This window comes from Tigriopus californicus, chromosome 5 (assembly GCF_007210705.1).
Source record: "Tigriopus californicus strain San Diego chromosome 5, Tcal_SD_v2.1, whole genome shotgun sequence".
NCBI lineage: Eukaryota > Metazoa > Arthropoda > Copepoda > Harpacticoida > Harpacticidae > Tigriopus > Tigriopus californicus.
Window position 1 is genome coordinate 1,666,287 of NC_081444.1, and position 142,617 is coordinate 1,808,903.

The 142,617-nt window shown below is 40.5% G+C and overlaps 13 protein-coding genes across 14 annotated transcripts in view; 8 read left to right on the forward strand and 5 right to left on the reverse strand.

Moving 5' to 3' along the window:
* The first annotated feature begins 6,231 nt into the window (after positions 1-6,231).
* On the forward strand, positions 6,232-21,112 carry LOC131881135 (uncharacterized). The gene is made up of 5 exons (XM_059227904.1): positions 6,232-6,368; positions 6,439-6,471; positions 14,744-14,852; positions 19,209-19,838; positions 20,699-21,112. Exons 4-5 carry the CDS (start codon positions 19,223-19,225, stop codon positions 20,968-20,970), a joined length of 888 nt encoding a protein of 295 aa, XP_059083887.1. The 5' UTR covers positions 6,232-6,368; positions 6,439-6,471; positions 14,744-14,852; positions 19,209-19,222; the 3' UTR covers positions 20,971-21,112.
* A 1,999-nt stretch (positions 21,113-23,111) lies between these two features.
* On the reverse strand, positions 23,112-48,799 carry LOC131881067 (G-protein coupled receptor daf-37-like). Its single transcript, XM_059227826.1, has 2 exons — positions 48,632-48,799; positions 23,112-25,242 (listed from the first exon to the last, which is right to left on the reverse strand). The coding sequence occupies exon 2, from the start codon at positions 25,062-25,064 to the stop codon at positions 23,277-23,279; it is 1,788 nt and encodes a 595-aa protein (XP_059083809.1). The 5' UTR covers positions 25,065-25,242; positions 48,632-48,799; the 3' UTR covers positions 23,112-23,276.
* Positions 48,800-60,374: 11,575 nt separating this feature from the next.
* LOC131880838 (GTP-binding protein Rit2-like) lies at positions 60,375-66,288 on the reverse strand. The gene is made up of 3 exons (XM_059227553.1): positions 65,403-66,288; positions 61,665-61,865; positions 60,375-60,971 (listed from the first exon to the last, which is right to left on the reverse strand). Exons 1-3 carry the CDS (start codon positions 65,727-65,729, stop codon positions 60,879-60,881), a joined length of 621 nt encoding a protein of 206 aa, XP_059083536.1. The 5' UTR covers positions 65,730-66,288; the 3' UTR covers positions 60,375-60,878.
* Positions 66,289-71,716: 5,428 nt separating this feature from the next.
* On the forward strand, positions 71,717-73,995 carry LOC131881035 (uncharacterized). The gene is made up of 6 exons (XM_059227789.1): positions 71,717-71,928; positions 72,006-72,225; positions 72,299-72,415; positions 72,920-73,060; positions 73,134-73,501; positions 73,571-73,995. Exons 2-6 carry the CDS (start codon positions 72,039-72,041, stop codon positions 73,865-73,867), a joined length of 1,110 nt encoding a protein of 369 aa, XP_059083772.1. The 5' UTR covers positions 71,717-71,928; positions 72,006-72,038; the 3' UTR covers positions 73,868-73,995.
* On the reverse strand, positions 73,909-82,292 carry LOC131881034 (CCAAT/enhancer-binding protein-like). The gene is made up of 2 exons (XM_059227788.1): positions 81,232-82,292; positions 73,909-74,571 (listed from the first exon to the last, which is right to left on the reverse strand). The coding sequence occupies exons 1-2, from the start codon at positions 81,883-81,885 to the stop codon at positions 74,041-74,043; spliced, it is 1,185 nt and encodes a 394-aa protein (XP_059083771.1). The 5' UTR covers positions 81,886-82,292; the 3' UTR covers positions 73,909-74,040.
* Positions 82,293-85,265: 2,973 nt separating this feature from the next.
* LOC131880959 (innexin inx2-like) lies at positions 85,266-96,484 on the forward strand. 2 transcript variants are annotated; one of them, XM_059227691.1, is made up of 8 exons: positions 85,266-85,555; positions 90,566-91,088; positions 91,702-91,902; positions 91,998-92,064; positions 92,153-92,304; positions 93,204-93,385; positions 95,781-95,966; positions 96,040-96,484. In XM_059227691.1, the coding sequence occupies exons 2-8, from the start codon at positions 90,921-90,923 to the stop codon at positions 96,401-96,403; spliced, it is 1,320 nt and encodes a 439-aa protein (XP_059083674.1). In that variant the 5' UTR covers positions 85,266-85,555; positions 90,566-90,920; the 3' UTR covers positions 96,404-96,484. The 2 variants fall into 2 exon arrangements, with proteins under 2 accessions (XP_059083674.1, XP_059083675.1); XM_059227692.1 differs by lacking the exons at positions 85,266-85,555; positions 90,566-91,088 and adding an exon at positions 91,532-91,639 and having other exon boundaries at positions 96,040-96,483.
* A 547-nt stretch (positions 96,485-97,031) lies between these two features.
* On the reverse strand, positions 97,032-97,700 carry LOC131880960 (signal recognition particle 19 kDa protein-like). Its single transcript, XM_059227693.1, has one exon. The coding sequence runs from the start codon at positions 97,605-97,607 to the stop codon at positions 97,095-97,097; it is 513 nt and encodes a 170-aa protein (XP_059083676.1). The 5' UTR covers positions 97,608-97,700; the 3' UTR covers positions 97,032-97,094.
* Positions 97,701-98,513: 813 nt separating this feature from the next.
* On the forward strand, positions 98,514-99,566 carry LOC131880019 (failed axon connections-like). The gene has a single exon (XM_059226516.1). The coding sequence runs from the start codon at positions 98,621-98,623 to the stop codon at positions 99,509-99,511; it is 891 nt and encodes a 296-aa protein (XP_059082499.1). The 5' UTR covers positions 98,514-98,620; the 3' UTR covers positions 99,512-99,566.
* Positions 99,567-100,735: 1,169 nt separating this feature from the next.
* On the reverse strand, positions 100,736-107,364 carry LOC131880017 (high affinity cationic amino acid transporter 1-like). Its single transcript, XM_059226514.1, has 7 exons — positions 107,018-107,364; positions 104,525-104,688; positions 103,909-104,139; positions 103,223-103,471; positions 102,659-102,915; positions 102,226-102,584; positions 100,736-101,450 (listed from the first exon to the last, which is right to left on the reverse strand). The coding sequence occupies exons 1-7, from the start codon at positions 107,032-107,034 to the stop codon at positions 100,811-100,813; spliced, it is 1,917 nt and encodes a 638-aa protein (XP_059082497.1). The 5' UTR covers positions 107,035-107,364; the 3' UTR covers positions 100,736-100,810.
* On the forward strand, positions 105,263-107,043 carry LOC131880018 (delta(24)-sterol reductase-like). Its single transcript, XM_059226515.1, has one exon. The coding sequence runs from the start codon at positions 105,382-105,384 to the stop codon at positions 106,993-106,995; it is 1,614 nt and encodes a 537-aa protein (XP_059082498.1). The 5' UTR covers positions 105,263-105,381; the 3' UTR covers positions 106,996-107,043.
* Positions 107,365-108,330: 966 nt separating the features above from the next.
* On the forward strand, positions 108,331-110,111 carry LOC131880020 (delta(24)-sterol reductase-like). The gene has a single exon (XM_059226517.1). It carries the CDS (start codon positions 108,450-108,452, stop codon positions 110,061-110,063), a length of 1,614 nt encoding a protein of 537 aa, XP_059082500.1. The 5' UTR covers positions 108,331-108,449; the 3' UTR covers positions 110,064-110,111.
* A 1,888-nt stretch (positions 110,112-111,999) lies between these two features.
* Positions 112,000-120,024, forward strand: LOC131880408 (trichohyalin-like). Its single transcript, XM_059227037.1, has one exon. The coding sequence runs from the start codon at positions 112,268-112,270 to the stop codon at positions 119,975-119,977; it is 7,710 nt and encodes a 2,569-aa protein (XP_059083020.1). The 5' UTR covers positions 112,000-112,267; the 3' UTR covers positions 119,978-120,024.
* Positions 120,025-140,550: 20,526 nt separating this feature from the next.
* LOC131880826 (uncharacterized) overlaps positions 140,551-142,617 on the forward strand; it is a 2,687-nt gene continuing 620 nt past the window's right edge. The window contains exons 1-3 of the mRNA XM_059227536.1: positions 140,551-140,806; positions 140,870-140,978; positions 141,685-142,617. The exon at positions 141,685-142,617 is cut by the window's right edge and continues 620 nt beyond it. Of these exons, the coding sequence (XP_059083519.1) occupies positions 140,694-140,806; positions 140,870-140,978; positions 141,685-142,323 (861 nt within the window). The 5' untranslated portion in view covers positions 140,551-140,693 and the 3' untranslated portion in view covers positions 142,324-142,617. The remainder of the gene's footprint in view (positions 140,807-140,869; positions 140,979-141,684) is intronic.

Here is a 142,617-nt window from a genome sequence, read left to right on the forward strand (position 1 = left end):
GCAGATCACCGTGCCAACCGGGTCACAAGGCGTGTGGGTAAAGGTCTTTGGCTGTTGCCTCTACGCTCCAATCCCCTCCACGGGGAGAGCCACACACCTTGCTCAATCCCCTCCAGGGGGAAAATCACACAGGAGGCCACATCCGGACTACCGACTGCGCCATGTTGTGTACGCTTCGTGACTGACTTTATTTCTGACTAGATCTGGTTTATATACATATTGACTAGAATGATAAGTGCGAGCATGAGCAATCACACCATTCACCAATTCAAAATATACCGATTTTAACCGACATGTATCTTTTCTTTGCTTTTTGATATCCTTTCAATATTCTATTGGCTTCACTAGCCACCTTCTGTTAAAATCTAATGATGCTACTGATTCAATTGCGTCTGAGGATTACTGGATAGACCAAAATTGTTGGGAAGATTTTATTGACATTCTTATCACATCAAACACCTTGGATTCCACAAAAGATTTCTGATAAGTGACATGACCTTTGTGGAGTGGTGTCCAAACACAAAATGCCATCGATTCTCATGTAAGGGCTGACACGACCTTGGCGATATCGACACAATTTCTGTAGGACCAGTTATCAGTCAACAAGCAACAAACAGTGTAACAACTTTGTCCGGAGCCTGGTTTCCAAATTTGCTGAAGTTCATTTACTTGTACCTCACTTCTTATAATATGTGGGGAACGATTGGCCGCAACCCTGTCACAATTAATTTGCCATTTATGGTTTCAAGCTTTGAAAAGACCTTGTAGGCCAAGTTTAGTTTGTGTATGGCCTTGTACGTGGATGCGGTGACCAAAGAAATCAAAAAGGTTTTCCCATTACCGATCAATACCGCTTAGAATGTTCGCTCTAAGAGGATCTTTTGAAGAAGAAACGGATTGGACCACGGGGGCAGATTAAAAGTAAAAACTTGAACTGTATTCATAACCTATTGTCTATGTACCGTTAATCAATACATTGAAAAGACGGTTTTAGGGGTTGGAGCTGTAGAATTTCTGCCGTAGTTTGTGCAAAAGGGCAGGTTGTTGGAAACTTGATAATCGTGGCCTACTTTAACTTCCAAGACATTAACAATTTGTTTTTATATAAAAGCAAGCAAAACCGTATTCTTAATCACTCATAAACACCATCTCTACTATGGACAATATGCTTTATTCGCTAGTAACATCCTTAATCAACATTAGAATTAGCGACATGACTTGTTCATGATGAACACTGGATCTTTTGAGTACACTAAATTTGTTTATACTTCCACTATGTTTGCAGTTTCGATTCCGGCTTGGAAAACTTGAGTATACTGAAGCATAGGTATGTACTGAGACTATGCTTTCAACGTTTTCACTCTTATTGCGTGAAACATCCCAGCTATATTCGAGGATTGGTCTAACGTAGGTTATGAATAACTTTGTTAGTATTGTTGGATCCTTCGTTTCAAAGTGTCGCTTTCGAAATTGCAAAACATGATTCGCCTTTACAGCTATTGATGCGCAATGCTTGCTGAACTTTAGTTCAGGATCCACTATCTCTCCGAGGTCCCTTTCGGATTCCACCCCGTCGAGAGAATGACCTTTAAGTTGATAAGATGAACCAGTATCACCACGCCCAAATCTGAGTCTTACTCTTTTTCATATTAGATTCCATCCCACTTACACCAGCCCAATCAGCGATGGAATCCAGTCCACACTGTAGTCTCCTATGGTCAAATGGGTCGGAAATTTCGCAAAAGATCTTCGTGCCGTCTGCAAATCTTATGGGGTGCACTGGATCTTCAACCTGAAGATCAAAAACAAAGATGAAGAACAGTGTTGGGCCGAGGACACTTCCTTGAGGGACGCCTGAAGAAACACTTTTCCACGCCGAGTAGGAACCATTTATTACGACTCTTTGCTTTCTATTGCTCAGCCAAGTAAGGATCTACTTGGCTAGATTTTCACCAACGCCGACCCGAGACAATTTTCGCAAGGAAAGTATGTGGGACCGTATCAAAGGCCTTGGCCAGGTCCAGATACACTGTGTCGACTGTTCCTCCCCTGTCATGCACTCTAGTCACGTAATCAATGTGTTGTATTAGTCCAGTGACACACGATCGTCTTGCTCGAAAGCCGTGTTGGTCTCTCAACAAGCCTTCTTCTTTCCCCACCTCTGTCATAATAGCGTCTGCAGGAGGCCCTCCATCACCTTGCATATGGATGAGGTTAGGGAGATTGGCCGATAGTTCGATCTGTTTAGTTTATCACCCCCTTTGAATATTGGGGTAACATTTCCCGAGAGCCAATCTTGAGGGGACTGTTCCTTCAAACATTGACTGATTGAAGATGATCGACATTGGCCATGCGACGGAAAGGCCCAGTTTTTAAGAATCGATGAGGGAATACCATCTGGCCCTGAGCTGGGGGTGTTGTTTAGCTGGTTAGCATGGTTGAGAACGTTTTCAAGGTCAATCTTGCCTTAATATCAATTTTCAGCTCTTCTCCTGTCTGTTCTTCCGCTGAGAAAACGGACGCAAAATAATCGTTGAGATGTGTGGCCACCTCAGTGGAGTCCGTGGTTTTGGACCCATCGGGACAAACAAGTAGAGCTGGATTCTTGGATACAGTCGTCTCCTCTCCTCTCGTCTCACCCGTCTCACCACGGCCACGGTGGTCAAAAAACCTTTTCAAGTATTGAGAGAAATGCGCAAATCCATCTTAACAGTCTTCTTCCTTGCAAAAACCATAAGAAGTAATTTTGACATGATTGATTTATTGAATTCTGGCTCAAATTTGGCGCTCATATGGCTAAAAGTTAACAAGATTTGTTGGGATATTTCTGTTGTACTCCAAAAAGGCTTTTGAACCACTGTGGCAGTCGTCTCAATGGTGAGACGAGAGGGGTAAGCTGATCAACGAAGAATCCAGGTTAGATCAATTGTTGGCAACTTGCATCTCCGTTGATTCACATACTTGTAAAGTGTTCGAGAATTTGCTTTTTCACTCAGGTATTTTTCATAGGACTTTTTGGCCGTTTTCAGGCTCGTTGAAAAGTCTAGCACTAGACTTGGGAACGCTCTTTTTGCCGCCCCGACGTAAGATTGCATTGTGCTACTCACATGATCGGTCACATAGGCTTGCTTCGGTAGAATGCCTGTTGTTAATTCGGACATTTTGCACCAATTGATCCACGCCCTAGGGGCGGGATTGGTTTCGAACACCAGTACCTGGTTCCCTACCGCATGCTCGACCCACCGAGCACTAGACAAAGCAATGCACACCGCTAAAATCGCCACAAATTATAAAGGAAAAATAATAATAATCATCTTTATTGCGACTCTTGGTCATGTCATGGCGTAAAAATAGCTATAAGATAAAATGTAATGTATATGCAATACACAGAGGTTTGTTGATGAAACAAGAAAAATGTCAAGAAGGTAAAGGCAATAAAATAGTTGACTAGAAAGTGATATCACAATGAGTATGACTAGAATTGGTTCAATGCAAATGAAAAAAGGGAAGAGGGGAATCACAGGCAGTACAAACACACTTAGGTAAAGGTAAATGATGAAATTCTTGGTTATTGCAGAGTTGAGGATGGGCCAGATTGAACAGATCTTTTGTTAGCTCCCTTCGTTGGTGGTATTTGGCCGGGAGCCGAACAAAGGTGCGTGACCGGCAATACTCCGAGGGGATGTCGGGCCAAGGACAATAAGGTGTTAGCAAGTCCTTGACCGGAAAGGACAACTTGTGTCCGGACATCACCTCCGGAAACGTCAGGTTCCCAACACTGTTGGACACTAACCTTGCCAGCCCGATGGTGAGGGGCTTGGTTTTGCATAGGAAATGCGTCCATGCATTGTTGGCATATTGGGGCACGCACAGGTATCGTTTGAGGAACTTGGTGAAGGTGGCATCGGCGGATTTGCGGGCGGATTGGGCGGAGTTTGGGAGCCAAAGGTGTAGGCCGTAGAGGAAAATTAGAGTGATATAGGTCCAGAAGAGTTGAAGAACTATTGGAAGGGGAAGATTCTTGATAGGAATTCTATTGCAAATGTATCCAACCCTGGCCCTGGTTTTGACTATTGATGATTTGAGATGATTGGTGAAGGGAGGGTGAGGCTGAAAAGATCTTGGAGGAGTGGCTGGGCTTGGGTCCGGAGAAGTGAAAGTTGGAAAGGAGAGACCCCAGATGCTGAGGGGGCTTTACTCTTCATCTTCTTGAAGGCCACGTCCATCTCGGGTTCCGTGAAGAGCTGCAAAAGGGAATGGTGTTCTTCTGGGCAGCCCTGGACCTCTTCCACTACTGTTTCCGATGTTGATGCAAACAGTTCTTGACAGTGGAGGAGGAATTTGAAAATTGAAAAATGAGACGGCAGGAGCACTTGTTTACCCTTCCAAGTTCACCGATTTTGGTTGACTTCTTTGAAACAATCAAGCTGAAATGACCCCTATCCAGTCTGAATTGATAAATTCATTACTATCAGGGCGTTAGGCGTTGCTCCATAAAAGGAACGAATTACAGTTACAATTACTTAGGTCAAAAATAGTAAATCGTTACACAACCGTTTCCCGAAAAAAATGTAATGGCGTTACTTGTTACAATTACTTTTACTCAAATTTTTGATTACCAATATTTTTGGTTTTTGCCTCATTAAGTCCATTCTTCTCTAAAGAAGTTATGTTTTTGACTCAAGGAGTCTGAAGAGAAGAAAAACCGAGGTTTAAAGTGTGTGTGTGCAATTGAGCCGAGAGTTTGCTCTCATGGCCAACCCGAACTAGTAGTGTTCCGTCCACCAGCCAACGGTGAAAGGTCCTGACTTATTCAATTCCCGTGGTGAACGGAAACATGGAACTCTTGCTTGACCCAAGCACCAGGGAAAAATACCTTGATAGCCCTCAAAGATGGAGTGCACCTAGTACGAGGGCTTCAATTTCTTAGACCTATCTTAAGGCCTCCGGTTATAACCCTAATCAGGGCATACAGTTATATACATACTAGTTTGAGCTTCCTTTATCAAGGCCTCAAACAATCGTCAATCAACTAAGGATACAAATCGCTAGCTACCTCTACTCCCCATGGATACAGATCACTCTTGGTTGTCTGGCATACACCTGGGCCAATCTTCAGGGCTAACTATCCTGCAAAATGCGGTCTCTTTCTTAGTCTAAATGCGTCAATCAAAGTCGACCTCTACTCTAGAGTCTAACTACTGATTTCTGCTACAAGAGTGATGAGCATTAGCTACAGTTGCATACAAATCACTTGCTACCTCTACTCCCTACGATGCCAGCACGATCTCTGTCGTCTGGGGAATCTAGGCTACTCTTCAAGGCAAACTGTACAGTTCAATCTACTTTATTCTATTATATACATGAAATGACACTACCAATCAGTTGTCTTGCTCGGGTAATGAATGAGGGGATAATTGCTTGGCCATGGAAGAAGGAAAACATACATGGATAGAGAATGGTCAAATCCTACTTTTGACGAGGGTGATTCTTTCATCCAATGGGGATCCACGGCAATGACATCGAATCGATCGGATTGAGGTCCAGGATCGAATTGACGGAGAATAACTCAGAAGTTGCACCTGTACTCAGCTCCAGACACTGTTATACAGGTCTATGCTGGCTCACTGATGTATCCAATGCACTTCCCCAGGTCCTCTTGACTTTGCACGGCTTCCTGGGTCCCGACTCCAAGCGTTGACTCTCACTGCTCTGATTTCAAACTAGGTCGACTCGACTTCCGGCACTTCTAGCAAAATTGTCCTTGATTCAACTACCAGCAAAAGAGCTTCAAGTTGGGAGTTGTTATCCCTTTCAATGTTCAATGGTGACTCCCCTTTTTTTGGACGATTTGTTTTTCGTCAATGGGCAGCTTGTCAAGCCAGCTTGTGCGTGTTGATTCGAGACAGCTTGGACACGCCGTTTCAAGATGGCGTGGGTCCGCCGACTCACCATAGCCTGGGCCCGCCAATCCAAGACAGCTTGGACACGCTGTTTCACGATAGCCTGGGCCCGCCCATTCAAGACAGCTTAGACATTGTTTCACGATAGCCTGGGCCCGCCAATTCACGACAGCTTGGGCACGCCATTTCAGCGTGGCTTGGGCACGCTGGTGATTGTTTATTACACAGGGTGTTAATTTTTCCCGGATGTTTCAATACACTGTTCCGTAACCAATTGTTCTTCCTGTACATCATTTATCCTTAACATATTAGGATGATGTACTCGATTATGCACGGAACAAGTAGCTCGTGCTCAGATATGAACCCGAGACGAGCAAGATGGACACAAAAGGAAAAAGCCCCGGCAACCAGTGAGTGAGTGAGATGAGATCCCGAACAAAACGCCCATGTGGAAGAGATCTGCTGGTTCGTGCATGGAAAAACCTTTTTTTAAAACTTATTTCATATTATTACCAAACCTAATTCTGTCTTTTAGAAAGAAATAAAGCAACAACGTCAATGAACACAAGTAAGTGATTGCGATCTTTGGTCGGAAAGCGGGTACAGAAAGCAGAGACGAGATTAGAAAGGGAAAACATCTGTAGAGACCAAGTTATAGGCACCCTGAGGCGACAGCTAAAAAGGACAATATGGAACACGTGTAATTAGTAGTACGAGAAATAAAGAAAGTATCGCTCTTACATTGGTGACCCCGACGCTGAACTCGCGTAGAACCAGAACAATGACTACCGTGGATCTCGCCGAGCTTGCCCGACAACTTCAGTCTTTGCAATCTCTTCCCTCCGTCCAAGCGGTCTCACTTAAGCTTCCCGAATTCTGGACGGGTGATCCGGAAATTTGATTTGAACGAGCCGAAGCGTTATTCAACACTAGATCAATCACGACCGAAGACACCAAGTATGACTATGTGTTGTCTACGTTGGACGACGCCACAGCCACTGAGATCAGGTCGTTGATTACGAACCCGCCAGCTGTTAACAAATACTCCGCTTTGAAAAAGGCGCTGATCGAAACTTACGGCAAATCGACTGCTCAGAAAGATGCCGAACCTTTGTCCCTGAACGGATTAGGTGATCGCAAACCTTCAGCCCTGCTCAGAAAAATAAACGCGCTCAATGATGATCCCGTAACATTAAAACGTGCCCTGCTCTTGGCTAACCTCCCAGGCGATGTCCGCAGTATTTTAGCCGGGCAAGAATTTGGCACTGTGGAGGATTTAGCCCGAGCTGCCGATCGCATAGTGGAGGCCCGTGCTTCAGTGCCGCAAGGAGAAATACATGCTGCCACCTTTAAAAATGATCTAGGGACCACTTGTGACTATGAGCAAATTAATGGACTATCACAGAATACGAATTCCGGTAGAGCTCGGTCCAACGGAGGTCCCCGGCCAAGGAAAGATCGTTGGCAGGCTTGGCACAACAAGAGTGCTTTTAATAACTCTGACAAATTCATTTGTCATTATCATGCCAGATATGGTCCACACGCCCGCCAATGTCAACCGGGTTGTTTGTTCAAAGATTTACCTCTCTCAAGAAAGATCTCTGATGCGGAAAACTTCCAGGCCGGCTGCTAAATGTACAAGCGGTCGGTTCCTTTCCCAATACCTTATGCTTCATGGATCGCCACTCAGGCTTATCTTTTTTGGTGGACACTGGTGCCGATGTTTCTGTTTTTCCTGCATCTGTTCGTGACAAAGGTGCCCACACTCACACTAGTGCCTTAACTGCAGCAAATGGTAGTACAATCCCAACATGGGGCAAGAAATCAATGCGTCTGGTTTTGGGCAATTTTCGTTCCTTTACTCACGAATTCTACTTGGCAGACGTCACACGTCCCATTCTTGGAGCCGATTTTTTCTATAAAAACAATCTGGCCATTGATCTACTAGGTCGCAGATTATGGAATTTGAACAAGGGATATTTCCTTCCCGCTTCTGACAGCCACCAAATACTTTCTAGCATCTCTGGTCTTTCAGTCATACCAACTGGGCCATTTCAAGCGTTACTCAAAGAATTTCCCAGACTCATGATTCCCTGTTTTGATTCGCCAATTAATGCATATGGAGTGGAACATCACATTATAACGTCAGGTCCCCCCGTTTATGCCAAAGCACGCCGTCTAAACCCTGAAAAGTTCAAGGCCATGAAAATCAATATCTTAAAAAATGAACGCATGGGTATAATGCGCCGTTTCGCCTTGGGCTTCGGCGGCTCACATGGTGTCCAAAAAGTCTGGAGAATGGCGAATTGTGGGAGATTACACAACTTTGAATGGCATTACAATGATAATCGTTACCCTTTACCCCATATTCAAGACTTCAACCGACGTTTGAGTGGGGCAACCATTTTCTCCAAGATTGATCTAACCCGTGGTTATCACCAGATTCCGATGGCTCCATCTTCAATCCCAAAAAACCGCTCTAATTACACCTATGGGACTTTACGAATACGTGCGAATGCCATTTGGTTTAAAAAATGGAGCCCAAGTATTTCAACGATTGATGGACAGAATATTTTGTGACATACCGTTCGCATTTGTATTTCTGGACGACATTTTGGTCGCGAGCAATACTTCAGCCCAACATTTCGATCATTTACGCCAAGTATTTCAAGTGCTACAGACAATGGCCTCGTTCTCAACAAATCAAAATGCGTTTTGGGGTATCTGAACTGGATTTTTTGGGCCATCACGTATCGCCCCAAGGAATTCAACCTCTCGCAGAAAGAGTCGCAACGATTGTCAAGTACCCCAACCCTGTGAACCGTACATCCTTGCAAAGATTTTTGGGCATGTTAAATTACTATAGAGGTTTTCTCCCGGAAATTTCGAGCACTTTGGCTCCCCTACATTCGCAAGCGGGTGGCAAATGGTTTCATCGACTGGTCTTTTGAATGCCAGGTGTCATTTGACAACGCCAAGAAGGCCTTATCGTCTGCAACCCTTTTACATCATCCGCGGCCCAATGCGCCAACAAGCATCACCACAGATGCCTCTAACTCCGCCATTGGAGCCCAATTGGAGCAACTGCACAGTGGCATTTGGGTGCCTTTGGCGTTCTTTTCGCGAAAACGTACTCAAACAGAAACAAAGTACCGCACTTTTGATCGGGAATTATTGGGTGCATACTGTGCTGTAAAACACTTCCGACATTTTGTTGAAGGATTGCCTTTCACCCTCTACACAGATCAAAAAGTCCTCCAATACGCACTGCAAAGTAATGCTAATCACTCTCCCCGTCAAATTCGACAACTCTCTTACTTGTCGGAATTTACTTCGGATATACGCCATGTAAAGGGTAAATTCAATGTCGTGGCAGACGCCCTATCCCGAATTTGTTCCACGAATTCCCAACATGATATCGATTATGACGCACTTGCCAAAGACCAACGCTCTTCTGGTGAAGTACAGGCCTGTCAAACAACGCTTTCTGGGTTGAAACTTCAATACGTACCTCATGGCTCAACAAGTATTCTTTGTGACATTTCTACGGGTAAACACAGGCCCATTTTACCCCAATCTTGGGCAAGAAAGATTTTTGACAAGATACATTCCCTATCCCATGGAGGTGTTCGGCCTACACAGCGGGCAATCGCATCCCGTTACGTTTGGCACGGTATGAAAAAGGATATTCGCCTTTGGTGTCAGACATGTCATCCCTGCCAAGCGTCAAAGATTAGTCGGCATGTACGTGCACCCTTACAAGAACGAGATCTTCCGACTGGTCGGTTTCGTAGCATTCATGTGGATTTGGTGGGACCCTTGCCAATAAGTGAACAGATGAGTTACATACTGACAATCGTGGATAGGTTCACCCGTTGGCCACAGGCTATTCCTTTGCCGGAGGCCACAGCAGAAGCATGTGCACGAGGTCTCTTGAGGCATTGGGTTGCCCTTTACGGAGTCCCAGATGATATCACCTCGGATCGTGATCGACAATTTGTGTCTCAGCTATGGTCAGAACTAGGCGACTTACTTGGAACTAAGATGCATTCTACAACATCTTACCATCCCCAATACAACGGGTTAGTAGAACGTTTGCATAGACAATTAAAAGCCGCCATCAAAGCCAAAACGACTACTGGGCGGTGGATGGACCAACTTCCGCTCGTAATGCTGGGAATTAGGACGTCTTGGCGTGTTAACCCGGGATGCTCCCCCGCCGAGTTGGTTTACGGAACTAATTTGGCCATACCCGGCGAATTTGTCCAACCTGGATATTCGGTGCTCCCATCAGCCGAGTTTCTACAATTCCTGAAAACAAAGATGCACGAAATTCTACCACCCCCTACAGGTTTGTCCCAATCCAAAACATCTCCCGTGCCTTTGAATCTTGGATCTACTGGATTTGTGTATATTCGCAGAGATTCGCATCGCACCCCCCTTCAACGTCCATATGACGGTCCTTTTCGTGTCCTCGGTCAATCAAACAAATATTATACAGTGGAACTGAATAGTGGACCATCCAAAGTCTCTATTGACCGTCTAAAAACGGCTTACGTTACAATCATCGAACAAGAACCAGTTCCATATAATTCTGTTACTACTACACAACCCAACAGTCATTCGTTGCCTGCTCCTGATTCATCTCCCTCCGACTGTATCAAATACTCTCGTTCAGGACGAAAGATCCGAAGGCCCTCACGTTATACAAGAACCGTGAGTGGATAACACTGGAGACTAACACTGTAGAGACCAAGATATAGACACACCCTGAGGCGACAGCTAAAAAGGACAATATGGAACACGTGTAATTAGTAGTAAGAGAAATAAAGAAAGTATCGCTCTTACACATCGAAAACATACAGTCCACGCGAACAGAGTCCTAATGCGCAACATTTGAAGATTTCGTGTCAACATTTTTAATTAATGAGCCTTGGCATCATCATGTTTTGAGGAGTCAAGACTGGAACACTGGATGGGATGATGATTGTTGAAGGTTTGAAACACTGTCGCAAAAGTCATGATGGAAAACCAGTATTAGACTGTGAATTATTGTGAAGTCGGTAAAGGTTCCTTGTCAGAGGTCTATGACTTAAGTCGTGGAAATGAGGCTTTAGAAAATTGATGTATTATGGTCATGAAGGCTAAGGAGAGATTCTCCGTCCTTGACAATTGCACAGAATCAACTCTTCTGTCCAACGGAATTTGATTGAGGAGATATAAAAACAATAAAGTAGCAAGTACAATTTCAGATTAGAAAAACAAGGACACCCTCAGAGTAGTTCAGAGCAAGCACAATTTTCAACTCAGACTTTCTTTGATCGTAATATGCTAGATGAAATTAGCAATAAATGGCAATTTTTATATTTAAGGTTCCTCTGCAGTACCGCTATTAACAAAAATTTAAAGGCCATTCTGGAAGCTGAAAAAGGAACGAGTAACGAGTAATTCTTTTGGCTTTTGGGTCGTTACAATTAAACAATTTTGAAATGTAATGGAATTACGATTCCTTTTTCGAAAAAGGAACGAATTGTTGTAATTTCGTTACTAATGCCCTGATTACTAAGGTGGTCTCATGCCTACTTTTTGTTCCAATTTTCCAATCATTGGTGAGATTGAATCTGAATAAAGCCACGCCGAGCAGTCCTATTTGCGACATACGAGACATACTCGTACTGATCTGTCTCTGTCTGGCTCCCGCGTTTTTTTCTCCGGTAGCACTGCTGATTTTCTAATCAAGTATCTGAATCAAATGCAAAAATGAAGGCCCACTGTGTTATACCCAAGAACACAGATCAAGTGGTTGAGGAAACATGAAGTTTTATTGCAGAAGAATGGGCGGCCTGGGAAGAACATGACTATTGTGTAAATGCGAAAAGCTTAAATAGCTAGTGAGGAAGGTACAGGAGCGAGTGTGGAGAGCATACAAACTATGGACATAAATGGCGGGAATAAAGAGGTTCATAATATCACAACACCTCCCTCAAATCGAATAAATACATATTTGATTAACGTAAGATCATATCATAATGAGGCAGCTTCGGAACATCTCGAGATAACAGCACGACACCTCGATTGCTACTATTAGGCACGCCTGATTTGGTTCTGTGATACCGAATGTCGTCTTCAATCGAAAAAGGGAAAGAAGGCGGAATCATCCCGAGTCCCAGCATCGCAGGACAGGATATCAACACAGCATCCACATCGGGGCTAACATAGGCAACAACAGAGATCTTGTGATGCAGCCACGTCATCTCTAGATTAGCCACTCCATTGCACAGAAGGTCGTGACCATTCGCAACCTTGATCACCAGCTTCTCGGAGGGGTCAACCACAACCCCATTCTTATGCATGAGGCCGGACGGAACAACGCAACATGTTGCTCCTGTGTCGGGAATAGCATCCACCCAAAATGGCTCACTCATCTTGGAGCCGATCATTATACACGCTCGAGGGTTATCAACCATAGAGCGAACCCTCATCACTCGTGCAGTGGACACTCTCACTGTCCAGACTATAGGCTCATCTTTTGTCTCGTCATCCTTTTTCCGGTCATCTGCCCGACACACAAATTGGAAATGTCCACGCCCGCCGCACTTGACGCAGTGTTTGCCAAGGGCAGGACATTTCGGGCCCAAATGCTCGGCAAATCCACAATGTTCGCATCTTGACCTATCATCCATCCAGTGAGGCACAACTCTAGGGCCACCTTTGCCCAATTTATACGACGAGATCCGATCCACATTCACCTGGGATTCGTCGTGGAGAGCTGCCAGATTGGAGCCACTAGACTCCCACGATTCACATTTGGCCTTGACCTGGGCAAGTGTTGGCGCATCCATGCACAACAGCTCGCGTTGTAACTCGCAATCAGTCACGGCCACGATCAATTGAGATGTGAGTAACTCGTCGTAAGAGATATTGGAAAGGTCAGCCAACTCTCCCACCAACTTCAATCTCACAAATAGGTCACAGAAGGACTCGCCTTGCCTCTGACTTAGACCATGAAAGTCATGCCGTCTCCGAACGATGTTGATGGATTTAGCCAGATGGATCTGCAGCTTTGCCAGGACATCCTTCACAGGTTCATCTTCCTGCACATCAAGGTACTGCGAGAGGGTCTGGATCATGGTCACATCCATGCAACCACGCAGTTGGGCCCGCTGTTCCTCCACTGGAAACTGGTCCATCCGATTTGACACATAGAAGTCCGTAAATTTTTGGCGCCATACTTGGAAGTTTGCCAAAGAAACGTCCACGGATAACGGAAAGGGCTTCAACGAGGTGTTGATCCTGAATGGAGTCGGGTCGGCCATGCTCTGTGTCCTCATGTCCCCACCTGGACTAGAGGCATCAAATTGACATCGCATGATGCGAGTTTCCTGCTCGACCAAGAGCACATAGTCTTGGAAATCACGCACGGTTCGGGAATCATCATCATCGGTGTCCCCATCATCATCATTAGAGTCCACACATAGGACGTTGACATGAGCCTCAGCATAGGCTTCCACACGACGATCTAATGCCTCGATTTCATCCTCGAGGCACGAAAATTGCCAAGCTTCCCAGCTGGCCGCATCCATCACCTTCAACGTAGCCACATTGGCTTTCACGGCCTGAACGGAGGCGCTGGCCTTGTAACGGAATTGGCCTCTTCTTCTCCTCAAACGAGAGAGGGTTTCCCCTTCAACCTTCGGTGCCATGTCGACATTGGCCATTCAATCCACGGGTAGGAACGATACCCAAGTGATGGGCTCTACCGACGCGCCATGTGTTATACCCAAGAACACAGATCAAGAGGTTGAGGAAACATGAAGTTTTATTGCAGAAGAATGGGCGGCCTGGGAAGAACATGACTATTGTGTAAATGCGAAAAGCTTAAATAGCTAGTGAGGAAGGTACAGGAGCGAGTGTGGAGAGCATACAAACTATGGACATAAATGGCGGGAATAAAGAGGTTCATAATATCACAACACCCACCTATCAAACGGAAGAGTAATAAATCAAATCAAGTTAATGTTGGGTGGCGTATTCTGTGTTTGTTTTCATTACTATTGGTGTGGGAATGTGATGAGACGTTGATGAAGTGAGGCGTGCAAAAAGTGCTCCTCAAGCACTTACGATTACAAATATTCCGCAAACTTATGAATACCTGTGTTGTGAATACATTGATTGTGCTTCGATATATCGATTGAACGCACTGACCCGGGGCACGATTCATTGCTTTTTGTCATCAAAATGATGAAAGGGGCTACCCTTCACACGAAGCCAACCTCAATGGCTTGTTAAGTGACCTATTGAGACATTGAAGCAGGAGAGGAAAACCCATCAAGATGACGTCACCTTCAAATTTTGAGAGCTCGCTCACACTATTGACGCTTTATAGTTCGTTGATAAAGGGTTGAATTATAATTTCAATTCTTTTAACCATTAAAGGAATGGTTCATGTAGCATTGCATTTTACTAAATTGTCCACGTTTCACTCGTAAATATCCATAAAACCTATTTTTTAGAAGAAAAAAAGGCTTTTTTTCGACTTATTTTTCGTATTTTAGAATTTCTTATTTTTGCAATGAACTTTTTTAAATCTTAACAAAGTTTTTTGTCCAATATTGCGGTTTATATCTTGGGTTTTTAGTACCCCAACTTTTTTGAGAAGTGCCCCAGTGACCTCCCAAAATTTGTGCTGACATCATCATGCAGTTGCTACTTCAATGTTCCAATAGCTGGATGTAAATCCTACGGACCTGGAAAGTCTTTCGTGTGTTCTTTAAAAGAGTTTCCAACTATTCAAAAAGAAGTAATAAGGGTTCTCTTCATAGCTTGTGACCTCTTTTCAGGCTTAGATGGTCTTTGCCACTGTATGTCTTAGGGCTAAATGCAAATCTGGCCACATCAAGGCCAACTGAAGAAAAATACCAAGGATCAAAGACTCTAGTGAAAGCACAGGTAAGCCCATTGTGGGGTGTGCCTCTACGTCAACAACAACTGTGTTGTGTCCTATTCATCCCATAGCAACAATGATGTGGAACTTATTGCATGTGACGTTAAATGCATACGCCTTACCTTTTAGTTGTCTTCTACCGACCCCTAGTATGCCCTACAAATAAATTTGAGGATATTTGGAGGCCTCCCAATCTAGAATTACCCTCTTGACACAGATTTCGTTTCGGCACTTTTTTCTAATATTTACAAGCACTTTAGGGTCAACAAAGAATACTTATTGTTAAGACGTGGAGGCTTAATAATGGTCAGTCCTCTTGCTATGTTCCCTAACAAGTTTTGGAGTTTTTCTATCTTCAAATTTGCGACGTCTTTTCAAGCTCTCTCTGGAGGTGCTCACTTGTGGATGAAGCCAGGGCATTGAAAAATGTCAAATAAATTTTTACCACGCACCATTGCAATTGATTTGCTTTGGGGTGCTCCCAGTCTATTACCCTTCCTCTTAAATAACAAAAAATGAGCCTCTTTACCCTTAAGGAAATTTTACATAAGTTCTGCACTTCACAGGGCGCTTTGTATCATATTAATTAATTAATTAATTAATTAAATATACTAATTAATCAAAATATTTTTTGATTTAGAATTAATGACCCGGGTCACATAATGTCCGAAAAAAATCGCATTCAAACCAAGTCACTTGTAGTTTATTTAGCGATCTACCGTGCCTCTTCCCGTTTTCTTTGGGCTGCGTGACCTTGCATGTAAGGGTGCTTATTAAAAGCCAGCCAATGTCACTTGACGTGGAGAAGGTTGAAAATTTACCAGATACTTAGACATTGGCAACGAACCGAAAGGGGGATCGATGGAAATCAAATCAAGATGATAGCCTTCCAATAATTTTAACATAGTCAGAATAAGAGATGCTTCTAATTTAGCAATAGTTGAGGTAACTCATACTAGCTTTCAAATTCAGACAGGAAAAACGCTCTTATTGCCAGCTTAACAACTGTGCAAAAGGCGACCGGAACGAAACAAGGTGTTAGGGTGTATCTCGGAACTCAAACTTATGGCAACCCCAACCAGGAGACTACATTTTTCCTCGCACTGACCTGGCTCAAATTTGAGGAAGACCTTGGATACTTTGGAGGTCCTACTGCCTCATCAAACTCGTGCTGTACCTTATTCGAGGACTAGGTTTTAAATGAGAAAAATGTGCTAGACTTGGTCCTGACTGACGATCCTGATGTCATTGATTAAGTGACAGTCATTGATTCCTCTCTGCCTTACCATGAGTTACTAGATATTGCCTACTCAAACAATCCCTTTCGCTTGGACCCTCATGTTAAAACATTGGTGTACGTGTCATCCTTCTTCTTTAGAGAAACAGATTGTCCAAATATTCGGTTCGTTCTACCCTACGAGCTTTTAAACTTGTTCCTGTTTTTGAGTAGGGACCCTGGATTCAGAGACGTGCGAGGTTTGACGAGTGGCTCCACTTCAAAAAACGTAAACAATCAGTAGAACTAAAAAGTTTCCAAACAGATTTTGAACTGATAAGAAAGAGTTCTATCATGACAAGGATCATTAAATATTTTCTTCAGGGACAGTGCCAAATTTTACTTGAAGACACGCTGATTCATGGATATGGCATTTTAGATTGTCACTACTATTTTGTAACTTTCTGAATCCTTTCTGAACCATTTTTCATCAGATTAGATTGCTATAATAATTTATTAGATTATTCAGATTAACACTATCACATGTGACCTTCCTGAGTCTATCAAGAAACAAGTCCCTTATACTTTACAATGTAATTTGTTGAATATGGCTATACTTTCTTTTTTGAAGTGCTTCAGTCCAACTTGAGACTGGTAGCATGCAAAAGATCAGTGTGTCAACTACATTTTCATTGAGAAATAGCACACTTCTATCATTGTGATGACAAAAGACACTCTTAACCCTGTGGAATGAGTTGGTTAAATCCATGGTGGATCAAAGTTGTCATAAATCATTCAAAGCTTTGCCCTATTATGCGATGCAAATGTGCGACCTCTTTTTAGAAGCAACTGACTCCTTGTCGGGAAGGTTTCCAATCAAAGCCCGTGTTCATTGACTATTGGCAGCCAATCAGATCGGTCGAATTTGATGACGTATACTCAACCTCGAGTATCTTTGCCGAGAGCATCTATACTTTGGAGAAAAAACCATACAGAATGTCCCTCGATGACGAAACCTCAAACTGACCTAAGAACTAAAACTAAGTTTAGTGATTGCAATCTAGTAACTTAAAGATATGATAAAGAAGACACTAAATCGAACCAAACAAAAAGAAACAGAAATCAGTACTTTGCATGAACATCAAGAAAATACCCTCTGAACGGGACAATCGAATTTCAATTCGCCCACTTTTGACCTCTTGATTGTCACCGACCAAGATTGCAAAACAGTTGGGAGTCTCTAGGCCCACTGTGTATGCAGTCAGAAACTCGAAGACCGTGGATAGGAAGAAGGGCTCTGGGCGGAAGGCAAAACTGGACCAGAAGGAGCTCAAGACATTGGCCCAGGCCAATCCCCTCAAGTTAATGCGTGCCATTGCCAAGGAACTGGGAGTTTCAGACATGACCATCAGCAGGACCGTCAAGAAAGCCGGTGGCAAGAGCCATGTGAGGGTGGAGAGGCCCCTCTAGACACCTTCAATGAAAGAATCCCATCTCCTCCGCTGCAAGGCTCTGCTGAATGACCTCAAAAAAGCCAGAGCAAGCAGGATCATCATCTTCAGCGATGAAAAAACTTGGACGGTTGACCCCGTATGCAACCGCCAAAAGGATAGGTATCTGAGCTTTGGGGACATTGATGAGTTAATCAGGACACACCACAAAACACCCTGCATCAGCCATGTCTTTGGGCTTTGTGGTCTTTGATGGCAAGGCTCCTCCGCTTGTGTGGTTCCTGGTTGGGTACCGGCTCACAGGGGCCGACTATGTACAGGCTTTGAAGGAAAAGTTATTACAATGGGTGCAGGCCAACTACCCAGATAGAAACGTGGTGTTCCAGCAAGATGGTGCACCAGCCCACACATCTTATAAGGCTCAAGAGTGATTGGCCAAAAATATTCAGGTTTGGGCCAAAAAGATGTGTCCGCCTTACTCACCCGATGCAAACCCATTGGTTATACTTTCTGGCTACATGTACAATCAAAGGCATGCACTATCCGGCAGCCGAACGTTGGGGCCCTCAAGGCTGCGGTCAACCAATACTGGGACGCCATGTCAGATGAGTACATCCGCAAGGGATGCATGGCATTCCGCCGCCGACTGGAGGCCATCATTGCTGCCAATGGCTCCTATATTGATGATTAGTGAGGTTCAAATATAAAACCCTGCCTTAAACATGTCACACGGCTTTTTGTACCACAGGTCACTTAGATAGATCTGGATGAACTTGTGGGTCTAAAATGTAAAGATTTTTTCATTGAACCCGGTAAGCAAATGTGTTTTCCACCCACGGTCTATGTCACTCATGGACTTGTTCCAAACCCTGGGTGTTATTCTCCTCAAGGTAACGGAAGACGTTATACTCAGAGTCAGGGTTCACTAAACCGATCCAGTTCAGCCGGACCTAATGTAATACTACCAATAGCCTTTTCTCAAGAAATGAGAACAGGGCACAGATCTACGCCTGTATAGCATACAAAGGAGACATGAAGAGTACATCAAACCACATCCTTTTATGTGAATATGTCGATGAGCTGTCCCATAATACAAGTATTGATTTCGTACACGGAAAAAATGAACGAGTTAAATGTATCCAACCACATTAGAAGTACATCTAGAATGCAGTTATAACATCAATCATGCGTCAATCATTTCTTGAAAGAGGTTCTAGACTCTTCTACAAACTGACCGCCTCCTTATGGGTCGTTTATGCTTACTGGAAATCCAAGTTTAAAAAGACCAGAATAACTTCCTCCTTTTCAGAACAACCCCCTATACCAAAGGCTTATGGATCAGCAAATTCTAGTTCGATATCAGATCAGATTTACTTTCGAGTGATTATGCAATCATGTTTAATCCTCAAATCCATACAAGACAGTTGTTTGTTGACAACAAATAGGTTATTGTAATAATATTGCTACTATCGTGACGTGAAAACGTTAGGTGGTTGTTTGGTTGGTAGACAGCCTTGTCGATACTATTGGACATGATCCCAATGTGGGATCTCCAATACTTGTCTGTTATAGAACTTCGCAATTTATTGTTCCTTCATCCCTTCCAATTCGTTTGAAATCTTTTATCTCATGTTTCTGTATCAATTTCTCATAATCATGAAGTGTAAAGGTTTGATAACTAATCCTCCACCTAGAACCATCCCAGATCATGATAATTGGAGGACAAGATGGGACGAGAGGAAACATGATCACAAAGACAGATGTCACCTTGCTCGATTTCAAGAATCAGAAATATTGCCCACACCCTCCTCAATTGCCCTCTCCTATTTACGGGGCTCCTAGTCTTTTGGTCGGTAATAAACTCTGGCTTCTTGGTGGATTCGACGGGAGTAACCGTGTGAATATGCATATTACCGAATTCGACTTCAAAACTCTGACGTGGGGAAGTGCCGGAGAATTTCCCGAAAAATGGACAGACTTCACTAGCGCCCAAATTCGGGACTCATGGGTGTTTGTAATGGGCGGCAGGAGAGGCTCCGACTTTGCAAGTGCACGCACGATGGTTATCTTTGCCAATGGAACACAAGTAGATGGACCATCCCTACCAATAGGAGCGTACGGGCCTTGTGGCGGGGGTTTAGACGAGGATCATATCATTTTGGTGGGCGGCATCTTCGAAGGAAATGGAAAAGAAACGCATATCTTGCATTGGCCTAGTCAGCAATGGGAGCGGAAGGCTGATACTTCTCGCCGTACTTATAGTGCGGCTTGTGAGCGGTTCACCAACAAGCATGGTCAAATCAGCTTTATGGTTGTGGCATCAAGTAAGTAAATTGTAACTGACGTTTTTGATACGTTATTCATCATTAATGCAAAATGTTTTAAGGACTTCGATTCTGAGCAGGTTAACTTTATCTCGTAGCAAAAACCCAACGTTTTATTTTGAAGTCAATGCTGCGCGTGTATTCTTCATGACGTGCCATAAAGGCCTTAACAGCGTAAGAATAACCAAAGTGATGACTTTAATGAATAATATTCGCAGCAAGATGTTTCTGTTAACATTCTTGTCATTGATCCTTTTCTCGGGGGTGACATTGTCCCACTCCTGACACGACACAACACATTAACCAAGACTTTATTGTAGGCGCCCAAGCCCACTTCCTCTTTACCATTTTTTTGCGTCCGGAGCTTGATCTTTAGGCAATTTACCCCACCTGCACCTCATCCACGAGGGCGTTTTTCTGGGCGAAGCAATGGGCTGGGCACGCGAGTTTGGACTTTCTCATGAGCGAAAATACGTGAGATCGATATCATAAATGAAAGTCCTGATGGATTTCTCATGCGAAACATGCACGTTCAACTACAACATGGAAGCAGTTCGTAACGCAGCAATGGCCACATGCCAGAACGATAATACTGTTAAAATAATTTTGCAGGCTTTCATTTTAAATAAGCCCATGGGTGAGGCCTTGTTCTTAGCTTATGAAAAATATTTTAGTTCAGCTTTATTTCTAATTTTTGCTTTTAAACGAGACACTTTTCAAGATTGTGATCCGCAGATGTTAGCATTTTTTTATATTGGTGGCACCAAACTTAGCATTGGAGTATTGAAGATACTAAACAAAGCGTTCAAAGAGAAGGGGAAACATCAACCACTATATTTTGTTCAATATCCAAATTTCAGCTTCTGATAAACCGTATATCTACACTTGGGCAACCGATACGTGGCATTTTGGAGAAGCTTTTGCCACCAGTCTCTACAAATCTTTCTTGTTTGATTTTGATGGGAAACTTTATACCAGTGGAGGATCTTTGCCCACTTGGAATCAAGATGTTGTTGCTGACATTTTTGCATTCAACCCTGAGAATGAAAGAAACATGGAGTCAATACCCAATAGATCTGAAGATGCCAAGGCGGGAGCATTCGATCCTCAAAGTACCTCCGGGAATTTTTGAGTGCTGATCTTAACCTTCGAACAAGCTAAAGGCTTAATGTGCATTGTTTTCAAGTGCAGAATAACTGAAGGACAAGTGTTCAATTGCATGTACCGAATTGATGTGTTAATAAAGTAATAAATGTTAAACTCTCAACCTTTTCAAACATGCTGCCTTCTGGACAGGGTTGCCAGGTGGCGCTAAATAACTCAAAAAAAAGGCGGCATGAAAAAGTCATTTGCGGAAAAATTTCGTTCTCGGCCCACTCTGCTAAGGAAGGCGACTAGTACCAATTCGGTGGTTGGAATGATTAAACGATTTTTCTCCACTCGGCGTCTTTGTATGCATAAATCTTTGAACAACATATCAATCACTCATCTTGAATATGCTTTATCTATTTGGCCTCTGGGCCTGAAATATATTTGTGAAGTTCTAGAGTCTGTCCAACGAAGAATGACAAAGCTTTCTGGAATATCGGGAACGGCTGCTTTTGTGGGGTCTGCCTTCATTGGAGCAGAGTAGAATTGATAGCAACCTGGTCAACTTTTTCAAGGTATACAAAGGTAGCATCGTTGCCAAGAATGTGGAGGATGTCATACGGATGGCCAGTGACGTGATGGAGAGGATCACCAGGTGCGTTGTAGAGCAAGAGGTTCGTAAACCTTTCGCAAAATCTTCTATACGGCAGAATTCTTTCTTCGTGCTGATGTTTCGTGACTGTGGATCATTGGAACGCTCTTCTTCTGTGTACTCGTATGGCTTGAACTGTCTCGTCCTTCAAGATGTTGGTTGGCACCCAGAGATCATAATTGGGCTACTTTTACTATTCATTATGATTTCCTCTTTTCCTGTCTCAATTGTCAATTACCTGTGCTGCCTAAAGCGTGATTTACCTTGAACTGAACCTGTGACCTGATGTTTTGTTTTTATGCCTATAGTCTTTCTTACACATTGTGTTTTCGAGTGGCAGTAACAATAAAATGAACTAATGAACACAGCATGAGTAACGCTACCATTAATTTGTAACTCGTTAATATTCAGAAAAAGTAAGTGAACAAGCTTTTAGCCTTACTGTTACTATTTTAATAAGCGAGGGAATGAAAAATGCGTGAATGTTTCTTATTCAATTTTCTATCGAAAATCTGTCTCAAATGCAACGACTTACTTTCCACAGATAGGATCTAATGAATAATTACTGTAGTCATTTGTTTCACGTCTTAGATACTAAACGGTATAAAAATTGTATAAACGTGTTTTTGCAATTTTAGGTAGTGATGGGTTCAAAAAAAATTCACAATCAGGATCGCCAGAAAACTAGGAAAGTCAAAGCATGGGCCGTTTCCAACGTACCGTAGGAGGTTAGGGTTGACCAAAAAGGTGACCCTGATTTGATCGAAGAAAAATCAGGGTTACTTTTTGTGACTAACTAACGGGTTTCCGATATTCGGCTTGTTATGCCATATGCCACTGAAAGTGTAAATTGATAGCCCTAGTCGCAACTTTCGGTGATTTTTTATTTGATCCCCATCAGTAAATGTCGGAAATATAACTTGTTTTGCCGTTAAGCGTAAATTCCAGATGGTTGTCAATAGAAATTTTCCTCATTAGAGCAACTCTTCACGTCAACTTGTTTTCAGAAGACTGCTCGCATTCATATCGCTATATTTGTTGCTCGACGGCAAGATAAGTTATTTCTCCGACCTTTACATCAGTAATGTTAGGCCCTCTTTTTCTGCTAAAGTAATTTGAAGCAATAACGGTGACGCGTTACTTTTTTCGGTTACTTTTCAAGCCCAACTTTTCAAGTACTTAGTGCAAATGGTCCTCAGAATAGATTGTCGGAGATTTGTCTCTATGTATTTTACTTACCATTAAAGTTTTACTTTGATCTAAAAACGGTTTGAACGTTTAACGAGAAGTTCACGTTGTATTACCCAATTTGATTCTTTCCCCAACTGAATATATCCAAGCAAATTGTTCTTTTAGAGCTTTGAAATCGTTTGCTCCAAATTAAAGAATATAATCTAGCACCTAAAAATATATGTAGGACTAGCCTCCAGTGAAGTCATTCCCAGATTGGGTGAGTTCAAACTGATCACGATCGAGCTTCAAAACTTGATTCAATTCTTTACTGGAGACGCTAGTTATCTAGAATCGCAGTATTAATGATTTTGCTTCTGTAGAAGATTTATCTTTTAAAGAACACCTTGACATGACATAAAGAAGTTCACAAAATCATTTATACATATTAGAATACGTTCATACGTAGAAGAAGTTCTACTAGTAGTACGTAACAATCACAGACGTTTGAAGCTTTCTGGAGATGGCTATATTCGGGTCTCCCTTATATGAACCGACGATGGGCTCCTTCGTTCCGAAGAGGATCGTCTCGGCTTTTTGGTGCTCTGAATATCAATACATATCTTGGCAATATTCATGATTCCAACGGGAATGGAATAGGAGTTGCCCGGGACTTGAGGCGACGAGGAAGATGCTCTTTCTTGCTCAGTCTGGCTAAATGTCAACTCATGGCGCTCAATCATAATCACGGAAGATGCCACGGATCGAGGGCTGTCTAAATCATTACTTGGAACTCGGCGGCATTCCAAGGGAGATGCCTGGAAGTCACCCAATTCCCTCGAGTAACACTGTCCCGAGGATTGAACACTCAGATATTTCTGACCAGAGAAAAGTTTGTGCTCCGAGTTCTGACAGTTCCGGGATCGAGGCTCGTCGCCCCCGTCCCCCAATGACACATTGAGGGCTTGCGTGTTGTTGTTCGTGTTGTAGCCCCGGGATTGACCGAGCCTGTTCTTGAGCAAGCAAAGATTGATGAGCATGGTTTTGGCCACTTTTCGGAACTGAGCATTCCATAAGCAATAGATCAGGAGGTTCACCGAGCTGTTGATAACCAGAAATAAATGACTCACCGAGGTCATCACCCACACCCACGCAGGAAAGGATCGTTGGCGCAATCGAGAACATTCCAGAGCCTTTTCCATGACACTGGTTTCGTACATGTGAAGGAAAATGCGCGGAAGATTACAAATGAAGAACACGGCCACAATACCCATGAAAAGAATGGCCAGACGGTCCTCCACTCGTCGGCGTTTAGCATTCCGATCCACCACTGAGGACGGACGAATACTTGATGGACTGGGAGATCGGTTAAGTGAGGGAACGGCCAACTCGTGTTGGCTGGAACATAACCCTGGGGGTCTTTGCAGAAGATTGGACGTGGCTTGGCCTCCGTTTTCGAGTAACGGAGTCGAGACCGAAGTGGCATAGGTGGGCCTTTTCCTTCTATGTGACGATGTCGAGGCGTTTAAGTGAGACTCGGAGTCGTCAGACAGTATGGTTGGTGTGTAGGCTTGGACAATGGGTCTCCATCTTTGTTGTCTCTCCTTCACGTCACAATAAATCTTCTTATTGAAAAAGATGAGCAGGGTCACGGGTAGAACCCCCTGGACCAATAGCTTGCTCCAGTTCACATAACGGGCGTAGGTTGGGTGCACTCGGAATGCCGTGTAATTCAACATGGCAATCGTCTCGTTAGTCGACGGATTGTATTTATGGACCACGGTGGACTCGAAGAACTTGGGCACCGAAAATAGAACCGAGGCCACGATCACGGGAAACACGAAGCGAAACACTCGAGCTCGAGTTGCTCGGGCATCGTTCATGGCTCGGTTATAGTTGATGGGATTATGAACCGCGACGTAGCGTTCGAATGCAATGGCCACGGTCATGAAAATCGATCCGGTGAGTGCAATCCCTTGCATTGGATACAAGAGATAAGGGAACAACTCGATATGTAGATTGGTAGCCAGCTTGAAGCTCTTTCGTAAGCTCTCGCAAAAGGCTGTGATCAGATATGTGGTATCGAACGTGGACAGAACAATGAGTAGGATATTGAAGGAGTTTCGAAGCTCCTTCTTGGACAAAATGAGGGCGAAGATGATGTTGAAAGTGATCCCCAATATGGCCAGACCTGTCTGAGCGACGCCTTCCAGCCAGAATACCATTTGATTCAAGTTGTGTTGAGTGGCACTGTTGATTATTGGACAATCAGGATCAGACATGAACGTCTCTTTAAGGCCCTCGGATGACGTCATGAGCTTCGTTGATGTGGAACCAGGCTTCAAAAGGAAGAAAAGAGACCACCAGAACTTGCCTGGCGAGGATGGTTGGTGTCACGCACCTTAGCGTTCTTCTCGACTAAAACTGTGGTTGGGGTGGTCCATGGCGTGCGGTGTTAGAATACAGAAAACGAAGTGGTAGAACGCGGAAAACCTGCAAAAAAGGGCAAGAAGACCTTTACTTTAGGTTTGAGAATAAAAGTCGGCGACCTCTCATTAATCTTTTTCACGTGTCTGAGCTCTTTCTAGGGGATCAAATGACAGATAGTGCAATCCTAGGGCTTTGAACAGCGTGAAGCCAGTCGTTAAGATTGCAAATCCTCGACGCTGACCCAAAAGGAGTTGGAACCGAAGGTTGGACCTTTTAAAACCTTGGGGGATCTAATCTTATTTATGCATGGAAGAAAACGCAAAATACCTTTGCCTTTTATTGAAATCCACACAGCATTGTTTCTTTAAGCATAACTAGCGTTCCATTCACATCTCGGATTGTAAGGGTGTATTTCACAAGTTACTTTATCCATCGCATTCTATGGCTTGGTTCCAATGCGTCGGCAAATAATACATTTCATCAAAAACGTTGTCATTGGTTTACGTTCCTAAAGGAAGAGACGATCCAAAACTGAACTTTCTTTCATACGTTCTTGTTATGACAATCCCAGTGTTTTTGGTTGATGGATTTAGATTGTGGTTTCTAAAGTGTTCCACTTGGAGAGTTTGAACCATACAAGATTGACCCCCCCCTTCCTCATCTTTTCCTTCTCGAGAACTGATCGTGTTCCTTTCGGATCATAGAAATGAAGTGTAATTGTACAATTTCAACCTATTTACCCGGGAGATGGTTCTAGACCAATTGGTTGACGCGCGACCGAGTTAGGCTCGGGTTCATGGGTTCGATCCCAGGTCTCCATCCCCCCACCCCCATCCCTTTCTAGTAGATCATCGCCTCGGATGGCGCTCCTTGAACCCAGAAATGGACAAGACTCGATTACATGCTAACACAATTATTGTAAAACAAAGGATCCGATGAGACATTCTCGCAATAAAGACATTTTTTTATTTGGTGTAAATTAGAACCACGCTCATTAACCACTTGAATTCAACATTCAACAGTTCTCTACAGCGAACTCCCATTAATTGAAAACCCCGGTATAGGGAAATAAGTTGTGAAAACAATTCTTTACCATGTAGATGGTCCTTAAAGCAACCCTTTAAATGGAAATTTTGTAATCACTGGACCCCATTAATAGGCAATTTGGTCACCCTGCCAGCCCCAGTTTTGGTTCATTGCTTTCACCTAAAGATGAGTTAAAAAGTTACTGCAATTGACGTTGTTAAGCTGGCGTCCGAAGCTTTCGTTATCTACCGTTCAAAGATCGGTGTCTTGAAAAATGGTTCTTTTAAAAGGCCAAATTTGGGTTCATTTGGAAAGAAGTTGGCATTTAATTCCACCAGTGTGGTTAAGGGATGGTTCAGCAAGCCACCCTGGAGAAAAAGAAAAAGCTGAAGGGCTTAATTTTTTTTACTTCTTTTCGATTTCCTCTTGCTCTCTGAACGCCCTGTTTTTTATTACTTTTTTCTATTACTAACCATTTTCAACAATCTAAAGAGTGAATACTGATGTTGTTGTTTATCAAAAGTAAATGGCATGCTAATTTCCGAATATGTGGAATCCCATTTTAGTGAAACCCTCGTCATCGTGAACATTTGGGTGCTTCCCAAAGCATTCTCTATTTCGAGGCTTACGTTATTTTTGTTCCTTATGATTTTGGTACTTGGGAAAATTCCAAGATTTGGTTGGGCATTTCCCGAAGTACTTAAACCATCGTGCAAGTCTAGAGTAGGAATGATAGAGATTAGCCCACAAAACATTAGAAACATAATGACTGTTGACGATCCAGGGGCTCAAGCCACTCAATAATCCACAGGGCTCAATATCCTCCTTGAAATGTTCACTCTAGGGGAAATGTATTATCCTTTATTGACCACTGCAGCTTAGTTTATACACGACCCATTATCGTCCTTGAAACATGAAAGCTTTCTATTGGCATAATTTTCATATTTTCCCCACTGTATCATAAAAGGCAAAATACAGCCAAAAAATTTCGACTCTTTACAATATAATTGCCAAAATGGGCAACATAATGTCTTAGAAATAGTGTCAAAGTTAAAATATCCAAAGACTATCTATTGGATATTTTTTGTGCCAAAATTTGAGGCTCGGATTGAAAGAACATTCTTGACGGAGATGATTTGGTCAAAAAGTGCTCTTTAGTTAGCAACAATCTCTTCAAAGACACAAAGGACCTCATTATCTTAACCTTTGTTTCGAAATTCGGCCTTATTTGGCCAAAGTCCTTCAGGTTGAGGCTTTTGAAACAAAACTTTTGACGAATTTAAAAGAATTGGCCCTTTATAGGGAATAGGGAAATGATGGGAGTGGGTTTAAACGTTACAAGGATTTCGATAATGTTGGAGCAAACTTAATCCAAGGTAGATATATTAAGATGCAAAGTGGATGAATGGAACAACTTTTTTGTTTCCATCTTTTTCTCTTTAGGGAAGTTAGGACATTTTGTTCGCGTGATATTTCCAACCTGTCCATGAAGAATAGCATCACAAACAAACGTATTTTCGCTTGGGAACCATTTCCATTTTCCACGTACAAAAAAAAATCTAGATGGAGCATTGACCTTCACATTGTCGTTCCTATCTACGTACGTCTCAAAGGACATTATCACTGAGCATCTAAGGCTATAAAGGACAATGAGCACAGCTGAAACTGGCTGGATTTAGGTGAGACCATATGTGCTTGGGAACCATTTCCATTTTCCACGTACAAAAAAAAAATCTAGATGGAGCATTGACCTTCACATTGTCGTTCCTATCTACGTACGTCTCAAAGGACATTATCACTGAGCATCTAAGGCTATAAAGGACAATGAGCACAGCTGAAACTGGCTGGATTTAGGTGAGACCATATGTTTTTGGGAGGTTATTTGATATACACATGCTAAAGCTAACATCCCTTTCGAATCCCAAAAGAGCTCTTTTGTTCCACCAAATGTTTAAAGCCCATTTTCATGGTGGATATAAAATTTCATGTTACAACGGAACTACGTTTCTGGAATTTCGAAATTTGAAATGACCACTTGAAACTTTATAACCATGCTTAACCTTGGACAATACCACGTATTTATTGCGATATCTATTGTCCTTTTGGCTTGAAACATTGTGCCCCTGAAGGTCGATTCTGGCTAAATGCAACCAACAATGAAATGTTGATTGACATGTATCTTGGTTAGTTGTTCTTACTTCAATATCTACCAATCAGCATCTTGTCACAGACATGATCTTCTCTTCATCCTAGTTGATTTGTCGTTTCACTACCAAAGCTAGATTGGAATTCGAAGTAAATCGGTAAATTTGAGAATCTACTACTGTTGCTTCGTTATGGCCGTGCACTTTGCGAGGTGTCCTATTTTTCGAATTTTACTCTAAGAAGCATAAAAAAGCTTGCTGTAGTTTTTAGCTTCAGCTGGAACGAGTTGGAACTACACAAGCACGTATCTGGAGATGATCTTTGCAATATTTCAGTTTTGGCAGAAGACTCAGTCAAGTGTCAATTCGTAAACTTTGCCAAGGATACCTTGTTAAAGGTCTCTCTGACTTAGCCAAGCTTTTTTATTGCAAAAACCACGTGGTTGTTGCTAATCTACAATGTTTTTTGATTTCAATTCTTGAGACAAAGAAATGAAGAAAAAAAGATTTAAGTTTTTCTGTGGTGTCGAAGTACTCAAATTAAATCATAAAACATGAAATAGAAGATCTTTAGATCGTTAGTTAAATTCGTTTTATTTTGGCGCATTCGGTCCCAACTAGGAAATATTCAGTAAAGATGTAGATAGCGGAATTTATAAAAGGAAATTTTTCATATCTGGAACTGATAAAAATGATATCGTTTCAAAAAAACTGACTGGCGGATTTTTGAGATTAGATTGAAATACGATCAATCTACTCTTTGGAGGATGTCTCTAGATTTTTATATCAAATTTTGAACATCTGCCATATTCTGCCTTCACCTTGAAATCAACCGAATAAAAGTCACAAAATGCATTTTTTGGTAGATTCCAGAAATACGACTGTCTCACAAGTGCGTGCAATTACAAGCACAAGACAGGCAAGAAGTGAAAGGATGATTCATGTAATTAAATGGTGAAATATTCAAAGCTATCCATCTGCTGTCTGATTGAGAATTGGCCTTGAACCCCGGTGAAAAACACACAAACGAATATTGCCTTTCAATGATTGCTTACTTGCATATCATGTACACTCCTCATTATGAAGCAAAACGTGGCCCAATATTGTTTTGAGGAAAACTTGTTCTTTTGCCTACATTATGAACACATTGACATACATCCAAATATGTACAGTAGTTTTATAGTACACTTTCACAATCTTTAAAGAAAGTGTAGTAATTGCCTTGAGATTGTTGTTTTCAACTTTCACTCTGATCAATCGATTGATCCAGAATACTTGGTTAATGATTGCAGTATGTTTTGATGAATTTGGAATCATTGGATATTTTAAATTTATGTTGGAAGAGTTCTATATTCAGGGTCTAGAAAGCCAAAGAGTATAGAAATAACCGACCCTTTCGACAAAACTGACGAGAGGCGACCCCCACAACAAACCACTCTCTAAAAACCGACCTCCAATTTAGACGTCTCTCTTGACAAGCAACACAACACCTTAGAAAATGAAAGTAGGAATATGAATTTGTCGCCCACCAAAGGCTTTAAATTTCGCCGCCATACATTAGCATTGAGATGGGAAATACAAATTTCTTTGAAATATTCTGTTTTACATCTGGCGTTTAACAGGTCTTTCAATGATGATTTACAGGTTGCCCTACTTCAAATTGGGAAAAAAATACGACCAGATTTGAAACAATTTTAGTGGAGAAGTTCCTTTGTAAAATGTATTTGTGATAAGACGTCATTCCATGAAGTTGTCTATGTTTTTGACCACACCATTGGCTTGTCTCAAGGCAGACTGAAAATTATGCAAGGCTTGTCTCTAACGGGAAATGGGATCATGAACAGTTCAGAATGACTTTGAAAATTTAAATCATTCCATTATTTTCTTACTGCCAACGGCAAAAAAGTGTGCTTTTGAACGGTCTAAGGCGGTTGGGGCTAGTTTGGACCGTAGCGTGGTTTTTTTTAGCTTTTTATGACTACCATGGCCTGAATTCGTCATGTTATAGTTCATATTCATTCGTTATTGATTTCGCTTTAGTAGACTCAGGGCAATGCCTCTATTTAGTGCTCCCTTGTTGTGAAGGCAAAATAGATCCTCCCAATTTTCTTTATTGGGAGACAAGCCCATCCCTTAAAAGTTATGAGTGCGACTTTTAGAGCAGATCTAAGGAAACGATTGATAAATCAAATGCCTTTAAAGAATTAGCACCATATCTAAAACTGGCGAGAAATTTGCTCCCAAGCCCGTGAAAAAAACAAACCAAGCAAAAGTTTTGCCCGACTTTGGTGGTGAGCGTCGTAATAACATTTATATTGATGAGAGTTATAAGTTTATTCATATGAATCTTTAATTTAGCTTTTGATGTGGCTGTGTTTTAAGTGAGACTTCAAAAGCAGAAAACCTCAAACTTACCACTAACAATTTAGTTATTTGTTGGGAAAGTGACAAAATTGCAAAATTGAACTGAATATAAGCAAAAGAATAACTCGTTGTGTTGCAAAATTCGGCCAAAAGCTACATTTAAGATGAGGGGGGGGGGGATTCTTAACATTGTACTGCATTGTTGGAACAATTTCAATATCGTAGTCGTAGCAAAAGAAGCCAATTGGAAATGAACGACGAATTTCGTTTGATCCCTCTTTCAGTTTGTAGTCAGTTGGTCTATCCATAGTTCTGATCAATACACTACCATCACTTTTGCATTTTGTTGGAAGTTTTCAATCAGTAAAGAAACCTTTTCATGCAACATAAGGTTCCGGTCTTCCATAACTTGAGCTATGACAATAAATAGGTACGTACTTTGCACAATAACTAATGCCAGGAGATAATCTGCTTATCCCAAGGTATAAAGAGACACAGGCCTAGCCTGAAGTAAGCTCTATTTTTCATTAAAGGCCTCGATGTTACATAGTAAAAGACTCCCATGCTTGCCTTGTCTTTGGATTGAGAGAATGTGAGAAACAGGAACCAGATCAATCTACAAATTATTCTAACAGTGTAAGGGCGCCTTTACATTAGGATGGAAAATAAGGATTGAATCCGGTTTGAGGATGGAAGTAGGACTGGTGCTGGAGCGAGTTCTTCTCAATAAGAGTCTTTTTGTTCGACTTCAGTACAGTGAAAGACTGGAGTTGCCCCAGCACTAGTCTTACTTCAGTCCTCAAACCGGATTCAATCTTGGTTTGCCATCCTAGTGTAAAGGCGGTTTAACTATTGTACCCTGTATTTGGGTTGCAAGTCTGGACATTTCAACTTTGTTATGGGACGAGTGCTTGCTTGGAGAGACTTATTTCTACCTCACAGAGGTCAAGGCAAGACCGAGAGAGTGCATACACTGCGAGCAAGACAGGCCGACCATTTTTTAGAGTGAATGGTTGACACCTGACGCTGTTAGGGTGTGGTTTCTGATTGGCTGGAATGGTGGCACTATTTCATGGCTACTGATTCAGCTTCAATAGAAAACCACAGCAGACTTACATTCCAGGGTGCCCTAGAGCGGCAAATTCAAACAGTTTACATGACCACATATTCTTTTTAATCATGACGTTACATGACTTACAGGAAATTTCACTCCCTTGTATCGGTTACAAACCCGAGAATAATAAAAAAGATTTGTTTTTGTTCTTCATTGTTTTTTCAAGGTTGCCCGCATGTGAAGTTTTGTGAACTTTATTTTGCTATTAGTAACGCTATATTTCATCAGCTACTTTCGTCTTACATGCTCTCATTATGATGCCAGGCGCTTGAAAGGCTACTCGTATTTTTTTTTCTTTTACCATGTCTCTTAAGCCTTTTTGATTGAAACTTAACGGAATACTAAAGTTGTTCTAGTGCGCATGTTTCTGCAGTGCTTGACATCTGTCTGATTCAAATGAGCAATGAGCAAACAGTTTACCCATGCTTTTTGGAAAAATTCAGGCTTTACTTACAAAACTCCGCCGACCAAGCGTTAATAATGGGTACAATGAGAATTGTGTGTAAGGCCCAACGCTTGTTTGAGGGTTCTCCAAATAATGAAAATTCATGGCACGTGTCAAATGATCTAGAGCCTTTGAACATGAATGTGATGACTTATTGGGGGTTTCTCAACAAAAAAAAAACCAATACCAATCGGAGCCAATGTTGACCTTTGCCCTTGTATTGAGAGCTGAAGACGAGACTGGCCTCACCAAGTTCTACCAAATAGCCCAATAGCTAAGAACGCGAAGAAACGAAGTTTGATAACAAGGCCCGTTTCTCTATGGACTGAGTAGGAAGTGTCATCGGTTCCATGCGTTCAACATGATCAACTAAGATGAATGGAAAAAAGACAGATTTGGATGCTCTTAAAATGTGCACCACAAACCATGTTTGGGTGGCCGTATTTTTCAACCAAGCAATGCATTAATAAAATGCAAATTCGTAAAATATAACTCCTCCTATTGTAAATGAGGAACATGTGTGGCACTCGATCAAACGAACACACATTTGCAATCCATTTGTACGTAACAAAGAGAAATAGCTTTTTGAACTCTAGTTCCACATGTATTTGATGGGATTCTCTTCAAGCTTGAGTGATAGTGGGTGGGTCCATAAATCTAGTTTTTTCGCACAATTCTATTGTATAACTCGATTACTTTGAGTCGGTTTCTTGTTCTCTCAATATGACTTTGTTCTTTGTGAAAACTAACTTTGAAAACAATTAAATTGTCGCTAGGTGCTGGCTGATATTTCATTCTATATCTTTTATATTGGGCACTCACTAGGGTTGGAATTAACATTTTTGAAAACAAATACGGTTTCAAATATATCTTCCCTTTTTCAGTCGGGTACAACATATTTGCTTTTTTCTAACTAAAGTTTGAATTGTTTCTAAATTAGAACTCATTTTTAGGATGTTTTTTTGAAAGAAAGCTCTAACAGTTTCAGTTTTTTTTCAAAGGTAAATGCTTTTCTCAAGGAAAATCGTCCAATGCCTCATTTGCCCAAGTTGGTTCCAAAAACAGCTCATACAGATACATTTATGTGCTGACCTCCTTGTACACGAATTCAAAAATAGAAATATGTTTTTTTTTAAGTTTATTTGTAACTCGACGTTTGGGGAAAAGGGGAAGCTTAAATATTTTGCAATTTCAATATAAGATGTTATTCTTTGGAAATCAGATCAATTTGATTGCACACTTTCGTACCAGTACTAGATATAACAACCCGAACATTCAAAGATGGGAAAATTTATAGTTCTCTATCAACTATATTGTTTATTCAATTTAGAGTTGGCATATATGTCTTGCCCTTAAATGTATATAGGGTTAAAAATGTAATATGAGCATAATTCCAAAATGATTTCATTTCGCCTTTTCATCTCAACAATGGAGACAGCACTGAGGGAAAAAAATGGAAGCTTTCATTAAAGATCCTGTATGTACGAATGGTCAGGAAAGTGGGAACCCAAATAGACTTTGAACGATACCATCAGATTAAAATCTGAATAAAAACGTTCAAGATCACAAGGCACAAAGTCATATTATTTGGGATCGCGATTTTTTCAAAAAAGCCAACTCCCGGGTTTGAACTAGTCTACATCCCCGAATGCTTGTATAGTTGACTAATTTACGTACATGTAAGTTTCCCATCAGTGTACGAATCGGTTATTTCTTGACATATGCAAACATCTCTCAAAAATGAAATGTGCTCTCTTGTAATCATCGACTGAAATTCTTTGATATCACATATCATTATAAAATCATGTTGAAATTAAAAAAGATGAAAAGAATTAAGATTAGAAAAACTACATTGTATCTACTAGTGCCTTTTTGGCCAAAGTACACTTGTCTTGACAAATGCGACAAGCTAACGGATATTTGCATACTTTGCATTTGAATTGCAAAACATGGAAATGCGTTCCTGCGCTATGTAGATGACGTTTTTTCCAACGGACCACAAAATTTTTCTCAATTGAATGGGTAGACGAAAACCAATTTTTAAACGTAACAGGTTAGAAGAAGGAAGACCCAAATGGACCTTCGAGAAAAGAGAAGAAAAGAGCGGTCCTAGCTTCATTGTTTTCTGAGTGCCAACTGCCTCTGGGCCAACAACACTCCATAGTTCCACGGCCTGAAGTGATCTTTCAGGAACACAAACACAAGAACATGAAGGTAAAAATTGGATTTCCTCTCATTTTTGGTTAGGCCGAGATCAATACCAGGCATTGCCGTAAGACCACAATGAATTCTTGACTTGGTTTCAGACTGCCTTGAAAGCTGGTCATGCCGGCTCCAAATCGAATTCAAAAAGTTGGGTTGCTAATGTACTAAAAAAAGTTGGAATCCATTAGCAAAGCCATAGTCGGTCTAGAGGCCGAGGGGCAAGAAAACAATAGTGGACTCTTTTCGGGTCCATAACCATTCAAGATGAATGCTCGAGAACTGACCATTTTGCAATTAGTGGAGACGGGACCAAGAAGATATAAATAAACATAGGGCCCTAGTTTAGGGCCCTGTTCAGAAGAATACGACAGTATGTTCAGTGCACCATAGCGGTAGAAACTTGAACCTTCAATTCCGTTCCAAAACAATGTGTTCATATGCGTTCCGGATCCAAACCCCAAAACATTAAGATAAAAATCTGTGGTTCTACGAGCTATACCGTATATGGCTTTAGTTACCCTTCAGGCATCCTTAAACGTCCTTTGAACGATTTAAACATCATTTTGTGAGCCATTTCCTACATTTTCTGTTGAAAAATAGATACTTAGAATCTGGTGTTGCTGTGATTACAGTCAATGATACCTGAAGAGTAACCTGAACCTTAAAACTAAGCATTAAGGCACAAACATTTACAAAATTGCGTTTAGCTTGAATCTGGGACCCATGTAAACTCATTGTTTTGGAACGGAATTAAAGGTTCAGGTCAAACGAGACCAATAAAACAGAACTCTCGCTCTCCGCATTTTTTCTCGGCACTAACTTCCCAAAAAGACTTTCATGTCTAACTCAGTACATCAGTCCAAGAAAAGTTCATTACTATTTTATATAAATATATATGAATGGTGCAGATCTAATACGACAAGAAATGGAATATATCTCTTGCCCACGTTGCCTCGAGATTCAGATGAATTTCATCCTTATTTCAGGTAGATTTATTTATTCAAACAAGCCACTTTTGAAGATAACAGACCTTTGAACGGTAGATGGAGTCAGCTTCTAAAACTGATGACGCCAATTTGAAAACGTCCATTTAACTCTGCTTTCAAAGGTAAAATCAAATTGATTGATCACCATGAATGACAGTTGGTCTATGGTTTGATGTTGATTGAAATCGAGGAGCCCTAATACGATCAGGATACGTCGCCTTTTTCAAAGGTGTATTCCATTTTTCTACGTAATACCATTCGGACTTAACTCCATTTACACTTGAGACATATACTCGGCACGTTCATGTTTCTAGAGGTCCAAAGTTGGGACAATTGTGACCGTATTGTGGCATGACAAAGGTCTATGCTTTCATGATCAGACCAAAGTACGAAGAAAGTTGTCCGCCAAGGCGTAACGTCTATCATATATATTCCCCATGAGAGCCACCTCCACATCCAACTCTTGTGGCTTGGGTCTTCGAATAGAGCTTACAACGCCCACGAACGTGATACTCCACGTAAAACGTAATCCACGAACTCATTTATCTTTGAGCAAGATAGAGAGAGAGATTTCCCTTCCTTTTGTAGCCAGATAAGGGAAACGATTTAAGGAGTAGGCTTGAGTTCAGAGGTCGAATTGAAACTTTTCCACCAGCAATATCAAGGAAGTAACCATGAAAGGGCAAGGGAGAGTTGTTGAGTATAATCTGAAACATGGCTTGTAAGCTGTATTGAGATTTTTTGTCATGGAACTGAGATGGCCATAGAGTTCGACTAAAACTTCCACAACCACCAAGAGATGCCTGAACTTCCCCGAGTGGCAAAAAGAATCATTTTCCGAAGTCAAATTCCTGCCTTTTGTCGATAAGAAAAAGCTGCACAGAATCAAGCTAGTGCTGTAAATGGGTTGTTCTGATCCAAAACGGTCGTATATCTGTTTATTTGCTCATCAATCTTATCTTTATGGTAGAATCACTGGATCTCGGAGACTTTGCACGGCGTTCGTGTTGCAGCCAAGGCTTTTTGTTTATGACAATCCAATTGATTTGTTTTGTCAAACCCAATCTTGTTGTGGATTGGGGAACCTTTAATGGTAATACTAACCCTCGAGACGTTCAAGCTGCCGAATCATGTTGTCAGAAGAGAATTTAAACCCCAACATGGGAATGCCAATAGAGCCCAAGTTCCATTACAAGATCCATTTCACTCGACGTTTATCCGGTCACAAGTTTCTCCATTCCAGGAAAATGGATTAACGTCAAAACAACCCCATCAATGATGGCAAATCTTGTTTGAACAACGATTACTGCCTATCGCATAACGTGTTTAGCAGACAAAAGGAATCCCCTAAATGCTCTTGCATGGTTTCTGGTTTTATGTAAAAAGAGGATCTTTATTCTGATAGTTGAGGCTTTCGTTGTTGCAAACTTAAGTGATTGGCCTTGGAAATGGATTTCCTGGGCTCTTGGCCATCATTGCCAAAACACAATGTTTTGACGGGTTTGTAAAGTGGAAAAGAAATAAACTTGGCAGATTTGGTTTTTGTCAAACCAACCATTTGAAACAGTGTTCAGTTTTATAACTCTGCAACAATGGAAACATCAAGCCAATGTCATTCTCACACATTAACCTTATACTGTGCAATTCTAAGACTCAAAAATGAACTTAAACCAAGGTTTGTAACACTAAATGTATTTTCTATAGGTTTCAAACCGTTGGTCTCCATTTCGCCTACGTGGGTAAATTAAGTTGTTGTTTCAGCTAACCCAAATAATCAGGGACGCCGAATAATTCTCCCAGAACGGGTCATCAGATTCCGTATATATACGCATAAGTTCGAATCGAAATTGATCAATATTCATTAGCATAACCGCCACTGTTTTAAGAAGCTAACGTAATTGTTTATTAATTCTCCACTCAGAACCCTTGAGGTGAATGACAAAGTGCAGGGAGTTAAATAAGATATGGAGTAAATTTTATGACTTGTAGGACTATCCATTCAAAAAGTATGATGACGGGACCGAAACCCTTGTGTCTTTTGAGCAAATTGGAATTCCTAAAGTGGTTTATAACAAGTCGAGCAATGTGGATTTGACCGATAATAATACTCTAATGGACGACGTAACAAAATCATTGATTCCCATCAAAAAGGTTAAGTAATCAGACATATCAGGAAATATCTAATGCCAAAGAGCAAAGGAAATAGCCAAACAATCAATCATGATCATGGCTGACCGAAGAGAAGATTGCAATGTTATCAAAGGATTGAGCCCCTCTTCTCAATACATTCTTTATAACAAGATTAAGGATTCTTCAAACCCCCGTTAGTTTTAAAGGCGAATTTGCTTTCAATGAGCTTTTCAGATTAGAATGCGCTCTGTACTATGGGCATTAGCAAACTTTTGTAATAGCTCGGCCTTTGAATAGCTCTTTGTCCCCGATAAAAACAAACATGTATTCTTGTACAAATAATCCCTCTGAAAGCACAATTCCAGAGCTTGGGATCTGCAATAATGGAACAAATCACAGCACAATATGATTCACCCACAACAGCTTATTCATTAAGGCCGTGTCTGAAAGGAATCGTTAAAAAGAGCCTTTTGAGTTCAAATAGCATTCTTCAAATTACTTTGAAAAAGAGAAGAATAGCTATTCATTTAAGGGTCGTCACTTTCTGATCACAAAGATTACAAAAATCTCAATTGAAGAGGATCGATATGGCCAACATCACCTTGGTCGAATCTCCCATCTTATCCCAGCATTCTTGAACAGAAAGTCAAGGCCAAAGAGTCTCGTTCAACCTCTACAAATACAAACATAGCAATCATTTGCGTGACCTGGTTATCATTCTTGACAACATGGCAGAATCATTACAATTCTTTTTGAGACAGAGGTGCTTGACTATTTTAGCTCCTACGTTTTTCATGGCTTGCCCAACCTTTTGATCAACGCACAAGGGAATAAAAATGAAAAACGAGGTGAAGGTGACGACTGTGAATAAACGTTAAGAGAAGAAATTACTTCTGTCATGTCTACTGAGTCGTATTCCAGCCAACTTCCACATTGTCCATTCTAAACGGTATTTTCATTCTACACGCTGACCTGAAGAAAGCCGCAGTAAACAAACCATTCAATGGATAGCTTGCTTTTGAGGACCATCATATCGGGATCACCCAGATCAACACTTTTTTAATGTTGCAAAAGTTAAGCTTGCTAAAACATGGCAATTTAACAGAGTGTGATCAAAAAAAACGTTTCTAATTGCAGTAGTTGTTGTCCTTCACTTTGCCGAGGGTAAAAGCTAAGTTGGGGAAAACTAGATTATCAAAAAGTCTGGATTTTGGCCTGATTGCCAAATGGTATTAAGAATGAAAATCCTTTACCCTAAGAAAGTTCCAGTTCAATCATGATCGGATCAATGAGCCTCGAAGATAAGTACATCTCCGGATCCTCTTCGTTTTCTTGTAATCAAGTGGGCGTTCGAGATGGATTTGGTCATCGAAGTCCATTACCACGTCTTCCCTCTTCTGAAGAATTCCAATCAGTTTCTATCCTTGGGTTGTCGAGTCATGTTACTAAGGCTCTATTTTGCAATTTCTTTGCACAAGCACGTTGTAAAAGCCCATATAACCACTTTCAAACCGGCCTATAACTACTGTAAACTTGACATGCAATCGTTATCGGAGAGCTGAAAATGGCGGATTTCCGACTTTCTTTTGTGAAAAAAGGTATTTTTGAGGAGCTAATGTGCTGTGAAAGAAGAAAAAATGTGGACGGGAAAGGTCAACCTAGCTTGAGATAATATCAACCTTGTTACATCACCATGAGCAAAAAGATGATGAGGACGGTATTAAGTCGATAAATGAGGAGTAACGAAACTTGTAAGTCAATTTTTGGTATTTTCTTCGTTTCAAGGCAATTAATCCCACCTCGTGACTAATTCCAATTTTAGTCTCAGTTTCCGAAGGGATACAAAACTTTTGTGCGCCTAATTGGTGTGTGACGTATTTAGGCTCCAGTTTTATCTAGTACGAAATTCTACTTTCCTGGCAATGAAATAATCAAGAAATGAGATTGTTGTCCAAGTTAGGGAACATGTTAGCTTATTGCGATATTGGAAGACTCTTTAACCATTTTTTATTGAAAAAAAAGATTTGTAGACGGAAAGGATGTGATTAAATACTATAAAGGCCACCTACTCACTTCGTCATTAATTACATAACAGAAAGATTTTTACGATACTCTTCTCAGAAAGAACATCGAACTCTAAGTTCGGTAATTGCGAAAAGGATAATTGGACGTAAAAAGCACCTGATGACCCATTCTGCTCGAAAGGTGGCCAAAATGGCTTTTGGTCTTGCGTGTGAGTATAACTCGTGCAATGAATTTCAGTGAAAATGGTTTTTAGTTCTTGCTGAAGGTCGCGTTCTAATGTACTCTTGACACTTAGATCTGAAGTGATTGATACTTTGGGAAGTTCGGTCCCAACATCAGATGAAAGATCCCAATGGCACATCAATCTTTGAGGAGCCCTTCGGTGACTCGGCTCTTGTCCGAAGCTTGAAGATCGAGATCTCAAACGAATCCTACATTGAGGAGTTGTCAGCTCACATGGCAAATCCTAGCCGGACGGTTTCCTTCCGTCCTTAGTGTCCTTGAATGTTTCTCAAGATCGTAGTCAAACTAAGCAATGGCCTTGGAATACAAAGTCGGCTGACTGAAGATGCTCAAGAGCAATATGGTGCCTCAACTGTAGGCAATAGATCGTAAACTAACTTAGCTTTGGCGTCAACAAACGTCTCGTTGGACAAGAAGAGACTGAACTAAAAGATTCATCTTTGTTCCCAAGATTTATGGGAGTGCTTTTCGAAATCTTCGGATGACAACATGGAAGCTCTCTAAAGAGATACTCGTACAGTATTTGCATGCCCAGGTGCTGGATAAAAGCCATTACTTCTGGGTATAAATCCCATGGTAAGCCACACACATGCACAGGACAACAACGGTGCATTCGCTCATTCTCCCACAAATTGCAACAAGCCATTCGTCCCAAAATGTGCCAGAAAGGGAGAGTGAGGATCCATAAATTGCTTCGCAAGCACCTTGGACCAGTTTGTCTGGGATGAAGCGATTCCTTTTGACATGAATTGGTCCAAGGATCAAGAGATGTCCTTGGGAAGAAATCTCATGAAAGTTAAGTTTACTGTGACCAAGGTCTCTTCAGCGAGTCCTTTCTAGAGGGATTTTGGGATGACGTCGGCACCCAAGTCGTCCCTTTTGTTGACCGAAGTTTTTGGGCTTGTCCAAAACTTAATCTACCCACTTGTGTCAGATTGTATTGTTGATATTCAATTTACAAAGGGAAGCAAGTTTGACGTGGCACCTTTCGTGACGGCAAAGAATTCAATACAAAAAAGCCTGGATATGAAACCACGCATTTTTATGTAAGCTGTCTATTTTCGCAACGAGCAACGTTTTAACTTGCTACGAGCTACAATTATATTTTCACCATGCAAACAAACCAATGCCTGCTTCCCAAGGAGGATCAATGTTCTATTTCTTTAATGCGTTTCTGATGTAATCTTTCAAATCATAATCGACGTTCAAGGTTATCTTGCATTAATCCAAACGGGTGAGAAATTGCGAAAACTTTCTTTCAATATTGGATTTTTTTCCAACATCCGAGAAGTTTTGAAGTCGGCAATTCACTAATTTTCAAAAAAACCACAATCCGGTGCGCGAAAAATCATAAACAAAACGTACTGCTACTACGAAATTTTCTTGGATTCTTGTACCTAATCATATTACTCTTTCATCTCTTTTCCAAAAGGAATGTAGACATCCCCTAAAATGATAACAACAGTATACAGAAAATGCATTGTCTGCATCCCACTATTCAACAAATGTAGCAATCCATCTTTGGAAGCCTCAATGAATAGAGGAACTGGATCAAAATTCCTAATCCTCTCCATCATTCAAAAATGGTTGGATAGAGTTGTGAAAGTTTGCTTTCATATGCACCGAGTTCTTCGCACTCTTCAATCCGAGTTGTCCAGACAAACATGCTCCGTTCCCGGGAATGGAGCATTGCTGCTTACTCATGCAGTAATCGGGAAGCTCTTTAATAGTACATAAAGGATGCCCTTAAAGTGAGTGGGCCAACACTTGTTGGAAAACAGTCCCAGGAAACAAAAAAAGCCATAGAGTTTCGCATTGACAGAAGGAGTGTGCCTCAAAATGAAAATTTGGGTATTTTGGAAATGCGGAACATTTGACGCATCATGGTTTACTTGCGTTCCAAAAACGTTCGGGATGTTTCGTCCATTTTCTTTGGTAAGGTCGTAGACACGCTAAGAGAACTCGAAAAGGACAAGCCTTTAACCGGATGCGCGGCAAATGCACGGATTACGATGAATACATCAATTGGGATCCTTCATGAGGTAACATGTGAAACAGCAACTCTGAAGCGGACTTTTTTGTGTCTGAGTTGTTGTTGGCACTTTATTCTAATTTAGATGGAACGCAAACATTTGCCTTCTCGAGGCTCAAATTAGTTTGGGTTGTGAATGTCAGGCACAATTTGTACCCAACACTCAAATAAGAGAGTAAGAGAAATCAATGTTTCTTCATTCACCTCCACACAAGTCACATAAGTTGCCAGAGTCATTCTGAAGCGTGATGTAATTATTATTTGTGGAGTTTCATGCACTAATTTCCCACTGAAAGGTTCGCTTCACGTCAAAAACAGTTGGCTTGGAGTGGAGTTGAAACGTTTCTCAAAAAGTTCGATCAATAAACGTGAAGTTACCACAGACGATGTTTTAAACTTGGATTGTTCAAATTGCTTATTTACATGCTCTTTATAACTTTGAACGGTAAAGTAGGATCCAAAAGTACAAGAAATAACAATAAGCATTGAGTGTGCAATGTGGTGTTTTGTATTCTATGTAATAGTTATACCCAATCTATCTTCTGTATTTGCCGAAAAGAGATGATTAAACTTTTCGAGTAAAATAGAAATGGGCACAGAAAAAAGTAAAAAGGAACAGGCAGGTTACATCACATGTTCGTGTAGTGAAAATAGAACTAAGCACACCAAAATGCGAAAGCCGCACTCAAACAGTATCAAATGAGCAAAGTGTCACAAGGAAGGCACACCACAAACAATACTCATTTCACCGTCCGAAGGGAGAAGAAGAAGATTGGTTTTGTTTGAGAGAACGAATGAAAATGATTATTGTTGGGACCTCTTCTTGTATAATGAACTAAAAGTGCTGATGGGTTGCATATTGTTTAAACCGGAAAATGCCCAGATGTGCTGGAATGTCTCCATGGCAATGTGAAAGCTCATTTCGATAGCCGTTGGCGACTCATTTGCTAAGGTCAAACAAGTCATATCTCTTTCCCTCTAGCAATGCTACTTACATAAAAGAGGAAAAAAGAGCCAATTTCTTGGTGTGTCGTTTTTTTGGGTTTTGTACTACAAAATATGTAGTTTTCAGTGTGTTTTTGTGTACCTCTCTATTGCTCGGTGTGACCCTTTACTATTCGCTATGCCCGTCTATAGTTTCGTGTGCCAATTTAAAGCTTGATGTCGTGCTTCCTAGTCTGATGTGCCACTTGCTTTATCGGTGTGTTAATCCCAAACTCGGTGTGCTCTTGTACTATTTTTTCAACCCGTTTTTTTTACCCCGATTGCCGTTTCCTGATCAGGTCACAAACCAATTCAATTTCAAAAAACCAATTGTAAAAAAAGAGAGTTCTAAAATCATTCATTTGAAGACTCGTCAGCCAGCTGGTATTTAAAGAATCCAATTGGTGATAAAAGATGAAGAAGTAAAGCCTATTGACCTGGATCCATTCAGACCGCAACAATTGTTTGTTTTAGTATTCTATTAAACAACACTTCACCGATTTTCCCACTTACAATTCTAGTAATTTCACTCAAATTAGCAATGTAAAGATAATTGGTTTTGAGAAACCTTCAGAGAGGCAAGAGGATCAAACCGGAAGAGTCCTTTTTAAGCGAAAAATATCTTCAAAACACTTTCGAAAGTGTGACTCAAATCATCTGTCTACTGTTTTCAATACGTCAATACTTATTGCATATTTGAGCCATGTTTTTTAATTGAATATTTGAACTTTTGGGTCAATACTTTGATTGAATGCAGTAACTAAATGTTGGAAAGATGAAAACTCATTTTCTGCCTAGCTACTCATGGGCAGCTGCCTCTTACTCTTGAACATGTCTGTCCACTTGGTGTCCAAAAGTCTTGACAATTTAACGAAATTGTCCACCCTGATCGTGAGATAACGGTCCAAGCATAAGCGCAATCGACTCAGTCCGAACGAAAGAACAAAAGATGTTTTTGAATTGGCGATACTTTTGGTTGCATTTTGCTTTAAGCCCCTTTTCGAGCATGGTCCAAGTATTTGTCCAAATTTAGTCGGAAATACCATAACTGAGGTCCTGACCAGCTCGAAAACAATATCAAGGGCCCACTGGCTCCTTTTGTGGCATCGTTTGTTCTTTTCCATGAGTGTAGAACGGTTTGAAAAGCCATTTGGTTCGTGGAACATTAAGCTAGTTGAGCTCATAAATCAGAAGCGCCATTTTCTTTACGATAGTTTGTGGGCTGAGCCAAGTTGAAAGAATTCCCTTCGGCTATTTTACAAAAAGGGCGGCCTACGCGATACCATGACGCTTCCAACTTCGTTTTCAGTCGGTTCCAACGATTCGTTTCAAAAAAAATTCCAGCGTTTTCGTTCTTAGATTATTGGCACCACTTAATTCTTCATTATGGAGAAGACTTTAGGCACTGGGAGTCCCACTTTTTGTGCCCTCTGTCAATCAAGAAACATATTGGAGAAATACATTATCATTGTAAGAAACAGAAGGCTGCAGATTGTCAATCAATACCTGTTCCACGTTGTTAATACAAAAAAGTAACAACCTCGTTGAACATATTTCTAAAAGAACTCATTAACTGCATTTGAGCATGCAGTTAAAATGTTAATTGAAATAGGAGTGCTCGCAATTTCCATTATCGGCCTGAATTTGTACTTCAAACCATTGATTGAGCGGCTAATGGAGCTATGGAAGTACCCTTAAAACTTTGAGGATTACGCTTGTAAAATGGCATGGAAAGGGTATGAACCTCTTGAACCAGAAGGAAATTACCGGAATCGAGGCCAGAATTTTTGTGCTCTCCGTGAATTTTAGTTTGCTCATGATTTTTTGGGAATTACAACGTATATTTACATATTTTGCGGTTTGAAACTCAAATATTGCAAATCCTCGATGATCTGCAGATTTGTGACTTTTTAGTAAGCTGTATGAATTCATACAAAATTATATAATGCTTTAGCTTTCAATTCTTGTCTTTCTACACATTAATATATCATTCGTAGGGGTCGGAAGGTCTTCTTGAATCTTGGAGGCTGCGCCCGTCAGGGATTGCTTTTCATGGTTGTACTCTTCTACTAGAGAGCCCTACTCTCGCCTTTTTTAGACGTATTTTCACGGCTTCGAAACTTATTTTGTATGATTTTCGTAACTTAAAACAAACCATTTTTCCAACCCCTAATCATTATAAGTCTTCATTGGATCACAATAGTTTTTACAAATTTACAACTCTACTCACTGCATCTTGAGTGGCCTTGCGGCCCTCATTGTGTTACATCTCCCATTTAGGGTTCAGGGTCCGCCATTCGAGGTGATGAACCATTGCAGGGGGGAGGGGAGACCTAAGATCGAACCTATAAACGCGAGCATAGCTCAGTCGCGCCTTAATCACCTGCGCTACAACCATCTCGTCAAATAACCAAGTTTGGTGGATTGGCTCGCAGCTATAAATAGGGTTGAATTTGTGTCGTTTTGCGTGCCCTTGGACTAGCTAAACGAGGAAAAAGGTTAAAAGCAGTAAGGACTTAACACTGATATTTTTCGATTTGGACAAGGCAAAAACAAAACCATATCAAAACACCACTGCGTTGCCCCTCAAAAAGTGGATCGACATGTTGCACTTAACTATAATATGTTTTATGTTCCCGTTCAAGGTGATAAATCAGCCAGTTTGTATCGTATCTGGAAGTAAGGCATGCAACTAACTCGGATTTTAAATCTATTGTCAAAACTGGCCCAAACCGTTTGTCACACCCGAGTCAATCTTGATTGGGATTACGAAAAGATGTGCGGTCCACCTTTATCGTGTCGTGCATTATTAGATTAACTTCCAATTACTTTGCGATAAACAAGCATGCCAAAGTTACCGAAAATAAAGTTTGACTTTGTTGAAGACCCGAAAGTCTGACATGTGCGAAGTTTTTTGCTTTACATAGAGGCAAGTTTTAAAAGGCCAAGTAGTTTGCCAGAAACTTGTCAAAGTAACTGAGCTTCTAAAGAACGAGACTTTTCACTAAAACCTCTTCAAGGCAAGACTCCCAACAAGTTTTTGCCAAGCCCCAATTTTATGCTGTTATTCGGCAATAAAACCGCGTTCAAGAACTCTTCATCTTGTTCCATCCTGCACAGGTTCCTTTGAGGCTCATTTGAGCTTCTCATGTAACATTCCATTTCCAATGAAACCACTTGTAGTTGCGGAAATCCTACTACGCACAAAGTTGACGTCACCAAACCACTTTGACCTCAAAACTAACCCAATTAAAGACCACACAGCGCTTTGGATGGCAATAAAACTTGGTTAGGACGCCCCTGAGATCATGGTTGGGTCGTAAACAGATTAGGCCTAGGACGCCAAAGGCACAATGGAACAGCCAGGATGAAGGTCTCAGGTCATTGGCATCTTTGATCCAGTTTGTCCCAGGTTCACGCACACTGACCTGCATTTTAAGAAGGTTTTGGCTACGAGAGTCCCTAAATCAAGTTGCGAGGTCATTGGACTGGATCGATCAAAGTTCTGTGGGTCTGGTCTGTCCATTAGAAAATAAATAATAGACCTTCATACTGTTGCTAGGGAATTATGGAATAGTTTCAAGAGGGCTTGAGCAGTAAATGAACCAGAAGGATTTCTTGTTGTGTTTCCAAAGAGAGGTCTATAAATAAAGACCGAGCGAGACTAGAAAATGGGATCTGCTTTGAAGTTGATGCGCTTGGCTACTTTGGACTTGAAGGGACGGAATTAAAATGCACACTTTACATTGAAAAAATGTGAATACAAGAGAGCATCTGTATGCATCTAAACGCCCGGGTTATTTATCTTGGAATTTGACGTCAGACAGAGTCAATTGATATTTACAGTCGACAATCCTCCTGACAATTAGAGTTCCAATTTTCGGCTTCCCGAAATTCCGCCTCCTTTTGTCTCTTTGACTTGACTGGAAATGTCATTGCTCTGAGTGAGATTTCGGGAATGTTGATTTTCAAAGTGTATTGATTATTCAGTCAATGCTTGCCAAGTTTCCATCCCACGCTCCTCACGTTTCAAATGTCAAAATTGATATTGAGAAAATAAACTTATTGAACGGAATAAATGTTGGTTAATGATGCTTTTTGATATATGAAAAAGAGTAGGTTAGAGCTGCCAACTGACACAACTTGAAACAATGACTTCGAGCGAAGCAAAAGTGCTTATAAAATGGCAATTGTCTTGCACGAATCCATTTCGAGCCGACAATGCCTCTTTCAATCTTCGAGAGAAATATACGTAATTAAATCAAGATGGATTAAACGCTTTCTTCCCTTGATCGTCAACAAAAAGTGTTGAAGCTTTTTTTGAACGAATTTTACACTTTCTACTGCCGTTTAGGTCTGGATTCGAGCAAATAAACTACTTATTGAAACAACTTCAATGAGGCTGAGCACAATTTGAAGTGTGTTTATTCTTTTTTCAACCAATATATTAGAGGAAGGGCGATTGATCACATTGGTGGCACTTCCTTCAAGTAAACCTACCCAACCAAAACCACTTTACATTCTTCCCTCTTTATAGACGATTTCTCTATGGTAATCTGATGTCTTCTACGACGCACTTTGTTTCACATGGTCTACGACAGAAATTGAATGATTAAGTGCTTCACTTTATGGTCGGTTGTAATGCTGGAAAATGAATTATCAAACCGACTCAGCTGACGGAGCCAAAATGTGATCATTTAACATTTCATGATGGAATCAATCTAATGATGTGCTCCAAGCATGTAATTCAAAGGCTACTAATAAGTACAGTACTAATTCGACCTTACAGAGAGGGGACATGTACGACCTTTGAAGACTCTCATCAACCCGAATCCGAAACCCAATGAGAGAAAGGGTAAGTGTAAACGAGGTCAACATCGAACAGAACCCACACGGAAATCTGTTTTGTTCTGTGGTCTGTTTCATGTTTAAAGCGAGTCTTTTTTTTCTCTTTTTGATCTACTCTACGAGGATTTAAGGCCAAGCTGGTCGTTGACACGTTATACCCCAATGCTCGATCCTCTCACTCGGCAAAGATTTAATCAGCTCCAAAATGTGTCAACAAGTTTCAGGAAGGCAATTTGATCCTCACAAGGCCACCATTCATGTCAACCCCAAACTCAGGAGGAGAGCAATACTAGCACAGTTTTTAAAAATTAGTTTTCATACAATCGAACAAACCTCAAGCATGCATGCATTCAATAGGTAGCTCAAGAGGTATTTAGCTAATCTTTGGCACTTCCTTTTAACGCAAGGACGGAATTTATGTCCTTGGAATTCCTTCTCCAAAAAGTAACGACTAATGAGATTACTCCATAGTATTGTTGCACTCATGAATTGAACCATTGTTTGTTCTTGGGGTTTAATTTGGAAGCTCAGCAATAAAAGATTCAAGGTCAATTCAAGATCAAGACTAAAAATGAAAACTAGAATTGAACAAAACTAGATAGTCAGCACGAGTAGAAATAATGAAAAACGAGTTTGAGGGCGGAAAAAAGGAAACGGCAACGATCCCTCATTTTTTTTTTCGATGGTGATGTACAATTACACAAGCTTCCACGCAAACCTTCAATTAAAGAATAAGTTAAAGAAAAAGGAAAAGAAACTTATAAGTCCATTCCTGACTCTTGCCAGAGTCAAAAAGGAGCGCCAGCTTCTAGGTATTGCAGAAGATACGCACTTCCCAAATAGTTGGCGAGATTTGCGGGCCAAATATCAAAACATGACAGGTGTTTCAATCCCTTCCGCACTCACCTGTCCAAATTTGTCACTGAAGGTTCATACTGTATTATTTTCTTCTCGGACTCAAGGGAACGAACGAGATTCAAATGATCCACGGCTCGTATTTGTCTTCTTCACTCACTCCTGGATAACACTCTCAGGACAACTGAGCATGTGAACATGGACTGACTTTCTCCGTCGGACTCGATCCCTCGAACCCCTCGAAGCCTTGCTCAGCTCGGAGGAGAACATTTGACGGAGAGAAAACCCTCGGAGGTCTTCCTCTCCAATCCTCTCCAATGGTAAAGCGCCTTTTGACAGATGTAAACTCTCTTGCAGCGAGGAATGTTATTTTCATCTCGCCAAGGCGAATTGCCTCCTCGAATGAGTAGCCTTGCACAACATTTGCAGATGGGCCTTCGAAAGGCCGTTGCATTTTTATGAGAGTGCAAATCAGTATTCGCATCCCTATTCAAGAGGGACCTTTGGGCCAGGCTTTGTAGTTTGATGTTGAAGGTCATACCTCCGACCCGTTTGAAGGCCAAAATCGATATTAAGAAAAGGCCGAGCTGGTTTGAGCGTTCCAGTTTCAGTTCACGAGTGGGAGTTATTAGTCCGTTAACTCCTGCGGTGAAAATGTTGCTACGTTTGTAAAGGTCTTGGATACCTAAATGGGTTCTTTCTGCGCAGAAGTGGCTCGATGTGCTCGAAATGGTTGTGGACGAAGCTTTTCGCCCGAAAACATACATATCTACTTACTCAACAAGACATCCTTTGGCCATTGAAGAGATGGTGCTTAGAGTTTGAGACACTATTATCGATGACGTCGTTAGATCCAAGTTACAGAACGATGATTGATAGTTGTGAGACATGGCCTTTGTTCCAGTATTACATTTCGAGAGCCAAAGAGAAAGAGGACAGAATGCCTTGGACAGAAAAGTTGAGAATTGGTGGGTGGCTAATATTGATCCGGGCTAGGGTGAGCCCTAAAACCCTCATTTTCCTCATATCTGGACCTTGAATAATGACCAGATCAAATGAATGATGGATGAATAACAGGGCCATAATAAAGCCCACGTCAATGTCTGGGATGCCTTCAAAATATTGTTATACAAATGCAGACGAATATTCAAGACAAAAAGGCTTGGCTTTGACAGAGGAGTAACCAAGTTAAAAGCTTTGGCGTATCATATTTTAGACGTCAAGTTAAACTTGATCGATTGGTTCGCCAAACTTCGTGATGGATCACTCTCTTTTTTATCAAACATAACTCCACTACAAATTTCAATAAACATACTATACTGGATCCAAATTATTGGATGGCACTGAGGCTCTAAGGATCTAAGGGTCGAGTCTTTACATGTCAGGATGTCGATGGAACGCAATTTCGAGTGTAATTGTGTCTTGAAGAAGTTTGATTTGATCGACTGTCTCTTGGTAAACCCAATGAAAATAGCCCACCAACCCGACCAACACACACCCTCGAACCTCAAGCCTCAAGCCTCGATTGGGAGTGTCTGACAGTTTGTTAGTGCTCAAGGGCCGCGTAGAGAAAATAGTAATTGGATTGAGTAACGGAGCCTTTTCCTCATTCCAAGATTGGACCAATTGGTTTAGCTGGAACAACCCAAGGCGGGTCCATGTAGTTGACGGTTGATCTTGATGGAAAATTAAGGATTCTTTATAACCAAGGAATCGGTTTTCCATTGGCAAAATTTGAAAAGGGAAGGATCATAGACTTAGAAAGATAACTGGTTTGAATTTATAGCCTTGGAGAAAACATGGTGCTGCTCACACTGACCGTAAGGTAAAGAAGGAAAAATGGACATTTGATTGCGATTGGCAATACCATTCAGAATTTTTCCCCTTCAATAAATTTGTGAAGCAGAAACTATTTAAAAGCTCATTGGTTATTTATCCGTGGTAACATTTAGTTTTTTATCATTTGACACTTGAATCCATCGCTACCATTCATTTTTTTTGGCTTGAAATGTCAAGTTACCTCTCGAATTTAAGTTTCCCTCGTGACCTTTCTTCCGCATGATTGGCTGTCAATCGGCTGGTTCAAAACGTCAAATTTTGTGACGTAGGCCTGTTGAAGCCCAACTCTGTGTCCGTTCAATGGTGAAGATTATCTTGGTCGTTTCAAATTGAACAATGCTTACAGAAAAAGTTGATGCTTCCAACCGAAAGAAAAATGCACCCTTGGGACATCGTACTTGATTTTATAGGTCAATGCACAACCGTGAGAACCTCCAGGAATTCTCAAAAGACCTTTTTGTGTTCCCTAGATTGACAAGTTGACCCAAATATTTGCAGCCCCTCCCCAATCATGAGAGAATCCTCAAGGTTATATCGGAAGGAGTCTGTAGATATTGGCAGAATATTGATGCAGCGTTGATGAATATCGATTACGTAAGAGTAATTTTTGACATTTTTCTGCAACTTGCATTTATTATTGAGGTTTTTCTGAGGCTGAAATCGAATGTACATCTGACCTGTTTCTATTACTTTGAGAGCTTAGAAGATGATCTCATTTGTGTAATACACTTATCCAAAGATATTTAGGGATATTGCGTAACTTCAAATTCGCCAAAGATAATCGCAATTCAAGACGAGGATTTCGTGGGGATGGAATTATTGATAGGTGGTATCATCAGAAGTTCAAGGTACAAACGTTTTTAACAGGCGGATTGGAACCTGTATGTATTGCAAATAAATCTTTCTGTAGGTTTTCTTTTCCTCATCTACAATTTCAGTTTCTAGTTTGCCATTATTTCAAGATATTGCATCCTGTTTTAAGGTCTCAAACTTCTCAATGATGGAACGAAAGGAACAGATAAGTCTTTTCTGCCTGTGGTTGGTCCCCCCATAGCCACTAGAAGTACAGTCCGACGTGACCTTCGGCCTCCTGCGCGGGGCAATCATTTTTCTACTAATACTGTCAGACTGTATAATGCTCTCCCCGTTGAATCTCGAACTGATAAAAAAAATTAGCTCTTTCAAATCCGCCATCAATCAGTCGCTGCCCAGTTATCCCCTGTGATATGTTGTTTCCATTTTCATGCACTAGTCAAAGCCTGATATGTGTACCATGTACCAAAGATGACCTCACCTTAAAAAGTACTTGTACTTATAAATACATTCAAATCAAATCAAATCACACTACAGGAGTTTGAAAGGGCTAATTGTATTTTCTTTTACTCGAGATGAAGAAAACGTGAATTGTAGGGAGAGTATTTCGCCACAAAAATGCATGGTTCTTGTTAAACTACAATATTTGAAGCCCATCGTTTGGGAAGAAAACGTTGCCTCGATAACGTCTCTCTTGGTGAAATAGGAAATAATGATATTTTTTGGCGAAAACTTCTAGACTCGCTCTCTGACCTTGATGATTTTTCATCGCTGTGATCAATATTTCTCAAATCTTCAATATCATTGATATCCTTTTGGGTCTAATCAAAGAATTTTCACCATTTAAAGTTGCTCGTTGTACAAGATTGAATATCTGATTGAAGTGATGTCTGTTGGGTTCCTGAGAAGCCCGTTCGATTTGTTTGAGAGCTCTGTTGGAAGTTCGCTAGCATTAGACGAGCATTCAGGCATGAATAAAGCGCAGGAAGTGTGAGATATATCTTGGGTATTTGTCTGTACAAAAAAACAACCGTACCATGCACAAGACAAAAAAAGAAAGTTGTTGATGTATAAACTCTGGTGTAATCTTTCATGAAAGATGACTTTCTAGAGAGTTGAGTTGGTTTCGTACTTTTTACTTTCTGAAGTCGATTTTCATGGGTATGATTTTTTGCTCTGTTTATTGCGATGAGAACTAGAAGGTATTGTTGGAATCTTTATTTCATTTATCATTCATTAGTAGCTGGAAAGCAAGTTTCCAATTGCCAATGAACAAAAATTGATTTCAATGAGTCAAATTCAGTTGCAACCTAAAATATGTTTTTGGGAAACTCATTATCAAAATCAAAAATTACAGAATCTTTGATTATCTTTTGCGGACTTGATTACCGCTATTGGGAATGAAATTCCGGGCAGTTCGAGACGAAAAAGCTTATTAATGATGGTGGATATGTTGGATAATTTTCTGGTGGATCTTGAATGTATGGTTGATCAAGAATTTTGATGATAAAATATTCAAGTCTGACCTGACAGATGCTCTTGGATCAAACAACGCCTACATACTCCTAACAAATGTTTGAGGGGAGCAAATTGAACAATTAAGAGATTGGTCCTACTTATTGCTTGCAAGGTTTATAGGAATTTGGATTGCAAAAGTTGTTTGGTTCAGTCTAGCCTTTACACTTTTCTTTAAGCTTTTCTTAAGCAAGAAAAGACATCCCCGCCAAAATATCTTGACGAAAACAATTGCCTCCAAGCCACATTTTTCCAAATTTTACAGTAAGAAAATGCTGTTTTGTTGAAGTAATAGCTACTCTTTGAAGCACCGCATTTATGCGTCACCAACGAGGAAATGCCATGCTTAGTTCAAGCACGAACGTTGCCCGTACCATGCTTTTAATTTGTGGTTCATCAATCTTGAAGTCATCATGGAAAGTCTGTTCTGGTGAACCATGTGTCCAATTGCGGTGGAACCGTTCCTTTGCGTTCATGTAAGTATGTTTGAATCGCTTGTATAGACTTTTTCATATGATGTGACTTTTTCATTTATATGTATTTTGTGAAGTGTATTCTAATGTATAGAGAAGAAGTATGCGCAATTGCCACCCTTTAAAGGACAAGTTCCCAAGCGTCCAATAAGAAATCACTTGAACAAAAGGGTCGTTTTCAATTTGAGTCTCGTCGTTCTGTCTCCCATCATCGATCATCTAGAAAAGGCTTTTTAGACAATTGTTTCACGTCCATCAACCACATGTCTAACTCGGAATGAAAAATGCAATTTCAATTTTGAACCACACAAAAAAAGTGCTTCCGCATTTCAGGTTTGGTTTGGATTTGAGTATGACACATCTTGCGCCATGATCTGGTTTTGGCACAATTTTCCAATTTTGATGGACGCGTGCTGAGGTAACAAGCATCCAACCAACTTTAGCAAATTGTTTTTGTCCTCGTTTCGGATAAAAGCCAAGCAAACCTGAAGGTTTGACATTGACGATTTGTTTTCTAGGTATCCTTCAGCATAGCCAAATACGAGATGGTTTTTATCTTGCACCTTAATCAATTGGATGCAATAAAAGTTGCGGACGAGCTTGACCACGAACCTCTAGAAATATGGACTGTGAACGAGCTTCCCGCCAAATCGGCCTGCTCTTCGTCCCAACAACTCTGAGCCACTTTTCGAATTAAAGCAATGATATAAGAAACGTATGTAGGTCTCTTCAATTCAAGGTAGGTCATTTTTATTCTGTTTACTTGTTAAGTGGCTACTTTCAAAGCTATGTTGTCAATAGCATATGTAACTGACAAAGAGCAGGCCGAAAATTCGAATTTTATGTATTGCTTACTATATGAATTTGAACATTTCTCCCCAGTTTCCTAAGCATAGCTTTGGGCTGAATCTTGGCCAAGTCCATCATTTGTTCAAAAAGATCTTGTGGTCGTATGAAGTGATTATTTGGAATAAAGTGAACGGTTTAGGAGATGCGAAATTTTTGCTTCCGTTCGCAGTCCACATCTCTAGAAGTCCGTGGCTTGACAATTAGTGCGCAATTTCAACTGGAAATTGGTTTATTTACTCGGAAAAAACTGGTAGACTCCTTGATCAATCAGCCTCATGTATGTATTATTTGCAAGATATTAAAAGGCCGGAAACTCGAGTAAATCTTGAAAGGTCACATTATAAGAGGATTTTTTCTGTGAGATTAATTTCATAGTGGGTCAAAAATCCAGTCATGGGTAGTCAGTTAAAAAAGAGCAAAGTAAAAGCGATAATTCTGTGAACCTTTTCACACCCACCTTTGAAAGAGGCTGAAAACGACCAATTTCCGGTTCCTTTTTTAAATGGAAACAACACGCTTTGATACGTTCCCAACAAAACTGTAAATGCCAAACTACCCGACTAAAAACTGCCCGATCATTTGTCACATTGAGATTAAAAATCTTACAATCTCCAAAGTGTTTTGTTTCAATTCCTTCAGTTCTTCCTTCTTCGGGGAAAAGATACAAGGGTGAGAGATGGTGCGTTCTATGTACACTATTGCAGTAGCTTCTTTTTTTTATCCCATTGCCACAAGGAACATCTCCCACTAGAAAAGTTTGCCTATCCAGAGAAGGAACACTAGGCTGAAAACTTTCCGTCATTGTTTTACAGGGTTGACGAAGTGGCCTGTGATGAACAGTGTTTTCCGAGCAGTAAAACTTGGAAGTTGTGGATATTTATTCAGTCCTGACCATATTTCGTGATCCCTGTGTATGGAATATCTTAAGTGGAAAACCTCCCTTTTAGAAGAAGGGTTCGAATCAAAACAAGAGGGTGATTTTTAGGATCATGCTGAAGGATCTCAATTTCAGGTCTGTAAGCTTTAAAAACACTTTGTTTGCCAGCTAAATGTTTGATGATCATATTTTCTACATTTCGTAATTATTGTTAGCGATCCCTTTGTTTTCTGTTGTATTGGCCAAGAGCTAAACATCACAATTGACAATCGAGGTTTTTAAAAAGTAAAAAACGGAAAGAAACTTAGCGCAATGATTAAGGCAGTTTTCTAGAGTGAGAGAGGCCCCAGGTTCGAATGTCCTCCCCAGATTACTGAAGAAAACTTTAGACACCCACAGACCAATAACCAGTTTGATATTGGAAGATTGAAAATATTGTGATAAGTCTAGACTCAGACAAACAATGTTGCTCGTATGTCAAACAGAAATTCGAGATGGTTGCACCGACCGGTTTTCAGGATCAGGCTTCAACCTGGCACCACAAACGCAAAAAATAACCGCAAGGAATTAGTCAACACCGCTGAAGCAGTACACACGCTTAAAAGTTCATTTATTAGCAAATTGAAAATACAGAGAGAATTGATTAATTAAAATTTGCCCATTATCACGTGCAAAAGGCGATGGTCAGATCTGTGTCCATGCATTCTAGAATTCAATTAATCAAAATTACAAATGCATTCGTTTCAGATGTAATCATTTACAATCATCATGACTTTATTTTGAAATCTAACTAACTGCAACCACTCTTGTTTGTTCTCAATGTAATCAATTAGCGTCTTCAAGGTGAAGAGATATAACGATAATGTTGTCCCGCCGTCTAAAAGTCAAGCTGCTCTGAGTTAGAGAAAGTGGCAGGTTAAATCCAAAGAGGCAAGTGAGGCAGGGCGTTCAAAGAGGAAGGAAGTCAAAAAAGAAAGCAGGAAGTCTACTCTCCCTTTTTTCTCCAGGCTAGCCCCCCTGAGGTAGATGGCGATGCCTTCGGAAATTGATGACGCCAACTTGAAAGTCCTCATTACAATTATAATTACTTTATTTGAAATGTAAGTAATTACATTTACTCAATGTAATTAATTTCAATTACAGATACTTCATTTTGAAATGTAACTAACAGCACTTTCTCTGTTTCTCAATGCAGTTAATAACAATGTCATGAAAATGTAATAGCAATTGCTTAATTGTAATTGCAATTATAATTGCAACACAAGTCTGGCTGAAAGCGACAAATATCGATCTCGGAAACTCCAAAATTTGAATTTTGAGTTAGTTGCTGAAGCTCCAAAGCTGCCCAAAAAGAAGTTATTGTTTTTTGCATGCACAACCTCCATAGGTTTTTGACTGGCCCATGATGTAATTGTAAATGCAATTATTCTTACCCACTCGGAATCACATTTCCAAGTAATTGCTGTCAAATAGTAGAAACGAGTTTTTTTGTATACAATTGAGATTTGTTTCCATCTCTTCAGCCTATACTTTATCGTACACACTGTGTTTTTTTGAGTGGCCTATACAATATACCATGCAATGAAATACATTAGCAATCAAATTAATTATAACAACTAAATCGATTTTCAAGTAAAGTCATTAGGATAGAAACTTGTCAAGTTTTTGTTTTGCTTTGTTGAAAGAGAAGACAAATTCAGACCGTTATTTGATGGCCCAATTACCAAGTGTCTTGAAAGTTCTTGGTTTGTTTGAATAGTTGTGTAAACCACTACGCCTTTTTGGCACTTTAAGGGCCCGAAGGAACATTGTGTAATTCTATCCTTTGTGGATGAAACGCCAAAATAAACCAGTCTTTGCATGAAGGATTTGTTCTTAGAATCACGAAAATGATATCCCCTGAAATTGTCAGCAAGGATCAAAATAGGTCGAAGCCCCTAACCGAGAGGAGAAAAATAAATCAAGTTGCTTAAAGACAAACAGGACTGAAAACTAAAATGAAAGCGTCACCCAAAAAATGATTTTGTCTGCTTTTGTTTCAACAACCATCGTTCCATTAAATGTGCAAAATAGACCAATAAAATCGGGACTCAGTATTGGTGGATGTTCTCCATGTACACATGTACAAAGGACGATAAATGCCGACATTGACGGGCAGGATAAATAATGTGCATGGTTTTTCAGAAAACAGATTCAACCAAAGTCATCTAATAAGAAAGGCTTGCTTCGGTACCCTACTGCTAGGGTATTTGCTTTTCTATAATCGAATCCTATTTCGATCCCAGGCTAGTCGAGTCCAAGCTTTTCCGCAGTTTTTTAATTAGTTTAAGTTGATGCTATTAACGGCTTACAAGGGGGAACGTGCGGTCCTTCCAAAGGATGAAGTAATAATTAATGTTGGCTGTAACGACGAAGCTGGAATACCCCTCAATTGGAACACCCAAAATCAGATGGCGGGGAGCTACCATCTGACTTCGTAACGAACAAAAACCTTTGAATAACCCCCTTACGCTGCTCGAAATATGTTTTACGTTCTGCACTTCAGAGGGCGCTTTGTCATTCAGCCTCTACCAAATAAAGGGCAGATTGTTCTAATTCCTTTTATTGAATTGCAATGCGTTCGTGTTGTTTATGGCTAATTCTATCAAAACCTTATTCATAATTAGTGCCCCGGGTCCCACAATGTCCGGAAAAGAAATAGCGTTCAAGGCAAGGCAGGAGCAGTCTATTTAGCAATCTACCGTGCTTCTTCCCGTTTTGTTTGGTCCGTGTGACTTTGATAGGTAAACTAGTACAAGAAAAAGCTCTCAGCAAGAGATCTACTCAAAATACAAAAGAAATGGATGTGTATCAACTAGAAAAGAGCGGATTTTGGTTCTGCAAGAGAAAAGCAAAAAATATTGACTTGTTTGTTCCTCGCAATTTTCTGTATTGTTCTAGTCCAACTAAATATCTACTTTGGTTGGTTCAACGCCAACATATTCACTGCGAATAATCGGGAAAGCAAATTGTAAAATACAAGAGCCCGCGAAAGAAGAGAGGAAGGCTGCATTGCTGAAACTAGAGACTAACCAAGGTTCGAAACTCACTTGAAACCTTCATGAAACCTCATTGCTCTTTGCTTAAGGCCACGGAACTCCCAACAATCCAAGAAAAAGTAGTTTCAATCTACTGTCTAGATTCTACAATGTCGACTACCGGAATCCTGACCATTCCTGCATTAAACAAATTCCGTATCACCATTGTACAATGTTTCATACGGACATCTCTGTCGTCAAACTGAATCGTTGACAGTATTTCCAAATTCAGAATAGAAACCCCATATGCAACCTTTTGCCATGCAACGTCTGTCTCTTGGCACATTGTCTTCAAACCTTAAACCGGTTTGAGCGAGTTGCCCGAGCGCTTTTTTGGTCTAACATTTGAGTTAACTTTTGGTTGTACCAAACGAAATATTCTTCGACCCACCCAAAACAGTGTTACCAAAGGTTAAACTGATGAAAGCGTCTGGGCTAGGCACAAACCAGTTATTCAGTTATTTGAAGCTCACAAGAACAGACCTTTCTTAAGTAATTGGGCTTAGATGGTAATTTCATCAAGATGGTGGAAACACTTAACAGAAACGGAAGAAGCAAGTCTCAGTTCAGACTTTGATGGGATCAAATAAATAATTACGGGGGGGTTGCAACTAGAGCTACCAATTTATATTATCATTGACATATGGCATCACTAACGGAACATCGGAAACCCGTTAGTTAGTCAAAAAACGGAACCCTCATTTTTCTTCGCTCAAACCAGGGTTACTTTTTTGATCAAAGCTAACATTTTTCCTTACGATGGACAGGATGGTGCTTTGACTTTTTCAGCTTTCTGGCAATCCTGATTTTGAAAATTCATTTGATCCCATCACTAGTTCAGACTGGCATCCAGAGATGTCGGGGTTACCTCGACTGCGTGTTCTTGCCTGAAGAGAAGTAGAGAGCAGACGGAAGGTTCCGTGGAGTGAGAAAACAGAACCTTTCGTTAATGTAATAAAAGAAAATCTTCGTTTTAACACTTCGGTCAAAGGAACAATCCTGATTTATGGATCGTTTCTATTGAAACTGGCTTATATGCTCTTTAAATTACCTTGGTTGTAAGGGATGTGGTTGTAGTGCAATTGGTTACTGCGTGACCGAGCTGAACAAGGGTTCAAGAGTTTGATCCCAGGTGCTCTTGTTGAATTCTCCAATTTGCGAACCCTGGTTCGGTCCCAGGCTGGCCGAGTCCAAGTTTCTTTGAGGTTTTTGATAATATATGGAGTACTCCATGGATTACAGCATGAGTTACTGCTTTTAACACCTTAAATGGGCGAACCTGCGATCATTTCCGAGGGTGAGGTAACTATTAATGTTGGCTGTGACGACCAAGCGGGAATATCCCTTAATTAGGACACCATCATCAGATGACAGACCGAGCGAGAGAGCTGCCATCTGACTTTTTTTACAAACAAAACAAATCTAAACCCTTTTGGGAGGATATGTTTTGGACTTTTCTACGAATCTGTGCGTTTTTCTTTACGCAAAAACAGAAATTGAGATTTTATATGTCATGCGGGGTGCAGAATACAGTAAACTACTTGAAATGCAGTATTTTGGATGATTTGTATTGCTTATTCCACTCATTGCAGTCATTGAAACTGCTTCGCAATCCACCACAAAAAGCAGAGTTCGGTTACAGGTACAATCCCGGACATGAACATTAAACACACTTTTATTTTTTGGAGCTTCAACACCGCTTTCATTTCGAAACTAGCAAAATAGTTCTCAAACAAACCCACATGATGCTTGAGGGTGACAAAAATTAGCACGCAACATCTAAAAGTTTCCTTGAGAAAGATTGAGGAGAAAAACCTATCCGGGAATGCATTGGGGCTTTTAGCTAAAATAGAGGACAAGCCCTCTAGCTCAAACCATCGACACCTGCAGAGAATCGCTTATCTGCTTCACGCTTCACGCAACCTCTTCTAACCCTCTCCTTCAACAAGAGCGTTTCTTTCTGCCGAAAGAACCTCGTAACTTCATTTTTTTAATAAACGCTGGTTTTGATATCAAGAAATTCTAAAATTTCAAATTAGAATGCTAAGGATTTCACTCATCAGGCAAAAAGAAAAAGTCAAGTATATTGAACAAAAACCTCAACCTTAAGTATGTAGAATTAATAACACCATCTCATTTCAATTTTAGTTGTCTGCCTTGCCTTTGCTTAAAAGGTAATAGTGATCATCTTTGATTTCGATCATTTTCCTGCCATTCTTGACAAAATAGTTAAAGGTGAGTCAAAGGTGGCATGAGCCCAAGAATCAATTGGTTCAAGAACATTAGCTGCTTGATAGCTAAATGTATTCATATTGGATCGTTCATCTCTGCCCATTTTGATACCCCAGCAATGTAATGATAAATAATTTATTTTCTCAGGGGTTTGCTGCATTCCTGAACAACAATTCAACATCATAAAAATGAACAACGGGATAAATTTCTCTTTTGGCTTGGAGAACTTTTGACATGCAAGTTGCAAAATAAATACAAATTACATTCATTAACGTGGCATTAATGCGAAATTTTGCAAACATGACACACATTTTGAACAATAAGTATCACCAGGTCTAATTTGTGTGAGGCTTGGCATGCCATGAATGTTAAGCAACTGGTTCGTCATGAAATAATACTAGGCTCATGGAGTCTTCAGCATTGGCCAAAAGATTCAACAAGAACCACAGAATCGAAACTTGATCGGTACCAATGCCAATGCGTAGCTAAACAGAAAGTAGTCAAGTAGGAATAACAAACATCAAATGGTTGTTGCTTCTCTCGTAAGTCTTCTGATCCATTTGGTTGTTTGTTACTGAGACGAGCGAGGTCTTGAGAATTGAGATCGTGAGCTGGTTAGCGCTCTAGTGTCTGCGCTTTCGTTTGGTTTTCTTCACTATTGAGGACCAGAGCTTCTTCCATCGAGAGATCTCGTGTTCTTTGGTTTGGTCGTCACCCTGAAATATAGAGTTCAAAAATCAAAAATAAATACCGAAACAAAACCATTGTTGCAAAACTTTCGTCAGTCTTAATTGGTTCCAGTTCTCAAAAATGGCTCATACCATAAATTGAAAATGAAATAAAGGAAAAAAATATAATTTTTTTTAAACACGCGGCTTTTTCGATGTCGAACAAACATTTTCAACGTGCAGAAGTAAGTTTTGCAAATGCACTTTTCATATTTGACTCACTTGTTGTTGATTTTCTTTTTCTTGCCCGTGTCGCTCGTCGCTCAAAGTGCATGAATGTGTTCGTTCGTTCGTTCATTCAACTCGAATTTCTAGTCTAATTGAATTCAAACTTTGTCAAGCCGAAAGCTAACCATGAAATGCACCAACCCTGAACGCTTCGGTGAACATAGCCGCAATAAATCGACAAACTTTACGAACTAGAACATCATTGCACATCGAAGTGGTAACTTTGAATTGGGCCAAACTCCGTACAAAAAGGCGCATTTGAAAACATTAGATGCATGAAACAATAAAGCCATTCAACTGGATTGAACATTAAAGCCTTCCAATTAGCATCACGCTTACGTTGAATTGAGGAAAAAGCCAAACAAAAAAGGAATATTTTTACGAAATCGCCAAAACACATCAATTCAACCGATTGATTGAACGAAGTGAGGACCGATATTGTCGAAAGCTTACCTGCTGATGGTTCCGGATCTCTCTGACTAGAATTTGGAATGCCTCGTCCACATGGCGACGATCTGCTGCCGAGGTTTCAATGAATTTGCAATTGAATTTGTTGGCCAAAGCGGCACCATCCTCGGTGCTAACCCGTCTTTGGTCTTCGAGATCAATCTTGTTGCCCACCAGAATAACCGGAACTTTGTCGTCGGCGCGAACCTGCAATTTGGAAAAGAGCCTCCTGTTCAATTTAGTCCATTAAACAGCTTTCCGCTCATGAGACGTTGCTTTTAGGATTATCAATGGGGACCATTAGAATAGACATGTGCGTCAGAGACGAATGGCGTGCCCTGGAAACCCACATTTTTCGGGCTTTGACGTCGTAGTTTTTGCTGCCTTAGCTATGGGATTTCCGTCCAATCTTTTTTTTTTAGTGGGTAACAGATAACTCTTAAATATTGGACAAAGAACCGTATCTGAACATTCCCAAGTCTTCGTATTTGGTGTTTTCCACTCTTCTTGTGGGAAAGATTGAAAGATTAAGTCTTGGCGGAAAAGAGGATTAAGGCTGACTTAGAACACATTTTGTGAGTAGTGGATATTTTGAACTGATATCGAGATGGTGATATTATCACGAATGTATTGTTGAAAAGACCTGCGCTCAAAGAGCCTTTCAGAACATATTATTCTAAATATGGAAATATCAATTTCTGAGCTGAAATATCTTTGTGTTTATGAAAGTGCCCCTATTCCGCTTTATGTTATATCTTCCCAATCCTTTTTCTGATACCTTTATGGAGTCTTGTGCATTTATATATGGTCCTCTTTAAAAAGGCCATTTTGCGATCTTGAGTTATTTTATCAAAAAAATCATCCTCAGTCCCAGTGACTGAAGAAGTTTTGCACGTAAGGTTATCCAGACACTCAGTGTTAATTTCTAATGGGACCCAATTCATATTGTTTAGATAATCTTCTCCATTCTTTCATCAATCAAAATAATAACGCTGATACCTAGAGCTCAAGCGCGGATATGACGATGGGTGGGATAATTATAAACATGATTTTGTTTTCCACATTTCTATTACTGCGCATCCCTAAAGATATGAGGTGCTATTGTTGGAACTGTCTGTTCAATTTGCATGCCATTCTCTTGTATATATTACGACTCAAATTCTTGTGTCAACAACTTCGCAAGGGACGACATCAAACTGGACGAGGTGATTCCTGTTATTCACATAAAGGAATTTGTTGAAGCACATGTGCGTGTTTTTGTGACAAATGGGCATAATGTGAATAAATTGTTTGCTTTTACTGTACAGCACATTTTCTTTCCAAAATTAACGAGATTTCTTTTATGTCCAAATTACTACTGGTAAGGTTAAGTCGGATTTGAATCAGGTGTTCCAGACAGGAAATACGAATTGAAGATATTACTGAATATGATGGGAGAAATTCTACCGAATGGAATTACTTTGATCTGATTTTCCTTTACAATATGTACACGTGCACATGAATCAAAGACATGGATCGTAATTTTGTTAACATAATTTAAGAGCACAATCAAGAGATGATTGATCCTCAATCAAGTAAATCACTCAAGTATCGACATAAAACCCAAAGCCCCTATTTGCTTGCTCTTACAAATCCCCAGGAAAACAGGGCTTAGAGCAGCAACTAATCAGGATTTCTATGGAACTCTTTGGTTCACTTGACACCGAAATAGGAATCTGAGGGAACAATGTTCTCACAGAGATAGCTTGTTTTCCAGCCTTTGCCATATCCTATTGGCCTTTGAGAAAAGGCCAAATGACCTGCGTATCGTATGTTGCTATTCGGGCCTTTTGAGATTTCTGTCTTTGAAGTACAACTTGTTAAAGCGAGACCTTCATATCGAAATTTAGTTCCAGCATTCGGTGGGTAATCAAACGGTTCCTTGAAATTAGTCAGGTATTGTTATTATGGTGATACAATCATCGACTAATGTTTGGTGGCTCATCGTCCAGTCTACTTGATTTGTAAAACAGGTTTGCTCTTAGAAACAGATTCTTTTATCAATGACGAGTTCACACTTTCCTGGGAAGATATTTGTTAAATCCTTTTTCCAATAGGTTCTCATATCGAAGTTAGAGACTGCTATCTCAAACTTCAGAACATAGGGAGGTCCCCGAAGGAAGTGCGGAGTTCATGATATAATTACTAATAACACGAACAATTTTGATAAAAAAATGCAGTCATTTGCCAATGCTAATCCAATGATATTGCCACTATTTCAGCACACCTTGACAAATATTAAATGGATTTTGAAAATGTGTGTTTGCCGCTACTGAATCGCATGTGATAATGAAATTGACCATGTTTTCAAAAATCACTTTGCATTGAGTGTCATTGAATGAATTTGACCAAACAGGAGGATTCAAATTCATCGAGAATGAGACAACTCATGTCCAAGTCGCAAGTGCCAAATAGGAAGGTCTGTAGTCTTTCATTTAATGTATCATGAAGTATGAAAATCAAATGATGTATTAAACAGAGGAGGGTGTGACCAAGGGTTATGGTGATACATGGTTCCGAGCCGATAATTCGTTCTCAACATACGGAGTCACTTCATTTGTCTTTTTCAAAAATGATCCAAAGAGATGAAAAAGATAGATGAGATCCTTCGTAGTACACATTTGATTCTTCTAGAAGTCCGTGACCAAAGAAACAAAATGAAAAGATGTCGAATTTGATGCTAAGATACTTGTTTTGCCTTGAAAAACGTTGCTACATAATTGGGGATCAATTGCGATCGAAAGTGATCATCATTGTACATTTCTGTAACATCTCTTATCGGGATCAATACACAAAGATTTTATCGAGGTATATGAGAAACATGAATAAAAAATTGGTTCGTAATTAGCTTGCACTAGTATCCTCCAAGACATTTCTTGGGTAGCCGAAATGATTGTTGGCATATTCATTGGGTACTTTTAGAAATAAGGATGCCATCGGGGGCTTAGCCCATATGAATAGAGCAATGTAGTTCCCTGATGAAAAAGATAAACGATATTTACGAAAAATGCGCTTTATTTAATCATATTAAGTTATTGATACACGCAAATCATTTTGCACGTTTGGGTATCTTGATCTCAAATTTGAAAGCTATTGTTTAGTTGTGTAACGTAGAGTTACATTTCTCTCCAGATTTCAAAGTGGGACCAGATGTTAAATGATTTCATATGGATGAAATACAGCAAACAATCGACCAATAATTTTCAATTTTCATAGATATCCAAGCACCAAAAGAATCTACCATTAGAAAAAATGCGATCAAAATATTCTTTAAATGTATTTTCAAATAAAAGAAAAAAAGCCTGTTCATCAGGATACTACGGACTTGCTAGTTCGTGTAAACTTAATGCTCTTGGAATCCTGATTTCAAAAAGTATTCACAAGTGCGACAACATTTCTTTTAACGCTTAGTGTTGGCATGGAGAATACGTGGGCAGTTAACGACAGGTAACTAAAATTGATGTAAAATAACATCGTTCTACAATAATCACGAAGGACATTTTTTTTTCTCTTCCGATCTTCCTCCTCAATTTCAAAATCAATCTTTATACTTGGCAGTATACGACATTTTCATCTACGTTTCTTAGCTCTTTGCTCGGCAATGGCGGTTGGCTCCATACGCAATCGTCCATGACGAAATTCGACCATTAATAATAATAACATTTCGTCCCTCGCACAACATGCTGAATTGAAGCGATAGCTCACCTTCAAGATCAGTTTTCTGTACTCTTCGGCCTCTAGGAACGAATGCTTATCCGCAATCGAGTAGCATATGATGAAGCCTTCGCCGCCTCGCATGTACTGTTCACGCATGGCCGTGAACTCGGCTTGACCCGCCGTGTCCAGAATGTTGAGCAGACAAGGCTGTCCATCGATGGTGGTTCTCTGAATGTAGGCATCCTCAATGGTGGGGTCATGGTATTCGAGGAAGTTTCGTTGCACATATTGCAGGGTCAAGGCAGATTTACCCACCCCACCATCGCCCAAGACCACCAAACGATACCGCTGATCCGGAAGGCCGTTTTGAGACATTCTGATGTCCACAGATGACTATGCGAATTCGGTTTCCGACTGTTTGTCGAGCCCACTTGAACCAAAACGACTTGTCTTATCTTGGACTGGCTTTGGGGTTCAATCGGGGAGTCAAGTCATGATTGTTCCTCATCGAAGATCCTATCTCACAATGTCACTACGAGGCTAGGAGGATAGATCTCTTATGTTCTTAGAGTGTCTCACTTCAGTGAACCTCCAACAGGGTTTGCTCTCCGTCTGTCTTTCAAGAGCGAGAGAAAGAGAGAAAGAGGCCACTCTCGGCCAAGGAAGAAAAAAAAATATTTCCAAGCCCGCACTCCTCCTCTGTGTATATACATGCGTACTTGGCCTTCGAAAGAGGAAGGTGGACTGCCCAGAGAAGCACCAGCGACAACGTGCCAACGGCCTGGTACTCGAACCCAGTCCGGACATTTCTCCCTCACCCACCCACTCAGCAAAGGACGCACGGACCGAAGGTGGTGGTAATGCCTAAATATACAAGGATCGTACGTGAGAGTGTGGGCGATGTGTTTGTGCATTCGCCGATCGGTACACTCGCCAACTGATTAGGCCATGTTGGAGTCTGAGGAGCCCACGGAGTCCACTATCAAAACAGAGGAGAGCGAAATCTCAACTCAGGCTTTGAGCAAAGTGAGTGGGGAGTCGCTAGAGCTGGGGGTGATGTTTGTGATGAACGAACATGCTCTTGACTTGCTGGGAAGCATGACGTCATCCGGGAGGACCTCGAGCTGATTCCGTGGGCGAGTGTACTTGTTCTCTTGGCCTCGTCGCATCAACCTGAGGCGGGGATTGTGTGGATTTTGGGGGAAGGAGGGAACTTGTTTGGGAAAGTGGCGTTTGAAATGAGGCCGGGAAGTAGACCGAGATGTTGCCGAAGAAGTCTTATCAATTGGAAATCAGAGCGTTTGGTTAACATTGGGTGGATTGGGCCTTTGAAGGGCTCTTAGTTTAATGGGTTGGAATAAGTGGTCCGTTTGTTTGTGGACAAAGAATACAGAGTACAGTTGTAAAGACTCGTTGGCTTTAATACTCAAACCAGTGATTATCAGACATATCAGATACTTGTGAGTCAAAAAAGCTCAACCGTGGAGAAGACAAGGTGTAGTGGATAGCGAAAATTCCTAGCCAGAGAAAGATCCCTGGTTCGATTAATCTCCATAATTATTCTCGAGGAGCCTTTTGAGACCCCAATCCACATCCACAGACGGAGAACCAATGTGATGTCGGATATGACACTGCTTTTGGAATTACCGACCCATGCACCTCAATTACAAATAGAATGGCGGAATTTTCAACATAAGTTTAGCAACTTATGTTGAATCCATATGTTGACGCATGATGAAACCACAAAAGCATTTTTCTAAACCAAAACTATTCAGAACTTGGCAACCTCAACGTAGAAAAATGGAGCTGCTTCGTGTAACGATTAAAGACTCGTTTACAGTCCCAGTGTTGCGTACCGAGAAATAAAATACACTTGTAATGTGAACCTACATTGCCTCGGTACTACAGCGCATGGTTTTAGTCGCAGATTAGGTAATGCTGGGGATGACGCATCTTGATAACAAGACTTTTAGCTACGGTTTTACAACGAGGTTTGTATTTCCCGAAATTTCAAGCACATTAGTCATTTAATGGTCAAACACTTGTCTCCGTCATGCCGAGACAGTTTCAAATTGCCTATTCAAACAAACATATCTACATCGCGGCTACCGACCTAATCATTACTAATTTACGCACAAAAAGTAGCATGTTTACTTATCTATGCATGACCCGCCTTTTCCTACATCTTCCGACTAGATAGAGCTGAATTCAGCGTTTGGACTACCCCTCATCGTTTCCAATAAGAGTGACAAAGTATCTTCTTGACATTTGTTTTGGACGCACTTGTAAGTTTCGAATGACAATTCTTCAACAAAAATGGCGACAACTTAGAAAGGAACTACGCCTTATCAAAAATATGACTAATCGACGCACAATAAAACTTCAAACTCACAAGTGCTACCTTTGCTCATGAAAAGTCAAGTACTTAACAAAGCAAGGACGACGCATGAAGCACTAAATCATCTTAAGAGTACTTTATTATCTGGAGTCAAAAGCTCCAACATTTTAATGCAATTAGAGACAGGAGAAGGTGTGTCTATATCTTGGCTAAATTTGACTGATGTTAAATCTTGTCCAACAAAATAAATCTCAATAGTGCAAGTGAAGCAAAGGAAATTTAAGAAAAATGTAGTGCGGCAACATTGATTTTCAGCATTTTGAGGAGGGAGAAATAAGACAGACGGTGTAGCCAACCTGTGCTCGCACTCGCTTTTAATCCTATTGAATTTTCAATTGTCGAGTGTGTTGTGCTAATAAAAACTCAAAAATGAGTCATTTTTTTGTGCAATTCTGTCACTGTACTAAAATTGTGGTTCAAAAAAGCAGAATACTGTTTGCTTCAACAAGCCGGGGAACTGAATTCAATGACAAATTCAGTCTATGCCCGGTACAGATTGGCTGTAATGTTTGTCTTTTTAAGATGCTCAATATCAGGGTTGCCGCACTATATTTTTCTTGAATTATCTTTTGCTTCACATGCCCTATTGAAATCAGCTAAAATATACCAATTGGTAGTACGCTTTTTCATCATACCTTCCTTAGCTTCTCGTGGTATCAAAATGCTGGAGCTCTCCACGCCAAATGGATAATTAAGTAGCTAGGGGTATCTGTGTCTTCTTCGATATGCTTCCTATTTCGATATGATTGTGACAAAATTAAAAGAACGGATGAATGCGGGAAGGATAAGAGCCGAATTGTCTTTTTGACACTATAGTTTGACTATTGCAAGCACTTTCTTCTCAACTTAAATGACGTTTCAAACATGACTTGAAGTTCATAGTTTCGAGAACTTACAGTCTTTTTCAAATCTTCTTGGGTCTTCAAAAAACCTGTAGGTGATTTAATTTGCTCTAAATGTAGGCACAATACTTGAGAATTTGAAAGTCCTTGTAAAAAATGATTTGAAATGTCAAGTTGTTTGTCTGTTCGCCAATTCAGAACTTTGATTTAGTGTCTATAACGACCCATCCCTCATTTGGGCGTTTGAATATCTTTTTCTACTCCTTACAAATCAAATTCTCAAAACCTCACCTTCCTCACATTTTTATTATGATTGGGTGTTGAGCCTCGCCCGGAAGTCGAAGCCAGCCATTGTATCCCCATTTCTTCGATAGGTAATACAGAAGCTCTCATCAGATTGATTCTCAGGCTGTGGGTGTGGATTTAGCTTCTAAAGTTTCCGTAAGAAAAGCCAGGATGGAGAATCGAACCAGGAGCACCTCTCATCCAAAAGAACTGCGTTAATTACAACGCCTTAATCATGTATTCAGGTTTGGAGGGCTAACTAAACCCTTTGCCATACAGGGTGCGCCATATTTTCGCCCATACTTGTTTTTGGCCCCAATAACTGCGCCAATGGGAGGTCTGGCTAAATTTTCTTGTTAAACATAGCTTGCATGTGATCATTACCAACCATTTTCAAGCATATTGCCGGTCTAAATTTAAAAATATACAGCATGGCCTCTTAACCCGGGAGCTCCGAGGTCGACATTTTCGTCAATATGCTTCTCATGCGAATCAGCTATTTAGCTTGATGGACCTTAGTTAGAGTTCTCAACTCGAGCAAAAAAGGTACTGCCGAGCAATCAAAGATCAAGAACGAGTCTTGAAGCAACCCTTTCTTTGAGTCCTAAAAAGGCAGGGTCACGTTTTGACACTCGGTTAAGCATTTTTTATTTTTACTTCTGTACCTTCTTTTGCTAAGGGTGGGAGCTTTTAAGGTCCTTTAAGCTAAAAAGCTACCTTTCCGGTTCAGTACACAGGAGTTGCATCCAAGAACTGCAAAAGAGGGTATTGGCCAAACTGGACAGAGGTGAGACCACCATCAAAATTGTCAACAATTTTGGAATCCATTGCACCTCTGGCTACAGAATTGTTAAGCTCCATGCCGCCATCAGAGTATTCTCCACGTCCAGGCCTACATTGAACAAAGTCGAAATTGGTTGGCCCCAAACTGTCCCAACCTGAATCCTCTGGATAATAACGTCTGGGAGCATGTGGAGACCAAGACCTTTGCCACCACCCACAACAATGTGGGCAAGCTGAAGGCCTCAGTTTTTTAGGCCTAGGCTACCATTGACATTGGGAACTTAAATAAGATTTTTGCTAACTTTGTCCTGAGACTCAAGGCTGTGTATTTGTGAAATATAATGCTTCGATGTATGCCTTCCAATTCTAATTTCGTCTCTTAAGCTTTCCGACTCATTACAAATGAGTTCTACGTCATTAAGCCCATTAAAATCAATATGAAGATGATAATATGGCGCACCCGGTATATACAAAAAACTAGCGTTAAAAAGGCTAAGACGTCAAGATTGAGGTTGCAAGAATGGGACACTTGCAAGGAATATTGTTTTGAGATCATAAGAACCTGTGAAATGATCTGAAGTAAAAAAGTATCTCCTCTGGCAACGCCAACAATGCTCATTCTCTGTTTGTTATCATTTGCGCCTCTGTTGGCATGAGGAGCTCAAATTAGTGCAACAGATTGTGTACAGCCTAGTATCAAATCATGATTATCCACCATCATTACACATCACAATGCCCAATCTTCTAGATGAATGCTCTCTGACAACAGCACGTCAGTCTCGCCAGCAGTCTAAAACAACCGAATCCCGAAAAAACAACAAAACTCATTTAACCCTATAAATATCACTTCTCAATGAATTTTTGAGTTCCTGAGCCTTGATAGCTTGTACTTTTGTTTATGGCACGACGATGTTAAAGAGACAAAAATATTTGTTTTTTGGCCTTTGCAAGGCCACCCGCCATCTTGATTTCTGACATCTAAAGACCACTCATAGGCTTTTTTATTCCTATATGACCTAATGATATGGTAAAGCAAACCTAACACACCAGTAAGCACGTTTTAGGTTCTTTTGAGAAACTAAATTAGCTTTTAAGGTCGCCAAAACCGCAAACCGGGCGAGATTTCGTTAAAAAAGTGAAATGTCCAAAAAAACCGGAACCATTTTTGACCCCAAGTTCGCCAACAGATGAAAAAGTCGAAGATAGACTTTTTTTAATCTCCTAGAACCCCTCTGAAAGCTCGCCACCTTAAAATGAAAAGCACAATAAAATGTCGTGACGGTAAAAATGACTCTTAAGGGTATATACAACGCTAAAACACGGTCTAGTGATGCGATGCCCCAAAGCACTCGAAAACAAAATTGGCGGGATAAGCATTTGGGCTTCAAAATTCACTTGTGTCGGGAAAACAAAAGATAGAAGAAGATATGGGGGTACATCAAACAAAGTGTAATCATAGTTTATCACTTCCCTTTTAAACTTAAATCTTAACCCAATACGATATACCACACGAGATAGCTAGAGTTGTTGGTTTTCTTTTCCAAAAGAAACTCATCTGAAGTACAGTTGTAAAGCTAGAATATGACCTCTACTTCGAAATTTTCAAAGCGTGCCATTACTTCCCACAGAGACGAAGAGTACGAAACTTCTAGTTCATACAACACTTAAGTAAAGAACGCCATTAATCAATGGCAAGTAAAGTAATAAAAAACAATCGAATTTTCTGTAGCAAGAAGGTCTATGGTTCAGTCAGAATAACAGGTTTTTTTCAGTCTGCTCCAAAGCAAAAATAATCCCCACAATTTGGACCAACCGGACAGATTTGTCGATGAGAGAGATGAAAAACATTAGCTGAACAAATAAATCCCTCATTGACATTTAAAGATTACACTTCCGTCTAAGTTGGAGATAAGGTCCAACGTTCCCTTGTCCTGCGATGTTCAGACCGAAAAGACGCAGATTGTCGTTCCAGCTGGTTTGGAACAAGGGGACTTTCCTTTCTTTCCTCGAGAGCCATAAAGGCGCCCTCTTCAATTGGAGAAAGCTCTCTCCCTCTTTCTCTCTGTTACTCTCTCTCTGCTCCTTCGGTATGCAGCTTCTATTTTCAATAATCTACACAGCCCTTGGTTTCCATAATCGAAAGAGAGCAGCTGAATTTTGCTCCAAATCCCAAGGGTGAAGCTGCGAAGTGTTTGGAAAACTTTTGGTCCTCTTGACCTTCACCGTCGTCGTCTTCGTAGTTCTGGGAATATGGCATTTGAGATTGGTAAGCAACCTCTCCGATTGCTCCTAATGATCATGTGTCAAATCAAAGATCTAGAAGCTTGCTTCATTTCATGACAGGTTCGAGTTGGTTGGTTCCACATTGGTGAATAAATGCCAGACTTGAAAATGGTCCTGTTAAAGCGTTGTTGCGTGTGCTTCTCACCACGAAGTGGAACCGTGATCTTGGGATGCTTTGGTATCCTCTTCGCGGTTCTCTCCATGGTGCCCCATGTCCTCATCCTACAACATCATGAGTACTATATTGGCGAATTCGTAAAGCAACAAAGAAGCACTGGGGGTGAGTAAAATAGTGTGAATTAGGCATCCGTTCTTTTGGTACTGAAGTCTTATATCATTGATTGCTTTTTCAGTTCGCGATATTGGAGACGATGATATTCCCAACATTGAGTATTTCAGTCGGATGACTTGGTCATTTCTTGTCGCGGTGGACGTAATCTTCACCTTTGATTCCATTTTACTCATTACTGGTAATCTTGAGCTAAAGTAGGATGGGTCGCCGAAGGTTAATTGGCCAAATCTCTAAATTGTAGGCAATTGACATTTTCATGACCAAATGCCAATTAGATTTAAGGACCGGGGATTGCTAATGGTTTTAAGCCAAACGCTGCCTACATACATATTTTTATATAGGGCACAATAAAGTTGATCTTAATAGGGTCATGATTTGTGATGCATAAACGGTGGGTTACTCAAGGTTTTTCTATATTTGCTAAATGTTGTTAAATTCAGCGATTGGCAAGCACAACTACTATATGTGAAGCTTTGTCTATATCTTTTCAACATCTGAAATATCGCTTAATTTGTTCAAGACAAAACTGCAATACTTTTGGGAGGAAATAGGAGGGTGGAAATGGTTTTTGGTTTTGTAATTTTATATACTAGATTCTGGATTCTTCCCCTCTTACCTACTAAGCTACAAATGAGCAGATTGTTAGGCTTAATCCATGTACAGTCAATATTATTTTTTTCAGGGGTGGCTTGCGAACGCCGATATTTCCTGATTCCTTGGCTAGTTACGTCGTTTTGTTCAAGATTGTTCTCCGTGGTCATGATTCTGGCCGCCATGTTCAGTTACGCCAATGATTTCTCATTTGTCATCTTTTTCACCCTCGGTAAGGAGCTTAAATTACTGTTTAAAAAGGTAGCCTTTTCATAGCCTTATCGCTATCTTTGCAATTCTGGTAGCACCGATCCAAGCCCTGGGTATTTACTTTTGGGTGGTGGTGTACTCGACGTTCCACCAGATGAAACCCGAAAACGAAAGTGCCAGCACGTGTGCTTTGAACTTCAGTCAGAACCATTCGACCTCGATCTCTTGCCAATCACGGCCCAACTCTCTGCATTCTAATACTCAACCTCGGCCCAGTCTTCACGGCCAAGTCTCTCTGGCACAGTCCAACGTGGCCACGGAACCCCCTTCAACCACAACAGTTACCATTGAAGAAGATCGGAGCTGCAGCCAGGTGACTCACTCAGCCTCGATTTCCAGTGTTCCATCTCCGAGGAACACTTTGAGACGAGGCCGTGCATCCAGCCCACCACCTCCGTACGAGGTAAGAACCCAATGGAATAGACCGAAAAGGATGGAACTGATGGTAAATGTCTTCTGTTATTGCTTTCAGGCGGTGGCTGTGGATATTGATAAGGAACAACAAGCCATTGCAGCGGGTTTGGATTCCAAAAACTTGACCTTCTCGAAGCAAAACTCAGTCGAAACCGCGACTCTGTCGGCCCAAGGAAGTGGGCGTGACTCTCAGAATGATGTTCCAACGGCAGTTTTAATCTCTCCAGTGACTACCAGTAGTATTTCGAATGATTTGGTCTCGTCGGATACCAATCCAGATATGATTGAGAACCACGGCGAGGAAACGAACGATCAGGATCAAGATGAAGAGGATTGTCGATTGGTTCAAGCATGAGTGTGTTTCTTTGTGTTGAAGAAGCCTAGCTTTTGTTTCGAAGGGGGTAGTTTCAAGTATGTTTCGTGTTTCAACCTCAATCATTATAATATCACAAGAAGCTCTCATAAACAATATCAATTAACACAGATCAAGACGGGTCAATGATTGTACTCTCCATACTGTTCTCTGCGTCAGTTGACCATGCCAGCCTCTTTCAGGGATCGGTAATAGCCTCTTAATTTAATCACATCTCTGCTCAACTTGGCGAGTTTGAGCTCCAATGAGGCGTTCCTCTCCTTCAAAAACTTTTCCTTCCTCACCAGTTCCTCAAAGCTCCTCTTGGCCTTCTCCCTCGATTTGCGGACCGCGATGTTATTCCGCTCTCTACGAAGCATGTATTGCATGGTCTTTTCCTTCGGGCCTTTGACATGGTTGGCGGTTGAAGCCATCTTGCTCGAGTGTCCAAGCCCTGGAGTGACCAGGTGCCGTTCATGTTCATCGCAATAAGGAGTGAGGAAATGTTTGTTCCGTAGATGATGGTGATGAGGATGATGATGGTCCAACACGTTTGAGTCTTGAAGATGATGATTGTTATTTGAAGAGAATTTTGGCCCGTTTTCGTAGAAGTCGTTCATGTGGGTGGGATCGGGTAGAGACATTGGTTGGCTTTGACGGTAAGGTACCGTTCCATGTGCTTGATCCAAATTGGGAAGGGCGGAGAGCTGGAACATGAAAGGATGCAAAAGAGAGATTAGCCATGATTGTGGCTTGATGTCTTGTGTCTTAATTGCTAAACTACGAATGATTCCGGCATCACTGAAGGCCTCTGGTCGTGACAGTGTGATTCAAATTTTCAAGGATGCCACAGAAGTGATTCTCATAATTAGTTTCAGTCGTTCCATTTTGTCACGAGAGCAATCTGAGCCACATGGAAAGTATGGTAATTGAATGTTTGCTAAGCCTTCAGACAAGGAGTGCATTTCCCGGTTTCAGCGACAGAAAGGCGGAGGGATTGTGCTAAATTGTGTAACAGGTTTCAACTAGGGCAGGTTTTTTATATGTTCTCTACGCCCTGGCTAGTGAATATACGAGGAGAAAAAAAATCGTATAAGTGAACATTTGAACAGGTAAGTTCAAATAAGACAACATTTCTGAAAAATATGTTGTCGTTACCATAAATAGGAAATGTGGGAGGAGGGACAAGTTCTTATAAATGAACATTTGAACACAGATGGGTGAGTTCAAGCACCCTTTAATTTGTTGATAAATCTGCAGTCTAGAACATGACTAATAAAAGTTCGCATCATTGTTAAATTACGCAAAACACCGAACTGAAGTTTTGAATAGAGGTGAGTGAGACATTCAATTCAATTTCGTTTCAATATTTCTCACGAAGACCGCCAAAATTGGTTGTCATAACAAGGATAGACGTTGGAGAGCCTCGAATATAAAATTGCAAACCTGAAAAAAGAATCCTTTGGCCTTTATGGGGGGGGGGTAAATTGTGCCAAATTTCTAATTTACCCACTTTTCAGCTCTTTTTAAAAACTTTTTCGTTCTAGTTTTCCCATTTCAGGACATTTCTAGGCCTTTTCTTGTCGTTTGGGTCCTTATCTGCTTACTTCTTTACTTTTTTTCTGTTTGTGACCTTTTTCAATTACTTCCCTACAGCATGATCAGATAAAGAATTGAATCCTCACCCAGAAGCTTTTACATTTTTTCCAGTCTTTACTAACCGCTACAAGGAATGTAATCCCCGGTACTATAATAGAGAAAGATTATGATTCGTATAATTGTTACCACTTAAGCTTCATACAATATTTGGTCTAGAAACCAATTGAATATCATGCTTTCTGTTTGGGGAGGGAGGTCGGTAAAAAAGGAAGATGGAGTTGAGTTATACTTGCCATTGAGGGACGGGTTTAAGCCAAGGCATGTTGAGAAACAGGCCCAAGCCTAAACTCAAAATGATTTTGAGAACAAAAGCGCCCTAGTCAATGATAACAGTGGGCTCCAGAAGAAAACCTAGTCAGCCAAAAGAGGCTAAAAGGGGCTTACCCCATGGACACTATTCTATTCGCATTATTGCAACTTTTTCTTGCATTTTCACCACTTTTTTTCAACTTTTTCTCAACCATGAAAGATATTTCGGCAAGGAAGCCATTCTTTAGGTCTACTGATCACAGAGAGACTGTACCATCTCCCCTGAAGCATTGTCCACTGCATCAGTGCGGGGAAACTTCCGTGGACTTTGGTGCAAGTTCTGATCTCTCAGATCAATCATTTGAAACAGCCCGTCGTTTAGGTCTGGTCTTGACATAGGTTTATTGCTGCATGGGCCAGTATTCCGAAGGAAGTTATGTGGTCCTGTTACGATATGTCCCGTTGAAATGATTGCAAAAGTAAGCAAGAATTCAAGTCAAATTTAAAAAGGATTGCTGAGACATATTCCATTTAATTTTGTTTCAATAGATTTCACAATGGCTGCACCAATTGCTAATGCCACGGAGTAGATATTGAACAAAATTACCTTGGGAAAACCACACCATCTATTCTGGAATACTAATTTATCAATAAAAATTTATTTGAATGTGAAACACTAATTTGTTTTTTGGTTGGTTGTTTTGCATACTTTATGATAATAAAAATTGTCATATTCTAGCCACTCGTCATTTTTATTTTTATTTATTTTTTACTCCTTCCCCAACCATCACACTTGCAATTTTCAATATTTCCTTGCTTACTTGTCATGGTGTAAATGATTTTTTTGCATCAGAAAAGAACGTTAACGTTTTCAATTCTTTTAGGTATCAATAGACCACGACAAAAAAAATATCATTTTCATGTCGAATAGAAATTGCAAAAATTTGACGATTCGAATGTGCGAAAAAACTGAACCCAGGCCAGGCTATAAAGCTCCTAGCTCGGATGTAGGTCGAATTTGAGCACCTTTAGTGATTATTTGTGTTCCTAGATTTTCAGATGTAGGTCTTTAGAGGAAAACGATCGGTGACATTCATAAGTTGTCCAACGGCAAATGGATTACAAAGGATATGGACCAACCTAAAATACAAGATTGCCGCTTGCGATTTCTAACAATAGATCAAAGTCAATCCCAGAGGGTCAATCTTCAACTATCGAGTGGGCAGTGCTAAAAACTCCAATCTTACCTCAATATTAGAATACTGTTTGCTTCAATAAGCCAGAAAACTGAAATAAATGACAAATTCAGTTTTTGTCTGCCCAGCTGTAATTGGTTGTCTGAATTCTCCTTCCACAAAATGCCCAAAATCAAAGCGCCGAACTACGTTTTTCCTTCAATTTTCTATACTTCAAATGGCTAATAGCTCCTTGATACGAATCAAGTGGATAGATATTTGCAAATCAGATACTCAACATCTTTTTAAAAACGGGTCTCAGCATTGGCAAGAAAACCGGTCAGCGTAACCCTCTCGAATTTCTGCTCGACATGCAAACACCGTATTATGTCGGAGTGGTAATCTCTAAACGTAAGAAAAATAACTTGTTTTGGCGTTGAGGGTAAATTCCAGATTGTTGTCAGAACTAGTTTTCCTTTTTTTACAGAGGTAGGTAGCTCTTCGCGTTTACCTATGAGCAGACACAACTCGCATTCAAATCTCTAGGTTGTTGCTTAATGGCAAAACAAGTTATTTTTCCGAGCTTTACTAATCCATGGAGTACGTGACTAATCACTACACCTCAGAAATAACGCTTTTTATTTTTATAACGAGCAGAAAATTGAGAAGTTTGCAATAAACGATTTTCTATCATATGATGAGGCCGGTTCTTTAAGATCAAATGAAGTAACTCCTTTGGCCATAGCCATGTGTTCCCTTCATATCAAGGAGGTACGTGACACTAGTGGTCGACCATAAAGCAAGCTTCAAACCCACTCGTAAATTCCAACTGGGTAAGCCAATTAAATTTGCCTCCACTTGTAAGCTTCATAACTCGTGATTGGTTCGGTTCGTCAAAGGTGCAAATAGTAATTCTAGGGAAGTAAGCTTTTCTCCCTGTGTGAGTTTAGATATCAAAAATTCATTTTCCACCTTAATTTTCTTTCACAAAATCTTAAAAAGAACATCCAGTCTCAATTTTCCGCCACACTGAGAAGGGAAATTTCGAGATTCCTGACCTTATAAACATGACCCACAGGACAATCAAGAGTATTAGAAAAGCTTTGATTGACTGTAATTACGACTATGGGACTGCGGGCAACTGAAAAGTTGATGAAAGGTCCCGAAGAAAGCGATGGTTTGGTCAATACGATTGATTACGATCCATGAATATCTGTCAAGGTCGTTTCTTGGAAATTTAAAGACCCCTTATCAACCATTCAGGTCATTGTTCGAGATGATTTGGTGTATCATTCCTCCAAGATGGGAAAAGGTCAATTGTTGTCCAAAAAATGAAGGCAAGGGCCCTTCTGAAGATCTATGCGAAATTGTTGAACAAACTCAAGAATCCAGTTCAATCAAACATGATTTGGATCTTTTCCTACAAAAAAGCTTCTACCAAGATCAGGTCAAAATCACAGGTGATTGGTCAAAAGCACTCATGAGGTCCCAAGAGTGATGACAATCAAGTATCCTGCATGTTCTATTGGTACTATGATCAGACCGGAGATGAGCTAATTGCGTTCGTTTTCAGCGTGGCTTCGAATTAAGACAAGTTGTTTTTCCATTATTTTGTGAAGGAGAATTAAGTTGAAGCCGCCATTTTTTAAGTCTAAACTCACAAGGCGCATAGCTTACTTCCCTAAAATACGATTTTCACCTTTAACGAACCAATCATGAGTTATGAAGCTTCAAAAAAGCGGCAGATTTAAATGGCCCACCCTATAATTTACGGATCATTTGTTTTTCTGGGCGGCTACGATGATAAATTAATTAAGTAGCATTGGCAGATTCAAATGCCGCGGAAGTTCCACAAGGTTCCACTATACAGTCTATTGACTAATTTTCAGATTAGATCACACGTAATGTTTTGATATTAAATAAAGCTTCTCAAGGAAATTTAATGTTCAGAGCGCCCATTTCAAATGGATCAGCTTTGGTTTATTAGTTAGCGCTGCATTGGATTGGCGAGCGGGTAATTGTATTTTATTCTGGCTGATTGGACCCCTCCAATGGGGCTTATTCTTTAAGTAATAATAGTTCGCTTTAAGTTGCTTTCCCACAAAAAGATGCTCCCAAATCATCCCACTGTGGATTTTAAGTAGTCAAGGAGCGGGAATGTTCCATGATAGAACACCTTTTATCAATGAAGATAACTGACTCTTTAACAAATCAACAGCATATTCATATGTACTACCAATCATCGGTCAAGAACCACCAGACCTATATCACTCTGTGATTGCAGTTACATTTTCTTGTAATTGTAATTGCATTTCAAAATGAAGTAATTTTATCAATTACATCTGAAACGAATGTACAGTATTTGTATTTGTAATTGTAATTGACTACATATTAGAATGTAGCTGACACAGGTCTAAGAGTCACCACAAACAAACATATTTTAATGCATCAAATTGTCCAAAACTTTTATTTATCTTAATTATGCCCTGTAGAGATTTGAAAAGGGTATGTAAATGGAATTAGGCCTTTTGCATTGGTTGCATTCGTACTGTAACAGGCTTATTACAACTGGTTTTTTAAATTGGTTCACATCTTTGCGGACTCTTCTTTTCTTTGGACGATACTTGCCGAGCAACTTTTACTAATCAAACGTAACTTAGCCTCTAGGACTAACTGTAAAGAGCCCAGCATCTTATGCAACCTTTAAAAAAAATCTTTCCTGGAGTTTATGACATTAGAGGCTCTCTATTTAGCTCGTTTGCATAGCCAAGCCGTCAAAATGTGACCTTTTAAAAAAATCTTTCTTTAAGTTTGTGACATTAGAGGCGAGTATTTTAAACGCTCATACCTCTGAGCCAAGTCTTGGACGTTACCCAGAATGAGCATTCACTCACCACTTTCTCAAGTGTGTTTTCATACCGGTTAAACGCCCCAGCCCTAACTCCGAGGTATGAGCTTTAAAAAACAGGCTTAAGGACACTTTTTTCATTTGATCCGATTGTTTATTGTAGGGGTTAGTAACGCCTTTTAAAACCCAAACTAAAAAAGAAGATACAATTGCTAAATACTTCTGACTTGGAGTTAATTTTTTAACGGATTATGTACCTGAAAAGTGAATTTAAAAAAGTCCCCATAAAGGAAATACATGTTAAGAAAAAAACAGAAAAGAACACAAACGACCAAACGGCTAAAAATGATGTAAAATGTGATAACAAGTAAGAAAATAGTCAAAACAGAGGAAAAAGTGGATAGCATGATTTTGAAAGTAGGGAAATTGGAAATTTGGCCAAAAAACGTACTAACCGGCTAAAAAGACAATAATTTATTTAAAAAACTTTGAAGCAGTTTTGATTTTGTTGTAAATGTATTCCACTTAGGAGAACGAAAAAAATCAGGTGGAACGAACGAATGTCTATGTCAGGGTGAACGATTCTGTTTAATGGCTCATTATAGCTCTGAGTGAAAAAAGCAATTGATCCACTGGCTCCCCTAGCTCTGGAGTTTCATTCTTAATTCAGGTTGAATGAGTCAGACCTGTGTCAAACCTCATTGCAAACACAACATTATTTTTGAAGTGTATCACTTATCTCCTTGGTATTTGAGGAAAGAGCACTCCAAGAAGGCTCAAGTTCTTTCTGTGTCGAGCCGCCATCAACCACCACATCAAGAAAGAGAAGCAATTTGTGTATTCTAATATGAAAAGCACCTTCGTTCGTTTTAGGGCCCGCTTTTGTCTGTTTGATGTCTCTCTCCTTGTTGTCAAAGAAATCATTCATATGGTTTTGCATCCTTATTGAAGAGATGAACGATAGCAAACAAGTACTTGTCCATGGCGTAATATGAAGAACAAGTGAAATAAATTTGCCACTTCATGTTTAACATTTCTAATCCATCATTAACACTCTAGTGCCATTCTATACAATATCATGCGCCCAATTTTGACTAATATGTGAACCAAAAATTTGCACTTTTGCAATCGAAATCCGCTTTGAACATTTGTGATTTGCTTAAGATCAAAAGTATTTCCCAAGCAAATTCATGTTCAATTATTGTTACATTCAACCCAATTTTTTCAAAGTGGCACAAAAGCCTAAAATATCGCTACTACACGCACCCAAAAAACGTGGGTACTTTATGCATTGGGACAGAGTTTCGGGCCATATCATTTATGACGTAAATAATATAATCATGTAAAATTATGTCAATCCACCTTATAATCTGCTGATCATACTAATCAACACATATTTTAAAAGATAAAATGCAGTTGTATTCAAGATGACTTACATTGAGCGGTTCTTCAGATGACTTGCGATGTCGTTCGTGAGCGAATTCCTGCGAAATTGCCAACTCTTGATAAGCATTATTGGACTTCGTGCACAACTCACTCGGATTAGGTTGGGAGAGAGGTTGCGCCTGAGTTTGCCAGTAGTTCCGATTGTAATCCAAGTTGTTCCCAAGGGATTGATTGTTCAAGTACCACGAACCTTGCTGACCCTTGCCTTGAATTTCAGGCTTCATATCGTCCTCAAATGGTGAGACCGCACTCATGACCTGAGATGGGTTCATTGCATATTCAACGGGATTCCCATTTATGGGCAGGGCCACTATTTCCGGGGTTTGAAAAGACGAAGCATCTGGAATGGCCAATGGATAACCCCGTTGTTGATAGGTCTGTACGGGTCCTTCATACTTGAATTCCAACTTATCTCCTTGAGGAGCAGAAGGGTCAAACTGTGCTGGATCATAACTATGCGACTCATTGAGGTATCCAGGCTGACCCGAGAAGGGACTGAATTCCGGATCGGGCATATTGGGATGCGACCTTGAATACGTTGGCTGGTGTTGGTAAGGCATTGGTTGATTCGTGTGATGAGGATCGTCATCTTCAGGATATCCGTTCGAGTACGAAATTACTCTGGACCAGAACCCACTTGGCATGGTGGATGTTACAGGGTCGGGTTTTTGTGCAATTGGGCAATGTTTGGATGTGTTTCACAACCCAGATCTGGCGATGAATGGTCAATGGTTATTGTCTGACCCTTACGCAACGATGTGGTAATTTCTATTTTCAAGGTTTGGAAATCTCCGTGAAATGATCCCGTTCGGTTGGTTCCCAGTTGTTGCCCTTTCTTCCTCGTGCAAGGGTCTCGAAGAAATGAAAACTATTTCATACAACGACATTGACAAAGAACACTTTCCGATCCTGTCCTCTAAAGCTGACAAGTAGCTACGTAGGACAAGTAGGATAGATCGAAACTTTCGTTGGTCAATTGTCGCCCTACACAATAATGTACGACTAGATGGATTGTCGACCCTCGACGATGACCAATGAGCTCTCCTGTGGAGGTGTGTCTTGTCTAATGACCAATGATCAGTTGGGCAATGGGGGTGTTTTTGATGGATCCTTTGTAGCGGCTTCCTGCCCGATACACTCACGCAAACGATTTTTTTACTGCCCACTTGCATTCTGGTCGAGAGTGTCCAACACAATTATAAATATGAACAAACAACCCATTTTTTGCTGCCATCATTTTTCTAAATTTATTGATTCGCCAATTGGAATCGTCATTGAAGATCGCATGAGTTGCAGTAGGAAAAAAGGTATGGAGAGTGCATGCCCAAAGAAGATCCATTGATCACATTGGACAGGAATGGACAGAAGTAAGGGTGTTATTGGAAAAGTGGAATTAGGACGACATTTGAATTGTTTGGAACACTTGCCAATGTTGCAAAGGAATTATTCTACTGAATTCCTTATAAATATACTGTAACGGATGAAAACACAAGCGTGATATCTTCAAAATGGGGGGTCTGTTGTGCAATAACGGTTGGGTCTCTTCAATTTCGTGGATTAGATTGGCTGCCTTCGGCAACAGGTTAACAATGCCAATAATAGCAGTGCCAATAGAAATGGTTTCAAAACCTAAAAAAAATAATTCTAAAGAAAAATCTCGTTGCACAAAGATTTACGAATTCCTTTTGCAACTTTGCGAATCTGGTTACAGTCATGGCTAAAAGAATATGCAGAAGTCAATTGTGAAGTGCATAGAAACATATGCGAATGAAAGTTTTATGAAGGGGACACAAAAGTTGTTATAGAATTGAATAAATCCATATAAGTTAAAGCATCAAATTTCATAAACTGGTTAGACTAAGCCAATCAATGATAAAAATCGGGAACTCATTCGTAATGACACAAAATCAATTCTTCCAATGATCTATGTTTGGTGTGGAATATGTTTTTATTGAGCAAATCAGAGGCGAAAACAAAATTCAGACTCTTCCCTCAAGAAATCGTTTTCGAGACGATTCGAGGTCGATAATTAAAGAAAATTGATGAGCAGAAAAAGGTGAGCGAAAGTTGGTTCTTATAGAAAATTACTGTTATTTAGAACAATGCTGAGTGAGTGATTTGTACAAAAACTTGCACTGAGTGAGTGTGTCTCCAAAGTTTTCGTATAATCAAAGGCCATTCCAAGCACGACTCCAAACATTTGTCCATGTCATCCTCCACCCAAAAGTTTGACCCGCCTCTTAAAAGGACATTTTTGCGTCTCTTAGCAATTGATCCCCTATTGAAAGTTTCGTTATTACTCCGATGAAAATGGGACGGGTCATAAGTTGTTGTCTTTTCATGATTCCTTGAAACCAGCTGAAAAGAGTCGAACCTCATAAATGATTCATTGGGTGATCGCCTGAAGGAGCAGTCGGAAATGGAATGAATAACAGCCCCCGATCCCTCCATCAAAGAAGAAGATTGAATTGTCATGTCCCAAAATGACACCCTCTGGTGAGATGGAATATTGCTCTTATTGGTCTTCAACACTCTTGAGTTCTTGTTCCCCCCAATTGGACCTGGACATGGTCCAAATTTGCTCTTCCTTTCCCAGACAAGATCTTTTACGGCAAGCCGACAAACAAAAAAGTTTCAAATCCGCTTTTGGCCTCGAGTTCAACTTGAGGAGGGTGAAGTGTTTAGCAAGGTTCAATGAGAGGAGATGGCGAGATTTAGAGTGCGCTATGTTTCATAGTTCTGAACTTATTGCGAACAACTTCCACATACATAACTTAATAAAAAATGAAATATGAATGAAGGACATCACCGAACCTAGATCTTCGAGGTTTCCATAGGCGCCACTCATGTCTTTGAAATGGGTGGGATCGAAGCAATTCTAAATCAATCATGCCTTGGAAGTGGTTAGGGAGAAAACCGCCAGAAGTCATTACCGAGTCTCGAGTTAGCTCCAAAATGTTGTACTTTGGAAGATGCACCTCTTTAATGAGGGAGGAACGGCAAAAGGGATAAGCTATTTGGGAGTGAGGGGAGTGGAGGAAGAGGAAGCAGAGAACTTGCTGAAATGAAATTAGTTCAGGATTAGATATGGAAAAATGGATTGCCACGGATCTTTCTTCCTCATCACCAACTTGATCCGACCAGTTCCAAGATGGAAATGTGAGTTTGCTGCAACCAGCGGGCATTTGTATGAGAAAAAATGATGCCAACGCGTAAATGAGATGCTATGGGATACATGTGTTGCAACTCTGCTTGCCCAAATGGATCAACCTGGACCACGATTTAGTGTGCTAAACTAGATTCATTACTTGGAGCACGGAAAATTCTAGTCATGGGACGGTCAGCTGAGCGGTAAAAAACGTGGCTCCCCAATTAAAGGGACCCACCCAACGATCTATCAATCAGTGGTGGATCTTTAGGTCCAAGGACTCTAATCAAATTGGAACAAGGGCTCATTCACGGCAGGGTCGCTAAGGAGGCAGGTGATTTGGATCCTTGGAGTGAGGCCAAAACCGGACGAGGAACACTTTATTTGACGTTGAGTTCCACTCACATGTCCTACCTCATGGTGTTCCACCAGCCTCTTCTTCAGAGGCGAGCACCTCTTTTTGCCACAATTATTGTGTAGTGCCAAAATTGGGGCTCTAGCTGGCCAATTTGTCTTTTATTAGTTCTGAAATAATGGCCTCCAGGATGATTTTGATTTATGGGACTTAGAAACAAGGCTCAATGAAGAACACATGCTGGGCGTGATTGGCCTTTTGGTCAGCAGACATTTTGATTTTATCGAGGAATGGCCTCCCCTCTTGGCGATCAGAATCGAAAGACAATATCACTTGAGTAATGGGTGAAAACAGAAAAAGTAAAGAGGAGACCTATTCAGTTTCGAAATCCAAACTGACGAATCGAGCTTAACACAGTAAACTTTCTCCTTTACAATTTGAGAATTATTGTGGTCAAGTTCCATTGCATTTGGTATGACGATAAGGTTCCATGTTTCTTCTCTTGTATTGTCAAATAGAAAAGTCACAGGATTCCCACTTTTGAGGCTAAGGGATGCCCGTTTTCCCAGGTTTTCCTGCCTCTTCCAGCCTCATCCTCGGCGTCTCCGTCGGGTTCCAAGTGGAAAGTTGAGGGTCTTTTGGGGGTGAAGATTGTTCCGTGTTCGCAGTTCTGGATGTCCGCTTTTGTGGAGTTCGTTGGACCGCTTCGCGAGAGGACCCCCAAAATAGGATGGAACAAGGCGATTCTGAGCAGTCGTGGAACAAGTGATGTGTCTCCAAGTAGAACCGATTGAACATGGAACATGGAAAGGTACGTGGAAATTAGGGCTCATTGCTTGGGGTATACTTTTCGTTTCCGTCGTAACGTGTCTAATTTTCGAATCAACACACTGAGAATCAAGCCAATGGCAATAATCGACATGACAAAGATCAGAACGGTGGAATCAATGGTCACGTGAGACACATGGACTTGAATTGGGTTGGACTCAGTCACGTTTTGCTTCATGATGATATTCCTCAGGATTCGACTTTAGTAACTTCCATCTGGTTTTGATCTTGATTGAGAGAGAAAAAGATCTGGGAACAAATTTCCTGTGAATCGTTAAAATCCGAGGTTAAAAAAGACTCATCTATCAAATATGTCACTAGGAGAACATGCTCTTCAGAAAAAAAGGAAGACAGCTCTTACGACCCCTTCCTTTTCTCTTTTTTTCTTGCAAATTGGAGTTAACCGCATGACATTTTCTAATCGTTGAAAAATTTATTTTATACAAATAGATTGTAGATCATTCTTATACATCTTCTTTTAGTTTTTTAGCCACAAAAACCTCGAGTTGGTTGACACATGGTGCTAAATTTTGCAGCTATCTAATCAAACCAATTTTTTGCATTATATCGAAATACAATGGTTTAGGTTGTTAGGGTCGAAGGGTTGAGGCTCGCCTGGCTAGCGAAGCCAGCTGTCAGATTGGTTGTCCGTCTGTGGGCGTGGTTCGCGTCTTAAAGTTTCCTTATGAAAGGTCTGGGCGAAGAATCGAATGGAATCGAGGGCATGTCTCATGCGTTAATCACTACATAACGTTTCCTCTCCATGGGTACTTAAAATGTTGTTAGATAACGAAATTCAGTTGACGATCAAAAAAGTATAAAGTGACACTTAAACCATACTTAAGGACACATCTGTAAAAATTTCACACATTAAAATTTCAAGAGCATATACCAAGCGGCTACGTAGTTATCGCAAGTTAATTGAATCATGTTTTCGTCAAAATTGGCCACCAAATGCGCTAACGGCCACTTCGTAATAATTGATGAACATATCCTTTTTTTTAAAAAATTTTTTCATCTCAGACAAGTAATAAATTATCTTTGTTATCTTATGGAATGCTATCTTGACTGAAAATAGTATAAGGATAAGGTCACTTGAAACAAATTGAAGACGCATATTTTCAAATAAATATTTCATGAATGTGCTAAACATACCTAATTGAGCATTTTGTTGCTATTTCGTTGAAATATGTGGCATTTTGAGGAAGTTCTTGTGGGTCAAATATGCACCAAGGTTTTAGGCACCCTTCAAATAAGAAATACTAACCGCTAAACAAATTCCAGCAATATTTTTGTGGAAACAATGGTGCAATATTTGTGGTTGCAATTTAAACTTTCATAACTAAAATATTTCCTTCAAATGTGTTTCAAGTGACTTGATATACAATTTTTAGCTAATAAAGCATCGCTTAAGGGAACAAAACTAATTCAAATGAGTGGTTGAGATCGCAAATGTATCTAGTATGTTCATGAAAGGTACTGACTGGAGCCTACAACTTGTAGCTTCCAATAGTTACTTTCATTTGCGCATGATATTTCTAATGAAATTGCAACAAACACATCTGATAATTTTGATATTCTATTCTGTTGTCTGATTGACCGTTTAATGTGATTTTAATGATATACTAATTTTACGGCTTCGAGCCAACTTTTTTAATAAAACAAGAAATATTCTTCTCGATTTGTTACCGTCTGAAATATCTTTAAAAGTAATGAAATATTTTCAATGCATTATAGGGAACGTGGTTGATAACAGGTAAAAAGCAAACATATTTTGGTCAAAATAGAATAAAACATAATGGCATGAAAAATTCAAAGGCACAGGTTTGTGAGTCAGGAATTAGTGTGGCAGGGCAGTTCACATGGCAGAGCAGAGAAGGCAAAGCTTTATTAACCCAGGTGCCATGGGTTCGAACCCCAGTGTCGGATGCGATTATACACCTTCTGTATTGTAGCTACTATTAAGAAGGTGAAAGTAGGAACAATCTGTCAACGAAGCTGAGTGATTTATTTTTGCATTTTAGCCTCTACCATCACGACCTTCATTTTTTTATCCAAAAGGCAGGTGTTTAATGGAAGGTTTGTCTTTTTTATAATCCAATTTATGATCTTATCATCATTTCGTTAATGCCTTTACTTCAAAAGAGCATGTGCACTGTTTCAAAAATACCAAGCTGGCCTAGAGACGAGAAAAATTATTTGTAAGTTTTCTTTCTCATGACCAATTTTTGTTGGTACAGGAAGTGTATGGTGAGTAAGAACCATCCATGTCGATCGGACTTGTACAAATTGGCAGTCGCTTCTCCCATAATCCCAATTTTCCAACCCTTCACAGACGGATTTAGTTATGTTTATTCCCGTTTGTAATGGGCTCATAAACTGGGTGGCCCTTCCAACACAGTTGAGCCATCATAGCAAGATGGTTCCTGGCCTCAGATGGGTTCTTCATCTCGAGATTTTATGGACAATTTTTCCCAAGGGACCTCTCTTTCTCTTTTCCTACCACATTTTGCACGAAACCAATGTACGGCGTACCGGTCAAAGTGATTCCAAGCTGTGAGATATGTTGATGAAAATGTCTAAGATGGAGTAATAATATGCTTGCCAAGACAACTATCGACTGCTCTCATCATCCCACGGGTAGTTACAGATTTCAGAATATTTGGTAACAGTAGATGATAATAATGGGAACAAGGAAATCGACGGCTTGACCAAAAGGACTTCTTTCCCTCGTCAGAGCCTCAAAAGTCCATCAAATCCCCCTTAAAAAGTTGGAGGTCGTGCCTGAAACACTTTGAAAGTGTCTCATATGGAGCCTGCCAAGAGGCCATCCCAAAGAGATGCGACACGATTTCATTCAATATTTCTCCTCCAACTGAAATTATATGTAAAACATTTTCCGTTATCTTGCAAAATTTACATGCCCGTTTCAATATTTAATCTCTTAGATTGTATAAAAACATAGTCAAAGAGTCCCAAATCATTGCCCTGCCTCTCAACGTTACCCTTGTAGATGGCCTCTAACCTCTGTTATCTAAAGCCAGGATTTTTATAGGCTGGTGACCAGAGACGGAATCATCGAACCTGTCACCCAAGCCTTCAGGGATCCGTGCACGAACGACTTGGCCCATATCAATGGGTGGGACTATCAAAGGCCATTTTCAAGGTCCATTTCACAAAATATCCATCACATTAGCATACGAGCATACCACTGACTGCTGGACAGACCCATACTACGGCCAGGCGTGAAAAAACTTGTGTCAGCTCCAGGGGGAAAATTCCCAAAGACCGCAGGGAACAGAGCAATTCCTCAACCCTATGGATCTTGGTGGTTCACGTGAGGAATACAGTTCTCTTGAACCAGCTCTATTGAGCTTCGGGAGTGTTAAACTGTTTGACACTTGTTTGGGTGCCATGGGCAGGCTTAATATGCAATAAAGTGTGGAACATGTGCCAAATCTTGACAAACCTTCAGACTGAGGGTCAAGGGCTGTTCCATACGAGGAATTCATGGAGCGCATACAAAGCACCATTTGCCTGAAAGGAAAAAAGGACCAACCCAATGAAAACGAAAGCCCCCAAAGGCGAAGGAAGGGAACGAGTAGGCTTTGCCATTCACCATGTTATTACACATCTGTCATAATTTTGCTGTGCTTGAGTGATTGTATCAGATCAAGTTCCCCCGTCAAGCACACAACTCACATATGCATTTTTGGACACTGGGAAATGATGATATATGAGGAATTTAGAGGCAAGAATGACTACGCACAGTACACTGTAGACTGTTCCATGCAAGGAAAGTCGCAGGAGACAGAGGGAGAACAGACCATAAGGGTTGGTTGGTTTCCTATGGAAAAAAATGACCATTTTTCTTGTCTGAAACCCTTGGATTCAAGTTTGGCAAGGGAGGCCAGAATGGTTCTCTGTGTGTTTTGGTTGTCCCCTCTGGCTAGACAAAAGGCGAATGTTTTTTTGACACACACTATCCGGTCCATTTATCCAAATGATCCGCCCTTAATCTGTGGAATGTTTCGCTGCTCAACTGAAATCACCAGCATATCCGATGAGGTGGACTCATGAAGATACTTCATATGGCAAAATTCAGTACAATGGTTTACGTGAGTGTGAGTCATTGTTTCTCACATCACCATTTTAAGGCAAATTTTTGGAAATAATTCCAAGAAAAGGGGCTCCATTCAAATGCTTGACACTTTTGCATTTTTGTGTTAATACAACAGAAACAATATTCTGTACCAAATAGCATATTTGATATGTAAGCTTCATTGGCTTCCAAAAAGTCTTTATCTTTAATTCTTAAAAAATGTCCTTCATCTCGCAAGGGTTAAATGTTATTCATTAGGAACCATTTGGACTCGTTACCTTTATGGGTACACTCCATTTTACCGCTTGGTCAGCTATTTTTTATAGATAAAGTTCTATTAAGACATGAAGTGGCTCAAATTTTGGAAGGATAATGGCTTTGATATGGGATAAACTAATAAACCAAATAGTTTGATTAATCATTTCATCGTTGTTCAAGGAGTTAAGATCACGATGTAAAAGCCAGCGTTATATCTTATTGTAGAGAGGGCTGACTTTACAGGCCAGAAGGTACATATGTTACATTCAAACTCCTCAAAATGAAACAAGTTTCGACCCAGTACACTAGGCTATGATATCAATGTTCATTGGTGAAGGATGATGACCAGAAGAGTTGACAAATCAAAAGATTATTTGAAACTGTAATCGCTAACTGTTCTCAAGGGTAAAAAATGAACATACCTTTTTAAACGATTAATTGGTTGCGACCAAAACTCTTTCAAAAAGAGATATAAGATCCATTTGGCTACGTGAAAAGATATGTATCATATACAAGTGAACAGATAGAAAACAACATCATCTGCTCTGCTCAACCTCGACCCAGAAAGTACCGCCTACTTTGACCCAAAATACTATTCATTCATCTTTCTCTTTCTCTGTGTTCCTCCCCTAGGTTTTGAATAAATAAGGACATCTGCAGTCAAAACAAAGAAGACTCTCTTCCTTCAACAATCGTGGATGATGTTCTCATAAAAAGCAACAAGGTCCCGCCCGTATCATCCCTTCCAACCTCACCACGCTCAATGAAGAGGTCCTCAAAAGGGAGGCCATAGTGCACACCACACAGAGGCCCAATTGACAACAATGGAGCCTAAGGGCGATACAACCGCGCCTTGGCCTTTGTCTCAGTAGCCCTCCAATAGCATCGACTACTCTGGTACTGCCATCAATTTCGGGACCATTGAATCTAAAGATGACTGCCTTCACCACCACTTCGCCGTGAAACGAGTAGGGACTTGAATCCTAAGATGGCTTTGGACTTGCTCTCTAGTGTGCGTTATCTGCTTAAAACGGAGGATATCAGTATCGATAATTGGATATTTCGGTTGCATTATCGAATCACGGTGCTCATCCTCCTGACCAGTTCCGCTGTTGGGGTGGCTAAACAATACTTTGGAGACCCAATTAATTGTCAGGTAAGTAGGGGGGTGGTCATTGATTGTCTCGTTTTCTTGGTTTGAGGAGGGTGCGAGGATGCGAGGGTGAACTGGGATATTGGGAAACGTCTCGGTTTTGAGTCTCAAGTTAGAGTTGAGAAAAGACGTCTGAGTCAGAATGATAATGTGACGATGCCGAGGGATTCATTGAGATTCAAGGCGACAAATGTTTCTCATTTACTCGGTGCATCAAATGAGTTCCATTCGCTATTCAAGCTCGACGCTCAGAAAGCAATCTCAAGCTGCAGAGATTTAAATCACGACACTCAAAGGGAATTTTAGCATACTCAAGTCGATCAATCTTTTGTCGGGTGGATCCGCATCAATAATTTACAACTTGGCCTCTGTCTCTACTTGACACAACAAATATGTGGGCCTATAAATAACGGGAATTGATAAGATGCTCCTAAATCTTGAAATTGAGGAAACGTTGATAGATAAACGCAGTTTTAGCATTGGCTGTTCGATAAACACTGACAAATGGAATATGTAAAATGTACACGTACCAAACTCAACTACATCACAAAAAGGCAGTAGATATTTTATTTTCAAGACTGATATGTGATATTGATTGTTTTCTTATTTTTTTTAGACTGCCAGTGGCGTGAGTTCGAAAGTGATGGACGATTATTGTTGGATCCATTCCACATTTCATGTCAGAAGCGAATATCAAGGCAACGTGGGTTGCATCTTGGACACTTCTCTGTCTGAGAACTCGGCCATCCATTTGGTGGCCTCCAACACTCCCGATACGGCCTTTTACCAATGGGTGCCCTTTACTTTGGTCTTCCAGGTAGCATTAGCGCTCGATCCATCCATGGATCATTGAAGGCCGGCCTTCTTCTTATCTTACATCCATGTTTTCGCTTCCCCTTTCCTCTGTTTCAGGCTCTTATTTTTTACATTCCGAGAAAGTTATGGAAATCCTTTGAAGGCGGTTTGATGGAAGCTTTCGGTAAGCGAAGGCCAGCAAATGATGGCCTTTCCATCAAGAATGGACGTGGACCAAGGAATAATCCTCGTTCACCTCTTTTTGCACACAGGATCGGACTCCAAACAAAGCTTGATGCTAAGCACCGTGGACGAAGTGTCCTTGGAGGATGTGGATTCGATCCTGGTCAGAGAGACCGTTGCCAAAAAGTACGCCAACTTCTTCCAAAGCACCCTTCATCATAACAACGGATACTTCTTACAGGTATCCTCTCCATTTTCTGTGCCTCTTCATACAAATTACAGTTGTGAAATAGCAATTAGGCAACATGGCAAAATTGCACAAGAAATACCCAGGATATGTTGATATCAAAAAGAAAAGTATAGCATTTTCAAAAGATGCTTCGGCAATTTGGCTTTTAATTCAGCATGTCATCATTTCCTTAAGTTGGAGTTCAGATCAAGGTTCGCAAATCAAAGTGTTATTTTCCTCAGGGTAGGGCTTTCAAGATTAAAACATCGAACAATTCTAACCTTACCGGAAGAAAAATGTCGAGACGATGGAAAACTTTGAATGAGGATTGCTTTTCAATAAAGAGATTGATATTGATCTTGTAAAAAATACCAACTCTTTGGACATGCTGATCCAAAAATGAACGTCCTCTTTCTTTATCTTTTTAAGCTTTTATACATCTTTTTACTCGATTCAAATTAGGGTAACTGTGCACATAAGAGTGTCCTTAATTTTTGGATTTGTTCTTAAAATTAACCCTCAAAAGTAGTGGGACCAGATCTAAGGGCTAAAATCAGTACTAAAAAGTATGCATTCAAAAAGCATGATTCTGCACGTGAGAATTTCATTGATGATATATGACCCCTTACGAAGGCCATGATTTGAAACTTCCGTTTCAAATCGAAGAACAATATAAATTTTGTTAAAATATTGACAAAACTTCAATGAAGTCATTTTATCATATTTTCATATCTTGAAGAGGTTTGATAAAAAGGATAGCTTTTGAAACAATCCATGATAATAAATGAGAAAAGTCAACTCTCCAGCGTAGTTCGTTCAAAAATATGTTTTTTACTCAGTAGACAAAACCACAATCAACGATCTTTGCTTTCTGCTAGAAATTGACCTTTTTTTTAACCCACATTTACTAGTATTTCATCTGTGAGGTGCTCAACTTCTTCATCGATGTGTTCAACATTTTCTTTACGGACATGTTCCTCGGGGGTCGGTTCCTTCGTTATGGTTCCCAAGTGATGAAGTTCTACATGCATTCTCATGCCGAACGCCGAGATTTGCCCAACCCAATGTGCACAGCCTTTCCCACCGTCACCAGGTGAGTTGCAGATCGGTTAACTAACGTGATTTGCGTCCAATTACCATTTCTGCCCTTGGGCACTTGAGCGAAAAATACCTCCTCCACTTGCTTGATTGCCTTGAGATTGATTAAGTATTGGGAAACTTTGAGCCATCTCATCCTTGACTCATTTACACGTAATGCGTCCCACAGTCACCGACCGGACTGAGAAGAGGGAGCTAATGAATGTTCCATCTTGCTCGACTTGAGCACCAAGAAGCTGGATGGATCCCACTCAAGTTTGGAACCAGCCAGATTGTTAGTGGATGTCCTGGGCTTGCTCTGGATTATTGGACGCCAGGAAACTTAATTATGATCTCGGTTGCAACTTCGTAGGGAACTCTGCCAACAACCCTTTCCGACTTGTACGAGGGTGGATCAATGAGAGACAATAGTCTGCTTTAGGATTTTGAACTTTTGGGAACTTTGAGTCTCTCGCTCGTGGAAAATGACTTGTAATTGACACATCTAAGAGTTTTTTTTTAAGGGCAATATTGTTTGGGAAAGCAAGAGGTCTTACGTGCTAGATTATTTGAGAAATTGTCATCTCCATACACTAAGGGTACTTCAGAAAAAAACGGAACAAGAAGCCCTGTGTTTGTAGCACTCCAATATGTATATAAGCCTAGTAAAAACATTTTCGATTCAGTTTCAAATAGATGTATCTTTTTTGGTTGAAAAGAGCCAAATATGTTTAAGGGGCTTTTTTCAGGATCAAAGCTTTTTTCGGGGCCCAGTTAATAGATATCCAATTATGCAGCCCTTTTTGATACACCTTGTACAACTATTTTATTGACTAAAATGGACCTGTATTATTCAGAACTGTCATAGAAATTACAATTGCATATTTGCGCATGAAGCTCAATTGTGAACAGATGGTACATTTTAAACACTTTTCCCGTTCTGCAATTTTTTGTGCACACTGAAGCCCTTTGAAAGTGGAAACTAATTTAGAATTAAGCTCTATGTTACAAACCCATCATAAAGTTTACCACCTCAAGTTTAACCACTAACGGATTTTGACAGCAACTTATTGTTTTCATGTGCACACTTTTACTTCTTTTACCAAGCTTCTAGTACATTTTTAAAAACACATGTCGCCTCATACGCTATGGCTGCTTCCTGCTTACTTTAACAACAGACGTGAAAAATGAAAAGAACAAACTGCCGCTACTTTATAAAATATAGCAGTAGACTAAATACATCCATCAGCGATTTTTTTGTCAAAAACAACAACAATAAAATTTATCTATGATTTGTAGCTCTTTTTAGCTATTCTCCTTTTAAAACAACATATTTTGATTTTTTACAATAATCTGGCAAGTTTTTTTCGAGCTTTTGGAAATAAAAAAAAAACACTCATTCCTTTTGCTCTCCTCCAATGCGTGGAGAAGAGCAAAAGGAACAAGTGTTTTGCAAGTTTGAAAAAAGCATGTTCAAACTGATTGAATAGAAAAAGATTTTTGCAAGCCATTTTATACATTATATCATGGTTCTTAATGTTTTGTCATGCAATACACTCGAATTCGCCACTTTGAAGCATCCTTGTTCTGTAGGGTTGGTCTGTGATTGCGAAGAAGACGTTTCGTTAAAAACTTTCCTTAGGGTCATCTAATGTTTAGACTCGGCGAAAAGAGCGCAGCAACAAATTCAACCGTAGGCGTTATGTTTCAATAAAATAGGTGAAGGTTTTAAACCTTATATGTGCTCTCTATCCCATGGGATAAACTAATGGAATACATGATATACGATGGTTTACCGCTTAAGCCATGGCATAATCCCAGCAAAGATAAAGGGTCTCAAGACAATAAAAGTCATAAAGAACTAATCTAGATTTGGTTAATATCCTTTGCAATCTTTTCAATCTTATTTATGCCCAGTTATGTAATTATCAGCGATATTGGGAAACGGTTTTATGATAGATGTAGACATTTGACCTGTACACCTTTTTCATTACAAATGCGTCCGTGGGTTTGAATAGGTCTGGACAATTTTCAAATATAAGTTTATTACTGTTACCTCCGTAAATTTCTTTGACCAGTTTCCATATTTTTTTTTTTTTACATTTGTCTTACTTTTTGCAGTTGTAGGACTGAGTGTAAAAATGCGAAGCCTCCGATGAAAATTATCAGACCTTACTTTAAAAGATAAACATTCGATGGTATATTCTCATGGATTGAAGCCATGGAGGAAGCTTTGCATTTCATTTAGGCTGGATAAAAAGCTGACTGGAGATGACTGGGCCAGATATTTGTCGAGGCCGTCCAAAGTGTTGCCCTTCTTTCCTTTGTGCCTTCAAAATCAGTCTCAATCCTCGAAGGAGAAGAAAACATTGTGATAAAGCAGAAATGAGATCTGTCCTCCTTCATTCCAGTTGCACGTTCCACAGTGTGGGAACAGCGGCCGGCGAGCAGAAATTCAATTCTCTGTGTGTTCTCTCGCTCAACATCATCAACGAAAAGATCTATTTGCTACTCTGGTTTTGGTTCTACTTCCTGACACTTCTCACCGGATGTCACCTTGTGTATAGGCTATTCGTCATTTTGATTCCATTCACGCGGTAAGTTAGGGTCTACATTAGGTTACAAAGATGAAACTTTTCCTTCGTAAGTTACTCGAGATCCAAATTTCAGGTCCTTTTTGCTCTTGGTTCGGGCTCGAATGTTTTCCACCTCAGACCGGAAGACGGTCCAAAGGATCCTGTCGAGATGCTATCTGGGTGACTGGTGGGTCTTGTACCAATTGGGACGGAATTCCAACACCCATTTCTACCGATATCTGTTGCGCTACTTGGAAAATACCATGTATGTCAATATCAGGAACGGAGAACATCCCCGGAAACGTCGTCTCCGCCAGAGGTCGTCCTCGCATCTGCGGGATGCCGAGGACGATTCCACCACGCCCTCTGGTGACGAGAAAAACGGCAGTGGAACTATGCGCCGGCGACCTCACGGAGGTCGAGCACACACCAAGATCGGAATGCCATATAATATCTAACCTTCATATCCAAGAATGTCCTTGGTCCGCACGTGCGGCCTAATAAAACGCCTCCAACCAACTGAATTCTTACTTGCGATTGATGCAACACAATAGATCCTCACGAGGTGAATGGGCACTTTACCTATTTAATGAAGCCTCACCTCAAAGCCCTTGATAGTTCTAATTTCCGAGCAAGGGTCTGCTGAAATGCCTAGATTCCCAGTAGCATTTTTCTTTCCTATATATAACTAGTGCAAGGATAATCTTTGGGAAAATACCTTTCAAAAAGCATCTCAGATTAGTTCTTGAGCAGGCATGGGATATTTGCGCAATTCATAGATAACCAATTTTCACCTTTTCGACAAAACCCCCCTGTAAAATGCCATGTGCGACCTCTTTCCTTGCTGAGGTGTTGATGAGAAAAAGAGCTATTTTATTTTACACATAAAAAAAAGATACATTACGTTCCATTTTTCGGAGAAGAATAAAAAGCTAAATATTTTGAAAGAAGGGAAAAGCTTTGGTCTAGAGATGAAACTTACAAGGTGGAAGCCAATTCAAAATGTCCTATGCCCCATTTTTGTCAAGATTGGTCCCGTTGGTCCATCTTCGGGCGCCATCTATGAGTGATGTTTCGAGACCAGGATTTCACGCCACAACAAGCGGTATTTATTAGCAACAAAAAATGGAAAGGGCTTGCCCTTGAGGTTTACTTCTTCTTCTTGCCCTTTTTATTGCCCCCGCCTGAGCTTTGCGGCACGGGTGCCGTATCTGCGGGCGTACCATGCGGCTTATTCAATCTGGATTTCAGTTGAGGAATGGTCTGTCCCAGATATTTGAGCACACTCTCCCGATCCGGGAAGTCCTTTCGCATGGGCGTGCCATCATCGTTCTTGAGCTGAATCCGAATCCGACCAAAGTACTCAAATTCCTTGGAGCGTTCCCTAGGGTAAATCTTGCGTTCAACAATGTGATTCCAGCCGTTACTAGCCAAGGCTTCTCGGATTTCCATGAAGGTCGGGTTCTCCACACATTGGTTTTTGGCAAGGATTCGCCCTTCTTGACGGCTTTTACACGCGTTCAGGTAAGCGGGATAAATGCACACCCATCGCTCTGGGTCAGAGTGGTTGAAATCCGGACTGAAATTGCGAAGAGGGGGTGGGCCCCGTTGGGCATGGGCATGGACTGGCTGAGGGGGATTCACTGGACCTGCCGCAGCCATGATATGGGGACAATCTTTTCCTGAATTTTTTATCTTGTGGTAGTTAGTGTCTTCGATTTTTGACCAACTGTCAGCTGATGCGGCGACGTGTCTCTGGGTAGTTCAGTCCTGCCAATTGAAGCGCATCATTCGAGGCCAGTTAGGGCTCCCAAGTAACCAAGCTTTTGAAGTTAGCTGGTAACAAGTGACCCTAGCGCTACTTAGCAGTTATGTCACTGTTAACAAAGTGATTAAAGCAGTAATTCTCTATCCAATGTATCATTCAACGTGAAGTAGGTTTCTTAGCAAAAGACAATTTAGGTAGTCTACAAATATCCTGCCAGGGATATTCCATAGCTATGGGTTGCATTTTCTGCCATCATTGAAAGATGCTGGGAATAACGAGCTCACTTCAACTGATGGGGCCTTTGAAATTATGCCGATTACTGTTTTTGAATGAAGACATGAATGAATTTGTTCAAGTTAAGACTTTTTCGCAATATACAACTAATTAGGCTTGTGTTTTACCAATATCAATACTTTTGCGACACTCACCAGTTCAGCAAATTTTAAGTGGTAATCGCTGCATGGTTGTGCTTGACCTTGGCTTCACCTATGGATTCAGGCTTCAACAGTAAGGAAACGTACTTTCCTGATTTTGACCCTGGAGGTGGCCGTTTGGCAGCGCTGCTCGTTTTTTTTCCTAGCAAGGTGACGGAACTTTTTTGAACAAAACTCACAATTGAAAATGCCAAGAAACAAAACAAAGGCGTCGAAAATGCACCATTGAAGGGGCATTGAAAACCAAGGGTATTAAGAGATAATGACTAAATATTTTGATTCGAACATGATGGTACCTTACCATTAGCTTTCGATGGGTTCAGAGGTTTGATACGCCAAAGAAGAGGTCTCCCTGATAAAAAAAATCCGCCGCACCTCCATCTATCGAGTAAAATCATCAACTTTCGGTCTTGCCATTATTCGCGCTCAATCCCTCTGATTATCCGCCGGTTTCAAGTTATTACTGCCCCAAAATGGGCGTGTGGGGATCGTTACGAGAATTCTTGAAGGAATACTTCTGGTTGCGGGTCCTAATCGGCGTGAGCCTGGTCATCTTGACCTTGATGGTGTGGCACTGGAAGCGGCGAAAAGACCGATTGGCCTATTTAAGAGAGCAATGGCGTTTGGCGGGTCAAAACGTGGTGGTTTTGCATCAATTTCCACGCGCTCGATTTTGCCCCAATCCGTCGCCCTTTTCCATCAAATTAGAGACCTTTTTGCGTATGACGGGCATTAAGTATGTCAACGATTTCGAGGAGTACTTAAGCCACAAGCAGAAGTGCCCTTGGATCACGGTCAACGGGAAAGATGTGGCCGATTCGCAACTAGCCATTCTCCACTTAAATGACATTTTGGACCGAAGTCCCTCCAAAGGGTTTAGTGGGCGTGACCAAGGGGCGGGTAATGCGTTCCGTATCATGTTGGAAGATCATTTCTATTGGGGGTTTGTGTTGGATCGCTGGATTTATCAGCGGGGATATCATGCCGTGGACAATTTTGAGCCCTTGCCCTTGCCCGTGAATGTGACTCGGCTGATGTTTAGATGGGCGGGGCGGCGACTTTTGGGCCAAGCTGAAGCTCATGGCATGGGACGGCACACCCAAGATGAGGTGGAACGATTGTGCTTGGGGGATTTGAAAGCCATTTCGGAATATTTGGGAGACAAACCCTTCTTGTTGGGCGACACGCCCACCGAGGTGGATTGCACGTTGTTTGGCTTTATGGTCATGATCTTTCATTGCTCGCAAGATGATTTAGTGTATAGGACAGAGACCAAAGACAAGTGGAACAACCTATTTCTCCACATGGAACGCATGAAAGAAAAGTACTGGCCAGATTGGGACGAGGTTCAGAACAAAAAGTGATCTATCCATGGGATACTTGAAAGTCTCGTAAATAAACGCATGTGCTCAAACAATACTCAATTCGTAAGTAATGATATGATATAATGTGTGATAATGATTAATTTTGCTGAGACGGTGAAGAACGTGGAGTGAAAAGAGCGGAACTTTTTCTAATCTCTACGCATTATGTGCATGATTTTGCCATTTTTGCATTGGTAACACTTTTGCTCATACTATTTAGTTTTCCATTGATTTTACCTCCTTACTTTGAAATTGTAAAAAAATACCGACAATATGCAAAACAAATCTATTCCACTATTTCATGGTTATTGCATCCTTTAGTTTTCAAATGACTTTTCCTTTGAAAGACGTGACTGATTTCTTGCATTTTGGACAGGACAACCCTTCAAGGTTAAGTCTTGATAGCCTTCAAAAACACATTGCTCTAAACTTTTATTCCCAGATCATGCCCAAACTATTCAATGAAGGAAAGATTTACTTCCATTCCTATGGTATGCTTATTCATACACGCATTTAATATTGCATGATGTAACCACACATGTTTTGCCTTGACGCAAACTGCTTTTGTTCAAAGCACATAATAAAGTAATACGAGTTCATTTAGCAGCCTAGTATGCGTGAACTCCCTTGGCTTTTGTAGTGTGGCGCGCTTGAAATACAAAAGAAGGTCTGCTAAAATAATTCCGTAGAGTTGAGTGCTAAATTTTTTGAAGTTTGCCCTTGAAATTTTGCTTATGCCATTATTTTTGTTACGTCATTTGCCTGCTACTGACCCTTGCAAAAAGAATAATTGTCCGCGTTTTTTATGTATTTCATTGCATGTTTTTGCCTCCTTTTGTTGCTTTTTCAATTGCATTTCAGCCAATTTCTTGTGCATTAATTTGGTGGACTGCTCTGCTCATCATTATCGGCATTGATTTTTCAATCTCAAAGATTTTGTAAAATATTTCATGCCTGAAGCTTCTGCCACCGTATCTTGGCATCGCATCAATGCTACAGTTAAAGAGAATGGCTGATATTGAGGCTCTCTTCCATATGTGTAGGAAACAATTGTTGAGGTGGATAGCGCTGTTTGTGATTGCTATAATGGCTTACGTTACTTATCGTTCAGACAAATTGCTTAACAAAGTCCCCTACGAGACCAAATTTAGGGACCTCACTCATTCAACACATGGAATGGACGAGAGAGCGAGACTTGAAAAAAAAACACCTAGGAACACTCTCTGGCTTAATGACGGAATTGAAAACACATAAAATATATTTAGGGTATAACAAAGCATTTCGACATATAACAAAGCTTTATCCATCTCTGGGTTTCTGACCTTTCATTCGATACTCTTCGGTGGATTCCCGGAGGCCGTAGCTAAAGTAGATCAGAAATCCGATGGTCATCCACACACCTAATCGGATCCAAGTCTCAAAGGGCAGCTTTAGCATCAGGTACATATTGATAAAGATCGACGCTCCCGGGAGATAGGGTACCAAGGGAACCTTGAAGGATAATACTTGGGACGTCTTTGGTTGAAGGCTCAAACAAATGAGGCAAGTGATCAGCAGAAAGGTCAAAAGACCAAAAGTGAGCATAACGAAAACGCTGGAAAAGTTGGCATGGCTGCACAAAAAGGCCGTTATGGCCGACAATACAGAGAAGATCACAGTTAAGTGGCTGGCCAGAGCGGAAGAAACTTCATCGGGGATGGGCTGCTGGTTGGAGTTCAACAAAGATTGGAACAGATTGAGGTTGACAGGGGAGCCTTTCGGTTTGGACAGGTTCAAATCGTCAATGTCTTCGGATCGGCAATACACGATCTCTTCGTCGTCCGTAGAATCATCGAGGCCAGCGGTGAAGGCGCCGTTTGAAGTAATGTTTTGAGTGTCCGGAATGGTGTCTAAGGGCATATACTCTTGGGACGATCCAAGACCAGGAATATCCTGATATCTGAAGAAAAAAATGATCAGTTCGCGCGCCTATTTTCAAAACCTTGCCCATGCAAATCTAATGAATGTAGATAGATATGTACATCCTTAGTCGAACTTTCTGCCTAAAGAAAAACGAAAGAGTGTAAAAACCCGTGAGCATAAGTCTTAATTCTTTCGTTTGGCTATCACCTTATAGTTTTACTCGGCAAATATTGGTTGAGTGTTTTCTTTTTCAAGGACCAAATGCTTTTGGGAATGGTAAAAACCTTTTTAGTCTTTTCCATGGTTTAACAGTCAATGTGCTTGTTAATGTTCATTCATTCCTGAAACACTAAAGTTCATGTTCGCATTTTGAAGTATGCTGAAATTGCAATATAGGATCGTTGTAAAAGAATTGGAAACAAATATAAGCATTCAACTTATGGTTCATTTCACGGTAAAAGTTAATTTTAGCAAGTTTACACTCCCCAAAGAACATGATTTAAATAAAGAAAATTGCTGGAAATGAATTAGATGTTCCACTGAAAGTAGCAATAATTGTTAAGTTATTATTTTTTCTTCAGTGTAATGATAGGGCAGCTTTGAAACTTTGACATGGAATAGCGGTTTTCGCAAAATTCCTCCATGGAGGACCATAAACTAATCAAGTCCCTCTAAAATTCTCAGTTGAGCTTAGTTTAAGCTACAAAATCGCGGAAAAAGTGCTGGACCCAAATATGGTGAAAATAGATGAAAACTCAACTAAACTTATAAGTGGACTAACTTTCCGACCTCTAGTAACAACGGTACCTTACCTCAGCAGAATAACGCAAGCAGAGACAATCGTGTAGGCCATTAACGTTCCGATCGACATCATATCCACGAGGTTCTTCAGGTCAAATAGGGTGGTCATCAAGCCCACAAAGAGTCCCGAGCAAACGGTGGCTCGTAAAGGGGTCTGATATTTTGAATGAATATTGGCCAAGGAGCGAAAAATGAGCCCATCTGAGGCCATGGCGTACAAGACCCGAGGCAGTGGAAAGAGGGCGCCAACCAATGACGTGGAGAGTCCAAATAGAGCGCCAAAAGAAATCATGGTGCCAAAAAACTCCCAGTGCACGAAATGGAAGGCAAAGGGAAGCGGAGCATCTGGATCTTGCAAATAGTAGGGTACCTAAGATGGGTGAATTTTTGCTCAGAAGGCAGGCAATCAAATCATCATACTTTTGTCAATTGTCCGTGGCTTACCATTAGTGTCAAAACGGACGAGACTCCGAAATAAGCGATAAAAATGCAAGTCAAGGAGAGAACAATCGCCAGAGGAATTGACTTTTGCGGGTTCTTGGCCTCTTCTCCACTGGTGGCAATGGCATCGAAGCCCACATAGCCGTAGAAGCAGGTGGCGGCTCCAGAGAGAGTTCCAACCACACCAAAGGGGAAAAAACCGCCCTCATCAATTTCCCGCTTGGGCAAATTCCAATTATGGATGTCGGCCTTGAACAGTCCTATGGATAGGGATTTATGAAAAAAAAAATGAATATTTCAGCTCCATCATATCAGGTTGTCTCGCTGACCCTTCCTTATTTCCTACAATAACCTGAAGTGCTGTATCTCGAAATGTAATTAATGACAAATATCAAACATTCCTTCATGGGAGCAAAATTGAACATAATCATAAAGTAAGCTCTAACGTGATCTCATCCTTTGTAAATTTCTATGTCATCAATGGTCCCAAGTGGACCAAAATCACAAAGAAAAAGAAATGTTCCTATCCATTTGACGAAACATTTATGTTAGTTATGTGACACATACCAAAAACGGTGACGGCGACGACCAGGCTGAGGTTGAGACAAGTGAACACGTTGTTGAAGCGTGTCGATTCTTTCACGCCCACCGAGAGAAGAACGCTCAGAAAAAGGGTGATGGTCAAAGCGCAGAGATCCGGATAGGATGACAGGAACGGAACATCCATTGGCAAATAATACCGGAACGCAGTTTGCATGGATTTGTTCATCAAGCTGTCCAGATAACCGCTATAAGCCCTGGCCACACTGGCAGTGCCTAAATTGAGGGCACAATTCTGTATTCTATTATGAAATTTTATAATGACTCGGACCGGTCAATATTTGGAAAAATGAGTATTCCAGAATTGTCTGCACCTTTATTGCAGTTGGTAAGTTAGGCATATCGAGGGTCTTCGAATTGGGTTTCTCAGTCGTTGCCACAAGTGTAAAAAATTTTGCTCTTTCTTGACAAACCCTTAGAATTTATGCACCTTAAACACCTTTTCTATGCAATGCAAAAAATAGCTTGTACAATTTATCTGAACCTTTCAATACTTGTATTTTTGCCGAGTTTGCTACGAGTTTATTTGCAATTTGGGGTGCAATTTTGGCCAATTATCATGTCCGTGAAGGTCACTATTGTCTGCATTTTGGCCGGGGCCATCAATTCATTCAAAAAAAGAAAAATGAAAATCATTCAAAATGGTACCTTACCAATGGCATATTCCAAAATGAGGTTCCATCCGATGACAAAAGCCACAAACTCGCCCACAGTAGTGTAACTGTAGACATAAGCAGATCCGGCTTTTGGAACACGCGCTCCCAATTCAGCATAACAAAGACCGGAAACAGCTGATGCGACGCCCGCAATGAAAAAGGACAGCACAATCGAGGGTCCAGCCACATCTTTGGCCACAGATCCTGATAGCACATATATTCCCACGCCTAAAACAAATAGCTAAATCATGAGAGAGACATTGATAACAACAAAATGATAATAATAATAATAATAAACATAAAATAACATAACTACATTTTTTGGGATAGATTGTAAAAATTATGAGAAGGACGTGGACATTATCGGGTGCAAATACATGTTTTTTTCTTATGTCTAGCGAAAGGCTTCATCAAATAGTCAAATGACTTTAGTCGGGGAGAATTATTCCAAGCTGAAAATGAATGAGATAATAACGTCTATTGAGTAGCCCTGAGGGCAAGATAATGGCTTGCTTCCGTAATATTCAACCGTTGAAAGCAACAAAAACCATTAGGATGCCTATATTTCCATGGCTTTTTGATTTATTTACCATGCATATATCTGACATCTTACCTAATGTGGCACCAATTCCTAATGCGGTCAAGTCAAATGTGCTCAGACAGCGGTCCAATTTTGAGGCGCCAAAATTTTTGGGATCGATATGTTTTTTTCTGGCGAGTCGTTGGCAAAATCCGATTTTGTCTGAATTAGAACGCCCAGTCTCGTCAGCAGTCATCCTATATCAAGAATGGAAATGTTGTTCATTTGTTAAGCCAACTATTCCTCTTTCCGGAACACTTGTTCATCGACATTTGCAAGTGTATTGGTACAGTTTTATTAGGAGACGACTATTTGCCTCATCGTGAATCAAAAAACATTTATTGACCACACAGAGTTCCAGGTTGTTCTTTTAACTTATTAATCTTTCGTTTGTATTGTAGCTATCGGGAAAATAATAGGATGGTAGAAAAAAAAATCTTCATTGAGATCTAGTTCTAGTTCACTGGTCCACCTTTCAATCTTGACTGATGGATCTCAAAGCCTTTTTCGTTCCAAGCATTCCTCTGTGCGCCGACATTCCTGGGAACCACCAGAAGCCTTCAGAAATGAACTCTTTTATGGTGGAGAGTCTTCCTTTCTCAACAGTTATTTGTGAAGCTATTTATGGGCTTTAATATAAGGCATATGCCTTGTTTATATTTCAAGTTGCTATAACGAACATTTCTTCAGAGCCGAGCGCAATTGTTTGAACAGGTGGCGTTACACCGTTACCCTTGGCAACACGACCTCGTAAGCAATATTCAAATCGATGTAACCTTTGACCTCGGTCTCGCAACCTTTATCACAACTCAGCAAATATGCCCAATTCATCTCTTGCCCCAATCACTTCAACTCACATCCCACTTTAATTAGGCACATAAGCTTCAACAATGTTGGACAAAGCCGAACTGCGGAAACGCATCATTCGATGGCTGGAAGACAATCGCGGCCTCATCCTGACCGTGATCGGCCTTCCGGCCAGTTTCTTGTTCGATTTGGTGTTCCAAGTTCGGAACTGGTGGTATCGGAGATTTCTATCCTCCCCCAGTCAACACGATGATCGAGTCCGAGCCATCCAAAGACAGGTCCGAACCTGGGCCCAAGGGGACAAGAGCAAGAAAATGTGCACAGCCCGACCCAACTGGTTGAGCTTGTCCACCACGTTCTTCAACAAGAATGAATGCCACAAGGTCTCTGTGCCTCTCTACGACATCCTCAGTCTCAACGAGGACAAGATGACGGTTCGTGTGGAGCCCATGGTGTCTGTGGGCGATATCACCCGTTTCCTTATCCCCAAGGGCTACACATTAGCCGTGACATTGGAAATTGCCGATGCCACTTTGGGCGGTTTAGCCATGGGCGTGGGAATGACGACCTATTCCCATAAAGTGGGATTGTACCAAGAGGCAGTGGTGGCCTATGAAGTGGTCATCGCCGATGGGTCGGTGGTTCGGGCCACACGAGACAACGAGTACGCCGATCTCTACCATTGCCTCCCTTGGTCCCATGGGACATTGGGCTTTTTAGTGGGATTGGAACTCCAGATCATCAAAGTCAAACCGTATGTTCACATGAAGTACATTCCGGTTCACGGTCAGAAAAAGTATTGCGATAAGATTCGCGAGCTCTCCGGAGCCAATGATGCCACAAAAGAAACCCCGGATTACTTGGAAGCCACGGTTTTCTCGAAAGAAAAGGCTGTGATCATGGCCGGTACCTTCGCCGATGTTCAAACCACGAAAGATCGAGCCAAGATCAATCACGTGACCAAGTGGTACAAGCCTTGGTTTTACAAGCACGTGGAAAGTTTTCTGGACCAAGGCGAGTCCGAGGAGTTCATCCCTTTGCGCGAGTATCTCCTCCGACACGACAAGGCCATCTTCTGGGTCTTAGAATCCATGATCCCCTTCGGCAATCACCCGCTATTCCTCCTCTGTTTGGGCTGGATGTTGCCCCCCAAACCGGCCTTCATGAAATTCACCACCACGCCTGCCGTTCGTGCCATGACTTTCACCAAACAGGTCTTTCAAGATATCGTTCTCCCCATGAACAAACTGGAGCAACAGATCGACATCAGCGAACGACTCTTCGACACCTATCCCATACTCATCTACCCTTGCCGAATCTATGACCACGGAGGCCACGGGGGTCAACTTCGACCTCCCAGACCCGACCAGAAATGCCCCAATGACTCCACTTGGGGCATGTTCAATGACTTGGGCGTCTACGGAGTGCCCAAGAAGGTCCGAGATAAGCAACGCTTCGATGCCGTCAAGGCCATGCGAGAGATGGAGAAATTCACCCAAGAGGTCGGAGGCTATCCGTTCTTGTACGCGGACATCTTCATGACCCGATCCGAATTCGAAGCCATGTTCGACTTGAGCTCTTATGAGCGGGTTCGCGTCAAATACGGAGCCAACGCGGCCTTCCCTCATCTGTATGATAAGGTCAAGCCCGAGATAGATGTGGTCAAAGTTGGTCGAGAATACATGGACCCATTGTAAGATGGATTTTGATGCCACTCACCGGAAATAAGATGCCATTGCTTTTGAGAGGTGGCGAGCGAATCCTTGGATAGATGTTTATGTTAGAAATAGGTAGTCATTATTCATGTCAAGCTTAAAAGATTTGTGCGAAACAGCTGGAACGGAACCATCCACAAAACCACTACACAAATGGTTTACATTAAGTGGACTAGCAACAAACAGCCATCAGCAATCAGCTGGTTGGGTTGGGTTGGGAAGGATATGTGAGACACGTTACAAATGTCAAGGACTCCGACGGGATTACTCGGATTTGGAAGGGATTGAAACGGGGAATCTAAGGGTTGTGAATGAGCATTCATGTGCTAGTGATGGATTATGTTCTGGATAAAAGTTTTGATGATCGGACCAAATGTAATCGTTTGTTCTTTTTATCTCCTATCGAATCGTTGAAGAGTTTGCTCCGTTATATTGCCATTTTATATCAACCAAACCTCTTAAATGGCGTTTGCATGTCCAGAGTTACGTGCTTCCTGTTTTCTAGGCTGCGTTCTTACACAGCACGGTGATACCTCAAATTAATGTATCATTTCACTTGTTATTTCAAATTTGGTTATTAATTCAATTGAAATGTCATAATCATATATCGAACACATGCTTAAATATTACACTTCAAAAGTTAGAAAATATATTTTTTGCTGACCAAATGAAAGTAAAGCATTATGTATATAATTTTTACAAGTATATGGTATGAGCTAAAAGTGATGTCTGATATCACAAAAAATCTATTAGAAACATACAATCATAGTTTTTAAATGCAAATTGATTAAATGTGGGATTAGAGTTTGACGAAACTCTGGTAACGGTGAATAAAATAGTATGCAGTACCGAGAAACTAAATAATTCAAAAAAGTTGAAATCGAAACCGTGTGATTAATCGTTAAATGTAGAAAATATTTGAAACACATACATAGGTAGAGTAATTTNTATCGGGAAAATAATAGGATGGTAGAAAAAAAAATCTTCATTGAGATCTAGTTCTAGTTCACTGGTCCACCTTTCAATCTTGACTGATGGATCTCAAAGCCTTTTTCGTTCCAAGCATTCCTCTGTGCGCCGACATTCCTGGGAACCACCAGAAGCCTTCAGAAATGAACTCTTTTATGGTGGAGAGTCTTCCTTTCTCAACAGTTATTTGTGAAGCTATTTATGGGCTTTAATATAAGGCATATGCCTTGTTTATATTTCAAGTTGCTATAACGAACATTTCTTCAGAGCCGAGCGCAATTGTTTGAACAGGTGGCGTTACACCGTTACCCTTGGCAACACGACCTCGTAAGCAATATTCAAATCGATGTAACCTTTGACCTCGGTCTCGCAACCTTTATCACAACTCAGCAAATATGCCCAATTCATCTCTTGCCCCAATCACTTCAACTCACATCCCACTTTAATTAGGCACATAAGCTTCAACAATGTTGGACAAAGCCGAACTGCGGAAACGCATCATTCGATGGCTGGAAGACAATCGCGGCCTCATCCTGACCGTGATCGGCCTTCCGGCCAGTTTCTTGTTCGATTTGGTGTTCCAAGTTCGGAACTGGTGGTATCGGAGATTTCTATCCTCCCCCAGTCAACACGATGATCGAGTCCGAGCCATCCAAAGACAGGTCCGAACCTGGGCCCAAGGGGACAAGAGCAAGAAAATGTGCACAGCCCGACCCAACTGGTTGAGCTTGTCCACCACGTTCTTCAACAAGAATGAATGCCACAAGGTCTCTGTGCCTCTCTACGACATCCTCAGTCTCAACGAGGACAAGATGACGGTTCGTGTGGAGCCCATGGTGTCTGTGGGCGATATCACCCGTTTCCTTATCCCCAAGGGCTACACATTAGCCGTGACATTGGAAATTGCCGATGCCACTTTGGGCGGTTTAGCCATGGGCGTGGGAATGACGACCTATTCCCATAAAGTGGGATTGTACCAAGAGGCAGTGGTGGCCTATGAAGTGGTCATCGCCGATGGGTCGGTGGTTCGGGCCACACGAGACAACGAGTACGCCGATCTCTACCATTGCCTCCCTTGGTCCCATGGGACATTGGGCTTTTTAGTGGGATTGGAACTCCAGATCATCAAAGTCAAACCGTATGTTCACATGAAGTACATTCCGGTTCACGGTCAGAAAAAGTATTGCGATAAGATTCGCGAGCTCTCCGGAGCCAATGATGCCACAAAAGAAACCCCGGATTACTTGGAAGCCACGGTTTTCTCGAAAGAAAAGGCTGTGATCATGGCCGGTACCTTCGCCGATGTTCAAACCACGAAAGATCGAGCCAAGATCAATCACGTGACCAAGTGGTACAAGCCTTGGTTTTACAAGCACGTGGAAAGTTTTCTGGACCAAGGCGAGTCCGAGGAGTTCATCCCTTTGCGCGAGTATCTCCTCCGACACGACAAGGCCATCTTCTGGGTCTTAGAATCCATGATCCCCTTCGGCAATCACCCGCTATTCCTCCTCTGTTTGGGCTGGATGTTGCCCCCCAAACCGGCCTTCATGAAATTCACCACCACGCCTGCCGTTCGTGCCATGACTTTCACCAAACAGGTCTTTCAAGATATCGTTCTCCCCATGAACAAACTGGAGCAACAGATCGACATCAGCGAACGACTCTTCGACACCTATCCCATACTCATCTACCCTTGCCGAATCTATGACCACGGAGGCCACGGGGGTCAACTTCGACCTCCCAGACCCGACCAGAAATGCCCCAATGACTCCACTTGGGGCATGTTCAATGACTTGGGCGTCTACGGAGTGCCCAAGAAGGTCCGAGATAAGCAACGCTTCGATGCCGTCAAGGCCATGCGAGAGATGGAGAAATTCACCCAAGAGGTCGGAGGCTATCCGTTCTTGTACGCGGACATCTTCATGACCCGATCCGAATTCGAAGCCATGTTCGACTTGAGCTCTTATGAGCGGGTTCGCGTCAAATACGGAGCCAACGCGGCCTTCCCTCATCTGTATGATAAGGTCAAGCCCGAGATAGATGTGGTCAAAGTTGGTCGAGAATACATGGACCCATTGTAAGATGGATTTTGATGCCACTCACCGGAAATAAGATGCCATTGCTTTTGAGAGGTGGCGAGCGAATCCTTGGATAGATGTTTATGTTAGAAATAGGTAGTCATTATTCATGTCAAGCTTAAAAGATTTGTGCGAAACAGCTGGAACGGAACCATCCACAAAACCACTACACAAATGGTTTACATTAAGTGGACTAGCAACAAACAGCCATCAGCAATCAGCTGGTTGGGTTGGGTTGGGAAGGATATGTGAGACACGTTACAAATGTCAAGGACTCCGACGGGATTACTCGGATTTGGAAGGGATTGAAACGGGGAATCTAAGGGTTGTGAATGAGCATTCATGTGCTAGTGATGGATTATGTTCTGGATAAAAGTTTTGATGATCGGACCAAATGTAATCGTTTGTTCTTTTTATCTCCTATCGAATCGTTGAAGAGTTTGCTCCGTTATATTGCCATTTTATATCAACCAAACCTCTTAAATGGCGTTTGCATGTCCAGAGTTACGTGCTTCCTGTTTTCTAGGCTGCGTTCTTACACAGCACGGTGATACCTCAAATTAATGTATCATTTCACTTGTTATTTCAAATTTGGTTATTAATTCAATTGAAATGTCATAATCATATATCGAACACATGCTTAAATATTACACTTCAAAAGTTAGAAAATATATTTTTTGCTGACCAAATGAAAGTAAAGCATTATGTATATAATTTTTACAAGTATATGGTATGAGCTAAAAGTGATGTCTGATATCACAAAAAATCTATTAGAAACATACAATCATAGTTTTTAAATGCAAATTGATTAAATGTGGGATTAGAGTTTGACGAAACTCTGGTAACGGTGAATAAAATAGTATGCAGTACCTAGAAACTAAATAATTCAAAAAAGTTGAAATCGAAACCGTGTGATTAATCGTTAAATGTAGAAAATATTTGAAACACATACATAGGTAGAGTAATTTTTAATGTGCATAGTAAAATATTGCTAATTCCACAACTGAAATGAATTTGAAGTAACATTATTGATCACTCTTAGATTTTAAAGAAATATGTTACAATATCATCGACAAACTCGAAAAGCTTCTGAGCACCTGCACATACCGAAGAAATACCAATTGATTTTGAATATATGTTTAATGCTATTTTCCAGTTTAAGTACATCATCCATAAAACTATTATCTTTAGAGATTAAATGGCCGGTTATTTTTAGCTTAAACTAGGACATCAGCCAAGTAACACTTTTAGGGATTTTTATACCAACAATTCTAGCAATAAAACGGAGAAAAGCGAAACGGCAAGCTCTATCATTGGGGTCCGAAATATGACCGTGACTTTAAATATAATTGTTCATTAAAAAGATATGAAGAAAAAGTCGGCAAGTACGTTATGCAATCTTTACTTCATGAAAATACGTTTTTTGTCTCATCAACTCTCATCCATGCTAAATATTTTTCTTTTTTAAGTTTTCTATTATCTTTATCATTTTCTATCTAATGCCCCATAAGATGCAGCATGTGCAGACTTCGAATATATGGTGTTGATAAGGCTGCAAAAACTGCCCAGAATGTTTCTTTCCAATAACTTTGATACCCGACTGCGACATCGTCATCAAGTACTATATTGGCGGCCACTGGGTTTTCTGGAACAGCATTACATGAAGCATTCAATTGGCAGAATGAATGATCAAAGATACAATCCCACGTTCGTACGCCATCCATATACTACGTACACGGCTAGCCAACATCCCTGGCCTTTCGGCCTTTCGGTCTTTCCATCGTCCCTTGTGAACCTCGTCCCACATTTGAAGAGTGAGCAAGGCAGCAAAATTTATCCTTGTGACCTAAGAGTCCACAGCCTTTCCCATCGAGGTCTCGAGAAAGCCATGACGAGGATATCCTGACCTGATGTTGGGAATCGATCTTGGAGCATACCTTTCACGAAGAACAGTAGCAAGTTTTGAAATCTGTGTGCTTGAGCAAAATTGGGAGGAACAGTCCGCTCATGACCCAGAACGTAATCTTTGTTGTTGTGATTGTTCTTGTACTTGGATCGACAAGTAAGTAGCCATTGATCGGGCAACGATTGGGTGCGGATCCCTGAGGGATGAAGATTTTAACATTGTGATGGAGTACCGGGTGTTCTTTCGGTGAAATCCACGCTTGTCTGACTTGTTTGTTGAAGCGAAGATCTTGAGCAGGATTATGGAACCACCTCCGAGGTTGAAGCGATCCGGAATATCTTCCTTGGCGAATAAGTTCGAATCTCCCGAGGTCAAAGAGGCTCGACGGAAACGAGAAGCTGAGGATGTCAGAAAAGCCCTAGAAGTGGAGAATGCCAAGCGATTGAAAGCGGAGCAAGAACGAGCCATCCTGGATCAGGTCAAGAAAAAGGAACTGGAAGAGCGCTTAGCTCAGGAACAACTAGAATTGGAACAACGCTTGGCGGAAGAGAGACAGGAAGAAGAGGACCGTTTGAAGCAGGAGGAATCCCAACGGAGAATTATGGAGCGACGAAAACTAATGGAGGAGGAGGAGGACAAGCTTTCGAGTTTGAAGCCGGCTGTGGCCCTGTTCCTGAGAAATCAGCAGAACCTCAAATCTCAAGATGAGGTCACGGTCTCTAAGGCTGAAAAGAAGAGCCTGCTTTCTAACCACGGCGTCGTTGGTGACATACAACGAAAACTCATGCGAAAGAAAGAGGAGGCCCGCGACTTCGAGAAGGAACTGAAAGAGATGACCGAGAAGGCTGTCCGGGAAGCCCACGACGAAGAAAACAAAGCCGCCGCTGCCCAAGCCAATGCCAAGAAGAGCAAGAGCAGCGTCGAGATCTACACAAAGGGGAATTGCAATCATTTGAAATCGAGCTTTGAATCGCAGATCGCTCTGAAGAAGAGCACAATGAACAACCCCGGGGATAACCTACCGACCCCTACCACGCGTCGCAAGTCCATGCAACAAAGGATCACACAAAGGTCAGGGAATCTGCCCAACATGTTCCAACAACAAGCCAAAAGGAACAAAGAGTTAGAGGAACAAAGGGGAGTCAAGGATCGCATTCCCATTGACAAGAAGATCTTCTCAAACTCCTTGAACAAGTTCGAAGACGAAGATTCGCGGAAGGCTGCTAGAGGTCAGTTGCAAAAGTTCACCTTCAAGCAGAAGGAGAAAGAAAAGGCCTCCTGGAGTCAGAAGCAAGAACAAGCCAAAATCCAAAAGGAAGAAGAGAAGAGGAGGAAGAAGAAGGAAGAAGAAGAGGCAGCAGAAGCTGTAAAGAGAAAGAAGAAGGAACAAGAGGAACAAGAAAGGCAAAGGAAGGAGGAGGAGGAATTGGCTCGGAACAATGAAAAAGCAGCAAAGGCCAAATCCAAGCTGAAGCGAAGACCAAGTACCAAACGAGTTAATCGGAAAGAGCTCAAGGAGATCATGGAACCCAAAGATCTCCCTAAAATCATTCCACCCACGACTTCAGCCATGAAACAGAAACTAGAAGAAACCAAAGGCATTGGGACTCCAAAGAAACCGCAAACCAAGGTTGGTAAGCTTTCAATCAATTCGTTCCAAAAGCAGTTTTCAAACGACTCGTCCAATCCGGCGTCGCCAATTAGTCCTGGAGGATCAAAACCCTTAGTCATTCCAGCAATGCAAAGGAACGCCCTGAGTGATTTAAAAAAGAAGTTTGGAAGCTCTTCTCTGGTGGATGCGACAAGTCTTAAAAAGAATCAAATTGAGAGAAACCATGCAAAGCCCGAGAACATTCCTGACTCGCCTGAAGAAGAAGAAATGGAGTTTTTTGACGCGTCTGAGGAACCTCTTGTCGAAATTCCAGAAGAGGTACCAGAGCAAATCTTCCAGCATGAAAAAGAAAATTCTGAACCCCCAAGGGCTCAACCCAAGTCAAAAAAATCCAAAGAGGAAATGCAAAACTATCTAATCTCGAAGGTGCTCTTTGACAATGTTGGAAAGACGTCCAAGCCGAAAAAGGACTCTATTGAAGACCTGGTTGATGACTCACCCGTCGAAGTTGATCCCGAGTATGTCAAAGAAATGGAAAAGTATTTGAGCCTCATCGATCAAACTCCCAAAAAGAAAACCAAGAAAAACAAAGAAAACTCCAAACTAAAGAAGGAGGCTGAGAAGCTCAAGGTTTTTGACGTGAAAAATATCAAAAACAAATTTGAAATGACTAAACAGCAATCAAAAAGTTTTCAAACCCAAAAGAGTACCGACAATCCTCCAATTATGCCAATTGATGCGAAGGTTGATCGATTCAAAAGCGTGTTTGAGGGGTCTAATAATGGTGTTCCTCGAGACGATGAGCAACGTCCAACTCCTCCAAGAAGAAAAATGATCAGCAATGATCTATTGAACAAATTTGACGATCCCGAGGCTGCTGCCAAGCTCAAGGAGAAGCGCCAAATGGATTTAGAAGAGAGGCGAATGAAGCAAATGATATTGTTTGAAGAGAAACGCAAGAGAGAAGAACAAGATCGAATCGAGGCTTTGCAGAGGGAAAAAGAGAGGAAGGAAATACTTAGACGAGAAGAACTGAAAAGACAAGAAGAAGAGCGCCTTCAAAAACTCGAAAAGGAGCGAGAGAAGAAGGCCTTGGAGAAGGCCTTTGCAGAGGAGAGAGAGCGAATCAAGGAGAGAAAGAAGAAAGAAGAAGAAGCCTTGATCAAAAAGGAAAAGGAAGAGAAACAAAGGAAGAAGAACAAGGTTCTGAATCGTATCTCTCATATGTTCGAAAAGAACGAAGAAGCTCCTGATGTCACAAAGAATGAAGCTATGGGTTCCATCCGAGGTATGGCTGAAGAGATGTTTGCCACAAAGAGAAACCCCTCGGGTGGAAAAAGTAACGAATTCAGGGATCCAACACTCACTGGAGTATCTTCAGTTCTAAGCAGAGTGAAACGGCAATTGGAGGCCAAGGAGGAGACTCCAACCATTTCTCGAGGCGTTGAAAAGCGAAAAGGTTGCATTCCAGCTGCTATGGCCTTTGAAATCAAAGAGCATCTAATGACAACCGAGAAGGAACTCCAAGAGTCAAAGATCAAATCCCCAAATCCCGAAGCCACCCAATGGGCTTGGAAGTCCAAGAAACCTGAAGAGCTCCTGGTCAGAACAAACTCAACGGGGCCCAATACAAAGCGTCAAGAGCGTTCCAATAAAAGACCAGAGAGAACCAAACTGGACGAGGAAAAGCAAAAGTCACTTTTAGACGATATACATGCGGTCACGGACAGGCTTAAGTTGAAGGATGTCGAACGGGATCATAATGAAAAGATGATGGAGTACGAGCAGTTCATGGCTGACATCCAGGACTATTTGAATGAACCCACGGAAGATTTTGACGAGGCTGATTATAAGCATGACATTCAGGAGTACTTAGAATATCGATTTGATCGACAAGCCAAGAAGAGTCAACCCAAAGCTAAAGTGCCCAATTTGGCACTCAATAGTGTTGAAAAGGTCAAATCAAGATTAGAAAACAATTCGCGATTCACCAAAACATCTCTCGTTGGACAATCGAAGAGCATTGGCAATGTGAAAGAGCTTCAACAAATGTTATTGGATCAAGAAGAGAGTGAATTCGAACGGAAGCCAAATCATCTGGAAAACGTGTCCTCGGTTAATATGGAACGCGTGAAAAACGCCTTTGAAGAGATGAACAATGATTTGATAGAGTCCAGCGCGGCTCCTCGTTCCAAGGTAAGGGTCAAGAAGAAGATAATCGAGATGCCAAGCTTGGAGACATCCACCATAGCTGATATGCCCCAGCCAAGTTATCAGTGGAAATACAAGCAGAAAAATATCGAGAGCCTTCAAAAGTTCTTGGATACCAATGCTCATCTTGTTCCACATTCAGTTGCCGACAAACTCGACGAAGTTCGAGCCAATTTGGATGAGGACAATGAAGATGACTTTGACAAGACTGAGGATCTGAAAATCGACGAGTATTCGGAGTTTTTGGAAGAGGTTGATCGCTTTTTAAGCGCTCCAGATCGATCCAAAACTGAAGGGGGCTTTAAAGCTGAGATTGAGAAATATTTGGATCTTATCGATGAACCCGAAAAGCCAAACAAGTCAAATATTGTTACCCCGATTCAACGTGTAGGAAGCATCAAAAGAAAGCCCAAGAAAATGAACTTGATCGAGTTTAACCCCATCAATCAAGTGGAACAGAAGAAAATGAGTCCTACCATTCAACGAGATAACAAGCTGGTCGCTCAATTACAAAGCAAACTCATCCAAGAGTTTGAGAAAACTGATCCAAAGGATGAGATTCACTTACCCACTGTGGAAACAAACACTTTGAAAAAGAACTTTGAAAAGCTCAGCCAGAAGGAGGAACCTTCATTACTTGGATCCCGAGAAATCGTGCTTCAGCGAGGGTTGGATCATCTAACTTCGAATCAAGACAGTCAATCCCTAGAGGCCCTTAAAGCTGAAAGGGAGAAGGTCAAATGGAGGTGGAAAGAAAAGCAAGTTCAAGACCTGAAAGACTTCATCAAGTCTAAAGACAAGGCCATCCCCGAACAGATCAAGAAGAAGAAGGAGGAACATGAAGAGCTGGAGAAAGAGCGAGAGCTCCGAGAAGTCCAAGCTAAGGCCGAAAACAACGTCAATGAGATCAAGAGGATCCGCGAGGAAAAAGAAAAGGATTTTGAATCCTTCATCAATGAAGTCAAAGACTGCCTCAACAGTGATCTTTATGAACGGAGTGAGCAGAACGAGGATCTTGAGATCAAGACCGGTTTAAACAATTTCGTTCAGCTCTTTGACCAGGAAACTAAGGTCCGAAGACCAGTCTTAAAAAGCCGACCAAAGAGCATGGTCATTGGAGATGTATGCGTGAGAAGAGAGCTTCTAAAGCATCAAATGAGAGAGGATCAATCACCAGAGTTGAACAAAAAGTCCTCCGACTTGTGGAAGGTTGGTCGTGTGGACACTTCGCCTTTCATTAAGGGACCTGAGGACGACGAGGGCGAGGACGAAGATGACGAGGACGAGGAAGACGAAGAACATGGAAGCTCATCTCTTCGACGTAATGCGTCATTTGGCAATGCTTTAACAAGCGCCAGAAGAGAAGCCCTGGAGAACGCCTTTAGCCAGGAACGAGAGGAGAAACCGTTTTTGAGATCCCGAGTGCCAAAGAAACTGATCGATACATCCATGTTCGAAATGAAAGCCAATGAACAAAAGCCCACGTTGACCGCCAAGGCCGTGTCAGATTGGAAATGGAAAAAGAAGAATATTCAAGAACTCCAGAGTTTTATGGCCAAGAATACCAATTACATGGACTCGAAAAGTTCTATCTTGCAGAACGAGACCATGAAGAGGGAACGAACGACAAGCGAGAACGACGAGGATTTCAGCCAAGATCGAGTTCAACGAGAAGCCGATGAAAGTGAAGGTTTCCTCAATGAAGTGAATGATTATTTGAATGCTCAGAACCGCTCTACAAATGAGGACAAATTCAAGGAGACAATTCAGATTTATCTGGACCTGATTGAGAATAACGATAAACCTACCGCTCCCAGAGAGCGCTCAAGAAGGTTTAAGGGGAGTAAGAAGCGAGTCACAAATTTGAGAAAATCCATTATTGAACAACAAGCAGAAAAAGCTCATAAAGTCCAGCAGTCTCTTTCCGTAGGCAAGCTTAATCTTGATTTTGATCCCTTGGAATCCAATACTAACTTTGAAAAGCAGTCACGGCCCATTCCACAAGATGGAAAATATTGTGGGCTGGTCAGGCAAAAGTTGGAACGTGAGGATAGTGTGGAGTATTCCAAACCCCTTCGTAAAGCTCCCAAGGCCAAAATCATTGATGATTCTCCTAAGTTGACTGACAACCCACCCATCAAGAAACCGATCAAGAAGTGGGTTCCAAGGCCATCGAATAGTTTTGACCAACTTGCAGATCAAGCGAGTTCGACAATCTCCCAAGCAAATCCCCAAAAGTGGAGTTATAAAGAGAAGGAAGCTGAAAGAAAGGCTGCCATTTTGGCACGTTATGGCCTTAAAGAAGGCTCTGATGACGATAACGTGTCTCTGAATCTTGACTTTGACGATGATTTGGAAATGCCCGAGGGTGTGCTCAACCACCTGCCGAAAGAATATGTCACCATAGAGGAGCGTGGGAAACGGCTGACTTCGAAAGATGACGGCTCATTCGGGGCTCTCAAGAATATTATGGGCTTGATGAAGAAAGGCCAAGTCAATCAGGCCTTCAAGAAATCCAAGCATGTATTCTCCAGTGAAGAGAAAGGTCTCGACAGACTAGATAGCGACGAATCTGAGATGGGTCCAAGAGCATCCCAAGTCTTATGCTCCAACATCAGGGACAGATTTGAATCTGGGTCTGTGTTCCAATCCCACATGGATGAGCATGACGGGATGTTGAAATCCGCCGTCCCGAAAAGCAAGAGTTGTGCGAGCATGCGCGCCATGTTCGAGGAGGACACTTCACCCTCACCTGTTCCCACAAGACGAATCCCAGGGGAGGTGATGTCATCTTCGGATCGAGTTCGGCGGGCCCGAAAGTCACTGATTGATCCACAGGCGCGCAATCAGGACTTGAATAGGCAATTCAGCTTGGGCGAGGATGAGCGACCCGGGGAAAGCAGCATGTCCTTGCGAGGAAAGTACGAGCGCAATCTATCCATGACTGGCTGGGATGGCAGCACTGATAGCCTTTTAGGTGAAGGCCGACAACGACTCGGGTCTTCTTCCTTACATAAAAGTTCGTCCTTCAACAAATTCAGGGATGCCTTCGAGACGGGAAAAGTCGAGGATTTACATCATGATGAGGATGAGAACCAAGGCTCGGAAACACGGCCAACTGGCGTCCGAGCTGAATTGGAGGCTCTGCGATCATGCGATCGCATCCAGAAGATCATGAGAATAAATAAACCTCGTGAGCAATTGGAAAGAAGTCGACCCTCTTTATCTCGATCAAAAACAACGGCGTGCGTCGATCTGGATGAGGAGACCCTGGAAGAAGTGTCTCGATCCAAATCAGCAATCAGAAATATGTTCGAGGCGCAAGGACCTAAAATCAGATTTGGAGGAGGAGCATCGAAGTCCCCACAAAACCATGAACGGGGTGTGGAAAAGTCCAGCAGTGCCGATAATTCGAGTCAAGGAGCAAAGCCCAAGAAATCCGGCTTTAGAGGCCTGAATCAAGAGAAAGAGCAATTCAAGGAAAGAAAGTGGGTCTTCGACACCATCAACAAATACTTTGATGTCATCAAAGAGGACAAGGAAGCCGAAGACGATGAAGAAGATGAGGAGACAACAAACATGTCCTCGGCATTCTCGTCCCAACTCTCACTGAACTCGCCCATGGGCTCATCATCTAACCTGACGGGATCCAAATGGGGCGGAGGATATTCACCTAATTATTATCCTAGTCCTAGTGGATCTAGTCTTCAAGTGCCCCCAGAGAGGAGCTCATTCACACCCGGGATGAAGTCCTCAAGTTCCTTGGAACCGTCCCACCCCTTGACCCAACCCCCGAGTCCACCTTCAAGGAGATCGTCCCTTCGAAAGAACCTCAATTCCACACCCTATCAATTACGGTCCTCGAAGTCTTTTGGACCCGACTCGAACCCCTACCTCCGAGGTAGTAATACTTCTCTTAATAGTATGGGCAGTTCTACTTCCCTGAATATGGTCTCCCGATCACCGTCGCACGCTAAACTCAAAGGCATGTTAGAACAGGTCATGAAATCGAAACCCGACATGAACTTGGACGTGTTCAAGCAGAATCTCAAGGCCCATTTGGATCATCATTCTCGAGAAAACTTGTCAGAACAACAACCATCGCCATCTCGATTCACTCGAAGTCCATCGTGGCAAAATGACGATCCTGAGGAGGAAAATTCCAAATACTTTGTTGTTCCTTTGTAATTTGAAATGGCTATGGAAATAAACGACAAAACGCTTACTTTTCTGACGCAAAAGATGACTTCATACTTGTTTTAAAGGTTAATACGAATACAGTAGACTAGGGATGTTTCAATATCTAATGAGGGGGTCTTTCAATTTGGTAAGCGAGCGGAGGGTTCATTATCAAGTTAAGGGGTCGCAAACCACATCAAACAGGTAGTGACGAATTCCACGAATGTGCATTTGCGAACATTATTCGAATGAAAACCATTTTATGAAATAAGAGTGTGTTATGCTATTGTTCCTGTACGGAGAATAGCTGAATATGGAGGGACTGAGCACATTCAGGGTCTCTTTAGAAAATATATTAAAGATTGTCGCGGAACTAAAGCAAGATTTCATGAAAATTCATAGTTCACAAATAGAATAGTTTTGGTAATTTCAAAGTCTTTTCTTGGTGTGGACAACTCTCAATGGCTACGAAATCTTATTATCTCAATATAACTACATAAATGAATTCTGTAAATATCTATTCTTTTACAATTACACGACTCAGACAAAAATGTTTTACATAAAAAATATTTTTCACACATTTGGGAATTTTGGAGCCCCAAAATATTCTTGTGCATTTTCATTTATTGATCTTTTTTCTTTTCTTCCTGTGATGATACGTAACGAAGAGAAAGATGATTTCTGAGAACAACAATTTTATGCAGTTGTGAACACAAATCTAATCATTACGTGATCAGAAGTGCCATAAGCAATAGCACTAGACTCTCGAAAGGAACCAATTGTATACTGTACCATAACATCGGAATCACTTAAAAAATGTCCAAATGTCAGGCATGCAATAAAGAAGATTTAATTTATTTTCAATAAAATAAAGAAGATCAATACATCACCCAGTATATGCAATTGTTTTCCTAGAATTTGGAACAGAAAAAGGCATTAAGCAGGACTAACAATTCATCGGCCTTTTTCGTTCATTCCCAATATTTATCTGCAAATTTTTTGGCCGGTCCTGGAAAAATAAACGGGACAGAAACAACAAACCGAAATGTTTTTGGTTAACATAAAATCAACATATTTGGGTTGCTTTACGCAACATAAAAATCACATTTTTGAGCCAAAAATCCAATATAGTTTGTCGAAGACTAACAATTACATTTTGAAATAATTTGTTACCTTTAAATGATCATTTTGGATTCAAGTCAGTTAAGTGAGAAAAAGTTTTTGGACTGAAAGCAATTATCTCGGATCCGGATTGCATGAAAGTTCCGGTTTCGGATTCGCAAAGGTATCTCTGAATCGGCTTCAAAATGAAATCGGTGTCAAACTCGGAATTCATTTGTAACGCGTTATTCAACTCTGCCACCTCATCTTGCAAATAAAAAAAGGGTTTTTTCTCTCTTTACTGGACTTGTCGTTTTCGATTCTTTTGCTCCAAAAATGCATAAGGGCAAAATGTATTCACGCAAAATGAAGCCAATTTGCGAGTCCGTCTCCTACCTCACTCAAAACTACTTTAAGAAATCTGAGACACCAATAGACTTCAGCAAAATGGTTAAGGATGGACCGTTGGGTTTATAGGTCGGATGTTAAGCTCGTTGATTCAAAATGCTTAATGTGCTTGAAGCTTAGTTTTGAATATTTGGTTTTGAATTGTTATTTAACATTCCCATTTTTGCGCTGTGTACGGAACTTGCACACCCAAGTATACTCGAGTATATACTTGAGGTCCTTGAGTACACTCGGGAACTGTACTCAGCTATACTCAGCTATGCTCATGCTAGGCTCAAGTGTACTTGTCCTCCAAGTGTTCTCAGTGAGTCCGGTCAAGCCTGTTAAGTGCCAGCCGGGTTCCGCCTCCAATGATCCAGAGTGATCCAAGCAGACTGGCTGTTCCCGTTCCTGGGTTGACCATATAGATGATTCAAATTGGCAACACTTGTACCTAGTTGGGCATCATGATCTTCTTGTTGAACCTCCTCCCACAGGAGTTATGGTCATTAAAAAATGAACTCTGAGATGACAGCTCGGCAGCTTGAATACACTGAAGGTTGAGTGTTTGCCTTTTGTCCATGACGTAGCATATTGAAACTTTTGAAGATTTTTGGGGTTGAAATCAAAAATGTTGACGGTTTGAATCCACAAAAACTGTTTATCTATTAGGTTGATTTTATGATAAACTAAGTGCCAAATTGTAAGACCAATTAATCTGACCCCCACAAGTAAAGGACTTAAGCAATAATGGTTCAATGCAATAGTTTTAGTTGGGCTGGGTTGGAAAGGGCTCACCCAAATGGACTCACCCAAATGGACTCCATGATTGATAAAAGCTTCCCACAATCATGCTGGCTTCCTAAATAGCATTTAAATCCAACATCGTATTATCTAACCTTTTTGGACATAAATTAATCATTCAATGATTGGAGGCAAAAAAAACTGCCAAATTGGCCCCAGACAGGTCCATGAGAGATAATGAGATACTTGTGCCGTGAACAAGCCCGCCAATTTGTATCTGCTCTAACACCTCCATGAATAATGCTAGACATAAACCATTGAAAATTATGGAAACTTATCTGTAGAAACTTTGGGCCGATTTGTTTGTCAAGATGTCAAGGCTGCCAGGTATATGTGGAAAATTGCATTCTCTTGAGCTTTAAGAAAGCTACGGACAGGGTGAACCTACAACATGGCAAGACTAATGGTGCAGCCCTGATGACTAGACTTGGTCATCGAGATACGTCCAGCACGAATTCGCGACAGAATGGGCACAAACAAAGCACAAATGCAGGGTGTTTCAGCAAGAATTAGCAATTCGGTGTGGATTCTAAATATTCTTCAATATCTTTTGAATGGCTGAATGTAGCTCTTTTGTATTTGGGGTGCTAGGGTTGGAGGGTTGAACCTCCCCGGCCAGCAAAGCCAGCCATAACATAACCCGTTTGCAATTCTGATAGGCAGTGTTGTGTCCATATTAATTTGGTTCTCCATCTGTGGGTGCAGTTAGGGTCTAAAAGTTTCCTTGATAAAGTTCGGGGAGGAGAATTGAACCAGGGACCACTATCATGATAGTACTGCGCTAACCACTGCACCACATCTCCTCCCTATAGAGAAGTGTGAAGTACCGGATAGGATTTCAGCTGTGCGAACTAGCCAGGCTGCGCCACAACAGCAAGAACTACCATGATTTTAGCACATTTAGTGCTTCCAAATCTTCCTTGACAAAATTGTTCACCACCTTAAAACATCGTGGGACAATTATTTTAAACCATTTCAGTCCAACATTCATTTGTTAAAGATAACAATATAAGCCAAGAGACAAAAATTTGCGAAAAATATTTGTTACCAACATTTTGTCATCAGCAGAAGTGTGGTGACACTGAATTCATGGTAGTTATTGAGGGCGCATAAGTATGAAATCCCAAAACTTTTCACGTCTCTATAGTTCATTAAGAAAATTGTGGAAGGTAGTTTGACATAGAAGCGGGAATATCCCTCAATTGGGACACCCACAGGCCTCGTGCGGCTCATCTTTTCTCCTCTCTTTTTTTTTTGGAAACTTTCAATTCCTCTTTTTCTCTTCTGGGGAGTGCAAACTCCTCTTTTCCGAAAAGAGGCTTCTTTGTTGACCATTACGATTTGAAAATTAATCGTGATTTACTGGATTTTTTTCCAGCTTCTTGAGCAACAACTCTGGCTAAAAAGTTCCAGAGCGCTAGTGTTCTTACTTCAATGCCTACTTTGGTTTTGTCTATGGTTTCTGACTTTTTTATATACACATCAAGCTTGACAATTTCTCAGCGATTTTTTTTTCCATAGCAGTGAGTATTACTTTAATCTCATGATGGACAATTCATACTAGAATTCGTTTTTCGAAAAATTATTTTTCGAAACTTGAAAAAGCTGCTTTTCGAAAGTCGAAGACTTCATTATTTCGGGTTTGCATTTTTCAATGTTAGTTCATATGTTCTTTCATCCAGTTTGATCCGGCTCCCAATATGGATGACCATCATGGCACTTGAATGGTTAGAAACCTGAACTTACATAAAATGGTTGGTGAATGGGCTTTCCCTCATTTCCCTCGAATCGGCCAGCCACTGGTCAGAGGAATTCTGAGCCACTTTGAATTATAGAATAAGACTGTATTTGACTGGCTACCATACTTTACTTGAGGTTCAAAATGGTTTGGAAATAATTACACATTGCAGATGTTTTTCCATACATTTTCCGGTATGATCGTCTGACCATTGGATACAGGTTGTTGCTATGAAATAGTAACTGAATTGGTTGTCCAATTTTTTCACAATTCTTCTTTCCTCTCAAACCTTGCAATGCCCTTTTCCTCTTTGCGTTCTTTGCAGATTTAAGAGCGAATCCGTGAAGTACACAATTTGATTACCTTCAAACTCTCCTTTGAGGGCATTCAAAAGATATTTACTCAAATTCGGCCTCATGTTCCTTGGCCCACAAGAAAGCCACGTTTTTCTTCAAAAGTGATCTCAACTTCTCCGTTGCGTGTGAGAGATCCGGCAAGAACATGGTGAGTGTGTTGAGAAGCCCAAAGAAAGATATAAGCTCCGTGATTGAAGTTGGTTGTGGGAACTCGCAAATGCCAGCCAATTTCGCAGAGTCTGGTCTGACCCCATCCTTGGAGACAACGAACCCCGTAAACTTCAGCAATCGTCCCACCTCTATCTTCTCAAGCAGCAACTTAATGGCAACAGCCTGACACCAAAGTAGAACCATACAGAGTCTTCAGAATGCATGCTCGATGGTGTCCCCTTGTACTAGCATGTCATTGATGATCTTCAGAAGCTCATCCCTGCTCAAATTTAACCCCATAGGAGCAAAGGTGTACAACAATGGGCAACAAGAAAGCGGTTAGCTATGACAATTCCTTGTCCAATGAGATCTGGTAGTAACCATGGATGCAATCAAGTTTGATGAACCATTGTGAAGACTGATCCTCATCAAGTCAGTTGCGGACGGAAATGACCTAAAAGATCTTCTTATTGCTTTATCAAACTGCCTGTAATCCATTACCAACCCCACCTTTTTACTTCCAGGCTTTGGCACAAAATGGGCTGGAGATCCCCAAGTGGTTGGCTGGTCGCAATGGACGACGGCTCCCGCCGTTTTGAGCTCCTTCATCAGGGCAACCACTTGAGGGCAGAGGTGGACAGGGTGGTCGGTCCCTTGATACAACCACCCACTTGACCCAACGTTGTACAAAATGTTGAGTCAAATTCAGTCATCTCCTCTTTGAGTATTTTCAAGAAGATTTTATTGGTTTCATCCAGACACCGCTCAAAGTTGCCTCCATTGTCGTCATAAAATTTCGGGAACCTCTCGTCAAACTTCCCAATCCATGCAAGGAAAACCACATCGTTGTCAGCCTCTCCAATTGAGCTGCAAAATGACTCGTCATCTTTGTCCTTGACTTCGATCCCCTCCCCACAGTCTAATCCGGGCGTGTCCTTCTTTCTCATAGAATAGACCAAGGAAACTGAGAAATCCCCAAAGTGGTCAAACAATTGCCCGTCCTTGACATATTGGTGAGTATCTCCATCAATGATGTTGATCACATCATACTGACCATGCTCAGCTTCCTGAACCCCTGAAATCTCGGTTGGTTTGACCAAGAGCAATTCACGATTGAGGAGCGGAAATTTTTTGGGCAAAATCCCCGAAGCCACACAATCTTTCCATCTGATAAGTTTGAGACCAGTGAGATTGGGAGAGACATAAATCGTGATGTCTTGGCATGGTCCCAAAAAGCCATCTCCTTCCTGTAGAACAGATGAGATTGTTAAGAGATGCACAACAGATGAGATCCATCTTTGTGCCGCTTGCTGAGACCAGAGCGACCATTTTTGAGGCTGGCTCTAGAACAACATTGGCTGGGATGAGGTGTGGAGGAAAGACCGTGACAACTGCCCCAGAATCTGGTACGACCTGGACCGGAAAATTTCCGAGCAGTACGGTTGTCCTAGGCGTCGTTGAGGATGGATTGACCACGCATACCTTGCTCTCAACTTTATCCCCTGCTTGGGCAATAGCGTTGATTCTCGCGTTCCCTCCAGTTCCTCGACCACGCGTTGTTTAGCTCCCTCCATTGCCTGACCTCCCATTGCAGAACCGTCCCATATGCCCCAGTCTGCCACACTCATAACACCTCATATGCCTTGCGCGGCAAGAAACAGGTGGATGTTTGTTGAGACGGAAATCTCTTCATGATTGATTGTTTCTCGCCCCTTATGATATGGTCACCTTTGTTTGATATAATCAGGCCAGTTCTATGTCCAGTTGGACACCCTGAAAAGAAAAAGCTGGAAAAAACGAGTTAAGTAAGAGCAAAGAGAGAAATAAAGACGCCATTATGGTTATGAAGGAAGAAGAATAAGGTGTGCAAAATTTGTTCAACCCAAGAGACCAAAAAGGAGGGAAATACAGTCCACGAATTATCACGAGGGCCCTGATATCCGTCAGAGCGAGCCCGACGCGGTCTCCAGTGAAACGGGTACGGATTGCCCGGGAGAGACGTCGATGCCACGCGCTCGTTTCTGATGAGATCGAGTTGGTAGACATTTTTTTCGGAATTCAAGGCCCGGAAAGTCGCACCAATGTTCCAAACCCCCGCACTTGAAACACGTGGCTCTTGGACCCACCGCGGCAATGCTGAGATCCTCGTTTGCAATCTCAATTACGTGTACCGTTGTTTTCGTGGCTCTGACATTCCTTGCGCTTTCAAATGCTGTTGCGGCGTCAACGACGTCTGATTGAGTCGGTTTCTTCAATCGTAGAAGTTCCAGCCAGGGTTGCCAGACTTTTAAAAACTTATTCCACCATTTTGGCATTTCTATTTCGCCAAATTCCGCCACATTTGGACAATTTTTTTACTTAAAAATGAAACAATATTATTATCAAAGTATCATAACTAGGGCTCTAAAATGATGACAATTTTTTTTTTGAAATAACAATATATATTTTTCTCAGAGGAAAAAAAACATCAAACGGAAAAATTAAAGCATGTTTGAAAGCAAAAGAGCTTGTAAAATGGCAAATTCGAACTAATTTTGCAAAATTTTGAGCCACTTTCAACCTGATTTCAAAAATCATGAAGATAAGAGGGTAATAAATAGGGTTTGTCAAGTAAACGCGCTCGTGAACAACTGACGTTATTCTATGGAGTAAAATCAAAGACAACATGCCCAGCCAAACCGCACTGTGCATGCATTGAATTTTGACCTTTTTCCATTTTACATGCCTCCCTAAGCAAATTACATTGTGGTATTGACCCAAGTTGGTAGTGCATTCACAAATCAACACCAAATATGTTCCTTTGGTGGGTTTTGTAACTCAGCTCACTCAAAATCACTGGATTATTGAAAATTCAATGGGTGGGTGGTGCAAGTTGGCTGCAATGTTTGTCTTAGTTCTCCCTCCCAAAAGTGTCCAAAATCAGGGTGCCGGACCACATTTTTTCTTGAATTTCATTTACTTGACATGCCCTATAGACAAAATATAACCTTTCATTTTGATATTATTTGATTTTAATATATGGATGGAGTTGTATATCAACGAGATCATTATTTTATCAAAAACACCTAAATGTTCTATGTAGTTGGGATAATCTTGTTTTATTGATTCCAGAGTTACTGTCTTGATTCAACGCAATGGCCAAACTTGGCGGTCAGGGGAAAGCCATGTCTTTTCCTCTCTTTAGGTCAAATGAAATGGACGGACAGCACACGACCATTCAATCCTTCGCCAAGGCTGGGAAGACGGCCACCGAGGCTCACCAACTTTTGGCAACTGCCTATGGAGACAAAACCCTGTCTTGTGGGAACGTTTTCAAGTGGATTAAGCAATTTCAAGATGGTCGGGAGGACTTTGAATCAAGACGGGGTAAACATCAAAAAGTACTCATTCGCACTGAAGATAAAGTGGATTCTGTAAATAACCTTTTGGTACAGGATCGACATTTGACAGTTCGAGATATTGCATTGATGTCTGACATTCCCAAATCAACTGTGCATCTCATGCTTACAAATGATCTGAAGCTGTCCAAGGTCTCTGCAAGATGGGTTCCGAGACTTTTGACAGATGACCACAAACAAGCCCATCTTCAATTCTCTCCTCCAACTTCATTAAACAAGAATTTACAGAAGGACAGGCATTCCTTAAGAAAATTGTGACTTGTGATGAAAGTTGGATAAGCTTTCACACGCCTGAGTTAAAAAGCAAATCAAAACAGTGGCTTCCACAAGGCTCCAAGGCCCCAGTCAAGGCAAAGGTTACTCCAAGTGAGAAGAAAACGGTGCTGATTTTGCTCTTTGATTCGGACAGACCTATTTACCAGCACTACTTGCCCAAGGGGATGACCATCAACAACACCTACTACTGCAAGATCTTGGAAAGGTGTTTGAGACATTTTCGTGAAAATCGTCCGAAAAAGTTCGCATCAGGGTGGCTTCTTCATGAAGGCAACGCAACGCCCCATGCTAGCAAGGAAATCATGGCCTTCATGACCAAGAAGAACATTGCTGTGTTTGGTCACCCTGCCTGCAGTCCAGATCTGGCACCCTGTGATTTCTATGTTTTCCCTGAGCTAAAAAAACACCTGGCTGGTCAACGCTTTTCAATTGAAAATTGGTTGTACAGGGGGTCCTGAGACAGCTCTCAGAGAATGGCCCCTTCCTCGTCTTTGAAAAGTGGCTTAAGCGATGTAAAAAGTGTGTTGAAGTAAGGGGGGATAATGTTGAAAACTCTTAGAATATTTTTTTTGTGAAGTCACCTAATGCCAAGTTATTACACCCGTCTCGTATTTCTGCATTGGGTCAAATTGTGCGCTGGGTCAAGTTGTCCCTTGGGTCGAGCTGTCCACTGGATCGAGTTGTCCTGGAACCCCCTGTAACATTATTGACTATCTGTGTCCACTATATCTTGCCCAGGTCCTGGTGAAAACAAGCTTTTGCTTACCAACAACCAGAAAAATTACATGTACATGCTCAAGAAATAGTTGATATATTAGAATTTTAACTCTAAGATTAGATGCCGACATTATCCAATGAAAATCAAAGTCTTCCAGAAATATATCTATCTGTCTTAAGTTGTTTTGGCTCTCACACTGACGGCTTTGATGTCCCCATTTTCTGCCGTTAATCAGTTTCTTAGTAAAATATATTTGACTCTTCAAGTAAAAGCCATCTTTATTTCGACCCGCATGTATTTGTTTCAGCCATTACATTAGGATAACTTTCCTTGGTTAGTAGTATATAAATGGGGATTCTGACACAATGAACCTTTTTAATGGATGGGGGCCTGGTTAAATATTATCATTTTTTCAATTTTCTCACATTTTAATTAAAATTACATGATTTAATAATGTGTAATTTAAAAAAAAGTATTTTACCTTTTTAATTAGGTATTTTACTTTCTTAATTCATTCTAATAAGCACTTGAGCATTCCGCTTATGGTGGTCTCGTTCAATGAGACTGTAGCTGGATTCTTCGTTGATCAGCTTACCCCTCTCGTCTCACCATTGAGACGACTGCCACAGTGGTTCAAAACCCTGTTTGAATTCCAACAGAAATATCCAAGCAAATCTTGTTAACTAATAGCCATATGCGCGACAAATTTGAGCCAGACTTCAATAAATCAATCACGTCAAAATAACTTCTTATGGTTTTTGTAAGGAAGAAGACTATTGAGATGGATATGCGCATTTCTCTCAATACCTGATAAGCTTTTTGACCACCGTGGTGAGACGGGTGAGACGAGACGAGAGGAGACGACCGTGTCCAAGAACCCAGCTTGTGAGTCAATATGTTGAAGTCTCGTTGAGCCCGACTATGAGTCATTAGGATGAAGTCTCGTTGAACGAGACTCTATTCGGACATTTAGGCAAGCGCCTAAAACAAACTTGCCTGCCAATGCCAGTGATGCAAAATTGGCGTTTCAAACTGGTTTTAACGAGGCTGACCTTTTCTCATTATCAATGCGAAAGATGGGCCAGCTTCTCAAAAACGTGTTTGAAACCACAAACTTGCATCACTGACACTGGTACCAGCAAACAAACGAACCTGCCAGAGCTTGCCTAAACGTCCCCATAGACAATGGAAAGTCTCGTTCAATGAGACTTTCTTGCTATGTAGGTATAGCTTCCTTTTACCCTGCACATAATATTGAAGGTGTATTCAATCGATAATGTCCCCATGCCAATGTAGTATCAAAATCTTCATACTTCTGGGTTCTTCCTACCCAAACTCGCTTATCATCAGTGTTAGACAATGAGGGTTTTTTCTTGTTCTATCAACCGCATTTTGAGTTTGTTTGATTGAAGTTTAGTTTCAGTTAAAACTTTGACTATGTTGTCAAACACACTGTGTTCATAATCTGCATAATTGAGATTTTGTTTTTGATTTACCTTAGTGATCCCTTTTGCTCTTTTTTCTTCTTTCCCATCTAAAAATTTAAATGCATATTCTTTGCTTCTAATGCCCGCAAAATGAGTAACAACTTTAGATGGAAATTCATTTTTCATATAACCAGGGATTTTTTTGTTTATTGAAGAATACAATGGCTGACTCTGGTCATAGTTGGAGAAATCAAAAGAGTCAGCCATTTTAAGCAATTCCTTGTCTAAATCTTCACAAAAGATTTGGAAGATAAAGCTATCAATGTCAGTCATTAGCAGACGTATTTTATCACCATACACCACTCTTAAAACATCATACCATAATTTAAACATGTGTAGTTTGGATAACTCTAAAATTTGAAAACCTACATATATTGGTCGGTTAAAGCAAACTGTATGTTTAATTTTTTCTATTCCTACAAAGCAGTTTTCATCTTTGTCACAGTCATGAGATGGGCTATCAAGTTCTTGACACTTTTTACATTGTGAATATATAATTTCATTTCGTATCCTGTAATATTTCCTTTGAACTTGTTAACAGTCAAACTAGATATCATTGGCTTCAAAGTCACTAAATTTTGTAACATCCATTAAGGTTTGTCCATAAACAGCATTGTTCATTAATTTGAAGAAATCCTTCTCAAATTCATTTTTAGCTTGAGCTCTTAGTTTTGTATTCAATTCTATGTATGGTTTTAACCATGCCTCTTGCCGATACCTCAAAACCTTGTATATTTTTTCTAAAATAACTCCTTTTGATAAGTAGTGATTAAGGTTATCTGCTGAAACAATATAGTTTTTTCTAACTCCAAGATGAGGAACTAGCTTTTCATGTTTACTTCCTGGTGGAGTAAAAACTTCAGGAGCCAGAGGGAAGTCATTATGGTCATCATGTAGTTTTTCGGGATACTTCAAATCAACTTCATAAATAAAATTAAATCTTTTTGTTTTTGTTTGTTTGTACAGTTTTGGTTCTAACCATTTGAAATCCCCAATTGGCAGAGGTTGCATCATTGCCCAACCATACAAATTATTCATGTCAATGTAAGAAATGTAACTTGATGGCTTATCAAGATCATACAAATCTTTACTTTCCTTATTGTTGGCTTTTGCATACTTGGTTGCAATATAAGAAACACCTCCACGAATCCCTCGCTGAACAAAATTATACATATTGACATCAGTAAGGAGTTCCAGTGTTACTTTTGTTATTTTTAAAGCAGCCCTCCATGTCATTGAAGGAGCTGATATGAAATGAAAAGGAACCAACCCATAATTGTCCATGCACAACGAACGATATTCATTACATACATCAGCTAATTGTAGCAGACTGTTTTCAAGTACACCCCATGATAATCTTGAAATTTCTTTACTTGTAATTTATCCATGACTTTTAGGTAATGTTGATATTCTTCAACAGATATGTGTTCTTTAGTCAAGTTATTGTAGAAATCATCTTTAGATAACAATTTTGTTGTATTTAATTTATTCAAATCATCCATCCAATCATAAGGGTACACTCCTTTTTTTAAGAGCATTTTAAATTCCATATCATTTGTAAAACCTGATGATAAAGCTGGAAATGAGTCTCTTAACTTATGTATATTTTCTTCTTCTATATGTGAAGAAAAACTCTCAAACATATATTTCTTGCTGTAATTACATGTCAATTTAAAGTTACATTGATTTTGTATTAATGTCTCTAGTTTTTGTGACATATGCATAAAAGAATCCATAAACTGGCATTTAACCTGTGTCTTTCCATCAGTGCCTAGCCACTTCATTTTAACACATTTTGGCTTTTCTGCGTTTTCCATGAAAGGTTCACATAATATTTCTGGAAAATATTTCATTGCTAATAGAATGGACTTATCATATCCTCTGAAATAATGTGACCCATTATTAATTGGTATAATTTTTCAAACTATAGTTAATATTATATTTGTTATGAACATATCCCCGGAATTTTCCAGTAAAATGACAGTGATCTCTAACAGTTTTTGTCCCTGGTAATATATCTAGCTCACATATATGACAATTTCTAGTCTGTTGTGGGTTGATTATAAAATTTTCAATTGGTTTATAATAACTTTGTATAATTTGATTAATATTTTCTGCATCCTTTTTTTAATGTTTTGATGAAGTCAATGACTACAGTCTCTCCTACAAATTCTTTGAACTTATCAACATATTCAGGAAAACATGGTTTGTAGTAGTCAGCAATACTAAAATACATCCCAACAGACATTATGTCTTGATCTGCTATTACTTTGGTTTTACCCACCACTTCGCGGACATTCACTTTTCTATTTAAAGCTTCACAATCAAAATAGATTACTACAGGGAGCTTCTGCTTACTTTGAAAATCTTTAAATTTACAGGTTCTAGCTTCTATACAATCTATACATGTTTTCATATTGAAAGTATGTTTTCTACAATGTGGTATTTTTTTAATTTGTGCTATACCATCCTTGGAACATTCATTATCATGACTATTTAATTGCTCTCTTGAAGTGTAAGGTGTGTGGCATCTTGCACATACATATTTTTTACTTTTGGGAAGTGTCAAGGGAGACAAAGCTCTTGACAAATTTTTAATCCAAACATGATGTCCATTATCCTCTATGTTTCTCATGGTATTCTCATTTTTCTGAAAGTACATTATGTTAATGGCATTTTCTGCATTAGCATCTTTGACTGAGCAATAAAATGGTCTTGGTAATGTATGTGTATATTTTTCTAATACATGAACATTTACTGGAGGCAAAGATTGATTAGTTTGCTCAAATTTTTCAAACTCTTTTTATTTACCCTTACTGGAAAAGTTAGTGCTGACCAATTTATTCTATTAAGGTAGGGTTTATAATGTAATATTCGGTCAGGATTATGCTTAGCAAGATATAGAGCAGATATTATTGCATACTTAAAACATTGATTGTCAGTGTTTTTAACATTAACATAAGCTTTTTTGTCACAAAGTTGTTTGGGAAGTTTAATATAAGAGGATCCCTTTTTGTTCTTAAAACTTGCTGAAGAATCAAAACGTCTTAGTTTCATTGTCATGTGGAGACAAGCATGATATTGTAGACCAGATCCTCTACCTTCATATTCTTCAATTATATTTACAAAGTCTGCACTTACCTCTTTTAGATAATCATTTATCATTGAAACATCTGTGAATGGAGGGTGTTTGGGCTCAACAAAACCATGATCAATATATAAAGGTTCATTTTCTGTTTCTTTTACAAATCTTACCATTAAATCAGTATATAATGTAAAAGATCCTTAATGCTGATAGTATTCATTTAGTTTTTTGTTTCACGACTTTTTCTTGAAGAAATATTCCCTTAAGGTCTTCAATGTATGATTCTGTAAACTTTGAAATAATAAATTTATAATTAATACTAGTTCCCATATATCTTCTTTCAGTTACTTCACTTATATATGACTTACTTTTATTAATATTTGTATTTTGCTCATATTGTAATTGGTTTTGATGAAGAAAAGTATTCAAGGAATTTCTTACATAATTGTATCCTTGAGAAATTTTATCTGTTATAAAGTTGTAACTACGAGATAATCCATCTTTAACTGAGTTGTATAATTGTGTTAGAAATGACATTCTTGGGTGTATTTTATATATAAATTACATTTCCTTAAGTCTTTTTTCAATTTCTAACACAATGGTTTTTTACAACATTTTGTGTGTTTGGTGCAGGCAGCCTCCTGCTGCGATTGCAATCAACATTGACTTTTTCCTTCTCCACAGCAATAGCATATAATATGCTTAGATGATTTTTCTCTTAATATTTTTGGTGGTTTACTTGGTCTAGCTGTACAAACACTCCAATCAATTGCTGGTGTACTTCCCTCAATTAAATCACTTTTAAAGAAGAAAACAACCCAACCATCAAAGGAATCTGAATTTTTAGGACCGACTGTAAAACTGACATACTTTTCATGATTAGGATATTTTTCTTTCATTAGACTTTTTAAGTACTTTACATAATATTTCGTCAGGATTTTCTCACATGTTGGACAGTCTTCTGGATCATTGTCGAATAAATGAGAATGATATGTAGCATTGTTACTCGTACAAGTGTGACTCCATCCCCCCAATCATCATCAGGCATTGTTATTTTAATTACAGCAGGCATGTTATTATTTTTATATTTATTGCTGATTTCTTTAATCAAATATTCTCCAGACAAAATGCGAGCCCAAGGCAAAATTTGTTACTGATAGTTAACCCTGTTCAAAGTTTCACACTGTCATCCTGCAAAATCCAACTATTAAATTTATTATCATAATCTTTCCACTTAAGTCGTAAATACACATTGCCATCGACAGTTTTCTTTCTCAATATCTTTTCTATTCTAGCATAATTAGGTAATTTTGTTTTAAGAAGTTCTTCATTGTAGAAACAGCCTTCAACTTTTTCTCCAGACATGTCTTCAATGTAAAACGTAGTTGGTGTTGTTTCAAGAACTTTTGTAATTTTAAAAAGTTCTTCTGACCAATTAAAATTTGTTTCTTTTGGTTGTTTTATATTTGTAATTTTCTTACTTGGTTGTAATAATTCTCTTACCTCACCTTCATTTGACTTATTAACTTCCACTGGTGCTCGTTTGATTAGCCCGCCACATTAAAAACATCATCTTCACTGTCAGAGACTTGAGTTGTAGAACGATAACTTTGTGTTCTTGATGCTAACCTGGTCTTGATGTATGTTTGATACTTCTTGCTATTAACTGAAGAAAAACCAGTTCTACTTATAATATCCACATAATAAGACATATCTTGATTTGTGGGAGTTATTTTTGACCGTTTTAAATCATCATATGGCAATAGCAGCAGAGCTACTAATCCAACAGAAAGATTGCTTTCATATATATCTGCCTTTCCTGGTATTCTGATATGCAAAATATTTTCATTAAATAGTAGAGCAACATCTACTTGGCCATAAGGTCCTAAAACTCCCTTTTCAGCAATTTCAAATTGAGTTGTTTTACACTTAGTAGAAATACGAAACTTTCTATACAGTTTTTGATTCCAAGGTTCTTCATCCTTTTCAGCAACCTGTGCAGCACCTTCGGCGCCCACTTCGCGGTCGGCTGCGCCTCGGCTTGCTTGAGTCAAGCTTGGATGTGCTTGCTGTTTGTGCAAGCGCATTACAGGAAGGTTATTCCTTGCATTTGAATTGCCGGCTTATTTGTTTGAAATGCAGGGCGGCTCACTGCACTTGCTTTAATTAGTCAAAAAGTACCAGTCTTAGAAAAAAAAAAATAATTTTAATGAATAATGAAATTTGCCATCAATTTCCTATTAAATATAAGCAAACAAAGTTAAAAAAATATTCTTCTAGCAACTTTATTTTTTCACAACCTCTAAAGTAGACAATACATTTAGAGCGCAGCGACGAGCGCAGCGAGGGATCAAGAATCCTAATTACAGCCTGGGGACCTTTTCCAAAGACCTTTCAATTGAACAAAGACATTGAACCCAATATGAGACTTTATTTTACTCAAAGTAGAAATACTAATGACGGGCTTTATGTTGAATTTATTGGAGTAGCACTCGAGGCAGCCAGCTGAGTTCAATTTTTAATTTAGAGCGCACCGACGAGCGCAGCGAGGGTATTCCCATATAAATCAAGTAGATATATATGGAAATACTCGCAGCGCCGAGCGCAGCGAAATATAATTTAGTTTTAGACATGAAGAATGGCTTGCTGTCCTTGCTGAGCACTTGCGCGGCTGCCTGCAGCGGTAATAAATTACTTATAGTATGTTAATGTTATAAATAAAGCAAGTAAATATGAAACAAACACAAAATACCCTACTGCCACCTTCAGGGGCTGTGCCAGCACTAAATGAGAAAACTATAAAAAAAATTGGAAGCAAGGGCTATTCATAAAAAGAAATATTGAAAGTGACAAACTTGAAAGAGAAATTTATGACGATAATTTAGAAAGAAAATCCAAACCAGTTGTGCAGGCAATAAAAGCGAGAGCAGTGAGCAGCACTGCATTTCAAACAAATAAGCCGGCAATTCAAATGCAAGGAATAACCTTCCTGTAATGCGCTTGCACAAACAGAGAGGCCACATTAAATCTAGAAAGTAAAAAGATGAGAGTAATAAGATAAAAAATACTTTAAGATATACATGCATAAAATAAATGTGAAATCATGACCACACGGAAAACAACATATATCAATTCACCTATTCATCTAACAGAGTCACAGCTGAGAAAATTAAAACTTAATGAACCATGTATAGTAAGAATAGATCCTTCAAAAAAAGCCAATCATCATTTACTTTTAACAGAAACACAAGTAAACCAGTTAAACAATGCAAAGTATGCTGGAGCGGGTGGAACCCGCCGCGCAAGCGCGTCAAAAGATTTAAAAATATCAAAAACACAACTAGAGAAAAATGGAGGATTTATCATAACAATACCTACTCTGTTGGCAGGCATTGGTGCTGCAGCAAGTATGGCTGGGGCAGCTGGTGGAATTGTAGAGGCAGTGAATGATAAAAAACACAATGATAAAATTGAATCTGAAGCCAAACAGCATAATAAAAAAGTGGAAAATCTGCTGCAAGCTAGCACTGGAAAAGGGGCTTATTTACCTAGAAAATCTGCTAGAGGCGTTTTTTTACCCAGGAGAAACTAAAGCAAGGTTTATCTAATCATGACATTATAAAGATTTCACAAAATGAAAAAGATTTTAAAGGATGTTTTATGCGAGATGAAAAGCTACCTTTAGAAGGTTGCTTTTTCTTAAACTTAGATGAGTTCACTGATCCTGGAACTCATTGGGTAGCTGTTTGTAACAATGAATATTATGACTCTTTTGGATTACCACCTCCAAAATGTTTGGAAAAACGAATAGATTGGTATAATGTAAGACAACATCAGAATGCAAAGAGCAGTCTTTGTGGGTTGTATGCTTGTTTCTACATTCAATGTAGGAACCAAGACATCACCCCTTATGACATATGTTATAAAAAACTTTTGGAACCGGCGCATAAAAACAATAACTTAAATGCTGAGCTGTTATTTAAAAAATATGTCCAACCTTCCTAATTGATCTATATACTGCCTAAGGTGTAAAAAGAAAACTTTATCAACAAATCTTCAATTACATGAGCAAAATCGTCCCAAAGGTGGTGAAGGAAAGCAATACATTTTAAAAGGTATGTGTACGGTATGCAACAGCAAACAATCACAGTTTGTTTCAGCAAATACAGCACAGGCTGGTAAAAAAATAGGTCATGGGGTAGTAAATGATTTATTAAACTCAAAAATGTAACCAGAAATGCATATACCAGGTCATAAATTTACTGGACCTGGTACAAAAGTTAAAGAAAGATTGCTCAAAGGAGATGTTCCAGTAAATGAATTAGATAGAGCTGCTCAATTTCATGATATGGCTTATTCAATTTTCAAAGATACCAAAGATCGTCATGTTTTTGATAAAAAACTTTAGGATGAAGCATTTAATCTTGTGCTTGCGCGGAACTCAACTAGCACTTTGAAAGATCGAGCTGAAGCAGGATTGGTTGGTGGTGTTATGCTTGCAAAAAGAAAACTTGGTTTAGGGGTACGACAAAAGAGGTAAGCGCAGCGCAAGCGCAGCGAGCGATCAAGTTAATAAAAATTTACTACATATTATTGCAATAAATCTTTGTCATATTTTATTTAAATTTGAATACATTCTGTAGGATAAGACGGAGGACATGGAATATTGTAATCAATTCCATAAAACCCAGTTCCATGGCAGAAACAATTTTGATCACCAGCATTATTAACCAAAAGAAAACCACCATTTTTACAATGTTCAACAAGCGAGCTTTGCTCATCGTGCACAAGTGCATGTGTACAACAGGTACTAGAAAAATATGTTAGAGATATAATATTTAGAAGTGCATAGTTTCGTAAAATGTTCATTTTAACTTTGTTTACCTGAACTTTAAATTACTTTTGAGCGGGCTTTGCCCCCTGCACACTAGCTTAGGTGTTGCGTGCTTGGCTGTAGCGCTGGAGCCAGAGGCAGTTTTGAATGTTTCTTCATCTTTTTTAGAACTTTTTGATCAAAAATACCCATGAATATGCCAATACAACCACCTGCCACACTTACAAAACCTAATGGAACAGCGACGGCTGCACCAAATCCAGTTACTAAGCCCCCTGCATTACATGCAAGTTGAGTTGTGTATAAGGTTTTATGAAATATTTTATATTTTTTATAAACAGTTTCATAATGTTTCTTTTCCTGTTTAAGTTCATTTAGAAGGTCATTTGTTCGATTTAGACGATATATTAAATCAGCTTTTGTGTTGTTTTTATCGCGGACAAGCGCGGCGTCCACAGGTCGCTCAGCATTTTCTAATAGGGTTAACTGCTCGAGCGGGGTAGATCGAAGAGCTGATCTACGTTTTGGGGGATAAAGGCTTCGTCGCCGCAGAAGACCCAGAAGCCCAAAACAGACTTCGCGAGTTACTGAGAGGTTTTACAACCTTAGTGACGGTTGGGGGAGGCGTAGGCTTGGGAATGCCCCTGGGTCTCATCATTGACCAATCACACCAGCTGATTAAGAAGATAAAGAAAGAATAAACTACAATGAATGTTTTAGTAATTTTACCATAATAAAATGTGATGAAAATGAGAATATGGTGATTTTTACACAGACCCCCATCCATTAAAAAGGTTCATTGTGTCAGAATCCCCATTTATATACTACTTTGGTTATTTTTCTCTTAACTCTGCCGATCTTCAAATTCTGTTCTGCTGTTTCTTCCATTATATTACATAATCGTTCAACCCTACAAACTGCATTGTGTTCTTTCTACTCTTTATCCTTCTCCAAGGGATTTCGCGAAAACAAGCAATCGCTTATCCAGAATCTAAGTAGCATGACGCTCGCATTTACAGGGTAATTCTACCTCAAATACAAATTCGACCTTAAAACCCAACAATAAATACCCATTATTTGGATCGATACCATTGATCTATGTGACTGATAAGGTACCATTTGATTGGAGCTATTGAGAGTCCTTTTAAATACGATTGCATAGAGACTCAACCGCATTTGTCGAATTCCGCCTACTTTTGAAGTGCTGAAAAAATATTTGAAGCACAATTTCCACAAAAAGTGAAAAATCAAAACAAAAAATTCCCCAGCACTTTCTGAAATTATGACGACGAATTCTCATTCACACTTTTTGCTCATGAGATTTTAACGTCACTATGTCATCACCTGAGTGATGTGTTATGACCAATGATGGACTATAAATTCAAAGCTAAAAACCCTTTGGGACCTATAATCATTAAAGCCTTCCTCATTTCTAAGTGTTTTATGATTGTGTTTGGTAGTAAAATGCAATGCAAAGATAGGTAAATGTAAGTATATAGGTAAGTTAGAATGAAATTATTTGTTCCGTTGCATGAATAGATCAAGGTGGAGTCTTGAAAAACTTCATTTGCGTTTGCCCGAGTTAAAGAAACGTCATGAAATATTAGATTTTTGCCTAGAGCTATGCTCATGTATAAATTGGGGTATGTTTGATCAATGCTAAGTCATTGTAATAGTTCGGGATCTTTTTTACGCCCGCAAGTTACATATTTTGTGAAACAATTATTGAAATACTAGACGTATGGCAATGTGGACTAATCTAAGATGTTATTACAAAAAAAAAAACAGATTTGAATCTCTTGTGGGGCCTAGCTTCTGAACGCAGCTGAAGATGCTGATTCATTTCAATAAAGTTATCAAGGGCCCAAGTAATCTTTTGTATTGAGAACTTCGATTTAGTCCACTTCCTCATATTTCTGACAATTCCGTAATTGCTTAATATTGTGAGGAATGAAACAAATGTACACGTACACACACCATGTATAAGCTCCATGATCTACCAACATTAAATGTGAATTAGTAGGGGTCTAGGCGTCGTCTTATTGAACTCTTCAAATAGAAAAAGAAATAAAGAGGAGCGCCAAGGTTTAAATATTTAGGCTGAAAATATGTAAGTATATAGATTATTGAAATGGTTCTCTGGTTGAAGATTTTTATATTTTTATGAATGATATGTTTTCACTTTTCTTGTCCAATAGTAGATTATTAACCATGAAAGGAAACACAAGTGGCATGACTTCATTTCTTAATTGGAGGGTTATCGTTTGGCACTTGATATATTTCAGTTTGGTGGCAATTTGTTTCGGCCAGTGCTACTCTTCTGTTTGTAGATATTTAAAGAATAGCACCACTGTTTTGATTAACGCTAACAAGTCTTATTTCACACATCCAATGGCAATCACAATTTGTCCAAGTTTTCCTTCAGATTACAATCTGAATGTCTCGACCGAATACGACAAGAATTTCAAGGAACTCGAGAAGTTCGTCGATCCCAAGAACATGGCGTAAGAAACCCTGACAATTAATTCGAAGCTAAAGCAAATGCCAATGACCATTTATTCTTCCAGGAATACCTCTTCATTTCACACGACATGGGGCTTTGTCCGTGACCGAGAGGTGTGGCTTTGTGCAACAATTACCCCATCTAAAAATAACCGCATCGGGTTTGATGAAGCCGTAAGTCAACTATATAACAATCAGGAATTTATTGAAGTGGCATGATGGCTTTAAATTTACGGACACCTCTGTTTGACATCGATTCACGAGAACGAAACTAAAATGAAAGTACCTGCTACTGAACTTCAAGGCACAAGATTGCCAGTATTACCCAGGAACATTATTAAACATACGGTTTTGAAATAGTTCGCCCAAAAAAATAACTCGATAAATACGCCCTATATTGGGTAGAGGCTAATTCTCAAAGCTCTCTCTGACTTGCAGAACGTAGACCATATTTCGTGACGCGTAGGGAAGCTAATGAAGTTGGCAAATCAACTTTTGTCACGAATTCACCCTACCAACGAGATTGACAATTATCTTTCTCAACCAACCCATGATGTGTGCTTTCATAAGATGTCCCTACTTTCAAGGAATGTGCATTTTGATTTGCATTTTTGTCAAATGACTAGTATGTGAAGTCTCCTGCTGATCCTGAAAATTGTTGTAATCAATAAAATGTCAGATCTTATGAAGACAGGGCTATGCAGTTTTTCCGCTCGTGTCATGTCACTGAAAATTGATTCACCATCTAACGTGGGGCTCTTCTCCTTTTAGTTTGGGTCGCCTCACCGGGCTGGGAATATGTAGTCTCCGGGCCTAGTTGCTATATTAATTTGTCATTGCTTATGCACCTCTCATTCTTACAAAGCTTAATCAATTCCAGGTGCCTGTAATTTTCAGCCAGCCCGAACCTCCCAAGAGCACCTTTGTTGTGTTCATCCATGATAATCGAGTCATCTTTCCCACCGTGATGAACTTGGCCGGAGTTTTCAAAAAGAACTTTGGCGCTGTTTCAGACATCACCAAATTCGAAACCAGCTTTGCAGTCACCAGAGAGTCTTGGAAACTTCTCCCAGATCATAACCCGTGCTCAGACGACTCTTTACCTCTTTTCACTTGTGTCGAGCATTACGTGGCTCAAAAGATTGGTTGCCGACCACCGTGGATAGAAGAAGCTCAGATTGACAAGCCAGTATGTTCTTTAGAAGCCGAATTCAAGGAGGACGGGCAAATATACAAGGTTCTAACCGAATCCACCATGGACCAGATTCATAATCTGACAAAATGTCGTCTACCCTGCTCGTACTTCAAGTACAATGCAGAAATGACGTTCCAACATCGATGTCACGAAGGGTCAAGGGTCCAATTCTACATGGATTCAGAATCTTATAATGAAGTGGAACAAGTTCTGGCCTATTCTTTGTTGTCTTTATTGGCAGATATTGGAGGTTTCATGGGCTTACTGCTAGGAGTGAGTCTTTGGACATCTCTAGAATCCATAAGGCAGAAATGTGTGCGCTGAATTCCCGTCGCTTTTGAGGCTTCGAAGAGTACGTACACCATAGTATGTACTTGAACACACCATCATGAGCTCTTATTAATGCAATGACGAAGTTAAACCGAGGTGCGAGCCCACATCTCCTATCAGACCATCTGACACCTAAGGATTAGATCATAAATTGGTCTTGATCTGTACATTGATTTCACGACATTTTATTATCGTCGACATAAATGTGCACTAAACAAGTCAAAAATAGCACGGAAAAAGTATTTCCACATGTGTCAAGTCCCAAGATTGACATGTTCGGGCATCTTT

Excerpts from the sequence above, each read along its gene's own strand:
- LOC131880017 (XM_059226514.1), bottom strand. Across the intron at positions 104,140-104,524 it reads AGGAATTGGTGCCACATTAG|GCGTGGGAATATATGTGCTA; the intron begins GTAAGATGTCAG and ends TATTTGTTTTAG. Across the intron at positions 103,472-103,908 it reads CATTTTGGAATATGCCATTG|GCACTGCCAGTGTGGCCAGG; the intron begins GTAAGGTACCAT and ends CCCTCAATTTAG.
- LOC131880408 (XM_059227037.1), top strand. The coding sequence starts at position 112,268 with ATGGAACCACCTCCGAGGTTGAAGCGATCCGGAATATCTTCCTTGGCG.
- LOC131881035 (XM_059227789.1), top strand. The coding sequence starts at position 72,039 with ATGCCAGACTTGAAAATGGTCCTGTTAAAGCGTTGTTGCGTGTGCTTC. Across the intron at positions 72,226-72,298 it reads GCAACAAAGAAGCACTGGGG|TTCGCGATATTGGAGACGAT; the intron begins GTGAGTAAAATA and ends TTGCTTTTTCAG. Across the intron at positions 73,502-73,570 it reads GCCCACCACCTCCGTACGAG|GCGGTGGCTGTGGATATTGA; the intron begins GTAAGAACCCAA and ends TATTGCTTTCAG.
- LOC131880018 (XM_059226515.1), top strand. The coding sequence starts at position 105,382 with ATGTTGGACAAAGCCGAACTGCGGAAACGCATCATTCGATGGCTGGAA.
- LOC131881067 (XM_059227826.1), bottom strand. The coding sequence starts at position 25,064 with ATGACGTCATCCGAGGGCCTTAAAGAGACGTTCATGTCTGATCCTGAT.
- LOC131881135 (XM_059227904.1), top strand. The coding sequence starts at position 19,223 with ATGATAATTGGAGGACAAGATGGGACGAGAGGAAACATGATCACAAAG. Across the intron at positions 19,839-20,698 it reads CTTTATGGTTGTGGCATCAA|CTTCTGATAAACCGTATATC; the intron begins GTAAGTAAATTG and ends TCCAAATTTCAG.
- LOC131880019 (XM_059226516.1), top strand. The coding sequence starts at position 98,621 with ATGGGCGTGTGGGGATCGTTACGAGAATTCTTGAAGGAATACTTCTGG.
- LOC131880838 (XM_059227553.1), bottom strand. The coding sequence starts at position 65,729 with ATGTCTCAAAACGGCCTTCCGGATCAGCGGTATCGTTTGGTGGTCTTG. Across the intron at positions 61,866-65,402 it reads ACAGAAAACTGATCTTGAAG|GTTCGCGCCGACGACAAAGT; the intron begins GTGAGCTATCGC and ends TCCAAATTGCAG. Across the intron at positions 60,972-61,664 it reads AGATCCGGAACCATCAGCAG|GGTGACGACCAAACCAAAGA; the intron begins GTAAGCTTTCGA and ends TCTATATTTCAG.
- LOC131880960 (XM_059227693.1), bottom strand. The coding sequence starts at position 97,607 with ATGGCTGCGGCAGGTCCAGTGAATCCCCCTCAGCCAGTCCATGCCCAT.
- LOC131880959 (XM_059227691.1), top strand. The coding sequence starts at position 90,921 with ATGGCTTTGGACTTGCTCTCTAGTGTGCGTTATCTGCTTAAAACGGAG. Across the intron at positions 91,903-91,997 it reads CCTTTACTTTGGTCTTCCAG|GCTCTTATTTTTTACATTCC; the intron begins GTAGCATTAGCG and ends CCTCTGTTTCAG. Across the intron at positions 92,065-92,152 it reads CGGTTTGATGGAAGCTTTCG|GATCGGACTCCAAACAAAGC; the intron begins GTAAGCGAAGGC and ends TTTTGCACACAG.
- LOC131880020 (XM_059226517.1), top strand. The coding sequence starts at position 108,450 with ATGTTGGACAAAGCCGAACTGCGGAAACGCATCATTCGATGGCTGGAA.
- LOC131881034 (XM_059227788.1), bottom strand. The coding sequence starts at position 81,885 with ATGCCAAGTGGGTTCTGGTCCAGAGTAATTTCGTACTCGAACGGATAT. Across the intron at positions 74,572-81,231 it reads CATCTGAAGAACCGCTCAAT|CTCTCCGCCCTTCCCAATTT; the intron begins GTAAGTCATCTT and ends TTCATGTTCCAG.